This window comes from Pinus tabuliformis, chromosome 1_1 (genome assembly GCF_031772625.1).
Source record: "Pinus tabuliformis cultivar Carrire ecotype Pingquan chromosome 1_1, CPIR1, whole genome shotgun sequence".
NCBI lineage: Eukaryota > Viridiplantae > Streptophyta > Pinopsida > Pinales > Pinaceae > Pinus > Pinus tabuliformis.
In genome coordinates, this window is record NC_142297.1 from 398,797,388 (window position 1) to 398,941,566 (window position 144,179).

Consider the following 144,179-nt stretch of genomic DNA (forward strand, 5'->3'; position numbering starts at 1 on the left):
CGCTTAGGTGATCTCCTTTGTTTGCACTGAGAGGATGGATGTCCCACATTCTCTCTCGCATCCATCACCAATCTCTCAGCTTTCCTTGAGCATTTCTACCCATCTTTGGAAGACTCTGCATGAGTGGATGTCTCCACTCCTGGATCCTCTTCATGCGGCTGCTCCGCATCAATCTGAGGCTCCTCCTCCTTAGGAACCAGAAGTTCCTCCTCTGCATGCAAATTGAGCTCCCTCTCAGGGGAAATTCGCATGGCCTTCTACTCATCGAACTTCAGATCTCTGCGTACCACTGTCCTCTGACTAGTAGGCAAGAACACTCGATAGTTGTGGGGTGTATCAGTGTACCCCACAAGTATCCTCTACTCATATGTTGGCCCTAGCTTCTTCCAGGCATCTTTGGTCACATGGCAATAAACCAATGATCCAAATATCCTGAAGTGACTCACATCTGGTCTCTTCCCGGAGAAGTCCTCCACTCGTGTCTTCATCCCCAGTATACGATGCGGGCTTCTATTCTGCAAGTATATTGTTGTATTGCATGCCTCGGCCCACAAATGAAGTGGTAGGCCTTGGTCATGCAACATCGCCCGAGCTACTCCCACAATCGTTCTGTTCTTCCTTTCGGCCACCCCATTCTGCTGTGGGTTATGGGGTGTCAACAACTCCCGCTTCCTTCTGTTGCACAGAAGTCCTTAAACTGTTGATAGACATACTCTACACCATTGTTGCTTCGCAAGGCCCTTATTTTCTTTCTAGATTATTTCTCAACCAAGGCTTTGAACTCACAAAACCTTGAGAAGGTTTGATCCTTCTTCTGCATGAAGTAGATCCAACATCTATGAGAAAAATCATCAATAAAAATAACGTAGTACCTTTGTTTAATGATGGAGTATGTCGATAATGGTCCACACACATCCGTATGAACTCGCTCCTGGATTGCTCCAGCTCGACTATCTCACTCTTGAAAGGAAGACTTTGCATACTTACCCAAGGTACAACCTTTGCATGTATCCACTTGCTCTAGTTTACCCTTGGGAAGTCCAGTAGAAATTTGCTGCATGATATTCAAGGCGCCATGGTGTAAGTGGCCCAATATTCTATGCCATAGCTTGCCAATATCTTGGCTCTACACCAACTCTGCTTTGGAACTCAATGCAACACAGTCATCTAGCTCCAGCTTGTAGAGATTCTTTACTTGAATCCCAAACCTTTTGGTGTGTCCAGTGCCGATGTGCCTCAGGAATGCCTTTCCTTTACTAGAGAATACATCATAGCCTTTGTCTTCCAACATAGCGACAGACGCCAGGTTATTCTTTAGTCCAGGCACATACTTTATATCAGTCAGGGTGAGAGGAGCTCCATGCTCCCTCTGAAACACAACCGTGCCTTCACCTGAAACATGGTACTTTCCATCATCTCCCATCTCTATGCACATCTGGAGGTCCTTCTCCTCCAAGCTACTGAATAAACTCTTGTCGCCGGAATGAGGCTCCACTGTCCAGGTACCAAACACAACCCACCATCGATGAAACCATGCATGCAATGAGGGTGGAATCCAATTCGAACTATGAGGCCAATGCCTCAACCTCTGATCCTTTCGAGGATCCCTTCTTGGATTTCTTCTGTGGACAATTCGCAGCATAATGGCCCACCTCATGACAATGAAAGAATCGCACTTTCGAATTTTCAATCTTCTTCCCACCATGGGAAGAACTCGATTTGGAATGGGAAGCCTTCCCTTTCCCTTTCCTCACCTTACTCGCTAAGGCTAGATTTTCTTCATCATCATGCTTTGATGAAGATCCATCTCTGGTGCTTCTACTTATCTCCTCCTGTATTAGATCCGACCACAGTCATTCCCAATCTGGCAGATTCTCTCTTCCATTTACCGAGTCTTGGTAGCTATGCCAACTCTTAGGAAGACCGAGGAGAGCAAGACTCACCATGTCATCATCGGTTTTCGTGATTCCTACACTTCCAAGCTCATCCCTGCAGGTGGTGAGCTTGTTCAGATATGTAAAGATCACTGTTATAGACATTTTTGGGCCCTACAACCCCAAGCATGAAATGTCCATAAACCAAGGGCTCCTAAGTCCCTAAAAGTGTTGTTCTAACCCCTAAAGGAACAAGGTCAACAGATTACAGCTTCTCCCAGAAGTTCTCCATGAGAAACTGATCAGAATTGGTCAAAACAGGATCATTGCAGCTGCTCCACCGGCTAGGTGCATTGCATCTCACCCAAATACACTGTGAGGGTGCGTTGCATTTCAAAAGTCCCTTTTGTGGGGTGCGATGGGTGAGAAATGACAAATGGCAGTGTCATTCTGCGAGGTGGAGAGGCAATGGAAGCTTCCAGAATCTTCTCCTGTGACACTTGCCTCACTGAATTCGACCAAGGATGAGTAAGATGCCCTCAGTCTCCAAGTGGAAGTAAGAACTATCAGAGAGAAGACACTAATCAAATCACAAGCTAAATCATCGCCCTTACAGATATCTATATATGGATCCCTCATCCCAGATATCTAGAGGCTGGAATTTTGCATATTGTAAGGAATTGCTGTTGGTTTTCTGAGACAAACATCAGATTGTTGGGTGATCTAAGCTTTGTTTGAGGTGAAGAGGGGCTTCTTTGCTAGGAGGTTGATGCTGGGTCGAAACAACTGGTTGTAACTCCTCCTGGCTCTTTTCTTGTTTATCAATAAAAACTATTTGAGTTTTCCTCCATGCTTTTGTATCATTGATGCTGGTTACATTTGTATGGTCAATTTATATTTGATCCTAGATTGTTTATGATTATAGATCCATGTCTTTGTATAGTGCTATGCTTCTATGATCTTACAGGTACTTTGTGAAGCTGGGCGTGCAAGGGAGCAGGTAGCTGAGGACTATCAAAGAAGAGAGGGATCGAATTGAAGGATTAGCGCAAGACAGAGGTTGGTCTTTCTATTCCTCTGTATCTATAATCCATAAAGGAAAAACAAAAGTAGTTTTTCTCTGTTTGTTTCTAAGGCAGCTGTCACACCTTAGTGGGATAAAGCAGTTCTAAATAGACACTTTTCCCTGTAACAAAATGGCGACTCCGCTGGGGAGCTAATTTGTTTGTTTGTTTATCATTCTTTGTTGTTTGTTTCATAAACTTACGAGTAGCATTCGAATTGCATTTGCCATAACAAATGCAAAGTAGACAACTGCTACTTCAATCCGTCTAATGGATTTGTTTATGATTTAAACAACTGATTCACAAACTATCTGATTGCCCTTGTGATAGCTCTTAGATCCTCCTTAGATCTACCCTTGATTGTTGCATTACTAATTGCTTTTTACTCGGCCAAAACCCAAGAACTAAACTGCAAACTGTGACCCGGAACCCGAACAGAGTCTCGTTTCTGGCCCAGCGCAGGTACTGTTCAGAGATTCTGAATTTCAGCGCACTTCCCGAGTGGACAACCTGCGCTGCATTTCAGATTCTCTGTGTTACAGGTGCGTTGATCAGACTAGCTCTGTGCAGTTGTGGCTTCTGTGATTCATTCTTTCTAGTTCTATTCCTGAATTTTACTGCCTATGATCAGTATATGTCTATTTGAAACCCATTTTCCTTACTGTTATTCCGCCTCCTTTGTACAAAAGAACTGTAGATGTTTTTGTGTGTTTGTTGAGTCGTTTACAGTTCTCCTTTGCAAAAGTAGCATAATCGTATTGTCGCCCTTTGATTTGAAACTGTTGCAAGTGTCGATTTCAGTCCTAGGAAAGAGTTTGATTGTTGTTGATGGCCGATTATCCTGTTACTATTGCTTTTGGGCTGAATTTGTAATTTTCTAGTGTCAAAAACAAGTATCCATTTCAAAATCGTAAGGTGTCGTAATCATCTCCATTTTTTTGATTTCGAAAAGAAACTTGTTTATATTTGTCGCTTGAAAAGAAATTCAGATTTGTGCATCAACTTTCTTTTTAGCATTCATAAACTATGAAAGTCGAAAAACAAATACATGCATGTGCATTTGCATATAGACAGTCTGATTGGCTTGATTTAGGAAAGTGAATTTAGAGTGTGCTCTTTGCTCTTTGTGAAAAGATTCTATCTTTCTTTTCCCTAGTAGCTAGGATTTTCATTGCATAAAGGAGATAAAAAGTTTGTTTATCATCTTAGATTGCATTTTAGGAATTACATCTACATCTCGTGGTGAACCCGAAAGGCAAACTTCATAAACAAGATCAACTTAAAATAAATTCAATGAATCTAACAACGCTTTGGAACTTAACGCACAACATTTAGAAGTCTAGGCTAGAGACGTATTCCGGCGTCGTAAAGCCTGGTAACTGTTGTTCTCACTGATGGTTGGGTGATTCCTCCATTTTGAGATGATAAGTGCCAGTACGTACTTGTGCTCCCACATACTGTCGAGTATATTTTGGGAGACCCCAATAGGCTTAATCCTTTATCCATAGGAAGCCATGTCTGCCACCCTATCGATCGCAATGCACTGAACACAGCATTCGGGAAGATTGACTGCCGTACCGTAAAAAGTATTCTGTAGTTTTGCGATTGGTTTGGTACTCCCTCTACCTAGATTTCCAGAGTAGTCCCTTTCGTTCCTTTTCAGACTCCTTAACGGAAAAGGTCCATCTGAGCACTTTTCACTTTAGGCTCATTAAAAATCGAAGGAGACTAGAGTCATCTTTTGTTTTTTCTCGACTCTTAAAAACTGAAAAAACAAGTTGTGTCAAAGCGTCTAAAATTCATTTAATTCAGAAACATACTACCCCTTTATTTTAGTTGATCGAGTAATCTGCAATCGTGGAAGAAAGTCAATTGAAACCCCTTTGTTCACGGAGGCTTGCGAGTCAACCGTCTTTGTCTCCGGAATCGAAGCCAGTACGGACAAAGCGAACTCGTTTAACCGATTCCAAATCTCCTATTAAAGTTAGAACAAGTGTTCCAACGACATCAGAGAATCCGGTTACTCCAAACATTTATGGAATCCCTGCCTCTACAGAAGAATTTCAGCAGCCACAGAAGGACAATGATACTGATCCTAGTCTAAGAGTAAACACTTGTGTTACCGAACCAGTTCCATTTTTGACCGGTTCGGAGAGTCTTGCTCTTCAAACATCTATCGCTGTCGATTCCATACCTTCTTCGACACCATAAATATTCTACGGACCTGACGATCTTCCCCTTCCACCTGGTTTGATTGCCATAGAAGAAATTGTAGAAGATCCTCCAACAAGTACTCCGTCGCAATTTGGAGTCAGGATCACTCTATATCCTTCTTCGTCAGAAGTTAGTCTAACACCAGCAGAAGCTCTTGTAGAATCGCTAGGTAATCTTTTGGATAGACTACAAATGTCTGAACAACTGTCAACATCTAGGACTGTGTCGTCTGACACAGCGACGACAGAACTCCCTGCTATCACTCCGACAATGTTCGCCGGTATACCATCTGTCCCGACTAGCTCTCAACCGCTAGAAGGAGCCCACTCAGGGGCCATTTCGACAGTATGGTCGGTTCCTGTTTGTTCATCCGGAATAACATCCGGAAACTCTTATGTTGAGTCTCAACAAATTGATCCATTAGGAGGTCAATTTGGGCAGTCCGGTCCCCAAGGGCAAACGATTCCCTTGAGTTCTGGATTACCACCGTATGGGGGGCAGTATACCCTTTCATTATCCCCTCCGAGAGGATATCCATACGGGAGTTCACAACAACATTCAGGTTATACTGGAATTACCTCAAGCGGTTGGGTACCAATACTACCTCAACAACCAAGAGTTGTATATTCGATGCAACAATGCTTACTTATGTCAAATATCCCAACTACGACAGCTATTGTGACGGTATCGCACGTTCAAGCGCTGCCTGTTGTATCTTATTACAGCTCTCCTCCCAGTACTAAAGGTAGTAATGACACTTATTAAAAACGTATGTCCCCGATCAACTCTTAGCTGAATGGTTTATCAAGTCATTACTACCTTCCATTACGGAAGATGTGGCAAAGGGAGGAGTCGTAACAGAGGAGCAAGTCATCGCTCGTGCGGAATATCTAGACTTGATTTACACTCAGTCCAGCACACTCTACGAAAAAATACCGGATGCCCCTAGACCGGAATTCTCAATTCCTCCTCCTCCTAAATCGAACAATGAATCTCATGGCAACGATGGCATGATTGGCACAACATACACGAAATCGACAAAGGCTACATCCAAAAAGGCTCGTAAGATTTCAAGTCAAAATGAAAAAGATGAACTTCTTGCTTTGGAAGTAAATGCCGTATCGACAGAAAAAGGTAAAGAAACCAAACAACCAGGGAGCAAGAAGAAAGGCAAAGGGAAGAAGAAGAAATAGGAGGAATCATCACCTGAAAAATCTTCTTCAAACCCTCCTGGAGATAGGAAACCAAAAAATCCATGCTTTATATGCGATGAGGATCATTGGACCGCGAATTGTCCACACAGAGCTAAGCTTAAGAAATTCTTCAAGAATTCAAAAACCTCCGCAGTGTTAACTAATCCATTTCCAAATCCAGGAACAAATCTGGTTGAAAGTGGAAATGCTTCCCCATCTCAAGTGCTAATGTTGTTGGTTTCAAAACAGCTAAATGATGCTTTGATATCGACAAGGAACAAAGATTATGGGAATCCACAGCTGTCGAACAACAAGGATAAAGATCAAGCTAGTAGTTCGACAACAACTTCGACAGAAGTTGCACCACCCATCACTCCTGAATTGACAATAAAACCGCCAAAGGGAGTAGTACACTAGTCGACGTTTAATCCCCGTGCTAGAGCAGCACAACATTATAATATAGTGGAAGATTTGGCCCAATCGCCATCCGCTATGTCGACTCTTGAAGTATTGCAGAATTGCCCATCCCAAAGGCAGGCTTTGTTATCAGCCATTGGTGGGATTGACCCAAAGGATTCCAATCTTGTATCCTTCGACCATAAAGGATACGATCCTCAATTACTAGCTCAACTAGCTTTCCTTGTTCAAGTGAAAGCCCTCAACAAAACTGTTCATCGAACAATTATTGATGAGGGGGCATCTACATGCATTATGTCGATGAGTTGCTGGAAAACTTTAGGATCTCCAACCTTGTCGCGATCTTTGACGACATTAAAAGCATTCGACGGAAGGACATATACCCCATATGGTATCCTAAGTAACTTGAAAGTTGAACTAGGAGGGAAAACGGTAGAAATAGATGTTGAAGTCATCGATGGAAATCTTGATTACAACATACTACTAGGAAGACCATGGATATATGCTATGGTGGCTGTTGTGTCAACCTATTTTAGGAATATTGCATTTCCCTTTCAAGGAGGGATTACAATCGTCGATCAGCAAAACTTCCTCCCCAATGGTTCTCAAGTTACAGGAAGCATTCCCATGATCCATGGAAGCCCCCATTCGCTTCAAAATATCGGAGTAGGCCTACTAAAAGATCCTATACTAATGGGAACTTTCGCCCTTCCACCTCCAATCAACCTGGCGGAAGTAGCGTCGATAGGAACCTGCAATATGATATCTTCTAAAAAGATCTCAGAAAACGATATCGACATGGATCATGCCATGGTTTTGCCCCCAAGCCCAACGGAAATATTGTAGCAATCAATGTTCCTAGCATGGGGGGCAAACCCAAATCAACGCTCATCAAGCGTTTGGATAGATAGGTCTAAAGAATATGGTACCCCTTCAGATCCTTGGTCGCGAGTGCATGTCACCGACGAAGGAATTGTCCAATCAATGGTAATCGAAGGGGCACCTTGGAATGATTCCCACCATCGTTCCCTTCTCCCGGATTGTGGAGAAGATACTCAAGATGACCTTTATCATCCTTCAGTCTTTGATTTCCTATCAAATACTGTAAACACGGTGGATTCCGAGCGAAACTTGTCCAATATTGAAGAGACTATCGCCATAAATATCTCGACCAAAACAGATGTTGTAGAGAATATTTATGTTGGCAAATGTTGTTCTCCCTCAGAACTAGAAATATATAACACTCTTTTTCGCGAATTCAGAGATGTCTTTGCTTGGTCATACAGTGAAATGCCAGGCATTGACTCGAGTATCGTTGAACACAAAATTAAGATGTATCCAGATGTCAAACCAGTACGTTAACGGCTAAGGCAGGTGCACCCCAAGAAAGCCGCTACCATTAAGGCAGAAGTTGAAAAAATTCTCCATGCTGGTTTCATCTACCCAGTTCCTCTAACCGATTGGGTATCGAATATTGTCCCTGTTATGAAAAAACAAGGAACAATTAGAGTGTGCGTCGATTATAGGGATGTAAATCAGGCTTGTCCAAAAGACAACTACCCTACACCCTTCATTGACCAGATAATTGATGAATGCGTTGGATGTGAAATCTTTTCATTCATGGATGGATTCTCCGGGTATAATCAAATAAATATTCGCCCACAGGACCAGTCAAAGACTGCATTTATTTGTCCGTGGGGCACGTTCGCATATCGAAAATTACCCTTTGGTTTGAAGAACGCAGGGGCGACGTTTCAGAGGGAAATGAATTATGCCTTCCATGACATCAAAAACATCGTTCAACCATACCTCGACGACCTACCGGCTCATTCGCGAAAGCGGACTGATCACCCGCAGCATTTAAGAGCGATATTTCTACGTTGTCGACACTACAAGATACGATTCAATCCACACAAATTTGTATTTTGCGTCAGTTCTGGTCGTTTACTTGGCTTTGTAGTCTCGAAGGACGGGATTCGACTTGACCCATGTAAGGTCCAGGCAATCATAAATTTGCCTCCACCTTCAAATTTTCTTCAGATTCAAAAACTCCAAGGGAAAGCGAACTTTCTGAGGAGGTTCATCCCAAATTACGCCAAACTTGCTAAAGGTTATACACGTCTTTTGAAAAAGGAAGTGCCCTTTGTCTGGGATCAGGTTGCGCAAGCTTCCTTTGATGCTTTAAAAGAATCACTAATGAAAGCATCATTAATGTACGCTCCTGATTATCAAAAATACTTTAACCTGTATCTGGCTGCAACAGATACGACCATCGCAATGGTTTTAGTTCAAGAAGTCGATGGAATTGAACATCCTATATATTATTTAAGTAAAAACTTAAACGATACAGAAAGCAAATATTCTTACATTGAAAAGCTAGCACTTGCAGCTGTTCAAGCGATACAGAGATTTCAGCACTATGTCCTCTTTCGGAAAACTACCATTCTGTCAGATTGCAACCCCATGACTTATATATTGTCGCGACAGTTGCTGGGGGGAAAATATTCAAAATGGATAGCAATCTTACAAGAGTTTGATCTGGAATTTGTAAAATCCAAGTCGAAGAAAGCTCTAGTCTTTGCAGAATTATTATGCGATCTCCCATCGTCGTCCAACGATGAAACATCCGAAGAAACAATCGTGGACGAAAGTTTGTTTCTTATATATTCAAGCAACGAGTGGTATGGAGATATAATAATTTATCTCCAAACCCAAAAATACAGGCCAAACACCTCCCACTCTGAACAAAAACGTATTCGATACCAAGCAAAAGACTACATGATCGTCGGTGATACACTTTACCGTCGTGGCACCGATACAGTTCTGAGAAGTTGCCTCACCCATGAGGAAGCCGAAAAAGTCCTGAATGATTGTCATTCAGGCACGTGTGGGGGGCATCAATCTGGATATGCTACAGCGCAAAAAATCTTACGAGCAGGATACTTCTGGCCAACAATGTTCAAAGATAGCATAACCGCAGTCAGAAGTTGCTATGCTTGTCAAATTTTCGATAGCAAAACCAGAAGACCACCCGCACCTCTACAGCCAATAGTGGCTGTTGGGCCATTTGCCAAATGGGGCATCGATTTCATGACATGTAACCCCACCTCGACCGGGGGGCATGGGTATATCATAGTCGCAGTTGACTATTTTACCAAATGGGCCGAGGCGATGCCTACATTAGATAATACTGGTGAAACAGCTGCCCTCTTTTTTTTCAATCATGTAGTCGCCAGATTCGGCGTACCATAGGCTATAGTCACAGATCATGGATCGCATTTTCACAATCACATGATGGTCGAATTAGCTGCCAAACTAGGGTTGTCTCACGACAGCTCTACTCCATATTATCCGCAAGCCAACAAACAAGTTGAAGCAATCAACAAGGTCCTAAAGCGCATGTTGCAAAGGATGATTGGAGTTCACAAAAGAAGATGGCATCTAATCCTGTACTCAGCTTTGTGGGCTTACCGAACATCGGTAAGGAATGCAACCGGGTTTACACCTTTCCAACTGGTATATGGCTTGGAAGCAGTCTTACCAATCCAGTGCCAAATCTCGTCTCTCAAACTCGCAATTGATCTCCTCCCCGGAACTTCAGAAGAAGAAGCTCGTTTCTTGGAATTAATCCAATTGGATGAAACTCGTCGTGATGCCTCTTTGGCTAACGAAGCCCATAAGAAACGAGTCAAAGCACAGTTCGACAAAAATGTCAAACCCCGTGTCTTCTCAGAAGGTGACTTGGTCTTGCTTTACGACCAAGAATCCGATAAATTGGGAGCAGGTAAATTTAAGTCTTTATGGATGGGCCCCTATATTGTCAAACGAGTGCTACCAAAAGGAGCCTACGAGTTAATGGACTATGACGGAATTCCACTGGCACAACCTCGTAATGGGTTGTACCTCAAGCGTTACTATGCGTAATGGTAACCTGTATGCTTTTGTTATGTTTTTGTTTTCGCTAAAGTGTTTATTTTGGTCAAGTAATCCACTTTTTACATTTGTCGCAGATGTCAAACCTATTGGAGTCATGTGTTGGATATGCCGACGGAGCGAGTCGTAGTTCGCATAACCTATCTTTCGCAGCCTGGGCTATTTTTGATCCAAGCGGCGAGTTAGTAAGTTTCAGAGGGGTATGTATTGGTCGATCAACAAATAACATCGCTGAATATAGCGCGTTGATAGAACTTCTCTCTAATGCCATCACACATGGTATACGCCGACTAATTGTCAGACTAGACTCACAACTCATAATACTACAACTCACGGGCATATATTCCGTCCAAAACCCAGCTATTTATCGCATGTTCCTAAGGGTTAAGATTTTGGAAAGACAATTTGATTTTATTCAATATCAACACATTTCCAGAAACTTAAACACATTAACTGACTCATTAGCAAATTATGTGTTAGATAGACATTTGCAACATTTATAAAAGAAAACATACTATCAATGTTTGCATGTGGATCATGTAACTTAACCAAAATAAAGCTCCGAAAATCAAAAATATATATATATAACTGTTTGTGGTTTACACATAATGTTCTGTAACCAAGAAAAAATCGGTCAAATGACCAAAAAACTCAAAATGCTAGGGGGCAACCTAGTCTAATGATGCTCGTGATAGCAAGTCACAGCCTATGCGATCATGCGTAAGAGATGAGTCCATCGTCTTGGCACACCAGTAGTATGCCGCTGTAACCTCAAAGGTAGCTCGTCAGTCCTCACATCTGGAATACCAAGAGTGAGACCCTCAACCTGCTCCTGTAATGCTGTAAGAGTCTCGGCCACATCGAGGTCACGAAGGATAGCCCTTCCGACGACATCTCTTGCTGGGGCAGCAGCTGGTACTCTTAGGTGAACTACTGGACGAACAGGACCAACATCTGCATATACACATGAGTTTGATTAAAGTCTTGATAGAATAAAACACCAGGACATTATAAATGAAAAACGATAAACAGGAATATGGTCAAAGATTTTACCAATGGCGCCCCACTGTTCGCCATACGGCAGTACTAAATCTGGATCACCCCGAAAGTCCATACCTGCATATGGATACTTGGAATAAACCATCTCCTGATGATCAAACCACCTGAAGAAGGTATCAGAAAATGAAATCTGAGACTGACCTACATGCCTAGACATATGGTCAACCCATCTCTGCATACGTGGTTCAGTAGGAGAAGGTAAATCGAATGCAATATACTGCGGCTGCATCAATGGTATCTTCTCCAAGGCAAAGGTGGTCAAAATAGAACCATACCCAAAGTTCTTCAACCTCCCGCTCTTTATCTTGGTCAACTGTTCTTTCATCACAAGAAGTACTGCGTCGCACCAATTGAACACCTTTGGTTGGAGGCATTCCAAGGCATACTGCATGTAAGATCGGTTGGCTACATGAAGAGCCGCACCACCGGCCATCCTACCAAAAGTAAACAGAATATTCCTGAGGGACCTGTCAGTGACATCACGTATGATGATCTTGCCGTCTTTACTCGGCTGAGATCCTTCTCTGCAGTACCGGCGAACATAATCTCTCACAGAGTCGCCTCTTCGGGCCGAACCTGATAAAGAGATGGGGGCACCCCGCCTCGACAAGCCAGTCAAGAAATAGATGTCTACTACAGTCAAGGGGATAGATTTACCCCTGATCTGGAAAACTTGGTTGGTAGGATCCCAAGAATCGAGCAAATACTGTAGTAAGTTGATCTGCTGTCTCATGCTAGAAATGCGGAAGAACTTCAGCAAGCCACAGTTCCGCAGTGCGTTTACTGTAACCGGATCATGTAGGGAAAGCATGTCCTCTTCTTCATGCTCACGTTCTCACCATGTAATGGTCATCTTACTCCAAAGATCTCTGAAAAACAAACAAGAGAAGAGTTAGATCCTGATTTTGGTAAGAAACAGGCAAAATTTCCATAAAAAATTGTGCATTAAATTCCTTTTCTGCGCCCAACGCACCTGCAGCAGTGTTCTAGGTGCGTTGAATGTCAGATAGCCTTTAGACAGGTCAACATTCAACGCACCTTTCGATACACAGAGGGTGCGCTGAAGGTAGAACGAGTTCTTCAAACCCCAGGGGCTCAGAAAAGCTAGGAATCAAGCTCAAAATGCAAAATGGAAACCATGAAATGAAAGAGCTCAGGTTTAGCTCCTACCTGGTCCAGACGGCGTCGAGAATCGTCCACAGAATCTCCCGAAATCAGCTGATGAAAATCAAGGGGAAAAGCACTTCCAAAGCTCCAACGAACCAAAATGGTAAAATGAGAGGTAAAAACAATTTTTCATTACTTTTTACGTAGTTCAAAGTAAAATATTAGTGTTCTAACTCATTTTCAAGCATATATTGTTCATTTTTGACTAGTTTGATGAAGCAGTTGAAAATACAGTACGATCTTTGAAAGAACAAAGCTATTTATGGTAAAATAAAAAAGGGACCATTCAATCGAGCAGTTTTAGCACATAGTTCAAGCTCGTTAAAAAATAAACATAAGACATGAGCAAATGTTTCCACCCGTGTTTAAGCTCGTTAAAAAATGAACTATTCCCCGGTAAATAACCATCGTGAATGTAGTACTTTAGTCGTTAAAGCCTTGGTCGTGTTTGCACTGTCACCTCCACTTTTTCATTGGCCGATCATTCACCTCCATTTGATTTTTTACCCATTTTGAGGAACAGCTGCAAAGAGTGATTTCACTAGCCATCCTTGTGACACTGCTGTGATTGGAAAATTCCAAACCTTACCTGGAATCAGCTGCTACCTGTTTTATCACTCGTTCCTCAAAAGACGAGTCTCCTTGAAGCTCTTTTCAACTGACTTGTAAAAAATGAAAAGATTGCCGAGCCATTGGCCTCTCCAGCTCGTTAAAGGGACAGGAAGTGCTATCCCTCCTATAGATTTTAATATTTTTGGACTTGAGGGATTATTACACAAAAAGATCGAGCGCTTGTTTTGTTCGGCTCGTTAAAAGTATTGAAAATCCATCCCTTCTGTATTGTTTTATACTTTTTCGGACTTAAGGGATTAGATGACGAAAAAGGAATTTTGGAGTTACCTTTACGTTCCTTTTCAGACTCTCTAAAATTGAAAAGGACCGAGTTATCTTTGTCGTTAAACTCGTTAAAAAGATTAATAGCGACAAACTTGTCTATAGACGAGAACGAGTTTCACTATCGTTAGGCTCGTTAAAACATAGCGATGGGTTTGCCCGAAGGGAAAATTATAGAACAAGCATATGTTATCCTCCTCAAGCTTGACAAAAATAAAGAGGTACTGGTCAGCAATGACTGGGGAAAATTGGGAAGAAAACTCAAAGAAACTTTGTTGGTAGCAAGTTGCTCTTGAACATGACACTTCCGCTCCATGTCCGAGTCGGGTTGGGTTGTTTCATTCACCGGTCACATCACCATGGTCACGCCATACCATCCACATTTGGGGTTAATGCTACCAATCCATCACATCAGTGTCGCCGATATGTTCAAGAGAAGTCATTCAGAGAATTCACCTGTGTCTCACCCACTACCATACATTATACTCCATTCTTTCATGACCGCCACCCTGAACCTTATATCACCAGATCGTTTTCACCTCCATTAAAATCATTTGCTCCAGTCCGTGTCATTGATGTGGGATTCATTAAGGCCCTCCTGTGACGGATCACTTATTGTCGACATCAGCTCATTATCCAAGAAGTTGATCTAGGAACACCCCATTCAGTACTTTGAAGCTTGCATGCCTCAATGGCAAGTTTCTCACTTCCGGTGATAGGTTTACATCAATGGCCTTCGACCGAAAGATTTTGCGTGGTGTTCGACGCCAAGTACTTTATTCACACCACATGAATTGTACTACAGTACCTTGAGGGTCATTATCATTATCGGTGATTCCTCTCGCGCTTGTTAATAGTTTACATCATTGACTGGTAATCAAGCGATGTCTTTCCATGTTCGACTTCAGAACATTTCTCACATGGATCGACTTGTACTTTGAGTAAAGATCGGACGAGATTGAAGACCCCAGATCTAGTTTCATCCATCCGGGCTGCGATATATATTCAGGGAAATAAAGACATTAAATGTACATCATTGCAACACAAATAATCATCCTATCAAAAGGATGATGGCTCTACCAGAATCATCAGTCTACACTCAGACGATTGTCTGTCCTATGTACATGAAAATGAATTTATAAAGTTGAGCATGGGAATGCCCGCCTCAGCTAGATCATGAAAACAGTATGAAGATAATGTATTGTATTGTATCTTATTACAGGTCTCCTCCCAGCATTGAAAGAACTTCGGATCCTCATAATAAAGCATTTCACCCGACACCAAAAGATTAACGGCCTCATACTTTAGGGGGCAACAATTATAGACATTTTTGGGCCCTACAACCCCAAGCATGAAATGTCCACAAACCAAGGGCTCCTAAGTCCCTAAAAGTGTTGTTCTAACCCCTAAAGGAACAAGGTCAACAGATTACAGCTTCCCCCAGAAGTTCTCCATGAGAAACTGCTCAGAATTGGTCAAAATAGGATCATTGCAGCTGCTCCACTGGCTAGGTGCGTTGCATCTCACCCAAATACACTGTGAGGGTGTGTTGAATTTCAAAAGTCCCTTCTGTGGGGTGCGATGGGCGAGAAATGACAAATGGCAGTGTCATTCCGCGAGGTGGAGAGGCAATGGAAGCTTCCAGAATCTTCTCCTGTGACACTTGCCTCACTGAATTCAACCAAGGATGAGTAAGAGGCCCTCAGTCTCCAAGTGGAAGTAAGAACTATCAGAGAGAAGACACTAATCAAATCACAAGCTGACTCATACCCATTACAGATATCTATATATGGATCCCTCATCCCAGAGATCCAGAGGTTGGAATTTTGCATATTGTAAGGAATTGCTGTTGGTTTTCTGAGACAAACATCAGATTGTTGGGTGATCTAAGCTTTGTTTGAGGTGAAGAGGGGCTTCTTTGCTGGGAGGTTGATGTTGGGTCGGAACAACTGGTTGTAACTCCTCCTGGCTCTTTTCTTGTTTATCAATAAAAACTATTTGAGTTTTCCTCCATGCTTTTGTATCATTGATGCTGGTTACATTTGTATGGTCAATTTATATCTGGTCCTAGATTGTTTATGATTATAGATCCATGTCTTTGTATAGTGCTATGCTTCTGTGATCTTACAGGTACTTTGTGAAGCTGGGCGTGCAAGGGAGCAGGTAGCTGAGGACTATCAAAGAAGAGAGGGATCGAATTGAAGGATTAGCGCAAGACAGAGGTTGGTCTTTCTGTTCCTCTCTATCTATAATCCATAAAGGAAAAACAAAAGTAGTTTTTCTCTGTTTGTTTCTAAGGTAGCTGTCACACCTTAGTGGGATAGAGCAGTTCTAAATAGACACTTTTCCCTGTAACAATCACGTCGCCCTTTTTACACTTGATTTTCTGAAGCTTGTCTTTCAGCGCCAGCTTCCTCTGATTGTTGTTGTTCTGATATAGATCCTTCAATGTTTTCCACATTGAAAACAATGTCTCCTTCCCATGGATACTCAAGACAATGTGGTCTCGAACTCCCTCCAGAAGAATCCTCCTCGCTCTAGCCACACATTTCTTCCATTTTGCCAATTCTTGGGCATTAGCAGTTGCTGGCTTGGGGACTTCTTGATCAATGAAGTCCTTCAAATCGTTTTCCTCTAATACCGCTTCCATGTAATCCTTCCAGGCTATATAATTCGAGCTACCACCCAGGGCATACTCAAGTCTCAAACCGTTGAACGCCATTAGTGAAATTTGAGATGTGATAAGAATTCGATTTCTATAATCAGGAATTTCAAACTTCGAACTTCTGCCTTCTTATCCACTTTGATCACCTTTGCTCTGATACCATGTAGAATTTCCCACTATAGATCACCTGATAATGCAATATACTAAAGCAAAATACTTGATCTACTTCTACAAACAAACTTGCGGAAGCTTAATCGATTTTGAGCAAGATCAAATAGAACACATATAACAGAGAATGAGAAATCAATCACACATGAACATAGAAAAATACTCTGGGGAAAGCCTCAGCTAAAAACCCCGCTATTTGTATTATCATACAAGTGGAAATATCTTCGAATTACATAAAGCTTTAGCTCACAAGCTATCCAGCTCTCAGTACAATCCCTCAATGCTGCTCATAGACTGAATAGACACAACATATGCCTTCCCTCAGTCCTCCAAGCCTCCTATTTCCTTGCGCAGTTTCTCCTGGGTCCTCTGGCTGCCACCTGTGTGAATTCTCCTTTCACACAACTCACCAAACTTAGAAATAACTATGCAATCTCCAAGGAATCAATTCCTTCTGCATGAAAGAGATATCCTCAATGGAATATTCTTGCAATTGATAGTACACTGTCCCATCCTCTAATCTCAACTGGGTCTCTAACTGAACTGAAATGCATGAGTTATTTATGAGAGCATATTCAGTTATCTGAAGTACACTAGTTACATGCATGCATGAATTAACTAACTAAACTCACAATCAGTTCCACAAACTGTTGGAATTAATCTAACTAGACTTAACTCAGTTAACTGAGCTAACTAATTACAAATCAAAGTACAACCCATCCTGATCTCCTTAGTTAAGGAATAACTTCCTCAATCAAAGGGATAATTGTTGCATGCCTTCACATAGACTTCATGTTTGATTTTCTCTAACTAATTAACTCAAGATGAATTAATTAATTATTTTTCAAACAGTTGCAAAGATCAAATTCGAATTTTAATTCTCAATTTTAGTTCAAGGACTAACTAAAATTGGAATGTATCCTGAAATGCTATCTATAGCAATGTTATTTTTAGCACTTCTATATTTAGCATTTCTTGTTGCTATTTTCAACAGTTTGATCCATTCCCTTCACGGGATGTTCACCCGAACTTGGTCCAACTGCAGGCTGAGCAGCTTCCCCTAGAAAATTGCACATTTCTAGAGGGCAACCAACCTTCCCTCCAGAAATTGTGAAAACCTCTCTGGCAGCCTGCTGGGCTCCAGGATTGTGCAATCCTTCTAGTCAACACTCCCAGTAGGATTTGCGCAAATTTCCCCAACTGGTTGCATAGCCCATAATTTGTGAAAATCTGGGAAGCAGTCAGCTGCTCTGCCCAAAAATTGTGCAAACTTCTTGGGCAGTTAGCCCAGCTTCTAGCCAGAAATGCACATTTTCTCAAGCAGTTGAGCAGTTGCATGCATGAACAGTCTTACGACCAATTCCACCCAGGATCGAAGAAACTTGACTTACATGCATGCATGACTGGTTCTTCCCAAAATAGAAAAAGGCAACATGCAAAAGTCATCCCATGATTCAGGGAGCTATTTTTAACAGTCGGGTTTTACATGCAAAGTTGTTTTAGAAGTTTCCCTCCAAGTGTCACTTTTTCCTGATTTGTGGCATGCGTGTCATGAGCCCAAAATTATTTATTCGATGCATCAGATCTCATTATTTCACATCAACCTTGGAGCTTTGACATTCCAAAGCACATCCAGGACTCTTCAACACTTCCAACTCAACTATTCACGGGTAAGTGGCCTCAACTTGTCTTTCTCATCATTTCTGTCGATTTTTGTGTATTCTCTTGTATGAGTGTTGTTTGCTTGATTTCTTTGAACACTTGTTGTCATTTACATGTATACTAGCTTGTCCTAGCTCTGTTGCAATTTTCATTGCTATCTCACTGCTGTCGCACACATGAAACTATTTTGCAAGAATGTTCGCCCAACCAGTGAACTTCTTCACCCACATGCATGTTGATCTGTTTGCTTAATCTTTCATTCATGTTTTGCATGCACTTTCAATCACTTCTACTATCACTTAGTGTCACCATGCATTCACTATCTTAGTTTCTTTCAGTTGCCCGTCGGCGAGTCGGGCCAACCTTAGCCCGGACTCTACGTCACTGAGACTACTTTACGCAATTTGGGGAAGGAAGGCTTTGCCTTCCTCCCCAGAAATACACATTTTTTACCCAGCACTAGCCTCCAGGACTATTTTGCACATTTCTGAATGACAGTGACTGCTAGCCAAGGAAATTGCATAAATCTGTCCTTGGGCCTATAGTCCTTCCTTGCTCGAATTATGCATTGTGCAATCCCAGCAGCCAGCAGCCAGTTTGGATTGCGCATTGCGGAGATCCAGTAGCCAATCCTAACTCCGAGACATCCCAGACTGCCTTTTTCACAGTTCTGGCAGCTAGTCACCCAACCTCCCAGAAGAAATTGCACAATCTTTCTCATCAGTGTCCCAGGTATGTGAAGTGTCATTCCCCAGAATATGCTTTGTTTTCGCTGAAAATTTTCTTGCCATGCATGTTGCTTGTCTCCATATATTTCAGGTGTTCATCTGTCTCAATAGCTTCCAAGAGAACAGGATCTCAGGACACTGATGGAAATGTAGCTGGTGCAGCAGCTGAGCAAATTTCCTTTAGTATGTCGATTATGAAGATACAAAGTTGTATCTAGACAAGGACATCAAACTGAAGTGGCAAGAAGTCAATGAAATATTTGTAGAATGAGCGAATGGCGAAGAAACTACAGGTGGCCAAGAAAAGAGGAGACTTGGTGACCATATCCGCCTAAGCTGAATTGAAGAAGGCAATACTAGATGAAGTATTGTCACTTGACACAATTATGTGAGCATTGTACTCCAATTTTGGTACCGTGCACAAGGTGGTCATCCATCTCAATGGATGGTAGCAGTGATGTGTGAAGAGAGAATGCATCTTGACAAAGATACATGTTGTTGTTGATGACATGAAAACATGGACGATGAAGTACAAGGGAGCCCCACTTCACTTGCCAAAGATGATGAGGCCAAATGCGGTTGAGCTGAAAGCACACATACAAAACTATGAGGACCTCCCACAACTCATCACTAGCATACAAGTTTCTCATGCATGAGTATTCAAGAGCATGGATGTTGTGGTGCACACACATGCGGTCCCATAACTTGGGATTCTCACCCAAGCAAAGACCAAGAAGCAGGTCTGACTAGAGCTTGACTCGTACTTCGACGAGTTGATGTGCATTGCCACCAGCCCAGACTTGCCTATCAATGCAGACATCATGCATAAGTATGTTGTTGGTCTGACCACATTGAAGACAATGATGTGCATGCTATTAGACGAGTTTAACAGAGGAGACCGAGCAATGTACCCAGATGCTATGGAGGCGAAGGTCAAGTTTCATACGGATGTCACCGCAGAACACACAGACACTATCAGAGACTACAGAGCTTGGCATCAATATGTTATTGTTGATAAACATGAGGATGTTGAGCAGTTGGACTTCTATAGTTGTCTAAGTTAGAGTGATGTCTAGTTTGGCTTTCTCGAGCCATTGTGTTCACATGGGTACATGTGCATTGTGATGTTGAGTCATGTCAAGTGTAAGTCAAGTGTCAATAGTGAATGTAACAGTCATAGAGTATGTGAAGAGTCATAAGGGTAGTTGAATAGTCACAAAGGGGAATGTCAAGGTCCACCCCACCCTTTGCTATAAATAGTCACACATAACTCATTGTATAGGCTTTTGGTCAACCAAGCTTATGTTAAGACTATCTTGAAGAAAGCTTGGACAGTTTGTAACGTGCCTTGGCCTCTCCACTATGTTATCACTCAGGAGTCTTCCCTAGAAGTTATAAAAAGAAGGAATAATCCAAGGTAACCACAAACCTAATCTTTTAGACTCAGGTTCTAGCCAACCTAAGTCCAGATAGGGCTCTCTCTTTATAATTTAACTTTGCTTTGGATGAGATTTCAGGCTAGTTCTTAGTGCTCATGATGTTTTGATTTTGATTGGGTGGTGGAATTATGGGCACAAATGGGCAGAGTAAGTCTTCAAGCCATTGGTCTATGGAGTCAATCAAAGAGTGGCTTAACTAGAGAATATAAATTACTAAAGGAGGAGTTCACAGGGCAGGCTAGCACAACAAAAAGCAAATTTTCAGGTTCAAATGGACGAGGCAGTCCTAACCAGGGTAAAAGGGAAATGAAGAATCTTTAAACCAGGATCAAGATGAGGAACAGAAGGAGATCAGTAGCAAAGGGAAACTAAGAATCCTTTACTATGGACCTAAGGGGGGAAACTACAGAAGTAAGGGAGAAATTAAGATTTCCCAAACTAAGATAGTTTAGCATAAAATAGTGGGAAATTAAACAGTCAAGACAGAGAGAATTAAAGCTAATTTTGAAATATCATTCCTTGTTTACCATTCATATTTCATAGAGAAACATGTGAATATTTATAAACATGAAGAGAAAACAGTAATAAACATGAAGAGATAATATTTATTTGATTTCCACTATGCACAAGAATCCTGTGAAATGTATTTAACTTTATTTCATGACCCAGCAAGCCAGTCCAGTCTTGATTAAAATAGATCCTTAACTTGATATGAAATGTCTACAGAAATGTATTTTTATCCACCCTAATTACTTCAAAATGTGAAGTATTTATACAAAAAATGTTACAAAATATCTCATAACAATATGAGAATTATTCTAGGAAATCAAAAATATCTTCAAGCATGAAGATAGAGACAGATGGAAAACTGCCTTCTTGTTGTCCCTTTTATTGTGATTGTGTTGGCTATAGTAATTTGAATTTGGCTCTTTCAGTTGCTTGATATCTGTGTGCTGGAACCACTTTATGTCTTCAACCTACTGATACTCTTTACCTGCTACATTTAGACCCTGTTTCACCTGTTTTACCTGGCTGCCATATGGATTTATTGTAGTAACTTTATAGTAAATCTGTTAATTTTACCCACCATTCATCTTCAGGTAATTTTATCTTCAACATATTTCTATATGTCTCGTCAGCTTTGGTGTACTTGGAAAAATTTGGCTTGTTGACAAATAGGTGCTTTGCTTCATGCTCCAAGAAGAACAGATTTTCCAGATTATCATACAATACCTTTCCTATGGGCAGAGATTTTACTCCTAAAGTACTAGCTTGGTCATTGGCCAACTTGTTTAGTCTTTCAACGTAGTCTTTTTGGTTCATAAGCTTGTCATGGATGACCATAGGACTAAGGAGGCCTTTTTCTCTCAAAATACCAAACTTTGTCATGAATCTATCAATATCAACTTGGACGCTTTGGCATTTCTTCTCAAGATTGAGCATAAGGTTCCTTTTAGTAAGAACCTTCTTGATTTCTATGATTGTTCCTGTCCAATCTTCTATGCCTAGTTCATCTAGCTAATACCTATTCTTAATGTTCAAGAGTGTTATCATCTGTTTGGCCTCTTTAGGCTTGTCCCCCAGCTCCTCTCTTATCTGTTGAATTGCTTTGGTGGCCACTTTCACTAGCTCAGTCTGTTCAAAAATTACTTGAATTGATGGACAAACATCATTGATAGAGTCAATGATGTTGGCGCAGAGCATCTCCTTTATATCTCCTAGTGGTTGTTGCAATGTTAAGTCCTTTTCAAGGATTTTTATCCTTTCACCCATTCTTGGACTCTTCTGAGCTTCTTCTTTCTGTTGTATTTGTGCAAGTTTGCAGTTAGTTTCCAAACTTGACACATTTTCTCTAAGTCTTTTAAGCTCTGTAGCCTGGATGGTCATTTCCTCCATGGCCTTTACTAATTCAATTGTCTTCTCTGTAGATGTACCTGTAACTAGCACAGTTGTAGCTGGCGGAACTGTTGGTGCTAAGGAAGCAGCCAATGTAGAGGGCACTATTGTAGAGATTGTAGGAATGACAGTCTGTGGAGTGGTGGCCAACTCACTCTGTTTAGACTGAATCAAGTTGTCCAGCTCTTTCTCTATTTCCTTTAATTGATAATTTAGCTTAAGGACTAAGTCCATAAGCTCCTCCTGTTCCTTCTGTGTTTCTAGTACTTCAGATGTCTGTGGATGATGTAGATGATGTTTGTGGATGATGTAGATGAGGGATTTGAGCTGCTTTTTCAAGGAAACTATGTCATCATTTTTCTTTTTGATTAGCTTTTCTGCAGCCTTTACATCCTTGGGATCATGCCCCAACTCTATGATTAAGTCCTCTAAGGATTTTATCCTAGTATCCTTGGCCTGTGAAGAGGCCTTCTCTAGTTGGAATTGCGCTGATATATTATTCAACAATTTTGTTGTTGATGTGTTGCAATGGCCTTGCTAGTCAATGTGGAATAGACCATTTATTTGGTCTGTTTGTGCAATTCTATTTGGTTGATAGGATGTATATCCTTCTCCAGCACCTCAAAGTCTGTCTTCAAGCAATCTGCTATAGACCTGGGCTATTGTATGGTAGGCTTCATGAAAGTCATTTGCATCTTACCTTCTTTTACATCAAAGGCTGACATTAGCCTTGTTTGATTAGTGGGAGCCATATTGAGGTATTGTGCATAGCTCTGAGCCTTCAACCTTTCATTCCTGGCCTTTATCTATTTGTATTTCTCTCCAATGTCCTAGTCCTGGCCAGTTGGAGCCCTGAATGAGGATACTTCCATGCTCTGTTGTCTTTCCAGCATTTGAGTCTGTGTAGTGGAAGGTTCTTGTGTTCCTCTAGAGGGAGTGGTCTGCCTGCTCTTTGCCCTTTCTGTATCTGTGGTTCCAGTTGTTTCCTCTGTAAACTCTTGCTCTGAAAAAGGGTTTAACCTTTACCTTTTGACATAATTCTGTGCAATAGGTCTGCTAGAAGGAGTGGCTTCCTCCTTGTCTCTTGTGGGATTCTTATTATTTTCCTCATTTAGAGGAGTCTGTACAATACGAGGAGTACTCATGATGTGTTCTGGATAAGCCAACTCTTCTGATATGTCTGGTTTCTTTGATTCTTCTTACTCGTGAGGTCCTTCTTCTGCTTGTTGCTCATTGTGTTCCTTTGTTTCCCTTTGGGATTGGGATTCTCCTGGCACCTGTACAAAGGAATCTTCATCAAGTATCCTTTCTAGATAAATCAACACATTATTGATAGCAACTTCTATGCTATCTCTGTCTACTAAAGTGTTCTCCACCCATTCTAGCTGATTTACATATTGTTATATCTGAGGAATTCTGTGGTGGATATAGGGAGACAATTTGTTCTTTTGCCTTCTATTGCAGATTAAATCAAAAGGGTCATATCTCCATATGAAGGTTTGTTTCAGTTTGAGCCTTTAAAGGATTTATTTTGCTTCCCTTCCAGCATCACTACTATTGCATATAAAGGGGCCAAGTTGGTCTTTTATTCTGAGTTGAGCTTTCTTCTTGGCCTTCACAAAACGTACCTCATCTAAATTAATTATTTGCCTGTATTACTCCAGAGCAAACAATCTCATGGGGAGGTATCTTGGTAGTTTGTAGGGTGCTAACTCACAGCCATATATCCTGATTTCAGTGTGATTTTGGTATAAATACTAGTCTCCCACTTTGTGTTGTTTAGACAGTTGTAGGACCCTCCTGATATCTACACTTATCCTGGGGGGAGGACTTCCTAACAACATGGTTGCCACTGGGTGTACAAAAATATCTATGAAATCTGTATAAGTATATGGAGAGTCATATTGGTGGATTAATGGGGTCCAGAAGACTACTGATCTAGGGTTTCCTCTGGTATCAAGCTTTTGAAGTGTGAATGGAAATTTATCAGCTTGATAGTATAGGAAAAGATGATATAAAACTGATGAGTACTTGAATACTCTTTCATTGTCCATTCTCATGAATTGATCATGCATTTTATTTGCAATGAATTTGGCATAGTCAAACATGATGGCAGGGGGTTGTCCAGGAGTGTAAATGGACATGAAGGCTATAATAATCTCATCAACAAACTCACTTGTAGTTTGGCCTAACACACTAGATATCATTGCTATGATGTCTCGGCCAAGTTCAGAGAATATGGACCACATGTATGGGGGAGGATCCTTTGGAATGTATTTCTCTTCCCTAATGAAGGTCTCGAATAATTGAGCAATTTTGATGGAGGTGATTGTAGGGAATCTGTCATGCAGGTCTCCAACAGAAATGGGGGTCAGGTTTTGGCCTGGTTGCAACTGCAGTATTTCATTGATGGATTCAGCAGTGATGGTGAGTAATACAGTATGGTCCGGAGTCATCACTGCTCTTTGGTTGGAATTGTAGTTCATATGGAAATAATGGACAATTTTAGGGAATATACGAACTCTAGGGAATTGGTATCTGGGAAAATTTGATTCCCAAAGACCTATTTTGTCTGCTTGGTTTAAGTATTGGTCCCTGTACCTACAGAATAACTTCAGTGGGGATTCATGGATAGAGGTGTCTTTGATCTGGAAGTCTTTGTCTGCCAAAGGAAGATGGTCTAAGTCCCGGTGGGGAGTGGAAATTGGTCAAAAATCCATTGCAACTAGAGCAGCCATCCTTGGTTCTTGTGTATTCAAGAATGGGGTAAGGGTTTTTAGTTAAACTGGGGGAAAATTGGTTCAATTCAGAGTAGTATAGGATTGCTGGACAATTGTTTTACTTAATTACTTAATAACTTTAAAGCTTTGAGTAATAGGTTTGGGAATTATATAGGGTTTCTCGATGAATTTGGATAAATACCTGGTTTTGGATCTGAACAGGTTGAGGGGCGACTGTGCACAGTTTGCAGGAGGCGTACGTGACTGAATAATGGACTGGACATTCAGCAGCTTCAGCAGGTTGGCAGTTGGATGTGGGTTGGTAGTTGCATGGAGGTTTGTTCGTTTTCCATGATAAAACCAAAAACAATGATTTTTTTAGTTCTATTTGCAAAGTCAACTGAATTTAGCGAGTACACGGGGAAAGTACGTTTGGAATTAAGCGGGGGAAGAGATGTTTTGTTGTCTAATAGGAGGCGGTAAGTGGGTTTGGGTCGCACTGCTTTTTGGGCTGGGGTGGTTTTGGGGGGAGTCGCCCGATGCCATTTATCGGGTGACACATAGCATTGGGGCCCAAAGCGAAGCCACCCATATCGGGCAGGTAAAGTTCGACCTTCAGAGGCCGTCCAATATGATCGTCAATCGTCGGATCAAATGAGGCCTGATTGTACGATGATCGGGGCAGGGTTTTGACATGAGGTTTAGTGGAGGGGCCTGGCAGAGGTTTAAGAATGGCGGGATTAAGTTAATCAATGGATTATGGCGGATTAAGGGCGTCGGGGGTGATTTCATTGGCGGAGGTTGATTATTAATTAACCGCAGATCGGCTAATTAATTATTTTTATCGGGGTAGGGGTTTATTATAAAGTTTATGTTTCAAACTTCGGGATGAGATATTAATATTAATGGGTTTTAATAAATACATAGGGGAAAAAGGGTTATTTTCTCGGGAGTTAACATATAAATAAAGTTAAAAGTTAATATGAACGAAGGCGGAAAATATTTTAGCGCTAAGTGTAAAATGAATTCTTTGCAATTTGTTTTTTCTTTTCACATAGAAAACATAAAAACTTAGGCTAAGTGTATATTTGTGGGTTTTTGTGAAAAAGGGGTTTTTACATCGGGGATGATCACTTTTCTAAGGTTTTACCCTTAGAGAAAGGGGTTTTGTCAAGGAAAATGAGGTGAATTGAAGAAGAGTAATGTTTTTGAGGGGTATTTTAGTACTTAGGATCTATAAGTCATTAGGCCGAGGGTCCGGTCCCTCCAGAAGTCGGAGAAATGCTCTAAGCCCCTTTGACTTAAGATTTTAGGTACTTTAAGACTTTTCTCGTAAATTAGTTAAGTGAAAAATGTAATGAATGACAGAGGTTAATCAATTGACTTTGTGTACTTTGGTACATGCTCAATTTTCATCCATACCTAGAAATTTGATGATGAAGGTGAATAATATGATCTTATCTAATCAATCATCACAATTTTGCAACCATTCTTCTACTTACCCATCTACTGATCCTACCATTTTTTACTTCTCTTTATTAGGGTGCACTTAAGTTGGCAAACCCTTTATCAAAACTTCTTCTTTCTTTTGCAAAAGTAATCTATCGAAGTCTAACCTTATTACATCCAAGGGCACAGATTAAACAGTTGATCTCCTTTTATTTACTCTACCTATCTACTTATATACCAAGATTAAACAGTTTGAACAGATTTTATTCTCTATCTCTAAGCATAAATTGAAAAAATAACCAAGTTTAAACATTTTGACCATGTGGCAAAGGTAACAAGCTGCACACAATCGTTTATTTTGCATCAAAGTAAATAGTAGTGGCATTTTGACTTGCACACTTTCATGGTCTTTTTTCTTTCTTGTGGTTCATTTTTTTTTTAATCTTTTTTTTACCTTTTTTATTCTTTTTGTCCTTTTATTTTTCTTTTAGGACATACCCTCTTTAAGTTTTTTTTTTTCTTTGAATATAGAAAACATTTGCAGAAAGCAAAGGTATGTACATATTACAAATTTGACCTCAGCCATTCAAAAATTATGACTCCTATTGGTATAGGAACATAACAGTGGCTCCACTTGGGGATGGAATTTCCTGGTGAAATGTCAAGAACTAGTAGATCAATGGCCTTCTGAATTACTGTGATTTTACTCTGCAACTTTTCCCTTTTACTTTGCTGCATTATTGATATTTATGACAGTGAAACTTTTGAAGCTTAGGGCCTTCTCTTTGGGCTTCAACTCCAAAATTACCATCCAATCAACACTAAACTTTTGAAGAATAAAATATGTACAAGTGATTAGTGAAATCAATGACTAGGATCTATGTAGTGCTTAAGCATTCGACCATTAACTGGTCCTCCTTCTACTTCTACACCATCCAATTCTTTGAGGAAAAAAGCATTATTACCCCTGAAAGCATAAATGATGTAAGGGCCTTTCCATAGGAAGTTGAACTTCCCATGTTTACCTTTATCCTCCCTTCTTGAGTCCCATTTCAAAACTTTATCTCCTAGGTAGAAATCTTCTACCTTAGTCCTTTTGTCAAAAGCTTTCTTGATTCTCTCTTGCACAACATGGAATCTAATATACACTTCTTCCCTGGTTTGCTGTAAGTGAATTGTCTGGTTGATCCTCCTTTGAATATCATTTGGCTCAACCTGTGCTTCTTGGAGCAACTTCATCACTGGTGTTCCCAAGGAAGATGGGAAAACAACCTCCATTCCATAGACTAGCTGATAAGGACTGGTACCAATGGATTTCTTTGTGGTCAGCCTATCTACCCACAAGGAATTTACTAGCTTCTTGTTCCAGGTTTTCTTGTTATCTTCCAACAATTTTTTGATGATATTCACTAAGATCTTGTTGGAAGACTCTGCTAGTGCGTTTCCTTGGGGACAGTAGGCTGTGGAGTGACCTAGGGTTATATGATATTTGTTGCAGAAATAAATAATCCTATTTGATTTGAAAGCTACTGCATTATCTGTGATGATTTTGGTTGGGCAGCTGAAACTGGACAGAATGTTGGCCTCAAGGAAACTTATTATGACAGTATCAGTAGCCTGTCTTGAGGGTATGGCTTCTATCCACTTTGTAAAGTAATCAGTGGCAATTAAGATTCATCTATGTTGGGCAGAAGAGGGGGGATGGATTTCACCAATGAAGTCAAGACCCCATTGTTGAAATGGTGCTTCGGTAGATATTGGTTTCAAAGGTAATGGTAATAGTTTTCTTTTTCCTTCAAAAATCTGACATTTGTGACATGAGGTTACAAATTTCTTTACATCAGAAAATAGAGTGGGCCAGTAAAAACTAGCTCTTAAGATCTTGTCAACTGTGGTTTTCTAGTAATTATGTCCCCCACAGTCACCTACATGAAACTCTTGTGATATTTTGTAAGATTCTTCCTTTAACAAACAACTAAGAAGGATGCCTTCATGATTTTTCCAAAATAAAGCATTGTCAATTATGCAAAACTTCAAAGATTTCATTTTTAAGAACCTACTTTTAGTCCTGGATAACTCAGGAAGAGCTTGAAGATTTTGTAGAACATATATAATGTCAGCATACCATGGTGAGTCAGTAAAGGCTTGGCTAATCTATGGAGTCGTCATCTCCTCTTCGTTATCCAATTCTACAATGAAATTTATGTCTAGGGCTTGATAGTTCGATTCAGCCATGAGCTTGGCTAAACCTTGGCCTTTGATCACTTTTGTAGGTTTAATTTCTAAGTCATATTTTAATATGGTAGTTATCCATTTCCCTCTTTTCCCATATGGACCATCTTGTGTTAGGATTTCTTTGACTATAGCATTGGGAACATAAGCTATTATATGAGAATATAGGATATAAAATCTGAAATCATTAATGGCTTTGACTAGAGAAAAAGCTTGCTTTTCCATTATATTATACTTTAAAGGTGAATCTCTCAGGGCTTTGCTAAAGAAGGCTATTAGTAGTTCAAAACCCTGATCATTTTTCTGCAGTAGGACTACAACAATGGTATGTTCTAAGGTGAAAGAAAATATGCTAAAATCCCTATCAAACATTGGATTGATGAGAACTGGTGTTTGTGTTAAGGCTAGCTTTATATCTTAAAAAGACCTCTTAGCCTCAAGTGTCCATTTAATAGTCAAATCTTTATTTAACATGTTATTTAGTAACCTAATTAGTTCAGCTAAGTTAGAGATAAATCTTCTCAAAAAGTTTATTTTACCTAAAAAGACTTGTAGTTCTCTAATGTTCCTAGGATGTGGTATCTGTAAAATGGCTTCAATTCTTGTTGGATCAATTCGGATACCATCTTTGGAGATTATGTGGCCTAGTAATTTTCCCTCTTCCAACCCAAATAATTATTTTTTAGGATTCAGAGAAATTCCATACTTCCTACACTTGGTGAAGACCTGATCTGATTTAGAGAATACCGTGATATAATCTAGGTATATTACCAGGAAGTCATGGATTTCCTTAGCAAAGGCTATGTCCATTGCTCTTTGAAAGGTGGCCCCTGCATTTTTTAAACCAAAAGGCATTTTCACATACATGAAAGTGCCCCAAGGAGTAGTGAATGTAGTTTTTACCTGGTCATCTGGGTGGACTAAAATCTGGTTATAACCAGAAAACCCATCTAGCAGTGAGATTCTGGTTGAACCTACTACCCTCTGTAATATGTGATCCATTTTGGGAAGAGGATATTTATCCTTGAGTGAAACTTTATTTAGATTCCTAAGGTCAACACACAGTCTAATTTCGCCAGTTTTCTTTCTTGTAGGTACCAAATTAGAAACCCAATCTGAGAATCTGATTGGTGCAATGATCTTGGCTTTGTACATTCGTTTTATTTCCTTTTCAATAGAAGGCAATAGAATAGGGTTAATCCTTCTAAGCTTATATCTAAAATGTCTCTGGTTTTCTTTTAAGGGAATGGCATTTTGTATTATGATGGTATCATAGGACTTAAGGTCCGCAAAATTCCAAGAAAAAACATCTTGGAATTCCTTTAACAGTTCTATGTATTTCACTTTCTCATTAGGAGGTAAATACTTTGAAAGTTTTATCATTTTGGGATCTTCTTTAGAGCCTATGTTACACTCCTCTATGTTCGATTTTAAGGGTTCCATTTTTGGCTTTTTAGGGACATCGTTTGAATCAAACAAGTCCTCCAAAGGAGTTAATCCTTTGGGCAAAAAATTGTCTTTAAGATTGATGACTTCAGATTCTTCATTGATTGCCTCATCAATTTCAATTTTTTTTAGGTTTTGAATATCTGATTTTGTAAAATTTGTGGGATGGAATCTATCTATCATTTCATCTTCTACTTTGTTAATTCTTATTTTATCAGTGTAATCAAAATCTAGTGTTATGTCAGTATCTATGTTGTTATTTACAAATTCTTCATCTAAAGTCAGAAAATTGTTAATTTGTTGATCGTTATTGAATACTTGTCAGTTCTTTAAGTTGTCAAGAATAGCAAGTCTGTGTCTAACCTCAGCAGTGTACTGATGGTTAGGTTGAAATGGCAACTTGCAAGTACTAGCAAACATAGCTAAACTGTGAGCTTACATATTATGTTTTCTTGGAATAACAGCAAGCTTCGTTTCTAAAAAGGTATTAGTATTTCTACAACTGTTCCTCTATAAAATCCTAACCTAGGGTCCCTAGTCATATATATATATAGCATTGATTTGTTTTATTACCAACTCGGAATCTCCCATAATAGAGACTCTTATGGCTCCTAACCTTCTGATCAATTTGAGACCTAAAAGAAGTGCTTCGTATTCGGCCATGTTGTTTGTACATTTAAAGTTCAATCTGTAGGCATGACCCTCTGAATGATCATTTTCTAAGCTGTAAATCCATAGTCCTACTCCTGAACCCGGTTTTTTTACTGACCCATCGAATTGAAGATGCCATAGAATTTCATGTTCATAATTCTTACTGTCTGGGGGAACAAAATCTTCTTTGAGTAAGATCTCTAGGTCATCTTTATTATCTGAAATCTCTTGAATTTGGACACTTTGATTTTCTTTTTCTACTGCAATTTCTTTTGGTTATGCAATAATGTTGTTTGAAGTGTCTTCTTGGTTTGATTCAACATTGTAAAGAATGAAAGAATCAATATCAAAATTCATTGAATATATAGGAAAGTTTTGAGGTCTCTCCTGGGTACCCACTACATACTTCATCAGAGTCTCTCTATACAGTTTTTTAGGATGTCCAAAGACTTTTATGGTAGCATATGACATGTCAAGTTGCAGATATCCCTAGAGTTTGGCACCCCATGATATAGACAACAACATGCCATATTTACGTGGTATATCAGCAACAACTATGTCCGTAAGAATGGTCTCAGCAGGGTACTACACTAGGGAAACACACAGGCCTTTTATAAGTCCTAGGCACTTAACTTGGCTTGAATCAAATGAAAATAGGTCCTTGTAAGACCTACTAATATCCAAGTTTAGCTTATCCATAATAGATTTAGGCATAATATTGTGTGAAGCCGCAGAGTCTAGCATGGCATTATGTAGGATTTTATCGTGGATGTTTAGGCTAATGTAGAAGGGTGGTATCCCTCCTTCCACTGATTTTCCATTAACATTAGGACCGAAAATGAACTCAGGCTGATCATCAAATAAGTTAATAGAGTCTTCATTCTCAACGAAGTTTAAAGATTTTCTTATTTGAGATTTGTAAGTTTCATGTTTAATTAGTTCTGTTAAGGGAACTAAGATTTTAAGTTTTTCCACCTCCGCTCCCAAATTGAAAGGCAAAGGGGATTTGTTTGCTTGAACATTTGAAACCTTAACAACAGGGTTAGGAGTATTTTGTTCTTCCTTTTTAGTGTTTGGAGCCTTTTTTATTGCATTTTCTAATATGATTTCTGGAGACTATTCCACTGTTTCCTTGAGAGGAACTGAAGTGGAAGGTTGCCCATTAGAAGGTTGGTCATTGGTTACATCTTCAATGGTGGGACTGGGAGGGTTCTGATTTGATCTAGAAAGGATTTGTAGAGTTTTGTGACTGGAGTTTCTTTAACTTTCTTAGGCTGATTAGGTACTGCTTTCTTGTTTTGGTCAGGAACATCAGTGTTCTTTTTTCTCCTCAAGTTATATTGTTTATGCACTTCGAAGATAGCAGAATCATACCCTTGTTTGTAGTCGAAAGATTCTCCAGTTTGGGTCTGTAACTGCTGAAGCATGTATAATTCCTGGTCATCTTGAGTCAGAAAGACAGTTTCCTCATCATCTAACCCCATTAAGTTAATTTGAGTGTCTTTCTCAGGGTCTTCTTGATGGGAAGTTTCAACATAGTTCTCTTGGAAAGGAGGTCTAATGTTCTGATCAGGCCCATTTTTACCAGTATTTTGGTTCTGGTTCTTCCTAAAGTTTGGATTCCTCACTGGAGGTGCCTGTTGGTTATCCCAATGAGGTTTCCTTTCAATGATTTCTATCCTATCCATCAATTTTTCCATTCCTTTGGCTAAAGCATCCATTTTTTGATCAAAGGGTGTAGTTTCATCTTTCAAGGGTGTTCTTCTTTCGTTTCTAACCTTAGCTCTTTTGGATAGCAGATTAGCTTCTACACTAACTACTACACTTTTCATATCTTCTAGGGTTGGGGGATTCCTTTCTCTCAGTTTAAACGCCATGTCAGTGTCAAACCCGTCTAGAAACTTTATCAGGGCTAAGCCAGGTGGAGGTCTAAGGTCAAGTGGTATTGCATTATATACATTGTTAAATCTAGTACAGTAGTCCTGAACGGTTTCGTTTGGTCCCCTCTTGAGGTTTTCATATTCAGAAAGAATTTGAAGAGGGTTCTTTTTCTTCTCCCACCTATTTAAAAATTGCTGGTAAAAAACTTCTAAACTATCTATACTATTATTAGGCAAAGATCTAAACCATGATCTCATTCTCCCACTAGAGTTTGGGCAAAAATTCTCATTTGGACATCTCCTATGTCAATTTCATGCAGTTCAAAATAATCTGTCATTTTTCTTGTGTGTTGTTGTGTTGTGTAAGATCCAATGCCATCAAATAGGACAATTTTACTCTGGTAGTTTGGTGGCAAGACACCTTGAGGAGCAGGCATCACAAGGGGGGCATATCTGATTGCCATAGCTCTGAGTTGGGTAGGATTGAGAATAGGAGTTGGTGTAACAGGGGGATTTGGCGTAACAGGGATAATGGGTGTTTGATGGGTAGTGATAGGTTGATGGGGAAGCGAAGGTATGAATGGAGATGAGAAATGAACTTCAGAAATGTGAGGAAATGATGGTGAGCTAAAAGAAGTTGAAGTTGTTTCAGAAAGTTCATGGATCCTATCAGTAGTAAGGGATGACTGAGGGGAATTTAGAAGGTATTGATCAAGTGACAAGTTTTCCCTTTGGATTTCAAGTTTTGTTGTAAATTCAGGATCTAGAACTATGTCCTCAAGTGCACTCTTAGACTTGGTTCTAAATAGGGAAAGGTAAAAATACTCGTCAAAAGGGAGGTCTTCTACAAACAACCACTCATTAGGGCAGGAATTGGATTTAAATAAAGGTCTTGGGCTTACTAAACTTTCTTGTCTTTTGACTATTCTCGAAATGAGGTTGGGATTATCAAATACAGGGGGAGGATTTGGATCAGGGTTGGCCCTTGTATAGTGAGTTCTCCTTGAAGCCAGATTTCAAGCTTTTTCTAATTATTTTCTTTTTTTTTTTATGAATTTTTTGAAATAACTTCTAATAAACCCTTTAAGAGGCTTGAAAATAAAAATTTTAATTTCTCAAAGGTTTATTAAGATTGAGGGTTTGAGTCCCTAGTATGGTCGCCACTATGTTATCACTTAGAAGTCTTCCCTAGAAGTTATAAAAAGAAGGAATAATCTGAGGTAACCACAAACCTAATCTTTTAGACTAGGGTTCTAGCCAACCTAAGTCCAGAGAGGGCTATCTCTTTATAATTTAACTTTGTTTTGGGTGGGATTTCAGGCTAGTTCGTAGTGCTCATGATGGTTTGATTTTGATTGGGTGGTGGACTTATGGGAACAGATGGGTAGAGCAAGTCTTCAAGCCATTGGGCTATGGAGTCAATCAAAGAGTGGCTTAATTGGAGTAGATCAATTACTAAAGGAGGAGTTCATAGGGCAGGCTAGCACAACAAAAAGAAAATTTGTAGGTTCAAATGGATGAGGTAGTCCTAACCAGGGTAAAAGGGCAATGAAGAATCCTTAAATCGGGATCAAGATGAAGAACAGAAGGAGATAAGTAGCAAAGGGAAACTAAGAATCCTTTACTATGGACCTAAGGGGGGGAACTATAGAAGTAAGGGAGCAATTAAGAATTCCCAGACTAAGATAGTTTAGCAAAAAACAGTGAGAAAGTAAACAGTCAAGACAAAGAGAATTAAAGCTAATTCTGAAATATCATTCCTTGTTTACCATTCAGATTTCATAGAGAAACATGTGAATATTTATAAACATGAAGAGAAAATAGTAATAAACATGAAGAGATAATACTTATTTGATTTCCACTGTGCACAAGAATCCTGTGAAATGTCTTTAGCTTTATTTCATGACCCAACAAGCCAGTCCAGTCTTGATTACAATAGCTCCTTAACTTGATATGAAATGTCTACAAAAATGTCTTTTAATCCACCCTAATTACTTCGAAATGTGAAGTATTTATACAAAAAATGTTACAAAATATCTCATAACAATATGAGAATTATTCTAGGAAATCAAAAATATCTTCAAGCATGAAGATAGAGACAGATGGAAAACTGCCTTCTTGTTGTCCCTTTTATTGTGATTGTGTTGGCTATTGTAATTCGAATTTGGCTCTTTCAGTTGCTTGATATCTGTGTGCTAGAATCACTTTATGTCTTCAACCTACTGATACTCTTTACCTGCTACACTTTGACCCTGTTTCACCTATTTTACCTAGCTGCCATATGGATTTACTGTAGTAACTTTATAGTAAATATGTTAATTTTACCCACCATTCATCTTCAGGTAATTTTATCTTCAACATATTTCTATATGTATCATCAACTTCAGTGTACTTGGAAAAATTTGGCTTGTTGACAAATAGGTGCTTTACTTCATGCTCCAGGAAGAACAGATTTTCCAGATTATCATATAATACCTTTCCTGTGGGCAGAGATTTTACCCCTGAAGTACTAGCTTGGTCATTGGCCAACTTGTTTAGTCTTTCAACGTAGTCCTCTTGGGTCATAAGCTTGTCATGGATGACCATAGGACTGGGGAGGCCTTTCTCTCTCAAAATACCAAACTTTGCCATGAATCTATCAATGTCAACTTGGATGCTTTGGCATTTCTTCTCAAGATTGAGCATAAGGTTCCTTTTAGTAAGAACCTTCTTGATTTCTATGATGGTTCCTGTCCTATCTTCTATGCCCAGTTCATCCAGATGATACCTGTTCTTGCTGTTCAACAGTGTTATCAGTTGGTTGGCCTCTTCAGGCTTGTCCCCCAACTGTTCTCTTATCTGTTGAATTGCTTTGGTGGCCACTTTCACCAGTTTAGTCTGCTAAAAAATTACTCGAATTGATGGCAAAACATCATTGACAGAGTCAATGATGTTGGCCCAGAGCATCTCCTTTATATCTCCTAGTGGATGTTGCAATGTTAAGTCCTTTTCAAGGATTTTTATCCTTTCACCCATTCTTTGACTATTCTGAGCTTCTTCTTTCTGTTGTATTTGTGCAAGTTTGCAGTCAGTTTCCAAACTTGACACGTTTTCTCTAATTCTTTTAATCTCTGTAGCCTGGATGGTCATTTCCTCCATGGATTTTACTAATTCAGTTGTCTTCTCTGTAGATTTCCTTGCGCTTGTAGATGTACCTATAACTGTTATAGCTGTAGTTGGCATAACTGTTGGTGCTAAGGAAGCAGCCAATGTAGAGGGCACTGCTGTAGAGACTGTAGGAATGACAGTTTGTGGAGTGGTGGCCAACTCACTCTGTTTAGATTGAATCAATTTGTCCAGCTCTTTCTCTATTTTCTTTAATTGATCATTTAGCTTAAGGACTAAGTCCATAAGCTCCTCCTATTCCTTCTGTGTTTCTAGTACTTGAGTTGTTTGTGGATGATGTAGATGAGGGATTTTGAGTTGCTTTTTCAAGGCAACTATGTCATCATTTTTCTTTTTGATTAGCTTTTCTGCAGCCTTTACATCCTTCGGATGATGCCCCAACTTTGTGATTAGGTCCTCTAAGGACTTTATCCCAGTATCCTTGGCCTGTGAAGAGGCCTTCTCTAGTTGGAATTGCGTTGATATATTATTCAATGATTTTTGTAGTTGATGTGCTGCAATGGCCTTGCTGGTCAATGTGGAATAGACCATTTCTCTGGTCTGTTTGTGCAATTCTATTTGATGGATAGGATGTATATCCTTCACCAACACCTCAAAGTTTGCCTTCAAGTAATCTGCTATAGATCTGGGTTGTTGTATGGTAGGATTCATGAAAATCATTTGCATCTTACCTTATTTTACATCAAAGGCTGAAATTAGCCTTGTTTTATTACTGGGAGCCATTTTTAGGTATTGTGCATAACTCTGAGCCTTCAACCTTTCATTCCTGGCCTTTATCTATTTGTATTTCTCTCTAATGTCCTGGTCCTAGCCAATTGGAGCCCTGAATGAGGATACTTCCATGCTCTGTTGTCTTTCCCGCATTTGAGCTTGTGTAGTGGAAGGTTCTTGTGTTCCTCCAGAGGGAGTGGTCTACCTGCTCTCTACCCTTTCTGTACCTATGGTTCCAGTTGTTTCCTTTGTGAACTCTTGCTCTGCAAAAGGGTTTAACCTTTGCCTTTTGACATAAGTTTGTGCAATAGGTCTGCTAGAAGGAGTGGCTTCCTCCCTTTCTCTTTTGGGATTCTTTTCCTTATTTAGAGGAGTCTATACAATAGGAGGAGTACTCATGATGTGTTCTAGATGAGCTAGCTCTTCTGATATGTCTGGTTGCTCTAATTCTTCTTTCTCTTGAGGCCCTTCTTCTGCTTTTTTCTCACCGTGTTCCTATGTTTCCCTTTGGGATTGGGATTCTCCTGGCACCTGTACAAAGGAATCTTCATCAAGTCTCCTTTCTAGATCAATCAACACATTATTGACATCAACTTCTGTGCTATCTCTATCTACTAAAGTGTTCACCACCCATTCTAGCTGATTTGCATATTGTTCTATCTGAGGAATTCGGTGTTCGATATAGGGAGACAATTTGTTCTTTTGCATTCTATTGCAGATGAAATCAAAAGGGTCATATATCCATATGAAGCTTTGTTTCAGTTTGAGCCTTTGAAGGATTTCTTCTGCGTCCCTTCCAGCTTCCCTACTATTGCATATAAAGGGGCCAAGCTGGTATTTTATTTTGAGTTGAGCTTTCTTCTTGGCTTTCACAAAATGTACCTCATCTAAATTAATTATTTACCTGTAGTACTCCAGAGCAAACAATATCATGGGGAGGTATCTTGGTAGTTTTTAGGGTGCTAACTCACAGCCATATATCCTGATTTTAGTGTGATTTTGGTATAAATACCAATCTCCCACTTTGTGTTGTTTAGACAACTGTAAGACCCTCTTGATATCTGCACTTATCTTGGGGGGAGGACTTCTTAACAACATGGTTGTCGTTAAATAATGAATCCATACAAGTGAGGATAGTTTTTAATAGAGGAGGAATGACCTATTATAGAGTTTTGTGAACCCAACGTTTCGGACTACTAAGTGAGTCCATCATCAGGGGATGCGTCAATAGATATTCTTTAGATCTTAATGATGTATCCAAGAGATAAATTTAGGTTATATATATATATATATATATATATATATATATATATATATATATATATATATATATGTTATTAAAGAAAAGATATAAGAAAATAGGTCGGCCATTATTTTACTAGTTTTTCATTTATTTAATTATTTATTATTTATTAATATATTTATTAATTTATTATATTATTAATTTGTTAATTTGATTAATTAATTAATTAGATGATATAAAACTGATGAGTACTTGAATACTCTTTCATTGTCCATTCTCATCAATTGATCATGCATTTTATCTGCAATGAATTTGGCATAGTCAAACATGATGGCAGCGGTTTGTCCAAGAGTGTAAATGGACATGAAGGCTATAATTATCTCATCAACAAACTCACTTGTAGTATGGCCTAACACACTAGGTATCATTGCTATGATATCTCGGCCAAGTTCGGAGAATATGGACCACATGTATGGGGGAGGGTCCTTTGGCATGTATTTCTCTTCCCTAATGAAGGTCTGGAATAATTAAGGAAGTTTGATGGAGGTGATTGTAGGGAATTTGTCAAGCAGGTCTCCAACAAAAATGGGGGTCAGGTTTTGGCCTGGTTGTAACTGCGGTATTTCATTGATGGATTCAGCAATGAAGGTGAATAATACAGTATGGTCAGGAGTCATCACTGATCTTTGGTTGGGACTGTAGTTCATATGGCAATAGTGGAAAATTTCAGGGAAGGTATGAACTCTAGGGATTTAGTATTTGGGCAAATTTGATTTCCAAAGACCTATTTTGTCTGCGTGGTTTAAGTACTGGTCCCTGTACTTGCAAAATAACTTCAGTGGAGATTCATGGACAGAGGTGTCTTTGATCTGGAAGTCTTTGTCCGTCAAAGGGGGATGGTCTAAGTTCTGGTGGGGAGTGGAAATTGGCCGGACATCCATTGCAACTGGAGCAGCCATCCTTGGTTCTTGTGTATCCAATAATGGGGCAAGGGTTTTTAGTTAAACTGGGGGCAAATCGGTTCAATTCAGAGTAGTTTAGGATTGTTGGGCAATTGTTTTAATTAATTACTTAATAACTTTAAAGAAATTGAGTAACGGGTTTGGGAATTAGATAGGGTTTCTCGATGAATTCGGATAAATCCCTAGTTTTGGCTCTGAACGGGTTGATGGGCGACTGTGCATGGTTTGCAGGAGGCATACGTAACTGAAGAACGGACTAGACGTTCAGCAGCTTCAACAAGTTGGCAGTTGGACGTGGGTTGGCAGTTGCATGGATGTCTGAGTGTTTCCACGATAAAATAAAAAACAAAGAGTTTTTTGTTTTTATTTGCAAAGTCAACTGAATTTGGCAGGTACACGGGGAAAGTACGTTTGGCATTAAGCGGGGGATGAGACGTTTTGTCATCTAGCGGGAGGCGGTAAGTGGGTTTGGGTCGCAATGCTTTTTGGGCTAGGGTGGTTTCGGGGGGAGGTCGTCCGATGCCATTTATTGCGCGACACGTAGCATTGGGGCCCAAAGTGAAACCACCCATATCGGGTGGGTAAAGTATGACCTTCGTAGGCCACCTGATATGATCGTCAATCGTCAGATTAAATGGGGTCTGATCGTATGGTGATCGGGGCAGGGTTTTGACATGAGGTTTGTTAGCACCCTAATTTGCTCTCTTTTTGCCATTTTTCCCTTCCTAAATCATGACCATTTACCATTGTTTTACCTCTCTTATACACCCTCATCTTGCACCAGTCTAAGAATGATGACATATTTCATATGCCCTTTATTTTTCATATTTTTTACTTAACCTAGCATTAATTAATTATTTATTACATGATTTCTTGCTTATAATCACTCATTGTAACTTATCGATATCTCCAATGTTTACTTGGTAGTCAAAGTACTTACCATGACCGCTGATCCTAGTGCAGGATCAGATCTTGCACCGATGCCAGCACAACAAATCCTTGCAGCAAATCCGAACCTTCTTTGATCACCGCCTCGTTTTGAGCAGCTTTAGTCACGACAACAAGATCAATCTAAAGGCAGTCGAACTTCAGCCATGACAACAAGATAGATCCAAAGGCAGTCGAACTTCAGCCATGACAACAAAATCGATCCAAAGGTAGCTGAGATCGAATTTATGAAGAATGAACAACTAGGGGCTGGCTATGGATATTTTTGTTAAAATGTCTAATTTTGAAGGCTGAAAAGCTAAATTCTGCATTTGGTTATGTAATTGGTTAAATGATCTATTTTGGCCTTTGGCCAAAGATCTATATAATGAAGAATGTAAATAGGACGAGGATAGTTTTTTGGATAGAAGTTTTGTATAGAACAGAGACATAGCCAGAGAGGCGGTAACAAGTTGCTATATTTTGTTATCGCCCGAATCTGGGCTGGATAATGTATTCATGCATGTATTTGCCTCAGTGAATTAATAAAAATTGAACTTTGCCTCATGTTTTATAAATCGTATTTCTGTGTTTGAAGCTGATGAATTGATTAAAGTATTGAGCAACGTTTTCATTTGAAAGGGAAACACATTGGTTGGCTAGGGCCCAGCCAACCCAGCATGTTTACCCTATTTCTTATTTCTTGTAATTTGTGCTTATATTGTCAAGTGTCATTTAATTTCAAGCACATGCATTCTTGTCTGAGTGAAAGTGGATCTGTTGTGTTAAGTAGCTAAATTTCCTTTTCCTGCACTTGAGTTCAGAGTGGTTTTCCTTGCCTTGTCCAAGCAAAAGAAATAAACCTCCACCAGTGCACATTGGCGTGATATTTCCTTTTCTGCAGTTCTATTTGGTTGGTTTTCCATGCCTGGTCCAAGCAGGAGAAATGAACCTGCACCAGTGCACGTTGGTGTGATGCAGTAAGCTTTTCTAGTTTACTTCCCGAAATTTTCTTTCTTTCATTAAACACTTTATGACAGGATAAATGTATATGGATTGTTTATTTATTTCTGCACTCTGTCAAGATCAAAAACATTTAATTTTTATGTGTGCAATTGGATTTAAAAGTATAATAGCACTTGCAGTAACTAAGCACTCATTTTAAGAATTAAATGTTAAGTGCAAGAAGCTCTGATCCGGTGCAAGAACTAGTTCCTTGCCACGGGATCTGAGTGCTTTGAACCTGGAAAATTTCAAGCCCTTGCAGGAAGTAAAACACTTTTAGTAAAGACACTATTTATACCCTCTGCATAAATCTCTATTCCTACACTAGTGCAAGCAGACTACGATAGTGCAGGACAGATTAGTGCAAGAAGGAAATCTCTAAAGGAGCAAGTTTAAAGGGCCCATCTGATGAGACTGCTAAGTGTTTCTGCTAAAGAAAAACACACACTCAGTAGTTAAACAATAGTTAACTAGAGTGATTGCCCTTTTATTTCTAAATCCATTTTGCAAATTCATTCTTCCTTGTTCCAGTCTTAGATTATTTTGATGGTTCAAGTTGCCTTTTTCTCTTTTTAGTTTGATTCTGCAATCTTTCCTTTAAAGAAAGTATGGATTTATATTAGAAATATTCATACCATCTCTAGCATTGCTTGTTCTTCATCTCTAAGTTTACGGATCCCCCGGGTTGACAATTTAAGTGTTGAGGAAGTATAGTTCTTGCACCCAACATTTTGGCATCATTGTCGGGGAGGGGATTTAATTTGGTAAGAATTTTCTGATTATACAATAGAGGTAATTTTTCCTTTATTTATGCAGTATTGTTTGGAAAAGCTTCTTTTAAGGAATTTTACTGGTGTTGATTGATTTCTGACAACACTTTTTATCAGAAGTTGTTTGTTATTTTTCCTCTTTTTTTGAAATGAATGCCTAGAAAAGGTAAGGGTTCAAACCCCACTAAGGGCCGAAAGAATCTGAAAACAATTCTCATATTGGGTCTCCTTTTGTGAGCAGGAAGCCCAATCCAATTCCAACCCATCATGCAGGGACAGTCCACCTGGATTCTGGTGACAACAACTTAGGTGTGGTTCAGTCTATTGGGAGCAAAAGGGAAACAATGGCAGACCATGAAGATCATGTGGAAAGGATTGGTGAAAACCGGGTAAGTAGGGAACAATCCACTTTTGTGTTTCCAATTGTGGACCCTGATACTGTGGCACAAATGAAGAATATTCCACCATTAGCTCTCCCTCATTTCCATGGTAAAGTTCATGAAGATCTTGACTCTTTTTTATTCGAGTTTGATATTTTGTGTAGAAGTTATGATTATTCAAATGACGCTCAGAAGCTAAGATTATTTCCTGCTACACTCAAGGACTCAGCTCTACGCTGGTTTATGGGGTTAGGAGGGAACACTATAGCCTCTTGGGATCAAATGAAGAAAGTGTTTTTGTCTAAATATCAAGAATATTGCAAAACTCAGGACATGCAGGATGAGATTTTTACAATCATACAAGACGATGATGAAACTCATGAAGATTACCTAGAAATATTTATGTATATTTTACAAAGGTTGAAACTTAAGCTTGATTCCAGTACTATTAGAACCTTGTTCTTAAGAGGAATTACTAATAATGCTAGAAATAATTTAAATCTATTAGGACGAGGTGATATTTCTCAGCAAACTTTTGAACAAATTTGTGAATTATGCAGGAAATTTTCAAGAAATCAGTATAGATCCGGTAGAGGAACTCGAAACAGAAATAGAAAAACCGAATCTACTGATATTATGATTATTGGACTAGAAAATAAAATGGAAAACATAAAAATTGATAGAATGAATACTATTACCAAACAGTTGGACTCTTTAAATTTTTAGCAAAAACTCATGAAGGAACAAGAGTCATTATGTATTTTTTGTCCTAAGTGTAGAGACAAGCACCCTCCTAAAGAGTGTCCTCTTAATTTGAAAGAAACTAATAAATGTGCTATTTCTGCAGAAGACCATGTCACAAAAAAATGTCCCTCTATACTAGGACTTAAAGCTGTATTTACAGGGGGACAACCTGAAGATGAATACTTGTATGCTATGGGAGCAAAAAGAAATTGGCCTCAGGTAGGTGTAGGTATGGCTCCTGAATTTTCTCCACACTATTTTGGTTATAATTCACATGCATATTCTTATCCTAACACTAATCAGCAGTGGCAGTATGGGAACCAATATCAGCATGAGCAACCTTCTCAACCATGGCAACAAGGTTGGAGAGGCCCAACTCATTCTCCATATTCCTACCAGCCACCCATGCAGTCATATCCATCTACACATACACCTTACTCAATGCCTCAACTTCCAAGTCAGTCTACTCCACCATTACCTTTACCTCCACCTTTTCGACCTCCTCAGTTGCCTGCTCAACCTATGCCCAATCCTAACAATAATCAAGCAATGCAAATGATCTATGTAACAAATCCACCTTTACCATTCGAGTACTAGTCTATCCCAGTTGGGGTTCATGATATTCAATTAAGATCGAGTAGGACTATAACATAAGAAAATCAAAAGCAACCTAGAGTGATTGTTGAAGGCAAAGAAGAAGAGGAAACTCTTAACCATTCTCCGAAAGTTGTCACTAAGCAGCCCTTACCCTCGAAATCCTTTCCATCTTCTTCCAACTAGCCTCCCTTCTTAGAGAGACTAGTAATGGAAAGAAGTGAGCCTATTTCTGAGACTAGCTTGGCATCAGAGCTTCAGAATCTTTTCATTAAGATACCTCTGCTCCAAGCCATCAAAGAGATCCCTATTTGTACCAATATTATTAAGGAACTCTGTCTCAAGAAACCTGGGAGGAAGAGATTGGAACCCCAAACCATTCAATTTGTTGGTAGGGTAGCAGAGTTGATGACAGGATGTGTGTCTATGGAAAAATATACTGATCCCGGAAACCCTATTGTCTTAGTTCAGATTGGTAATGTCCTTGTCTCTAATGTTCTTATAAACTTGGGGGTAGCCATTAATGTCATGACTAAGAAAACCATGGATCAACTTCGGTTATCTCATCTTCGCCCTACTCCCACTATGCTTGAATTAACAGATAGATCTAAAATTAAGCCAGAAGAAGTATTGGATGATGTGATCATCTCATTAGATTCTTGGGAATATTCTACTGATTTCATTGTGCTTCAGCTAAAGAACCCAGTAGGAGGACATCCCTTGATCTTGGGTCGACCATGGCTTGCTACAGCCGATTCATATTGGATGTCGCTCCGGTGATATGAATATTCTGTCTAAGGTGGGCCAACATGGTTGTGCGGTTCTGTAGGAGTTGATCCATTGCTTGTACCTTCGAGCATCTCTTGATATAAGAAGTAGGGGAAGGAGGGAGTTCAACATAAAATGCTTCATATGGAGTCATTTTGGTGGTGGCATGATATTTGGTGCTATACCACCATTCGACTAGAGGTAACCACTGTACCTAGAGATGTTTCTTTTTTGAAGTGAAACACTTAAGGTAGGTCTCTAGACATTTGTTGACTGCTTCAGTTTGACCATCAGTTTGTGGATGATAGGAAGTACTAAGTTGTAGTTGGGTACCTTGTATCCGTAAGAGTTCCTGCCAAAAGTTACTAGTTAAGACCGGGTCATGATCAGACACAATGGAAGTGGGAATGCCATGCAATTTGAAGATCTGATCCATGAAATATTGAGCGACCAAAGCTGGTGTAAAAGGGTGGGGTAGGGTGCAAAAATGAGCATACTTATAAATTTTTTCCACAACCACCATGATGACTGACTTATTTCCTGACTTTGGAAGACCTGTAATGAAATCCATAGAAACCTCCGTCCAGATTGAGGCCGGGATGGGCAAGGGCTGTAATGTGCCTGGGGATTTGACTATTTCTCCTTTGTGGCGCTAACAGATGTCGCATTCATCTACAAAAGTAAGAATGTCCTTTTTTATTCCTATCCAGAAAAATGATCTTCGAGTGCGAGCATATGTCTTCTAAAAGCCTGAATGTCCTGCAGTGGGAGATGAGTGCAACTTCGCCAAAATGCGGCTTTTGAGGGTGGATGTTGGTGATATTACAACTTTGTCCTTGTAGCGAAGAATCTCATCCTGTCACGAGTAGCCCGCTGTGGAAATTGGATCCGCCTGCAGTTGATTAATGAGTTGGGAGAGCCAAGGATGTGAAAACCATTCCTTGCGAGCCTCTTCAATCCATTTTGGAATGGGAAGGGAAATTGTGAGCAGGGTACTTTCCTCCTCAAATTGGCGGGATAACGCATCTGCTACAATATTTTCACGCCCTTTCTTGTAAATGATCTCATAATCATATCCCAGCATTTTGGTGAGCCATTTATTTTGTTGTGGCGAGGATAGGCATTGCTCCAAAAAATATTTAAGGCTTTGATGGTCTGTGCGGATTTGGAAACGTCGCACTAATAAGTATGGTCACTAGGTATCTACTACATGTAAGATGGCCATCATCTCCTTCTCATAGGTATATTGTCCCAGATTCTTCCCACTTAGTTGTTGGCTCGTGAAGGCCAAGGGTCGACCTTCCTGCATTAAGACCGCCCCAATACCTATACTAGAAGCATCACATTCAATCACAAAAGATTTGGTGAAGTCGGGTAATGTTAAGACTAGAGTGGAACACATGGCATGTTTGAGAGCTATAAAGGCCTGTTGTGCTTCATCATTCTAGAGGAATGAATTTTTCTTGAGGAGTTGAGTGAGGGCCTAGCAATGCGACCATAATTGCGGAGAAATTTACGATAGTAGCCTGTGAGACCCAAAAATTCTCTCAAGCTCTTCAAGGTCTTTGGTTGAGGCCAATACTGCATTGTCAAGATCTTTTTGGGGTCCACCCTGACACCTTCACGCCCCACAATGTGGCCCAAATACTCAACTTCTTCCATGCCTAAAGAGCACTTGGACATCTTGACAAATAATTTATTCTTGCGGATCAGTTGCATAAGCACATCTACATGCTGAAGATGTGTGGCCCAGGTGCGACTATAGATGAGGAGGTCATCAAAGAAAACAAGGACAAATTTTCTAAGAAATGGTTTGAGCAGGTGGTTCATAAGGCTCTGAAAAGTGGATGGGGCATTACAAAGACCAAATGGCATGACTAAGAACTCATAATGGCCTTCATGAGTTTGGAAAGCAGTCTTTGGAATTTCTACTTCTTTGTTGCGAATTTGGTGATAGCCCGAGTGAAGGTCAAGCTTATTAAAGAATTGAGGCCCATTTAGTTCATCCAACATTCATCGACAACCGAGATGGGAAATTTATCTTTGACCGTCAACTTATTGAGAGCCCTGAAGTCTGGACACATACGCCATTCCCCATCTTTCTTGAGCACCATGACCACCGACGATGAATAAGGACTAATACTGGGACGAATGACGCCTGCTTCCAAGAGTTCCTTGATGATTTTTTCAATTTCATTCTTTTGGGTGAACGGATATCTATATGGGCACACATTTTGTGGTTGGGCCCCTGGGACCAAAGTAATGCTATGATCATGTTCCCCTCTTGAGAGTGGAATCTCATGAGGCTTGTCAAAGACTGGCAGATGGTTGTTTAAGATCTATTGCATCTCAGGATGAATATGAAGAGAATTGGATTTGAAGGCATGGATGGCATTAAATTGGGCTATAACTCCTTGGTGGCCCTTTTTTAACAATTTTTCCATCCGATGTGAGCTAATGATAGAGGGAGCTCCCGCCTGGAGTCCGCGGAGGGTATGTGTGTGGTTGTTCTACTTAAAGCTCATATATAACTCCTGGAAATCGATTGTGATTGGGTCAAGTGTGCGAAGCCATTCAGCACCTGAGACAATGTCGCACCCTCCCATGTGTATGGAAAACATGTGGATCTTTAATTGATAATCCCCCATTTGAAGTTTGACATTTTCACAGTGGCCTTCACATTTCATTGTCCCCCCATCAGCGATTTGGACCTGGAAGTTAGAAACTGCTCGGACAAAACAATGCACTACTTCCGCGACTCTTTGATGGATAAAGTTATGTGTACTGCCACTATCAATCAAGACTACTACTGGGCGATGCTTAATAAAACCTCTGATTTTGAGAGTTTGGGGAGAAGAAATCCCGGCCAAAGCATGTAGCAAGATAACTAGTTCTTTAGGTACATTGTCCTACTGGTTGTCCTCTTCTTCCTCCTCTGGTTCCTCAAGTGGTGGGGCTTCCTCCGATGAACTGTGATCAGTAGCATCAATTTGAAAGAATTTGGGCTCCTTGCATTTATGCCCGGGGGAGTATTTCTCATCACAATAGTAACACAATCCTTTCTTTCTTCTTTCCGCCATTTCTACTGGTGACACCTTTTGAACCTTGAGTGTTTGGGTAGTGCTTTGAGCTTGGGTGGGGCGACCCTTGGCTATGAAATTTGGGTGATTGGACTGGGCCACTAACGCACGTTCTACTTCACGAGCTATCCTGCAAGCATCCAGCCATGAGATAGGGTGTTGCAGTCGAACGTGGGCTTGTATGGCTTCTTTGAGACCACTAACAAAACATTCCAAGTAGAACTGATTATGTAGACCTCCTGTGCGGAAGGCTAAGGCTTCAAAGGCTGTAATATATTTGTTCACTGTTCCTGTCTATCAGAGCTTAGTGAGATGACCCAAAAAGTTAGATTCATGGTCAAAGCGATCCGTAAGAGCTTTTTTGAATGTCTACCAAGTCAAGGGCCTTCCATAGCAACGTTGATGCCATTGCCACCATTGCCATCTTTCATTGTCCAAGTACATGCTACCCACACTAAGCTGAGTCACATCATCCATTATGTGAGTCAGTGTAAAATATTGCTCTATTTGTGCTATCCATGTGGCTAGGTGAGAGCCATCAAATTTATACATGTCCAGCATGGGTGGTCATGGCTGGGATTGTTGGTGGGTGCCAAAGAGGTCAAGAGACTGACTAGACTCACCCTCAATGTTTTCATTGTTAATATATGCCTCCGATCTTGCCCTTTGAGAGTGTTTCATTTAAGTTCTTCAGCTACAATAATACATCTTTCAATTGTGATTCAAGGTTGTCAATCCTCTCATTGGCCATAGCTTGAGCTCTAGTTTGTACCATGCACCGATTCGATGTACTTGAAATTTGGGACTGCCCGAAATTTTTTTGCACTAATAATTGAATGGTACCACCTTGCTCAGCTTGTCAACCTGATTCTTATGGGCTAAGTCTCCAATAAGCGTCCCAGTATAGGAACCCACACAATTAGTCAGATCTGAATCGCGGATCTGATTGTTGCGACAACTATAGAGCCCAAACTGCTAGATCTGGATGGCAGATTTGATAGATCTGAATGGCGGAACTGATTGCTGCTGCTGCGATAAAAACCCACATGTGAGATCTAATCTGGCAAAGATGATGCGTGATCCAGAGATAGAGAAAGGAACTATGGTCTCCAAGAGTGTCATGTGTTACAGATCGCAATATACATAAGGGTCTGACAGTAGTACTCAACCCAATCTTTCAGGGCACTAACCAAGGAGGATCAACCATACCCTTAGCCGTACAACCCGACTACCCTATCATACGTGCAAGTAATCTCCTCGAGTGGTGTTCTCGGTGTACTGTAGCAGCACGGCGACTGACGGTTTATCTATGGCGAGGTTTCAAGGGAGCTAGGGGGCTTCCGATATACCCAGAAGGTACTTGGAAGACAGTCCATGCGTGGCTCTGTCTAATGCGCTACTACTCAAAGGGGTACCCATAGGGGTTACAAGGGAGTCCAACAAGCATGACCACCTCTTGTATTTCCTGCGTGCATGCCTCCCCAAATTCCCAGGTTTATGCGCTCAACAATAGATCATATGGTTTAAAGACGTCGAAACACGTCTCTAGCCAAAAAAAAATTTGCTAAAAATTGGAGATCCCACCGGCCCTGGAAAGCATTCTGATACCACTTGTTATGCTCTTAACCTGCAAGGCGATACCATAATACCAAATATGCGAAGAAATATACCTAGAACATAGAACAATGAGAAATAACAGCAAGTATTTTATTATTCAAAAAGCAATGTTCACTTGCCTCTTCGAGGGGCAACCTCCAATACAGCTGAGCTCAATTACAAAATAAGACACGGTGCTCCTTGAGGGGAGTCTCTATCCTTTATATAGGATTCATACATGCAATACCATAGGGCAATACCATTGTTCTTATTAATACCATCTATCTAATACCATGGCCCATTTGCAACTAACTGTGGTCCCTTCATTAGATGCGGGTTAACCACTTACAACTATTAATATGGGCTTTATTGACTCTTTACTTAACTATAACTATGACTCGATCCTATTACATAAATAAAGGGGTTAGGGTTGGGCCCTAACATGCTGGTTATTATAGGAGATTCATTGAAAATTTTTCTAAGATAGTTGCCCCTCCTTTTCGACTTCTAGCTAAGGATAGTGAATTTTCTTGGACCACAACTTGCCAACAGTCTTTTGAAACATTGAAGGAAAAGTTAGTACATGCACTGGTTTTGAGAGGTCCTAACTGGTCTCTACCTTTTCACATTTCCTCTGATGCTTCAGATTTGGCTATTAGCATAGCTTTAGGACAAGATGAGAATAAACAAGCCCAAAACCGCATGAAGTGATGGCAATGTTTTGTCGTCAACAAGAAGATGGACGTAGACTAGAAGGAAGGAGTTCTGCGCAGTGCACTGTTGGGACAGTGGAAAGATCTCCTTTTAATCCTACAGAAGTTTGTAACCTATGAGGGAAGATACACCCGCACTTTTGTATATCATTTTAGGATGTTGCAACATTTCGAAGTCGACCAACACATCCGGTGGAGGATCAATTTCCCCTATTTTTTGCTTAAGAGCTTGGAAAAAATGGCCAAAGGTGTGCAGGACGGACGGCCAGACCAGGCTGACACGAAGCTATATCACCATAGCTTGATAAAGATTCTAGTCCTGGAACAGCTAGAAGTTAAAGACATGACCTAGGAGGCATTGTTGAAACAGCTACATAAAAAGACAGCTGTGGGAAAGGAGACAGAGGACCCTGCCAGCACAAGCAAGGGCCCAAGTAAGAATGAAAAGGGGAGTCCTTCTTGCACCAATGAAAAAAGGAAATGATCAGAAAAATAAACAGAATAAAAGGCCCCATATTCAAATAAGAAGACAACTAGCACACCTATTGAAGAGACTCCTTCTACGCCACCAGTACAGGCACAGACCCCCGAAAATGACAACCTGTCAGTCCTTGTGGATGCAGCAAAATTTGCAGAGGTCGAAGATGATGCTCTGTTGGTTGATTTCATTAAAAAGCCCTAGAAAAAGAATAAAGTATATGATGCAGGAAAAGAACCACAATCCCCACAGGGCATTGAATCCCCTCCTGCACCAATACAAGAAGAAGCACCAACAGAAGAAGAAGAAGCAGAAAACGAAAAAGAAGAAGAAGAGGAGGTAGGAGAAGAAGAACCAGGAGAAGGACCAGACGAAGAAGAATTTCTTGATGTAACCATGAGGGATATTGAGGTCCCTAAGGAAGACACAGCCCCTGCCGAAACAAAAAAAGAAAAATATTTGGTAACTCCTGCTGCATGGGTAGTTGAGCTAGAGCTTCAAGTGCAGAACTTAGAACAACTTATAGCTAAAGCATAGGAGGATAAAGAACAGAGTAAAGGAGAATTGACTACGAGATCCAGAAAAAGAAAAGAGAAGTTAAAGTCTAGAAGTACCGAGTTGCGCAATGTTTCAAGCGACTTAAAAAGGTGACAAAGAAACTAAAGAACATCAGAAAGAAGAAGTCTGAAACATTACAGGCTGATGACAGTATGCCAGAGCAGGATTGAGCTGGAATGCTCAAAGTTTTGAAGTTTTTTTGCAGAGGTAAAGAGTTGTGTGAGGACACACAACAGTTTAGGGATGGGAGGATGTTAGCCCCCTAATTTTCCCTCTTTTTTCCATTTTCCCATTCCTAAATCATAACCATTTACCGCTGTTTTACCTCTTATACACCTTCATCTTGCACCAGTCCAAGAACGATGACATATTTCGTATGCCCTTTATTTTTCATATTTTTAACTTAACTTAGCATTAGTTAATTATTTATTACATGATTTCTTGCTTATAATCACTCTTTGTAACTTATCGATATCTCCAATGTTTATTTGGTAGTCAAAGTACTTGTCGTGACCACTAATCCTAGTGCAGGATTGGATCTTGCACTGGTGCTAGCATAACAAATCCTTGCAGTGGATTCGAACCTCCTTGATCACCGCCTCGTTTTGAGCAACTTCAGCCATGACAACAAGATCAATTTAGAGGTAGTCAAGCTTTAGCCATGACAGCAAGATCGATCCAAAGGCAGCCAAGATCGAATTTATGAAGAACGAACAACTGGGGATTCCAGTTTTTTTAAAATGTCTAATTTTGAAGGCCAAAAAGCTAAATTCTGCATTTGGTTATGTAATTGGTTAAATGATCTATTTTGGCCTTTGGCCAAAGATCTATATAATGAAGAATGTAAATAGGACAAGGATAGTTTTTTGGATAGAAGTTTTGTATAGAACAGAGACACAGGCAGAGAGGCGGTAACAGGTTGTTGTATTTTGTTATCCCCCGAATCTGGGTTGGATGATGTATTCACGCATGTATTTGCCTTAGTGAATTAATAAAAAGGGAACTTCGCCTCATGTTTTATAAATCGTATTTCTATGTTTGAAGCTGATGAATTGATTAAAGTACTGAGCAGCGTTTTCGTTTGAAAGGGAAACACGCTGGTTGGCTAGGGCCCAACCAACCCAGCATATTTACCCTATTTCTTGTTTCTTGTAATTTGTGTTTATATTGTCAAGTGTGATTTAATTTCAAGCACATGCATTCCTGTCTGAGTGAAAGCAGATCCGTTGTGTGAAGTAGCTAAATTTCCTTTTCCTGCACTTGATTTCAGATTGGTTTTCCCCGCCTGGTCCAAGTAGAAGAAATAAACATGCACTAATGCACGTTGGTGTGATATTTCCTTTTCTGCAGTTTTGTTTGGTTGGTTTTCCCCGCCTGGTCCAAGCAGGAGAAATGAACCTGCACCAGTGCACGTTGGTGTGATGCAACAAGCTTTTCTAGTTTACTTCCCGCAATTTTCTTTCTTTCATTAAAAAATTTATGACAGGATAAATGTATATGGATTGTTTCTTTATTTCTACACTCTGTCAAGATCAGAAACATTCAATTTTTATGTGTGCAATTTGATTTAACAGTATAATAGTACTTGCAGTAACTAAGCACTCAATTTAAGAATTAAATGCTAAGTGAAAGAAGCTCTGATCTGGTGTAAGAAATAGTTTCTTGCCACAGGATCTGAGTGCTTTGAACCTGGAAAAGTTCAAGCCCTTGCAGGAAGTAAAACGTTTTTAGTAAAGACACTATTTATACCCTTTGCATAAATCTCTGTTCTTGCACTAGTGCAAGCAGACTGTGATAGTGCAGGACAAATTGGTGCAAGAAGGAAATCTCTAAAGGAGCAGGTTTAAAGGGCCCATCTGATGAGACTACAAAGTGTTTCTGCTAAAGAAAAACACACACTCAGTAGTTAAATAATAGTTAGCTACAGTGATTGCCCTTTTATTTCTAAATCCCTTTTGCAAATGCATTCTTCCTTATTCCAGTCTTAGATTATTTTGATGGTTCAAGTTGCCTTTTTCTCTTTTTAGTTTGATTCTACAATCTTTCCTTTAAAGAAATTAGGGATTTATATTAGAAATATTCATACCATCTCTGGCATTGCATATGCTTTGTCTCTAAGTTTACGGATCCCACAGGTTAACAATTTAAGTGTTGAGGAAGTATAATTCCTTCACCCAACAAGGTTTAGTGGAGGGGTCCGCAGAGGTTTAAGCATGGCGGGATTAATTTAATCAATGGATTATGGCGGATTAAGGGCGTCGATGGTGATTTCATTGGTGGAGGTTGATTATTAATTAATTGCATATCGGTTAATTAATTCATTTTATCGGGGTAGGGGTTTATTATAAATTTTATGTTTCAAACATCGGGACGAGATATTAATATTAAGGGGTTTTAATAAATACATAGGGGAAAAAGGGTTATTTTCTCGTGAGTTAATATATAAATAAAGTTAAAATTTAATATGAACGAAGGCGGAAATTTTTTTAGCGCTAAGTGTAAAATGAATTCTTTGCATTTGTTTTTTCTTTTCACATAGAAAACATAAAAACTTAGGCTAAGTGTATATTTGTGGGTTTTTGTGAAAAAGGGGTTTTTACACGGGGAGTGATCACTTTTCTAAGGTTTTACCCTTAGAGAAAGGGGTTTTGTCAGGGAAAATGAGGTGAAGTGAAGAAGGGTAATGTTTGTGAGGGGTATTTTAGTACTTAGGATCTATAAGTCATTAGGCTGAGGGTTTGGTCCCTACAGAAGTCAGATAAATGCTTTGAGCCCCTTTGACTTAATATTTTAGGTACTTTAAGACTTTTCTTGGAAATTAGTTAAGGGAAAAATGTAATGAATGAGGGAGGTTAATCAATTGACTTTGTGTACTTTGGTACATGCTCAATTTTCATCCATACTTAGAAATTTGATGATGAAGGTGAATAATATGATCTTATCTAATCAATCATCACAATTCTGCAACCATTCTTCTACTTACCCATCTACTCATCCTACCATTTTTTACTTCTCTTTATTAGGGTGCACTTAAGCTGTCAAACCCTTTATCAAAATTTTTTCTTTTCTTTTGCAAAAGTAATCTATCTAAGTCTAACCTTGTTACATCCAAGGGCTCAGATTAAACAGTTGAGCTCCTTTTATTTACTCTACCTATCTACTTATCTGTCAAGATTAAACAGTTTGGTCAGATTTTATTCTCTATCTCTAAGCATAAAATTGAAAACATGAAATAGCCAAGTTTAAACATTTTGACCATCCATGGATTGTGGCAAAGGTAACAAGCTACACACAATCATTTAGTCTGTATCAAAAGTAAATAGTAGTGGCATTTTGACTTGCACACTTTCATGGTCTTTTTTCTTTCTTGGGTTTCATTTTTTTTAATCTTTTTTTACCTTTTTTTATTCTTTTTGTCCTATGATTTTTCTTTTAGGACATACCCTCTTTACATTTTTTTATTTTTTATTTTTTGGATATGGAAAACATTTGCAGAAAGCAAAGGCATGTACATATTACAGATTTGACCTCATCCATTCAAAAATTATGACTCCTATTGGTATAGGAACATAACGCACTGCACGAAGCTAGTACATCTCTTTGGAGGAGAAGGCGGATGTGGCTATAACATTCCACTATTGGGACTAGCAAGTTTACATCTATATATTGTATGATTGGAACTTACACTTCTTTATATAATAAGAGCCAACACATTTTCATGCATATGTTGTTATTGTAGTTCGACTGCTCCGGTTGCTTTAATGATGTATGTTGTTTCACTAATGTATTTGTGTATGAAGTGCTTCGTATGAAATTATATGAATCTTATTGCAGATGTGTTGTTGGTTTAACCATCACTTTGGATTGTCGACTGATTTGATTTCCAGCTTGTGATGCATCTTCGCTCATGTGTTCCCTTCCCGGCTGAGTATTGATACAAGTTGTCAATGGTCACACTCATTCCAACCCACTTGTGTTAGAACCTCTCATTCACCTTCCCTGACTCAGTACATCAGTCACACCCTTTCCACTGACAGAGTTATCTTACTTGCCTCTGTGCGACATCGCGGTCAAGGCATTACCTTATGACCCACTGTTGGGACTCCTACACCAAACGGTATGAGGTCTAATTGGTACTTCTTACCAAGGAGATCCCCTTGACATGTTGGCGGGTCCAGCACCGTCAACATTTCTGGTGCTAGAAGGATGGTCAGATGACAAGTTGTGTCCTCTCATCTAGTTTTGAACCTTTGCATACCTTTCATGGAGTATTGCACTCTTCTTCCCCTCAGTGTTTTTCGAATTGTAAAGATGTCTCCATCATAGGGAAGTTTTTTGATCTCTTGTCCACTTTCATGTATGACGGTGAAGGCGAAGTGGCATGGCCTGAGTACTTACATGACTTTCTTTCCATGCTTCATGAGGAAGATGAGTTTTCTGGTGAACAGGCTGATTTTCTACTTGCATACATACTACACGAATCTCCATTTTGTTGGCTACTCAGCCTACCGGATGACATCATGCACTCATTTGAGCACTTCTATGATCTCATTGAAAACGCGTTCTATCATTTTGATCCAGAACATCTTGACCGAAAACTATTACAACAACAGAGGGCTCCACGTGAATCATTATTGATTTTTTGCATCGCTTCCGTGAATTGCAATTTCAAGCTCCAAGGAGCCAGAAGAAATTTTCTTATCTTTAGGACTGATTCGAGTACTGTCTTAAGAAATCTGCCCGTCCCAAGAGAAAGTTTGAAATCAAGCCTCGCTCAACATTCTTCATTGATGGATCTGCGCAATCTCATGTGGATGCGGGCATTGTCTCCATTAACTGTCCACCTCCCTCTAATTCAACAGCTCCACCACTTCCTAGTGATGTTGAGGATCATGTTCACACACTTGTTCATCTTTCACATTCTCCCGACATCACTTCACTAAATTTTCACGTAGATTTGGTTGTGATTCCTTCGATTTCTCATATGCTTTATTTTCTATGACTTCGTCTTTGCACTCGGGTGTTCCTTCAGATGATGTTATCTTGTGTTCGTCCATTCTGGGCTCTTCACTTGTTGTGAATGAGGAACAACCCATTGATGGAGTTGGTGTTGCACAATCGACATGCACTGTCATTCATGAAGAGTATGAGTGGGAGCTTGAGCATCAACACTCGGCAAAGGATGACCCCCTTCAGTCCGAGCCCCCTCCATTCTTTCCTAACATATTTGATGAACTTGCCATCCATGATTTCGCATGTGTGTCTTCATCTACGGATGCACCCATTTTTGATCACTCACAGGACTCACCGGATGTTGGAACATCATTCGACAATGGAGAGGATAAACTATTCATTGAAAATTCGCTTGATCTTTCATCTGTCTTTTCCGGAAACATAGATGATGAGTTTGTTCGCTTCTCATCTATCCCTTTGTTCGATTCATCTAATCATGAGGATGTTGATGAAATCATTGCTCTTTCTGATCATGGCAGTCGTGATCCATTTACTCCCATATTTGATCATGATCATGAATCTATCATAGTTGATCTTTTGAAGCCACCAATTTATGATGATCTACCTAATGATGAAGTCGAGACACCCAAGACCATCGAGGCACTGCAGTCCGAGCTGATGGTTATGTCAGGTCCTCACTCTCTTGGGGTGAGTCTCACTTCTGATCATGAAACTATTCAATCACCCAAGGATCCTCATCACTCATATGTTTGCATTGAAGATCTATCTCACACAAAAATAACATCTCCTCCACTCGAACTGCATGATCCCATCGCTCATGCATTGGAGGAACCTTACATTACAAGCACACGTGTACGACGCAAGTTATCTTTGTTTCTTTCGTTTTCTTACATGTCTCAGTAAAGAGTGTTCTTATGCTTCAAATTTAAATGCAGTGTCACACAACACCATGATAAGTCCATGGACTGCGCGTCATGCACTTGCACTCACTTAGGTCTTATGGGCACTGTCAAACATGAAGTATGGTTGTCTTCATTGTTATATCTTTTTTGTTTGTTGGTTCGCACAACTGGGTTGCTTGCGGACCAAGCCTTCACCAACATGGGTCTAACAATGTGTCAGTGGCTACAGTGGAAATATCATTTCACGTGATTAGGCTCATGCACCATTAGTGTAGGAGTAGGAGTAGTGCTTGCTTTCAGTCAGTTTTCTTGCATGCTTATTTGCTTATTCACTTTTTTCACTTTTTTGTCTACTTGCTTGTTTTCTTACTTGCTTCACTTTCACTTTTGCTTCTGCTTTTGCTTTTATTTGATGTTTGTTAGTTCGTTTGTTCCGTTCGTAGGTTAGTTTTGCATGAAATCATGTATGACTCTTGAAACAAGCTGGGTGAAGTACAAGAGGGCTTGTATAGTGATCACTACTTGGTTATCTGTCATCTTGCCTCTATATGAAGAGCTTGTTACTTTCAGTCCATGATACATAGAAGGAAGATACATACTGTTCGAAGCGAACCTTGGTGAAAACACAATGCTTGCATGCTAATTACTTTTACCTTCTCTAGTCAGTTGTTTTTGGCTTAACCCTTATCAGCTCAATCAAGTAGAGTAAGGTGAGGGGGAAAACCTTAACAGGCACATCAGAGATACAATAAACTACTTCTCTGCTAGAAAAACCTCTTCTGATCTCAATAAGCCAGGATCCCTGTTTCACCTCTTAAATGAACAAGTGTCATGCATAGTTGAAAAAATGAAAAATGAAAATGAATAAGGCGAAAGAAGAGAAAGGCTTCCTACACAGGGAGGTGATGCAAGTAACTCCGACGGGGTACTCACCAGGCTCGCTGGCAGTGGATCCATGCTTTTGTTCCTATTGACTCCACCGGGGTATTGACCAGGCCTACTGGAAATGGAGAAACACTAGAGATGAAACTAAGGCTCTGATGACTGTACTGCTTATGCACCTATATACCCCTCAACCCCAATCGAAACAACTGTGTTTCCTTGGATTGGAATGTGTGTCAATTGACCAAGAGCTTGGCAGATGCTACATCTTAAAATCAACCTAATGTGAAACCAAGATAAGCTGAGAGCTGAACAATACTTCCGGAGGTGTTAGACTTTCTTTCACGAACAAGATACATTCAGAGAGCTGGAGTTCTACCAGTGTGTTGCCAAGTGTTGTAGCAGCTACAACCACCCCCCAAAATTTTTTCATAGCCTGTTTTGGAGCCTCCCTACTAACCTTACACAAAACTTTGTCTTGCTTCATCAAGTACACAAGATTCAGTGTTTTTCATGAACAAAGGTAGCCTGTCGAGCACGGTTTGATCCATTCCCTTCACAGGTTGTTCACCCAGACTTAGTCCAGTTGTAGGCTGAGAAAATTCCCCTAGAAAATTGCGCATTTCTCGAGGGAAACGAGCCTTCCCTCCAGAAATCTGGGCTCCAGGATTGTGTAATCCTGCTAGTCAACACTCCCAGTAGGATTTGCACAAATTTCCCCAACAGGGCTGCTGAGCCCAGAATTTATGCAAATCTGGGCAGCAGTCAGCTGCTTAGCCCAGAAATTGTGCAAACCTCTCGGCCAATCAGCCCATCTCCTAGCCAAAAATGCGCATTTTCCTCAAGCAGTTGAACAGCTGCATGCATGAGCCGTCTAGCTGACCAATTCCACCCAGGACTGAAGAAACTTGACTTGCATGCATGCATGACTAGTTCTTCCTAGAATAGCAAAAGGAAACATGAAAAAGGCATCCCATGATTCATGGAGCTATTTTTAGCAGTTGGGGGTTACATGCAAAGTTGTTTTAGAAGTTTCCCTCCAAGTGTCACTTTTTCCTAGATTTGTGGCATGTGCGTCATGAGCCCAAACTTATTTATTCGACACATTAGAGGTCATTATTTCACATCGATCTTGGAGATCTGACATCCCTTAGCACATCCAGGACTCTTAGACACATCTGGATCATCTATTCACAGGTAAGTGGCCCCAACTTGTCTTTCTTAGTATTTTTGTCACTTTTTGTGTATTTGCTTGTATGATTGTTGTTTTCTTGATTTCTTTGAATGCTTGTTGTCGTTTACATGTATACTAGCTTATCTTAGCTATGTTTCATTTTTCGTCACTATCTCACTGTTGTCTCATGCATGAAACTGTTTCGCACGAATGTTCACCTAACTAGAGAACTGCTTCACCCACATGCATGTTGATCTGTTTGCTGAATCTTTCATTCATGTTTTGTATGCATTGTCAATCACTTCTGCTATCACTTAGTGTCTCCATGCATTCACTGTCTTATTTTCTTTCAGTTTCCCGTCGGTGAGTCGAGTCAACCTTGGCCCTGACTCTGCCTCACTGAGACTGCTTTGCCCAATCCGAGGAAGGAAGGCCCTGCCTTCCTCTCCAGAAATGCAGATTTTTTCCCAGCACTGGCCTCCAAGATTGTTTTGCACATTTATGGAGGAGAGTGACTGCTAACCTAGGAAATTGAGGAAATTTGTCCCTGGGCCTGCAGTCCTTCGCAACTGGAATTGCACATTGCGCAATCCCAACAGCCAGTAGCTAGTCTGGATTGCGCATTGCGTAGATCCAACAACTAGTCCTACCTCCTAAACAGCATAGAATTCATTTCGCGTAGTTCTGGTAGCCAGTCACCTAGCCTCCCAGAAGAAATTTCGCAATCTTGCTCATCAGTTTTCCAGGTATGTGTTGTGTCATTCCCCAGAATTTGCTTTGTTTTTGTTGACAGATTTCTTGCCATGCATGTTGCTTGTCTCTAGATTTTTCTGTTGTTCATCTGTCTCAATGGATGCCAAGAGAATAGGATATCAGGACACTAACTGAGAAAACGCCCTTTAGTCTTCTGATCTATGAAGATACAAAGTTGTATCTACACAAGGACATCAAACTAAAGTGGCAAGAAGTCAATGAAAGCTTTGCGGGCACTTTTGGGGAACACCTAGAAGACCATCAAGTGTACGTGAACATTCACAAGTCTGGCTTATATCGGATTTCATGCATATATCCCGTGCTCCCATGTGCGGACATGATACACTGGATCATCTCTCACACTGATCCCTAGACGATGACCTTGAGAAGTGCTAGTGGGACGAAGCTTGCGACCTTCTGGGAACAGGATTATGATGAGATGTATAAGATGTCAAAGCCCGTGACTGTCATGGAGACTCCATTCATCTTACCCAACATTAGTGCTAACTCCAAAGACATTTTGAAGGATTGCATAAAGGAGCTAGCTCATTTTAGGATGACACCAAACCAGGTCTATAAGACAAAGATACTTAGGAAGGCATACTAATACTTGACCATATTTTCTTGTTGACTGTATGGCCAAGAAAGCATAGAAACATTCCCATAGAGTTGGATGGTTGCACTGGACCAAGTGGCTAGAGAAGGAAAACCATGTAACTGGTTTGGCATATTGGCTCATAAGCTGAAGGGGCAAGTCATGAAGGCTCTACAGTCACCCGGAGGTATGCATGCATAGATTTACATGTCCACCTACATCCTAAATGCAGTTTGTGCCTGACATGAGTTCCCAAGCTTGGATTGGGCATGGTCACCAGCGGAGACTGCTGTGAACACATATTTCAAGTTGTTGTCCGAATGCAGCTTCAAAGGAGTAATCACACGGTTGTCTGATCATTTTTTCATCCCTTTGTACAAGATGATATTTGAACAAGATCCACCCTGCATGTCAAAGGAAGCAATGGAGGCATTGATAGGTATTGCATATTGGTATGCCTCACCATCCGACACTTTCATCTGAATGTTCAGCATGGAGAAGCCTCTGCATGTTCTGTCGAAGTTTGCCTTGGATGTACTTGTCATGCAGGAAGTAGCCTATCACATCTCAGTAGGATTGATAGGTAGACTGCAGTGGAAGAAGAAGGCACCTTGGCCCACTCTTCCGTTACAGATTGGGTTATATGAGATCTGGAGTATCAAGCAAGCGGATGTTGAAGCATAACTAATGAAGAAATACCCATTCAACCTTTGAAGCTACAATCATATGACCCACATTGCATTGTGAAGGATCACGGCATGAGAGTTCAGTTCAATTGGATCTACGGGGCATTTCATTGTTCCGAGGAGGATACATGGAGATATTGCTACAATTTCTCCAACCCAATGAACCAGTTGAATTCGTTGTGGAGTGGTTAGTGAAGCAGCGTGAAGAAGCATCAACAGTAGTAGCAGTAGCAACAGTGGCAGCAAAGCCTAGCATACTAGTGCATGACAAAGGGAAGAGGAAGATTGTCGATCACATGGAAGAGGAGCAAAGCTGCAAGTTTCGAGTAGATCCACTTGTAGAGAAAGCAGTTATGGCTATAGAGGCAAAGAGGCAGCAACGCGACAAGCGAATCACGTGAAGGAAGAAGGATAAGAAGAGAATGGAAGAAGAAGAGAAGGAGTTGCATGAGTTTAGAGAGAAACTCTGAAAGGAACAAGAGCTATTCAAATAGGAGAGGGAAGCGCAGAAGCAACAATTACATCAGGGGGCGCATCACGTGCAAACAGACGAAGCAGCACCTGTACAAGTAGTTGATTCATCTGAATAGCTGACATCGGGAGAACAAGGTGAACCATCGCAAGGGCAATACTTTGCTCATCAGATAGAACATGCACTTCAACAGTTGGATGCAGACATGGAGCAATAGGAGTTGGAATAGGACACCGACCTCATGCCTCACCACAAAGAGGTCGACTCACCCACTTTAGTGCATCCAAAAGAAGAGCAAGTCTCGGACGACCAAGGAGGCACTGAGATCCTTGTTGATTAGCCAGAAGAAGAGATGGACAACATCTCATTTGATGAATCTGAACATAGATTTGTGCAATATCGCAGAGTGTTAACTCCGGAGGATCAAATATCCTTGTGCAAGTTAAAGAACGAGTGATCATTATTGATGTGCGCAAGCATCCAACTGCTTTGGCCGATGCAACCAGAGTTTATGTTGAATCTACTAGCTCAAGTGTTTATTTTCTTATAGTGAGAATGAGCAAATGGCGAAGGAACTACAGGTGGCCAAGAAAGGAGGAGACTTGGTGACAATGTTCGCCTGAGCCAAATTGAAGAAGGCAATACTAGATGAAGTATTGTCCCTTGACACAATTGTGTGAGCATTGTACTCCAGGTTTGGCACCGTGCACAAGGCAGTCATCCATCTCAATAGATGGCAGCAGCGATGTGCTAGCAGAGCACACATATTGATGAACATACATGCTGATGTTGATGACATGCAAACATGGATGATGAAGTACAAGGGACCCCCACTTCACTTGCCAAAGATGATGAGCCCAAATGCAGTCGAGCTTAAAGCACATATCTGGAGTCAGATCCGAAACTATGAGGACCTCCCGCAACTCATCACTAGCTTATAGGCTTCTCATGCATGAGTATTCAAGAGCATGGATGTTGTGGTGCACACACATGAGATCCCATCACTTAGGACTCTCACCCAGGCGAATACCAAGAAGTAGGTCCAACTAGAGCTTGACTTGTACTTTGACAAGTTGATGTGCATCGCCAACATCCTAGACTTGCTTATCAGTGCAGACATCATGCACAAGTATGTTGTTGGTACGACCACATCAAAGACAATGATGCGCATGCTATCAGACGAGTTGGACATAGGAGCCCGAGAAGTGTACTCGGATGTTATGGAGGCGAAGGTCAGGTTTCAAACGGATGTCACTATGGAACACATGGATACTATCAGAGACTACAGAGCTTGGCATCAATATGTTATTGTTGATCAGCATGAGGATGTTGAGCAGTTGGACTTCTATAGTTGTCTAAGTTGGAGTGATGTCTAGTTTGACTTGCTTGAGCCATTGTATTCACATGGGTACATGTGCATTGTAATGTTGAGTCCTATCAAGTGTAAGTCAAGTGTCAACAGTGAATGTAACAGTCATATAGTTGGTGAAGAGTCATGAGGATAGTTGAACAGTCACAAAGGGGAATGTCAAGAGCCACCCCACCCTTTGCTATAAATAGTCCCTCACAACTCATTGTATAGACTTTTGGTCAGCCAAGATTATGTTAAGACTATCTTGAAGAAAGCTTGGACAGTATTGTAATGCGCCTTGGCTTCTCCACTTCACGGAGCTAGTACGTCTCTTTGGAGGAGCAGGCGGATGTGGCTGTAACATTTCACTGTTGGGGCTAGCAGGTTTACATGGATGTATTATATGATTGGAACTTACACTTCCTTATATAATAAGGGCCAGCACATTTTCATGCATATGTTGTTATTATATTTGGATTGCTCTGTTTGATTTAATTATGTATGTTGTTTAACTTACGTATTTGTGTATGAATTGCTTCATATGCAATTATATGAATCGTGTTGCAGATGTGTTGTTCGTTTAACCATCACTTTAGATTTTCGACTGATCTGCTTTCCAGCTTGTGATGTATCTTTGCTCATGTGTTCCCTTCCCCACTGAGTATTGATACAAGTTGTCAAGGGGCGCACTCATCCCAATGCACTTGTGTTAGAACCTCTCATTCACCTTCCTTAACTCACTACAGCAGTCACACCCTTGCTACTGAAAGAGTTATCTTACTTGCCTCTATGCGACATTGCAGTCAAGGAATTACCTTACAAGCCACTGCTGGGACTCCTACACCAAATGGTCTGAGGTCTAATTGGTATTCTTTTAGAAATTCTCACTGTAGATCAACGGATTATGCAATAGACTAAAGCAAAATACAAGATCTACTTCTACAAAAAAACTCTGTGGAAGCTTAATCAAATTGAGCAAGATCAATGAGAACACATATAACTGAGAATGAGAAATCAATCACACATAACACAGAATAAATAACTCGGGGAAAGCCTCAGCCTAAAACCCCAATCTCTGTATTATCATACAAGTGGAAATATTGTTCAAGTTACAAAAAGAATCAGCTCTCAAGCTATCCTTCTCTCTCTGCAATCAAACAATACAGCTCACAGACTGAATAGACACTATATATGTCCTCCTCAAGCCCTCCAAGCCTCCTATTTCCTTGCGCAATTTTTCTTGGGGTCCAGTGAAGCCACATGTGTGAATTGGCCTCATCACACTCACAAAACCTGAAGAAGTAACTGTGCAATCCTCAAGGAAAGAATTCCTTCTGCATGCAAGGAATATTCACAATGGAATATTCTAGCAACTAATAGTACACTGCTCCCCATCTGATCTCAACTGGGTCTCTGTTTGAACTGACATGCATGAGTTATTTATGAGAGAATATTCAATTATCTGAAGTGCAGTAGTTACATGCATGCATGCATTAACTAACTGAACTCTTAATTAATTCAACAAACCGTTTGAATATTTCTATCTGAAATTGACTCAGTTAACTAAGTCAACTAATTACAACTCAATATTACAACTCATCCTTATCTCTTTAACTGATGGATAAATTCCTCAATTAATGGAGAAACTGTTGCATGTCCCCACATAGACTTCATGTTTGATTTTATACAACTAATTAACTCATGTTGAATTAATTAATTATTTTACAAATAGCTTCTAAGGTCAAATTCGAATTTTTACTTCTCTATTTTAGTTCAGGGACTAAATAAAATAGGAAGGTATCCCGAAATGCTATTTATAGTAGTACTAAATTCAGCACTTCTATATTTATCATTTCTTGCTTCTATTTTCAACAATTCTTACCGAGGATATGCCCTTGACATGTTGGCAGGTCCAGCACCATCAACAGTTCCCAAACGCGAACCTCATGTTAGATGTTATCCTTTAAAGTCCCTATGAAGACATTAATCTTATACGCCCCTGGAATATCACTTATCTGATATTCAATTTTTGGAAGTCCTCAATGTGCTCCACCATTGAACCCTTTTGTTTGAGATTTATCAATTGGCTAAAGAAGGTGTTGCTCTTTGTATCCTCATAATGTTCTATCATTTCCTCCATAAAAATTGACCAAGTGACAAGTGTTTTACAAGAAAAATTTCGTCGATACCATACAAAATGATTGGGTTCTAAATATAAATATGAAATGCATACCTTTCATGTGTGTTGCACATAATTTAGATCAAAATATTGCTCCATTTGTAGTATCCATGTTACCAGATCATTACCATTAAACTTCCTCATATAGATCTTTCAAATATGTTTGATATCCAACCCAAAGTTAAATTCTCTAAAATAATGATTATCATTTCTTTTTTCCCATCACGAGTTTCACAAAATACCTTGTTTCCATTAGGAAGTATTCCTTATAGCACCTTTGTCAAACCTTCCTTCAAATGTTCTATTTCTGCTTTTAAATCATTCTTCGAACCTTCCATACCTACTTTTATTTTTTATTCTAATCCATCCATCTTGACATTCATCATCACTTCCAATTCATTTTTGGTTACTCTTTGTCAAAGCAAAATTTGTTGCACTTGGACTTGTAATTTTTATATATCATGTTGCATTTCTTCCTCTTCTTCATGTTTCATAGTAGAGCTTGTCGGTTTCTTATTTGGAGTACCCATTTTTTTTCGAGGCATATTGGAACCAAATAATGATATGTGTGCTTTAATATGCCCTTTGAATTACTTTAGATTGATTTTTCAAATAAAACTTATGCAAATTTTAAAAAATACACACTTTTAATTTCTTGATTTTTTGAGCTCAATATTGAAATTGTTGTACCTCTATAAAGTCAGCCTCCTAAGGTCTGAAATTTGATCATAGGGTAGCCCTCTGAGTCTTCTTTTCAATGCCACAAGTCAAACCAAGATCGGATTCTTCCACGAGGGATTCACTCAATGAACCTCTCACATATCATGTGCGTTTGTGGCATACTAAACAATACCCCTAATTTGACTACATATTGGAAAAATCTATTAAAATGACATTATTTAACCCCCTACCAATGCAAACCCAATACACATTCCCAATTTAAAAAACCCCTACTTTCACTAGATATTGTAGGTATCCATTTTTCATTAACATTTTTTATACCTCTTTATATTTTTTCATTAAATTTGAGGTCCATTTTTTGTACCTGCCAATATAAAAACCCTTTACCCCCAATATATTATGTCATTTTTTCCTCAATATATATTCCCCAATATGAACCCATGTGGTATGGTATTGCTCCCCAGTGAAGCCACCATGGATTCTTCAAGATAAATTTATACCAAATCTCCCATGATGACTTGATTATGGAATGGTTTAGTAGAGAAAACTTGTACGGGATGCCATGTGTCACTGTTTCAAACTTCAACACTAAAATTGATTCACGAGAACTAAATTTCATGAAATTTTAGTTGGTTTTTACATATTTCAAATCCAATGCTTGAAAAGAAATTTATGATTGAATTCTAGAGCATGCAGAAGCCCTAAATTCTTTGGACCGAGTCTCAAAAAATATAGCGAACCAAGATCTGAAATTTTCACATGAAGTTCACCTAGATTTCAACTCCATGTGGTCAAAATTTCAACTTTGATATCTCATAGAAAAAAAGTTATAGTGAAAATTCCAATATGACCTGTTTGAAGCAGTGAAACCCTAGAATCCAAAGCTCTAATAACAAATGTTATGCGACCAGATCACAAAATAGAAGAAAATATAGAACAATGACTTGAAAATTAACATCTTCGAGGGAGAAACCTCCTTTAAATCATATAAAATAACAATTCTTGGATGATACAAATGACAAGACCTCCTTGGTATATACAGGAGTCTAAGGGGTCAAAATATAATCAAAGCCTGCATAACAATAATAATGTAAGGGCACATCAATAACAACAGTGGGCTTCTATGGGGCACAACAATAACAATATTACTAAGTTTTCTTAAGAGATCATACCAAAGGGAAGAACGAAGAGAGCTATTAATAAGGGAATCATTGAGATAGGTGGAAAACAACTTGATTTTTTGGAAGTCTAATAATCTATAAATGTGATTTTGCATTGTCACAGGGGTGTTGAAGAAGAAAATATGGTATTCAGAGTTATTGATGTCCATGCCAAAATCTTGGGCAAAGTCCTCGAAGACTTTTTGGATTCCTTGAGCATCTTGAACAGTGGGAGTACCCATGCACATCGTGTCGTCCAAAAATTGTTGGTGGGAAATGAGAAGATCTTCTCTGAAAGGGCGAAAACCTACCATCAAGATAATACAATGAGGATATTTTATCATATGATGACGACCTATACACTTTGATGTTATGTTTTGAAATTTTGGATACTCATGTTACCTATCATCGTGTTGGTAGTTGTTGTGTCTATACTTTGTACTAAATCTTGGTGGGCACTAACAATTTCTTAACCTCTCCTCCATGTTCCTAAGTTGTCATATCATGGTCCCCACAAATAGTTGTTATTCAATCACCCATTGTGCTTTTTAAAATAGTTAAATAGTTGTTATTCAATCTCCCATTGTGCTTTTTAAAACATTTAAATAGTGGTTATTCAATCTCCCATTGTGCTTTTTAAAGCAATTAAATAGTTGTTATTCAATCTCCCATTGTGCATGTTCCACTCATTTCTCTGGTCAAAGTGATGTGTACCCCACATTGTCATAATATTTCCTCTCTCTTGTTTAGGTGGAAAATATCAATATTACAAAATACAATCACTCCACCTACTCGAGATAGCAACTAAATGCTAGCCAAGAACTCTCACAATCATGGGGTCTACATACTTTTTCAATCCTTAAGGATTAAACGTTTAATTAAGTGATAAAATATTGAAACAAATGTCTCTCCATGATATACTTGTAACACCTATGATCCTATGATCATTTTCAATAACATAGGGTGTTTGGTATTTGTATAAAGTATGATTAAATGCATATAATTGATATTTTATTACAATTGAGTTGAGTTAGAGGCTTATCTTTATATTAATAATAAATTAATAATAATTTAATGTTTAAATTATTATATTTTTTATTTTGGTTAAAAAAAAATTAAACTAAATTTATGAAGTTTATTAAAGTTTTGAAAAAAAATTAAATTGAATATTTTAAAAATTAAAAAATAAATTTTAATTTTTTAGATGGAAAGTATTTTTTTAATTGGTTGATAGTTATTTTTATGTGGTTTTAAATTAAATTATAAGATACAAAAATTATATTAAAAATAATAAAAATATATAAAAAGAGTTGTCATAACTTGCACAACATAATGTCATATGGATAGTTGTCCACCATTTTTTATGCAAGAATGTCATGTGGATAGTTGCCCACCATATTTTAAGTGTTTGCATAAAAAAATAAAAATAAATAAATAAATTGAATATTTTAAAAATTAAAAAATAAATTTTAATTTTTTAGATGGAAAGTATTTTTTTAATTGGTTGATGGTTATTTTATGTGGTTTTAAATTAAATTATAAGATATAAAAATTATATTAAAACTAATAAAAATATATAAAAAGAGTTGTTATTCAATGTCATAACTTTCACAACATAATGTCATCTGGATAGTTGTCCACCATTTTTTATGCAAGAATGTCATGTGGATAGTTCCCCACCATATTTTAAATGTTTGCATAAAAATTGGTGGGACTCTATCCACATGGCATTTGTTGAAAAGGAATTCCTAATTACATTTATTTTCACCATATGTCTACTAGTTGCAAAGGAGTTTCAAAATATGTTAAAGCTCTCATATAATAAAATGTTAATAACTAATAAACTTTCTATATTTCTATACTTTTAATAAAATCCATTAATTGCTCTATTGGTTTGGAATTAATAAAATTTTAAAAAGTGTTTTGAAAACTGATTTCTTAAGTGTGTGTGTGTGTAACCTTTGTCATCAATAATTTTGGTTGTCAAACACTTTTTGCATAAGAGGCAGGTACTAAGAAGCAATATTGCATATTAGACGTGTTTAAACATTATATTCATATGAATCTTCCTTTCATGAAATAAAAATATTATAATGTAAACTTATTTGATAGTGGGGTTGCTACACAGCAAAAACACGAAGGCACATATCAAGAGCGTGGAGGTCATTGAAAGGTCGATCACAGACGAATGGGTCTTGTGGTATATTTTTGTGGTGGACAGACTCATTGAAGGCCTAGTCGACATGCTGAGGGGCCCTCTAACAATGACGGTGGGTTTGAAGGCCCTTTTGGTGGTCTATTCAATTGGGAAAAATCACGTTGAGGTCGTGGAGGTCGTGGCCATTGAGGGTCTGGTGGATATTCTCATGGAATGAGACATGAGTGTGGATGAGCGTTTCCTTTGCCCCCTGGAGTCGCTTTGCCGATTCACGGAGGGTTGGGCAATCGTTGCCAGTCACACCCTGGTGGTTTTTGTTATTATGAATAAAATGTCGAGATCATCACCGTTGGCAACAGAGTATGCATTAGTGGAATTGTCGTCTGTCTGCAGGCAATGTCGGAGTGATAATGTGTACTGCTACATCGCCAAATCAGGCGTTTGCTCCAATTTGTTCAACTTCTACAGGTAGATTGCACCCCCAAGGACAAGCTAAAGGCCAGGAATCTTATAAGATTGAGACACAATACTTGCATGGATTTCCCTTGCTGTTACACGAATTCCTTATTGCATAATGTAGCTTTGATCAGGATCTCAAAATTTGCCAAAGAATCAAAGTTGTCATAATAGTGTGGAACCTGAATGATCCCGTAGATCCCATCGTCCTAATTTTGGTGCAACTTGTTTTGCAAAAAACTGATATCATATGCTCAAGATATTGCATTCTGATTGTTTTGTCAAACAAGTGAATTTAAAAAAAAAGGAAAGCCCAATCAGTAGTCCGTACTGCTAACATGGTGTTGACTAGGCAAGTGAGGTGGATGTTGAATTGGTCAACGCATTCTCCGATGATTTGGGTGGTGCCAATTGGCACCTTGTTAGTGGTTCAAGTGGCAAGTTAATAGTGGTCCGCGTGTTTTTGTGGTGGCCAACCATGGACTGACACATGGCCCAGCCGGAGGTCGCCACGTGGTAACCCGGGAGGCCACCAAAAGTTTGTTATCGGTAGGGCGGACACAAAAAAAGCCATTACCATTGCACCACATAAGAAGTTCCTAACTTATTATGGTTGCGCCCATTACTTAAACGTTATTGTCGCTCGATGTGGGGGGTTGGGCAGACTTAACCGCCCCCCATGTGAAAGTCGGCATGACCGCCAGCCTTAAACGCCATCGCTGACCATCGTCGCCTAACCGTCAACATCTAAATGTCGAAGGTATCCACCATGTGAAAAACCGTCGCCGACGATTGTGCTAACCACCAAATCTGGCGGTCTCCAAACCACCATTTGTTTGGTTGTGTTATATTCTTTCCACGACTAGCCCATGTAGTCAACCATGGGCTAGAGGGGAGGGGGGGCGGTTCACATGGGGTTTGAGGTGTACCCGGAACCCCACTTTATGGGGTCCGGGGCAGCGCCCCGGAAAATTTTGGTTTTGGACCCTTGTTAGGTTGGGTGGACCCACCTATGGTTTTGTGCATGATTTTCGCACATGTTTTTGGACGCGATGGTTTTCGGTCCATGGTATTGGACGCGATGGTTTCGGTCTATGGTATTGGACGCGATGGTTTTCGGTCCATGGTATTAGATGCTTCGGCATGTATAGATATGTATTATAACATAGAAAGGAACATAATGAAAAATCAAGCTGGTAGTCCTGGTTTTGGGATCCAGGGAAAAATCTCTGTGTATATGTGTTTTATGTGTTATTCTCTCGCATTGTTTATTTTCTGCATTTTAGAATTCGTATGCAGGTAATTTCTGTATGGGGTTAAAACCTACATTTGGTATCAGAGTTGTTTTGGCTTCAAGGGGACGCCTTTGTTGCTCAGGGGTTTTGCTCAAGCCTGTGGTAGACACTGTTCAGTGGGAGATCTGCGAGATCGATTCTAGTGGTGAAAGAAGATGGCAAGCAGTGGAAAGATAGAGATTGAGAAATTTAATGGTCAGAGTTTTGAGTTGTGGAAACTCAAGATGGAGGATCTGTTGGTGGATAAAGATCAGTGGATTGCGGTAGATCCAGGTACTAAACCAACGGGAGTGTCGAATGAAGAATGAAAGAAGTTGGATCGGAAGGCAAAGAGTACAATATGATTGTGTGTCTCATATTCAGTATTGTTGAATGTATCAGGGGAAGCTACAGCGAAGGCTTTGTGGGACAAGTTAGGGACTTTGTACCAATCTAAGTCTTTGGTGAATAAATTGTTCTTGCAGAAAAAGTTGTATAACCTGAGGATGAAAGATGGAGACTTGGTGACAGAGCATCTAAACGCATTTAATACTATGGAAAGTCAGTTAGCATCTGTTGATATTAAAATTTCAGATGAAGATAAGTGCATCAGTTTGTTGTGTTCTCTACCAAATTCTTGGGATAGTCTGGTTATTGCAATAGGTAGCAATGCAACTGCCTTGCATTTTGATGAAATAGTCTCATCCTTTCTGATGGAGGAGATGAGACGGAAAAATATGGAGAGCCAGAATGGTGATGCCTTGTCTGTACAAGGATGGTCCCAGAATAGAAACAAAAATAAGTCATCGAGTGGGAGATCTAAATCTAGAGGGAGATCTAAATCTCTAGGAAAACATGTAAAGGTGGTGTGCAGGAAATGCGAAAAGGAAGGGCACTTCAAAAGGGACTGTAAATCTAAAGCTCCTGATAAAGGAAAGGGATCTGATGATGCTCCTTCTGTAGAGGCGAAAACCACCTCAGGTGAAGGTGGGGATGTGTACTAGGATTCTTCAAGTACACATGTAGATCATGAGGCATGGTTGATTGACTCAGGTGCATCCTTTCACTTCACTCCCCATAGAGAGTGGTTTTGCAAGTACGAGAAATACGATGGTGGTGATGTCTTCATAGGGGATGATAGGAAGGCTAGAATCATTGGTCGCGGAAAAGTAAAGTTGAAGTTGCAAGGTGGAAGGGTTAGAACACTTCCAGGTGTTCTACATATTCCTGCATTGGCCAGAAATCTTATTTCTGTAAGCAAGTTGGATGATGCAGGTGTAAAATAGTGTTCTGATAAGGGTTAACTCAATTTTCACAGAGATTTGGTTGTGAGTCCTTCGAGTTCTCATATGCTTTATTTTCTATGACTTTGTCTTTGCACTCGGGTGTTCCTCTGGATGATGTTGTCTTGTGTTCCTCCATTCTGGGCTCTTCACTTGTTGTGAATTAGGAACAACCCATTGACGGAGTTGGTGTTGCACAACCGACATGCGTTGTCATTCATTAAGAGTATGAGTGGGAGCTTGAGCATCAACACTCGGCAAAGGATGACCACCTTTAGTCCGAGCCCCCTCCGTTCTTTCCTAACATCTTTGATGAACTTGCCATCCATGATTTCGCATGTGTGTCTTCATCCACGGATGCACCCATTTTTGATCACTCACAGGACTCACCGGATTTTGGTCCATCATTCGACAACAGAGAGGATAAGCTATTCATTGAAAATCTGCTTGATCTTTCATCTGTCTTTTCCAAAAACATAGAGGATGAGTTTGTTCGCTTCTCATCTACCCCTCTGTTAGATTCATCTAATCATGAGGATGTCGATGAAATCATTGATTTTTCTGATCATGACAGTCATGATCCATTTACTCCCATATTTGATCATGATCATGAATCCATCACAGTTGATCTTTCGAAGCCACCGATTTATGATGATCTACCTGATGATGAAGTCGAGACACCCAAGACTGTCTAGGCACTACAGTTTGAGCTGATGGTTATGTCAGGTCCTCACTCTCTTGGGGTGAGTCTCACTTCCGATCATGAAACTATTCAATCACACAAGGATCCTCATCACTCATATGTTTGCATTGAAGATCCATCTCACACACAAATCACATCTCCTCCACTCGAATTGCACGATCCCATTGCTCATGCATTGGAGGAACCTTACATTGGAAGCATATGTGTTACAAACATATTTGGGCACTGCAAACCCAATCACATATGTCCGTAAACCAAGGGCTTCTAAGTCCATAAAATTGTTGCTTCATACCCTAAAGGAGCAAGGTCAGCTGATTACATCATCTCCTGGAAGTTCTCCATGAAAAGCTACTCAGAACTGGTCAAAGCAGAACCATACAGACTGCCCAGTGCTAAAGGTGTGATGCATCTCACCTTCCACATGCAAAAAGTGTGATGCATACTGGAAATCCCTTCTATAGGGTGTGATGAGCGAGAGCGGACAAATAGCACAAGCAGTTTGCTACGTGGAAACCCAGAGAATCTTCTAGAAACTGCTCATTTGACACTTGCCTCTCTGATTTCGCCCAAGGATGAGTAAGAGATCTAAAATCTCCATGTGGAAATAAGAACTCTCAGAGAGAAGACACTAATCAAAATCCCAGAAGCTGACTCACCCCCCTGCAAATATCTATAAATGGATCCCTCATCCAAGAGATCCAGAGGTTGGAATTGGGTAATTTGTAAAGAGGTGTTGCTGGTTTCTCTTTGAAGAAATTGTTGGGTGATCTTGGTTTGTGTGAGGTGAATAGAGCTTTCAAGCTGGGAGGATGGCACTGGGTCAGACCAAGTGGTTGTAATCCTCTCTTCTATGACTTTTACTAATAAAGCTATTTGAGTTTTCCTCCATATTCTTGTGTATCTCTGAACATTGTGTTGTTATATGCATTTATATGGTCAATATATATCTGATCCTATATTGTTTACAGTGAAAGATCTCTATGCTTTGATGGTATTATGCTGCTGTGAATCTACAGGTGCTCTTTGAAGCTGGACAAGTAAGGAAACGGTGGCGGGATTCTGTCAAAGGGGAAAGGAAACAAGCAAGGAGCCAAGCGGAAGACTGAGGTTGGTACTCTCTGCTTCTTTCTCATCTCTCTCTCGTAAAGGAAAAACAAGTGACTTTAATCTGTTTGTTTCTAAGATAGCTACCCATCTTAGTGGGACTAGCAGCTCTGAATAGACACTAGATTTCCCGATAACAAAATGGCGACTCCGTTGGGGAGCGATTAGTTTGATTGCTTGTCTCTATTTGTTTGATTCATAAACCACAGACGGAGCCTGAAGTTAAGCCAGCTAGCCTTCGAACTGCATTTGCTATGCAAGTGAAAAGTAGATCAATGTTGCTTCAGTCAATCTTCGGGTTTGTTTATGAACTGAACAATTGACTTGCAAACATCCTAAGTGCCCTAGAGGTAGCTTGAGTAACCTCATTAGATCAGCCCCTATACTTTGTAGTTACTAACTATCATTTGCTCGGCCTAAATCCCTGAACTAAACTACAAAATATGACCAAAAACCAAGTTAAAGTCTCGTTCCTTGACCATCGCACCCTCTCCTTTAGGAAATCTGGATGCATCGCACCTCCCATGTGCAGTAGGTGAGATGCATCCATGTTTCCCTGTGTTACAAGTGCGATGATCAGACAAGACTAGATCTGCCTCCAGATTTTGGTTTTTTCTTCATTGTCTTCAGTTTTATTCAAGAGTTTTGCTGTCTATGATCAGTAGACCACTGTTGAAACCCCCTTCTTTGCATCATCCAACCTCTATTGTACAAAGAATTGTGAATGTTTTTATGTATTGTGCGCCATTTACAGTTCTCTTTTACAAAGAAGTAGCTTAATCGAACTGTCGTCTTTTGATTTGGAAGTGTCGCAAGTGTCGTTTTCAGTCAAAGAAAAGAATCCCATTGTTCTTGATAGTCGATTATAATGTTACTCTTGTATTTGATCTGAATTAGTAGTATTTCAAGTGTTGAAAGCATTTTTCAATTCAAAATCATAAAAGTGTCATCTTGTCTCCTTTTCGTTTTTTGAAAAGAAAATCGTTAGTACTGTCGCTTTGAAAGAAGGAATAGTTCAGATTTGTGCTTAGCATTCTTTTTGTCATTCACACATTAAGAAAGCGGAAAACAAATACATGCACGTGCATTTGCATTTAGACTTCTTGTTGATTTTGATTTAGGACAGTGCATCTAGTGTGTGCTCTCTACTCTATGTTGAAAGGATTTCATTTCTCTTTCCTTAGTAGCTAGGATTTTCATTGCAAAAAGAAGATTAAACGACTGTTTATCATCTTAGATTGCATTTTAGGAATTGTATATCTACATCACGCGGTGAACCTGAAAGGCAAATTTCTTAAGAAAGATCAACTGTAAAATAAATTTAATGAACATAAAAATGCTTTGGAACCTAATGCACAACATCTAGAAGTCTAGGCTAGAGATGTATTCCGGCGTCGTAAAGCCTGGTAACTGTCGCTTTCATCGTAGGTTGGGTGATTCCTCCTCTTTGAGACGACAAGTGCTAGTACAGACTTGTTCTCCCATGTACCATCGATTATATATTGGGAGACCACAATAGGCTATATCCTTTATCCTTAGGAAGCCGTGTCTACCGCCCTATCAATCACAATGCACTGAACACAGCATTCGGGAAGATTGACTGTTGTACCGTAAAAAGTATTCTGCAGTTTTGCGATTGGTTTGGTAATCCCTCTGTCTAGATTTCCAGAGTAGTCTCTTTCGTTCCTTTTTAGACTCCTTAAAGGAAAAGGTCCATCTGAGCACTTGTCACTTCAAGCTCATTAAAAATCGAAGGCGACTAGAGTCATCTTTAGCTTTTTCTCGACTCTTAAAAATTGAAAAAGCAAGTTGTGTCAAAGCGTCTAAAATTCATTTAATACAGAATAACATTTTCCCCTCTTATTTTGAGTTGATCAAATAATCCGCAATCATGGAAGAAAGTCAATCAAAACCCCGTCATTCGCGGAGACTGACGAGTCAACTGTCTTTGACTCCGGAAACCAAACCATTCCGGGTCAAGCGAACTCGTTTAACTGGGTCAAAGTCTCCTGGTTTGTTTGAAACTTGTGTTTCAACATCCTCTGAGACTCTAGTTACTACAACCATTTCTAATATCCCTGCCTCTACAGAAGAAGTTCCGCAGTTACAAGAGGACATTAGAACTGACCCTAGTGTGACAGTAAACACTTCTATTCCTGAACCAGCTCCATCCAGGGTTGATTTAGAAGGTGTTACCCCTCCAACGTCTGTCGCTACAGAATCTATACCTTCTACAACACCATAAATATTTTACGGACCTGACGATCTGCCTCTTCCACCTGGATTGATTGCTATAGAAGAGATTACAGAGGATCTTCCATCTAGTACTCCATCGCATTTTGGGACTGAGATCCACCTATATCCTTCTACTTCAGAAGTTAATACCCCTTCATCGCAAGTTCCTGTAGAAGCACTGGGAAGTCTTTTGGATAGACTCGATATGTCTAGACAACCATCAACATCTAGGACTGTCTCGTCCGATATAGTAGTAGCAGAACCTCCTGCCACCACTTCGACGATGTTCGCTGGTATACCATCTGTCCCAACTAGCTCTCAACCGCTAGAAGGAGTCCACCCAGGGACTATTTCGACAGTATGGTCTGTTCCCATTTGTTCATCCGGAATAGTATCTAGAATCTCTTATGTTGAATCTCAACAAATTGATCCTTCACAACAATGTCAATTTGGGCAGTATAGTCTCCAAAGGCCAATCATTCCCTTGAGCACTGGATTGCCACCATATGAGAGTTCACAACCAAATTCAAGTCAAATTGGAATCGCATCCAGTGATTGGGGGCCAATACTGCCTTAACAACCAAGAGTTGTATACCCAATGCAACCAAGTCTCCCTGTGTCGAACATCCCCACTACACCAGCTATTGTGATGGTGTCGCAAGTACAAACATTGCCTGTTATATTCCAACCTCAAGTTTCTCAGGTCGTTGTACAACAGCCTCTTGTCTCCGCGACACAACCGCAATCGCCAGTTAGTGGCTCCTTAACTGGAGCGACTTAGGCTCAAATAGGTACTATTACCCCTCATCTTGGTCAAATGTCCAGTATTGGGCAACAGCAAATGGTTTCACAACCATGGCTGGTGCAATATCAACAACTGCAATTCCAACAAGCTTACCAAGGACCTGAGCAGCAAAACTTTGCAGGTAATGGGCAACCGTATATTCAAAACGGTTATAACCAATGGTCTCAAATTGGTTATGCCCAACCACCTTATCAAAGTTATCAACATCAAATGCATTATGCTGGTATGCAAAGACCCACTGCTCAGGCGATCCCATCTTATCCTGGGTACGCTTCACCAAACCTGAATCAACAGTTGCCCTTCGTGGCGACTCTAGAGTTACCAGATCTAAATCGGCTAACGAATGATCCAATCGCTTATGCCCCTTGGTGGCTAGCGATTCCTCATAAACTTCCGTCAGATATTCCTAAATTTAATGGAAATCCAGGTGAAGACCCATCGAATCATGTGATGACCTTTCATCTGTGGTGTTCGTCCAACACTCTCAATGATGATTTGATTCGGCTTCGCCTTTTTCAGTGAACGTTAACTGGTCCGACAACAAAATGGTATATCGAGTTGCCTAGAGCTTCATTCGATAACTTCAGTGCCCTTGCCACAACCTTTTTAACCCATTTTCAATTACCAATAAGGTATGAAACAGGAACATAGCTTCTTACCAATTTCAAGCAAACAACGGCCACTCACATATCCGATCATATTCATGAATGGCAACGTCGTCGTAGAATGGTGAAAACATATGTTCCTGATCAGCTACTAGTTGAATGGTTTATTAAGTCATTGTTACCTTCTATTACAGAAGATGTGGCAAAGGGAGGGGTCGTCACTGAAGAGCAGGTTATTTCTCGTGCACAATATCTAGACTTGATCTATACTCAATTTGGAACGCTCTACGACAAAATCCCCGATGCTCCCAAACCATATTTTTTCGTTCCTCCTCCTCCTAAATCAAACAAAGACTCTCACGCCGGCGACGACGTGATAGGTACGACGAGCACGAAATCGACAAAGGCTACATCTAAGAAAGCCCATAAGATTTCTGATCAAAATGCAAATGAAGAAATTCTAGCCTCGGAGGTTAATGTCATGTCGACTGACAAAGGCAAAGAACCGAAGCAACCAAGGGGCAAGAAGAAAGGGAAGAGCAAAAAGAAGAAACAGGATGATTCGTCTCCTGAAAAATCTTCTGCAAACCCTTCTGGGCAAAAGAAACCTACTCAGCCATGCCTCATATGTGATGAGGATCATTGGACAAGAGATTGTCCATATAAAGCTGAAGTTAAGAAATTATTTAAGAATTCAAAAACCTCAGCAGTATTGACTGATCCATTTCCAAACCCAGGAACCAATCTGGTTGCTAGTGACAATGCTTCCCCATCCCAAGTCCTTATGCTGTCCATTTCAAAACAGCAAAATGATGCTTTGATATCGACAAGGAATAAAGATTACGGGAATCCACAGCTGTCGAACAACAAGGCTACTGATCAACCTAGTAGTTCGACAACAACTTCGACCGAAGTTGTGCCACCCATCATTCCTGAGCTAACGATAAAGCCGCCAAAGGGAGTAGTACACAAATCGACATTTAATCCTCGTGCCAGAGTGGCACAGAATTATAATATAGTAGAGGACCTGGCCCAATCGCCGTCCACTATGTCGACACTTGAGGTACTGCAAAATTTCCCCTCCCAAAAGCAAGCTTTATTATTAGCAATAGGTGGGATTGACCCAGCGGATTCCAATCTTGTGGCCTTTAATCATAAAGGATATGACCCGCAGTTACCAGCTTAGCTCACTTTCCTCATTCAAGTGAAATCCCTCAAAAAAACTGTTCATTGAACGATTCTTGATGAGGGGGAATCTACATGTATTATTTCGATGAGTTGCTAGAAAACTTTAGGCTCACCACCCTTGTCGCGATCGTTGATGACGTTAAAAGCATTTGATGGACGAACATACACTCCATACAGGATTTTAAGTAACTTGCAAGTTGAACTAGGGGGCAAAACAGTATAAATTGATGTGGAAGTTATCGATGGAAACCTCGATTACAACATCCTACTAGGAAGGCCCTGGATTTATGCTATGGCTGCCGTTGTGTCGACATACTTCAGAAATATTGCATTTCCCTTCCAAGGGGGAATTACAATCGTCGATCAACAAACATTCCTCCCCAACAGTTCGCAAGTTATAGGAAGCATTTCGATGATCCACGGAAGCTCTCAGTCGCTTCAAAATATCGGAGTAGGCCTACTAAAAGACCCTACATTGATGGGTACTTTTGCCCTACCGCCTCCAAACGACTTGGCAGAAGTGGCAACGGTGGGAACCTGCAATATGGTATCTTCCATTCAGAAGATGTCCGAAAACGATATTAGCATGGATCGTCACCAGGTGTTGCCTCCAAGCCCAATAGAAATATTGTAGCAATCAATGTTCTTGGCATGGGAGGAAAACCCCAATGAACGCTCATCAAGCATTTGGGTAGATAGGTCTAAGGAGTATGGTACCTCTTCAGATCCTTGGTCGCATGTACATTCTACAGACGAAGGAATTGTTCAGTCAATGAACATACAGGGGGCACCATGGGAAGATTACCACCATCGTTCCCATCTTCCGGATTACAATGAAGATTACTCCAGCGACCTTAATCATCCATCAGTTTTTGATTTTCTATCAAATACTGTAAATACAGTGGATTCCGAGTGAAATCTGTCCAATATTGAAGAAACTATCGCCATAAATATCTCGACAAAACCAGATGTTGTAGAAAATATTCATGTTGGCAAATCTTGTTCTTCTTCAGAACTGGAAATATATTACGCTCTCTTTCGCGAGTTTAGAGATGTCTTTGCATGGTCATATGAAGAAATGCCAAGCATTGACTCAAGCATAGTTGAACACGAAATTAAGATGTATCCAGATGTCAAACCAGTAAGACAACGACTTCGGCAGGTGCACCCAAAGAAAGTCGTTGCCATTAAAGCAGAAGTTGAAAAACTTCTCCATGCTGGTTTCATTTACCCAGTTCCGCTAACTGATTGGGTATCGAACATTGTTCCTGTGATGAAAAAGAAAGGAACAATTAGAGTGTGCGTCGATTACAGGGATGTAAACCAAGCTTGTCTAAAGGACAACTACCCTACACCGTTCATTGACCAAATAATTGATGAATGTGCTAGATGCGAAATCTTTTCGTTTATGGATGGATTTTCCAGGTATAATCAAATAAATATCAGCCCAGTCAAAGACTGCATTTATCTATCCGTGGGGCACATTCGCATACCGTAAGCTACCTTTTGGTTTAAAGAACGCAGGGGAAACTTTTCAGAGGGAAATGAATTATGCCTTCCATGACATCAAGAACATCGTTCAACCATACCTCGACGATCTTCCGGCTCACTCGCGAAAGCGGACCGATCATCCGCAGCATTTGAGAGCAATATTTCTACGTTGACAACACTACAAAATAAGACTCAATCTGCACAAGTGTGTGTTTTTCGTCAATTTTGGTCGTTTACTTGGCTTTGTAGTTTCAAAGGATGAAATTTGTCTCAACCCATGTAAGGTTCAGGCAATCATCGATTTGCCTCCACCTTCAAATTTGCTTCAGATTCAGAAACTCCAAGGGAAAGCAAACTTTCTGAGGAGGTTCATTCCAAATTATGCCGAACTTGCTAAAGGTTATATACGTCTCTTGAAAAAAGAAGTACCCTTCAACTAGGATCAGGTTGCGCAAGCTTCCTTTGATGCTCTAAAGGAATCCCTAATAAAAGCATCATTAATGTACGCTCCTGATTATCAAAGAGACTTTAACCTGTATCTGGTTGCAGCAGATACAACCATCGCAATGGTTTTAGTTCAAGAAGACAATGGAATCGAACATCCTATTTATTATTTAAGTCAAAACTTAAATGATACAGAAAGCAAATACTCATATGTTGAAAAGCTAGCTCTCGCAGCTGTTCAAGCAATACAAAGATTTCGACACTATGTTCTCTTTCGAAAAACTATCGTTTTGTCAGATTGCAACCCCATGACTTACATCTTGTCGCGACAGTTGCTTGGGGGAAAATATTCAAAATGGATAGCAATTTTGCAAGAGTTTGATCTGGAATTTGTAAAATCCAAATCAAAGAAAGCTTTAGTATTTGCAGAGTTACTATGTGATTTCCCATCATCGTCCAACGATTCAACATCCAAAGCAACAATCGTGGATGAATCTTTGTTTCTGATATCTTCAAGCGATCCATGGTATGGAGATATAATCATTTATCTCCAAACCCAAACATATAGGTCTAATACCTCTCGCTCAGAACAGCAACGTACTCGATACCAAGCAAAAGACTACATGATCGTCGGTGAAACACTATATTGTCGTGGTGTCGATACTATTCTGCGAAGGTGCCTCACCCATGAGGAGGTCGAAAAAGTCCTGAATGATTGTCATTTAGGCGCATGTGGGGGGCACCAATCTGGTTATGCTACGGCACAAAAGATTTTACGAGCAGGATACTTCTAGCCAACAATGTTCAAAGATTGCATAACCGCAGTCAAAAGTTGCCATGCTTGTCAAATCTTTGACCGCAAAACCAGAATACCACCCGCACCTCTGCAGCCAGTAGTTGTTGTTGGTCCATTCGCCAAATGGGGCATCGATTTCATGCAATGTAACCCCACCTCGGCCGGGGGGCATGGGTATATCATAGTCGCCGTTGACTATTTTACGAAATGGGCCGAGGCGCTGCCTACATTAAACAATAGCGTCGAAACGGCCACTCTTTTCTTTTTTAATCATGTAGTCGCCAAGTTCAATGTCCCACAAGCTATAGTCACAGATCATGGATCGCATTTCCACAATCACATGATGGTTGAATTGGCCGCAAAATTAGGACTATCCCACGAGAGATCTACTCCGTATTATCAGCAAGCGAACAGGCAAGTTGAAGCAATCAAAAAAGTCCTGAAACGCATGCTGCAAAGGATGATTGGAGTCCATAAACGGAGTTGGCACCTAATCCTGTACTCAGCCTTGTGGGAATACCGAACATTGGTGAGAAATGCGACCGGGTTTACACCCTTTCAACTGGTGTATGGCTTGGAAGCGATCTTACCAGTTCAGTGTGAGATTTAGTCTCTCAAGCTTGTAGTTGACCTCCTCCCGGGACTTCAGAGGAAGAAGCTCGTTTCTTAGAATTAATCCAACTGGATGAAACTCGTCATGATGCCGCCTTGGCTAACGAAGCGCATAAGAAACGAGTCAAAGCGCAATTTGACAAGAATGTCAAACCCCGTGTTTTCTCAGAAGGTGACCTGGTCTTGCTCTATGATCAGGAATCCGATAAATTGGGAGCAGGTAAGTTCCAGTCTTTATGGATGGGTCCCTATATTGTTAAGCATGTATTAGCAAAAGGAGCCTACAAGCTAGTAGATTATGACGGGATTCCACTGTCGCAACCCCGAAATGGGTTGTACCTTAAGCGTTACTATGCTTGACTCAGCATGGTAACCTCTTCATATGCTTTTGTTACATTTTTGTTTTCATTAAGAGTGATCATTTTGGTTAGGTAATCCACTTTTTCATTTTGTTGCAAATGTCGAACCCATTGGAATCATTTGTTGGATATGCCGACGGGGCGAGTCGTAGTACGCGGAACCTATCTTCTGCAGCTTGGGCCATCTTTGATCCAAGCGGCGAGTTAGTGAGTTTCAGAGGGGTGTGTATTGGTCAATCAACGAACAACATCGTTGAATATAGCACGTTGACAAAACTCCTCTCTCATGCCATCGTGCATGGCATACGCCGACTTGTTGTTAGGCTAGACTCACAACTCGTCATTCTACAACTTACAGACATCTATTTCGTTTGGAATCCAACCATCTATCGTATGTTCCTAAGGGTCAAGATTTTGGAAAGGTAGTTCGATTCTATTCAATATCAACATATTTCCAGAAACTTAAACACATTAACTGATTCATTAGCAAATTATGTGTTAGATAGACATTTACAACATTTGTAAAAGAAAAGCATTTTATCAATAAACTGCATCAGGATAATATAACTTAACCAAAATAAAGCTCCGAAAATAATATATATATATATATATAGATATATGTATATATATATATATATATATATATATATATATATATATATATATATATATATATATATATATATATATATATATATATATATATATATATATATGTATGTATATAACTGTTTATATTTCTTATATAGTGTTCTGTGTCTAGGACAAAATCGGTCATATGACCCAAAAACTCAAAAAGCAAGGGGGCACCCTAGTCTAATGGTGCTCGTGATCACTAGTCACTGCCTATGCAATCATGCGTAAGAGCCTGGTCCATCGGCTCGACACGCCAGTGGTATGGTGCTATAATCTCAAAGGAAGCTCATCATTCCTCACATTCGGAATACCAAGGGTGAGACCCTCGATCTACTCCTGTAACACTGCAAGGGTCTCGGATACATCCAGGTCGTGAAGAATGGCCCACCCTACAACCTCTCCTACTGGAATGGCAGCTACTCCTCTCAGACACGTTGTTGATCACAATGGCCCAATATCTACATAATCACATGAGTTTTGATTAGTCTTGATAAACATTTAAAAAAACACGAGAACATTATGAAAACAATAAACAGAGATGTGGTCAAAGATTTTTACCTATGATGCCCCACTGCTCGCCAGCCGACAGCACCAAATCCGGGTCACCCTGGAAATCCATCCCAGCATATGGATACTCGGCATAAACCATCTGCTGATGGTTGAACCACTCAAAGAAGGCATCAGAGAATGAAACCTGCAGTTGACCAGCATGTCTAGCCATAAGGTCGACCCATCTCTGCATTCATGGCTCAGCCAGTGGTGGTAGGCCAAGTGAAATTTACTGTGGCTGCATCAGTGGGATCTTCTCCAAGGCGAAAGCAGTCAGAATAGAACCATAGCCAAAGTTCTTGGATCTTTCATTTTTCACCTTGGTGAGCTGTTCTTTGATAACTGGAAGTACTGCATCACTGTTATAGACATTTTTGGGCCCTACAAACCCAAGCATAAATGTCCATAAGCTAAGGGCTCCTAAGTCCCCAAAGGTGTTGTTCCAACCCCTAAAAGAACAAGGTCAACTGATTACAGCTTCTCCCAGAAGTTCTCCATGAAAAACTACTCATAACTGGTCAAAACTGGATCATTGCACTTGCTCCATGGCCAGAGTGCGATGCATTGCACCTTGTACACACGAGAAGTGCGTTGCATTTCAAAAATCCCTTCTATGGGGTGCGATGGACGAGAAAAGACAAGTGGCGGAGACAGTTTGCAAGGTGGATGATTATGGAATCTTCCAGAAAATTCTCCTGGGACACTTGCCTCTCAGAATTTCCCAAGGATGAGTAAGAGATCAATGAGATCTCCAAGTGGCATCAAGAACTATCAAAGAGAATACACTAATCAAAAACCCAGAGCTGACTCACACCTCTGCAAATATCTATATATAGATCTCTCATCCCAGAGATCCAGAGGTTAGAGGCTGGAATTTTGCATATTGTAAGGAATTGTTGTTGGTTTCTTGAGACAAACATCAAATTATTGGGTGATCTAAGCTTTGTTTGAGGTGAAGAGGGGCTTCTTTGCTGGGAGGTTGATGCTCGGTCAGAGCAACTAGTTGTAACTCTTCTCGGCTCTTTTCTTGTTTATCAATAAAAAATATTTGAGTTTTCCTCCATGCTTTTGTGTCATTGATGCTTGTTACATTTGTATGGTCAATTTACATCTGATCCTAGATTGTTTATGATTATAGATCCATGTCTTTATATAGTGCTATGCTTTTGTGATCTTACAGGTACTTTGTGAAGCTGGGCATGCAAGGGAGCAGGTAGCTGAGGACTATCAAAGAAGAGAGGGATCAAATCAGGAGATTAGCGCAAGACAAAGGTTGGTCTTTCTGTTCCTCTCTATTTATAATTCATAAAGGAAAAACAAAAGTAGCTTTTCTCTGTTTGTTTCTAAGGCATCTGTCACACCTTAGTGGGATAGAGCAGTTCTATATAGACACTTTTCCCTGTAACGAAATGGCGACTCCGCTGGGAAACTAATTAGTTTGTTTGTTTATCATTCTTTGTTGTTTGTTTCATAAACTTACAAGTAGCATTCGAACTGCATTTTCCATAACAAATGCAAAGTAGACAACTGCTACTTCAATCTGTCTACTGGATCTGTTTATGATTTAAACAACTGATTCACAAACTATCTGATTGCCCTTGTGATAGCTCTTAGATCCTCCTTAGATCTACCCCTGATTGTTGCATTACTGATTGAGAGGGGACCTGTAATAAGATACAATACAATACATTATCTTCATAATATTTTCATGGATCATCGCCCTAATAGAAATATTATAGCAATCAATTTTCTTGACTTGGCGGGCAAACCCAAATCAACGCTCATAGAGTGTTTGGATAGATAGGTTGTTAGGCCCCTATACTACTAGTGTAACCCCTTATTGTTATTAGTATAACCCACTTATTATATTGATGTACCCATGTAGTGCCCATATTATTACTATTGTGCCCCATAGAAGCCCACTATTGTTATTATTGTGCCCTTACATTATTATTGATATGTCGGCTCTGATTCTGTTATGACCCCTTAGACTCCTATATATAGAAAGGAGGTCTTTTCATTTGTATCATCTAAGAATTGTTCATTTATGTAATGTAAAGGAGGTTGCCCCCTCGAAGAGGCTGAATTCTAAGGCGTTGATCTATCTTTTCTATCTTTTCTTGAGCTGGTTTCATAACATTTGGTATCAGAGCTTTGGATTCTAGGGTTTCACTACTCCAAACAAGTCATCGTGGCATTTTTGCTATAACTTTTTTCTGTGACGTTTCAGAAGTCGCAAAAAGAACCCATTTGAGAAGCAATTGCGCTGAACCTTGGGTCCAAATTTCAGAGCTTTTAGCGCGATATTTGCAGAGATATGATCTAAGGAAGTTGGTCTTTTTTCAGACTCCTGAATTACATTTAAAACAGGTGACCTGGGGAAAATAGTCATAACTTTCTCTCTAGGAATCAGATTGAAATTTCATAAGAAGTTACAGAAAGAGGACGAACTGTAGTTTCTTGTATATCTTTTTCAGAACCAAATATCGAAAATTGTACACGTGTCACTTCATACAACTTCGCTCTTCTGGAAAGGTCTATAATCAGGTCATCTTGGGAGATTGTGCATAACTATTTCTTAGAGAATCCAATTTGGATCAGACTGGTGGCATTGGAAAGAGGACACAGAGGGCTACTATAGGTCACAATTTCAGAACTTAAAGATCTGAAAGTACAGAGTTATAGTCATTTCAAGGTCGAGCTCCTAAAATCAAGAAAAAACAAGATGAGGAAGTTTGATGGCAAGGATCCGGTAAATTGGATACTTCAGATGGAGCAATATTTTGATCTACATGGTGTACAACTGTTACAAAAGGTATGTATTGCATCTTCATATTTAGATCCAGATCAATTTTTATGGTACGAAGGGATTTGTTCTCGTAAACAACTTGTTACGTGGTCAATTTTCACGGAGGATATGATAGCACATTATGAGGATACAAAGAGCAACACCTTCTTTAGAGCAACACCACAACAATTGGAAAGAGTAAAAGGGCTTTGTGACATAGTGGAAAGAAAAGTAATGGAAACCAGGAAGCGTACCCCTCACAACTATAAAGATGGAAGTGTTATTTCTCCTAACCTTCCACAACCTACAAGGGTTACACCACAACAATTAGAAGAAAAAAGAGAAAAAGGGCTTTGTTACAATTGTGATAGAAAATGCACTAAAGGTCATAAGTGTGCTGAGAAGAAATTATTTTACATAGAATATGAAGAGGAGGAGGAAAAGGATCAAGAAACATCAAAAGAAGAAGATATACACCAGGACCCCACCCCAGAGAAAGAAGAAATGAATCAGACCATATCTTGTAAAGCATTGGCAAGAATTACCACTCCTCAAACTCTCAAGATAGAAGGGCATATCAAGAAGAAAAATGTGCAAGAAGTGAAATATCACATCGATAAAGAAGAAATGAATCCAACCATATCTTGTAATTCATTGTTCGAAATTACCACTCCTCAAACTATCAAGATAGAAGGACATATCAAGAAGAAAAATGTTCAAAAGGTGAAAGATCACATCGAGCATCAAGAAATGAATCCGACCATATCTTGTAAAGGATTGGAAAAAATTACCAGTCCTCAAAGTCTAGAGATAGAAGGACATATCAAGAAGAAAAAGGTTCAAGCAGTGAAAGATCATATCGAGCATCAACAACAAGTTCTCCAACTTTTAAAGGATAATGCCACTTCGGTGCAAAATCAAACAAAACAACAGGTAGATAAACATTGTAGTGAAAAATGTTTTGATGTAGGGGATTGGGTATTTTTACTGCTACATCTCAAGCAAGCTATTTATGAGAAGGAAATGTTGGCAATACTACATGCAATTAGAAAATGGCGACCTTACCGAATGGGAAGACTCTTCAAGGATGAGGATGTGGAAGCACTGTTTTGTGCTATTTATATTATCCAACCAGATTGGATAAACGAAGCAAGGGATGAATGGAAGAAGGACAAAAGTATGGCCACTTATTCAAAAGTTGCAAAAGATCCCAATTCAAACAATATTGCCAGAAATTGAAGAGGAAGGAAAAATCATATTGGAACCTGGAGCAATCATAGAAACAATAACCCGACAGCTACGAAATCGATCAATCTCAGAGTATCTCATCAAGTGGAAGAACTTACCCGCTGAAGATTCCACATGGGAGGACAAGAATTTTATATAGAAGCATCAAGAACTACTCAAGCGTTGAGGACAACGCTTTTTGAAGGGGAGGGCATGTTAGGCCCCTATACTACTAGTGTAACCCCTTATTGTTATTATTATAACCCACTTATTATATTGATGTACCCATGTAGTGCCCATATTGTTACTATTGTGCCCCATAGAAGCCCACTATTGTTATTATTGTGCCCTTACATTATTATTGTTATGTCGGCTCTGATTTTGTTATGACCCCTTAGACTCCTATATATAGAAAGGAGGTCTTTTCATTTGTATCATCTAAGAATTGTTCATTTATGTAATGTAAAGGAGGTTGCCCCCTCGAAGAGGCTGAATTCTAAGGCGTTGATCTATCTTTTCTATCTTTTCTTGAGCTGGTTTCATAACATAGGTCTAAGGAATATGTCACCTCTTCAGATCCTTGGTCGCATGTAAATTCAACAGACGAAGGAATCATTCAATCAATGATGATAGGAGAGGCACCATGGGAAGATCACCACCATCGTTCCTATCTTCCGGATTACAACAAAGATTATTCCAATGACCTTAATCATCCTTCAGTTTTTTATATCCTGTCAAATACTGTAAATACGGTGGATTATGAGGATAGTTCTTTTACTGTGTCAACCTCATTAAAAAATGAAACAAATCCCCTTTCCAATTCTCAAAGGTAAACCTTCATTCCAACCACCGAGTTGAATGCAATGAAGCTTGGGGGGCATGCACCTCGATTTGCGTTATTATGCTGGGGGCATGCAAACTTATTACGAGCAGTGTTACTGTAGGGTTCAAGCTCGTTAAAAAATAAACCCGCCTCGAGCAGTGTTACGGCAAGGTTCAAGCTCGTTAAAAAATAAACCCGCATCGAGCAGTTTTAGCACATAGTTCAAGCTCGTTAAAAAATAAACATAAGCCATGAGCAAATGTTTCCCCCCGCGTTTAAGCTCGTTAAAAAATGAACTATTCCCCGGTAAATAACCATCGTGAATGTAGTACTTCAGCCATTAAAGCCTCTGTCGTGTTTGCACCATCACCTCCACTTTTTCATTGGCCGATCATTCACCTCCATTTGATTGTTTACCCATTTTGAGGAACAATTGCGAAGAGTGATTTCACTAGCCATCCTTGTAACACTGCCGTGATTGGAAAATTCCAAACCTTACCTGGAATCAGCTGCTACCCATTTTATCACTCGTTCCTCAAAAGATGAGTCTCCTTTAAGCTCTTTTCAACTGACTCGTAAAAATATGAAAATATTACCGAGCCATTGGCCTCTCCAGCTCATTAAAGGGACCGGAAGTGATATCCCTCCTTTAGATTTTAATCTTTTTGGACCTGAGGGATTATTACACAAAAAGATCGAGCGCTTGTTTTGTTCGGCTCGTTAAAAGGATCGAAAATTCATCCCTTCTGTATTGTTTTATACTTTTTCAGACTTAAGGGATTAGATGACAAAAAAGGAATTTTGGAGTCTCCTTTACGTTCCTTTTCAGACTCTCTAAAACTGAAAAGGACCGAGTTATCTTTGTCGTTAAACTCGTTAAAACTTAATAGCGACAAACTTGTTTATAGATGAGAACGAGTTTCACTATCGTTAGGCTCGTTAAAACATAGGATGGGTTTGCCCGAAGGGCAAATTATAGAACAAGCATATGTTATCCTCCTCAAGCTTGACAAAAATAAAGAGGTACTGGTTAGCAATGACTGGGGAAAATTGGGAAGAAAACTTAAAGAAACTTTGTTGGTAGCAAGTCGCTCTTGAACATGACACTTCCACTCCGTGTCCGAGTCAGGTTGGGTTGTTTCATTCACCGGTCACATCACCATGGTCACGCCATACCATCCACATTTGGGGTTAATGCTACCAATCCATCACATCAGTGTCACCGATATGTTCAAGAGAAGTCATTCAGAGAGTTCACCTGTGTCTCACCCACTACCATACATCATACTCCATTCTTTCATGACCGCCACCCTGAACCTTATATCACTAGATTGTTTTCACCTCCATTAAAATTATTTGCTCCGTTCCGTGTCATTGATGTGGGACTCATTAAGGCCCTCCTGTGACGGATCACTTCTTGTCGACATCAGCTCATTATCGAAGAAGTTGATCTAGGAACACCCCATTCAATACTTGGAAGCTTGCATGCCTCAATGGCAAGTTTCTCACTTCCGGCGACAGGTTTACATCAATGGCCTTCGACCGAAAGATTTTGCGTGGTGTTCGACGCCAAGTCCTTTATTCACACCACGTGAATTGTACTGCAGTACCTTGAGGGTCATTATCATTATCGGTGATTCCTCTCGCGCTTGTTAACAGTTTACATCATTGACTGGTAATCAAGCGATGTCTTTCCATGTTCGACTTCAGAACATTTCTCACATGGATCGACTTGTACTTTGAGTGAAGCTCGGACGAGATTGAAGACCCCGGATCTAGTTTTATCCATCCGGTCTGCGATATATATTCAGGGAAAATAAAGACATCAAATGTACATCATTGCTGCACAGATAATCATCCTATCAAAAGGATGATGGCCCTATCAGAATCATCAGTCTACACTCAGACGATTGTCTGTCCTATGTACATGAAAATGAATTTATAAAGCTGAGCGTGGGAATGCCCACCTCAGCTAGATCATGAAAATATTATGAAGATAATGTATTGTATTGTATCTTATTACAGGTCCCCTCTCAACATTGAAAGAACTTCGGATCCTCATAATAAAGCATTTCACCCGACATCAAAGGATTAACGACCTCATGCTTTAGGGGGCAACTGTTATAGACATTTTTTGTCCCTACAACCCCAAGCATAAATGTCCATAAACTAAGGGCTCCTAAGTCCCTAAAGGTGTTGTTCCAACCCCTAAAAGAACAAGGTTGACTGATTACAGCTTCTCCTAGAAGTTCTCCATGAAAAACTACTCAGAACTGGTCAAAATTGGATCATTGCACTTGCTCCATGGCCAGAGTGTGATGCATTGCACCTTGTACACACGGGAAGTGCGTTGCATTTCAAAAAGCCCTTCTATGGGGTGCGATGGACGAGAAAAGACAAGTGGCGGAGACAGTTTGCGAGGTGGATGATCATGGAATCTTCCAGAAACTTCTCCTGGGACACTTGCCTCTCAGAATCGCCCAAGGATGAGTAAGAGATCAATGAGATCTCCAAGTGGCATCAAGAACTATCAGAGAGAAGACACTAATCAAAAACCCAGAGCTGACTCACACCTCTGCAAATATCTATATATAGATCTCTCATCCCAGAGATCCAGAGGTTAGAGGCTGGAATTTTGCATATTGTAAGGAATTGTTGTTGGTTTCTTGAGAAAAACATCAGATTGTTGGGTGATCTAAGCTTTGTTTGAGGTGAAGAGGGGCTTCTTTGCTGGGAGGTTGATGCTGGGTCAGAACAACTGGTTGTAACTCCTCTCGGCTCTTTTCTTGTTTATCAATAAAAGCTATTTGAGTTTTCCTCCATGCTTTTGTGTCATTGATGCTTGTTACATTTGTATGGTCAATTTACATCTGATCCTAGATTGTTTATGATTATAGATCCATGTCTTTGTATAGTGCTATGCTTCTGTGATCTTACAGGTACTTTGTGAAGCTAGGTGTGCAAGGGAGCAGGTAGCTGAGGACTATCAAAGAAGAGAGGGATCAAATCAGGAGATTAGCGCAAGACAAAGGTTGGTCTTTCTGTTCCTCTCTATTTATAATTCATAAAGGAAAAACAAAAGTAGCTTTTCTCTGTTTGTTTCTAAGGTAGCTGTCACACCTTAGTGGGATAGAGCAGTTCTATATAGACACTTTTCCCTGTAACAATCACACTAGTTGAATACCTTGGGTTCGAGGCATTCCAAGGCATACTACATATAGGACCTGTTGGCCAAGTGAAGGGCTACGCTGCCAGCCAATCTAGCAAAGGTGAATAAAATAGTCCTCAAAGGCCGGTCGGTGACATCTCGGATGCTGATCTTACCATCCTTGCTCGGCTGAGATCCTTCCCTACAGTATCGGCGAATATAATCCCTCACGGATTCACCCCCACGAGCAGAACCTGAAAGTGAGAGAGGGGCACCACGCCTTGATAAACCGGTCAAAAAGTAGATGTCCTCAATAGTCATGGGGATGGATTTTCCTCTTATCTGGAACACTTGGTTGGTAGGATCCCATGCATTGAGGAAATATTGCAACAAATTGATTTGTTGCCTCATGCTAGAAATGCGGAAGAACTTGAGCAAGCCACAGTTCCACAATGCAGTTACTGTACCCGGATCATGTAGGGAAACCATGTCCTCTTCTTCATGCTCATGTTCACGCCATGTAACGACCATTTTGCTCCGATGAATCTCTGAAAAACAAACAAGAGAAGAATCAGGATCCTGATTTGGCAAAAAACAGGCAAAATTTCCATGAAAAATCAGTGCAAAAGTTTTCCTCCTTGCACCCATCACACCCTGGCTAAGTACACAGTGTAATGCATACATTCTGGCTAGTGGATAGCTTAAGATGCATCGCACCTTTCGATATGCACTAAGTGCGATGGGGGCAGAACAAAATGTTCAAACCCCAGGGGCCCAAAAAAGCAGGAAAACATGCTCAGAATTCAAAAAGGAAAGAATGCAATTGAAGAGCTCAGGTTTAGCTCCTACCTGGTCCAGACGGCGCCGAAAATCGTCCACAGAATCTCCCAAAATCAGCTAGTGAAAATCAAAGGGGGAAACACCTCCAGAGCTCCAATAGTCACAGCTCCGAATGAAATGGTAAAATGAGGGGTAAAAAACTATTTTTAAGTTACTTTTCACGTAATTTAAGTAGGGTATTAGGTTTTTAACTCATTTTTCAAGCATATGTCCTCATTTCTAATCAGTTTGATGGAGCAATTGAACAGGTAGTACGACCATCAAAAGAACATAGTGTCAACGGTGAATCAAATATCAATGAGCATTGGCACGAGCAATTTTACACGAAGTTCAAGCTCATTAAAAATTAAACCTAGCAATGAGCATATGTTCCACCAGAGTTTAAGCTCATTAAAAATGAACCCACTTCCGGTAAATAACCATTGTGAATGCATTATCATCAACTTTTGAGCCTTGGTCATGTTCTTACCATCACCTCCACTCCGTTGTTACCGATCATTCACCTCCATTTGATTGTTTACCTCTTTTGAGGAACAGCTGCGACGAGTGATCCTATTAGCCACCTTTTTACACTGTCGTGATTGGAAAGTTCCAAACCTTACCTGGATCCAAATTCTATCTGAAAACATCACTTGTTCCTCAAAAAATGAGTCTCCTTTAAGCTTTTTTCATCTAACTCGTAAAATATGAAAAGATTGTCGAGCAATTGGCCTCTCCAGCTCGTTAAATTGATTGGAAGTGCTATCCCTCCTCTATATTTTAATCTTTTTGGACCTGAGGGATTATTACACAAAAATATCGAGCGTTTGTCTTAAAACTATCCAAAAGTCATCCCTTTCGCATTGTTTTATACTTTTTTGGACTTAAGGGATTATGTTACGAAAAAGGAATGTTGGAGTCTTCTTTCCGTCTCTTTTCAGACTCTCTAAAATTGAAAAGGACCAAGTTATCCTTGTCGTTAAACTCGTTAAAACAATAGCGACAAACTTGTCCATTCAGACAAGAACGAGTTTCACTGTCGCTAGGCTCGTTAAAACATAGCGACGGGTTTGCCCGAAGGGCAAATTATAGAACAAGCATATGTTATCCTCCTCAAGCTTGACAAAAATAAAGAGGTACTGGTCAGAAATGACTGGGGAAAATTGGGAAGAAAACTTGAAGAAACTTTATTGGTAGCAGGTCGCTCTTGAACATGACACTTTCACTCCATCACCATGATTGAGTCAGGTTGGGTTATTCCGTTCACCGGTCATATCACCATTCGTCAACTGTACTATCCACTTTTGGGGTTAATGCTACCAATCCATTTCAGTGTCGCCGATATGTTCAAGAGAAGTCGCTCAAAGAGTTCACCTACCCAGCTTGTGTCTCATCCGCTGCAATACCTTCACGCTTCATTCTTTCATGACCGCCATCCTGAACCTTGTATCATTAGAGCGTTTTCACCTCTACAAAATCATTTGCTCTGTTTCGTGTCGTAGATGTGGGATCCATTAATGCCCTCCTACAACGAGTCACTTCTTGTCAACATCAGCTCATTATCCAAGAAGCCGACCTAGAGACAACCCTTCCAGTACTTTGAAGCTTGCATGCCTCAATGGCAAGTTTCTCACTTTCGAAGAAAGGTTCACACTAATGGCCTTCGACCGAAAGATTTTGCGTGGTGTTCGACATCAACTCATGTATTCACACCATGTGAATTGTACTGCAGTACCTTGAGGGTCATCATCATCATCGGTGATTCCTCTCGCATCTATTAACAGCTTACATCATTGGCTGGTAATCAGGCAATGTCCTTCCATGTTCGACATCAGAACATCTTTTCACATGGATCGACTTGTACTTTCGGGCGAAGATCAAACGAGTCTTGAAGACCCCGAATCTATTTTCATCCATCCGGGCTGTGATATAATCAGGAAAATAAAGACATCAAATGTACATCATCGCTGCACAGATAATCATCCAAACTAAGGGATGATGGCTCTACCAGAATCATCAGTCTGCACACAGGTCTGGTTGTCTGTCCTATGTACATGAAAATGAATTTATCAAGCAGGTCACCTTCCAATGCGAAAAACCTCGGATCCTCATTATAAAGCATTTCACCGGACATCAAAAGATTTACGACCTCATGCTTTAGGGGGCAACTGTTATAGACATATCTGGGCACTGCAACCCCAATCACATATGTCTGTAAACCAAGGGCTTCTAAGTCCCTAAAAGTGTTACTTCATACCCTAAAGGAGCAAGGTCAGCTGATTACATCATTCCCCAGAAGTTCTCCCTGAAAAGCTACTTAGAACTGGTCAAAGCAGGACCATACAGACTGCCTAGTGCTAAAGGTGCGATGCATCTCACCTGCCACATGAAAAAAGTGTCACGCATACTGGAAAGCCCTTCTATAGGGTGCAATGAGCGAGAGCAAACAAATGGCACAAGCAGTTTGCTAGGTGGAAACCCAGAGAATCTTCTAGAAACTGCTCATTTGACACTTGTCTCTCTGAGTTCGCCCAAGGATGAGTAAGAGATCTAAAATCTCCATGTGGAACTAAGAACTATCAGAGAGAAGACACTAATAAAAATCCCAGAAGCTAACTCACCTCCCTGCAAATATCTATAAATGGATCCCTCATCCAAGAGATCCAGAGGTTGGAATTGGGTAATTTGCAAAGAGCTGTTGTTGGGTTCTCTTTGAAGACATTGTTGGGTGATCTTGCTTTGTGTGGGGTGAAGAGGGCTTTCAAGCTGGGAGGATGGCACTGGGTCAGACCAAGTGGTTGTAATCCTATCTTCTATGAATTTTACTAATAAAGCTATTTGAGTTTTCCTCCATATTCTTGTGTATCTCTGAACATTGTGTTGTTATATGCATTTATATGGTCAATATATATCTGATCCTATATTGTTTACAGTGAAAGATCTCTATGCTTTGATGGTATTATGCTGCTGTGAATCTACAGGTGCTCTTTGAAGCTGGACAAGTAAGGAAGCGGTGGTGGGATTCTGTCAAAGGGGAAAGGAAACAAGCAAGGAGCCAAGCGAAAGACTGAGGTTGGTACTCTCTGCTTCTTTCTCATCTCTCTCTCATAAAGGAAAAACAAGTGACTTTACTCTGTTTGTTTCTAAGATAGCTACCCATCTTAGTGGGACTAGCAGCTATGAATAGACACTAGATTTCCCGATAACACATGTGTACGACGCAAGTTATCTTTGTTTCTTTCATTTGCTTGCATGTCTCAGTAAAGAGTGTTCTTATGCTTCAAAGCTGCATGCAGTGTCACACAGCACCATGATAAGTCCACGGACTACTCGTCATGCACTTGCACTCACTTAGGACTTATGGGCACTGTCAAACATGAAGTGTGGTTGTCCTCATTGTTATATCTTTTTTGTTTGTTGGTTCGCACAACTGGGTTGCTTGTGGACCAAGCCTTCACCAACATGGGTCTAACAGTGTGTCAGTGGCTGCATTGGAAATATCGCTTCACGTGATTAGGCTTATGCACCATTAGTGTAGGAGTAGGAGTAGTGTTTTCTTTCAATCGGTGTTCTTGCATGCTTATTTGCTTATTCACTTTGTTCACTTTTTTGTCTACTTGCTTGTTTTCTTACTTGCTTCACTTTCGCTTTTGCTTCTACTTTTGCTTTTATTTGATGTTTGTTAGTTCGTTTGTTCCGTTCGTAGGTTAGTTTTGCATGAAATCATGTATGACTCTTGAAACGAGCTAGGTGAAGTACAAGAGGGCTTGTACAGCTAGCGCTACTTGGTTATCTGTCATCTTGCCTTTGTATGTAGAGCTTGTTACTTTCAGTCCATGATACATAGAAGGAAGATATGTATTGTTCGAAGCGAACCTTGGTGAAAACACAATGCTTGCACGCTAACCACTGTTACCTTCTCTATTCGGTTGTTTTTGGGTTAACCCTTATCAGCTCAGTCAAGTAGAGTAAGGTGAGGGGGAAAACCTTAACAGGCACGTCAGAGATAGAATAAACTACTTCTCTGCTGGAAAAACCTCTTCTGATCTCAAAAAATCAGGATCCCTCTTCCAACTCTAAACTGAATAAGTGTTATGCATAGTTGAAAAAATGAAAAATGAAAAAAAAATGAAAATGAATAAGGTGAAAGAAGAGAAAGGCTTCCTACACAGGGAGGTGATGCAAGTAACTCCGTCGGGGTACTCACCAGGCTCACTGGGAGCGGAGCCATGCTTGTGTTCCTATTGACTCCACTGGGGTACTGACCAAGCCTACTGGCAGTGGAGAAACACCAGAGATGAAACTAAGGCTCTGACGAATATACTGCTTATGTACCTATATACCTCTCAACCCCAATCGAAACAATGGTGTTTCCTTGGATTGGAATGTGTGTCAATCGACCAAGAGCTTGGCATATGCTACATCTTAAAATCAAGCTAGTGTGAAACCAAGATGAGCTAAGAGCTGAACAATACTTACGGAGGTGTAATACTTTCTTCTAACGAACAAGAAACATTCAGAGAGCTGGAGTTCTACCAATGTGTCGCTAAGTGTTGTAGCGGCTACAACCACCCTCCAAAATTTTTCCATAGCCCGTTTTGGAGCCTCCCTACCAACCTTACACAACACTTTGTCTTACTTCATCAAGTACACAAGATTCAGTGTTTTTCATGCATAAAGGCAGCCTGTCGAGCACAGTTTGATCCATTCCCTTCATGGGTTGTTCACCCGGACTTAGTCCAGCTGTAGGTTGAGAAAATTCCCCTAGAAAATTGCACATTTCTGGAGGGAAACCAACCTTCCCTCCAGAAATTGTGCAATCCTCTTTGGCAGCTTGTTGGGCTCCAGGATTGCGCAATCCTGCCAGTCAACACTCCCAGCAGGATTTGCGCAAATTTCCCCAACAGGGCTGCTCAACCCAGAATTTGCACAAATCTAGGTAGCAGTCAGCTGCTTAGCCTAGAAATTGTACAAACCACTTGGGCAATTAGCCCATCTCCCAGCCAGAAATGCGCATTTTCCTCAAGCAGTTGAGCAGTTGCATGCATGAGTCGTCTGGTTGACCAGTTCCACCCAGGACTGAAGAAACTTAACTTGCATGCATGCATGACTGGTTCTTCCTATAATAGCAAAAGGAAACATGAAAAAGGAATCCCATGATTCATGGAGCTATTTTTAGCAGTTGGGGGTTACATGCAAAGTTGTTTTAGAAGTTTCCCTCCAAGTGTCACTTTTCCCTAGATTTGTGGCATGCGCGTCATGAGCCCAAACTTATTTATTCGACACATTAGAGGTAATTATTTCACATCGATCTTAGAGCTCTGACATCCCATAGCACATCCAGGACTCTTCGACACATCTGGATCATCTATTCACGGGTAAGTGGCCTCAACTTGTCTTTCTTAGCATTTTTGTCACTTTTTGTGTATTTTCTTGTATGAGTGTTGTTTTCTTGATTTCTTTGAATGCTTGTGGTTGTTTACATGTATACTAGCTTATCCTAGCTATGTTTTAGTTTTCGTCACTATCTCACTGTTGTCACATGCATTGAACTGTTTTGCACAAATGTTCACCCAACTGGAGAACTGCTTCACCCACATGCATGTTGATCTGTTCGTTGAATCTTTCATTCATGTTTTGTATGCATTGTAAATCACTTCTGATATCACTTAGTGTCTCCATGCATTCACTGTCTTATTTTCTTTCAGTTTCCCGTTGGCGAGTCGAGTCAACCTTGGCCCTGACTCTGCCTCACTGAGACTACTTTACGCAATTCGAGGAAGGAAGGCCCTGCCTTCCTCTCCAGAAATGTAGATTTTTTCCTAGCACTAGCCTCCAGGACTGTTTTGCGCATTTATGGAGAGTGACTGCTAGCCCAGGAAACTGAGCAAATTTGTCCCTGGGCCTGTAGTCCTTCCCAGCTGGAATGGCGCATTGCACAATCCCAGCAACCAGCAACGGGTCTAGATTCTGCATTGCACAGATCCAGCAACCAGTCCTACCTCCTAGATAGCATAGACTTCCTTTCGCGCAGTTCTTGCAGCCAGTCACCTAGCCTTCTAGAAGAAATTGCACAATATTTCTCATATGTTTTCTAGGTATGTGTTGTGTCATTCCCCAGAATTTTCTTTGTTTTTGCTGACAGATTTCTTGCCATGCATGTTGCTTGTCTCCAGATATTTCAGGTGTTCATTTGTCTCAATGGATTCCAAGAGAATAGGATCTTAGGACACTGATGGAAATGTAGCTGGAGCAACAACTGAGAAAATGTCCTTTAGTCTTTCGATCTATGAAGATACAAAGTTGTACCTAGACAAGGACATCAAACTGATGTGGCAAGAAGTCAATGAAAGCTTTGCGGGCACTTTTGGGGAACACCTAGAAGACCATCAAGTGTACGTGAACATTCACAAGTCTGGCTTATATCGGATTTCATGCATATATCCCGTGTTCCCATGCGCGGACATGATACAATGGATCATCTCTCACACTGATCCCTAGACGATGACCTTGAGAAGTGCCAGTGGGACAAAGCTTGCGACCTTATGGGAACAGGATTATGATGAGATGTATCAGATTTCAAAGCTCATGACTGTCATGGAGACTCCATTCATCTTATCCAACAGTAGTGCTAACTCCAAATACATTATGAAGGATTGGGTAAAGGAGCTAGCTCATTTCAGGATGAAACCAACCAAATCTATAAGACAAAGATACTTAGCAAGGCATACCAATACTTGATCATATTTTCTTGTCAATTGTATGGCCAAGAAAGCACAAAAACTTTCCCACAGATTTGGGTGGTTGCACTGGACCAAGTGGCTTGAGAAGGAAAACCATGTAACTGCTTTGGCATACTGGCTCATCAACTGAAGGAGCAAGTCAGGAAGGCTCTACAGTCACCCGGAGGTATGCATGCATAGATATACATGTCCACCTACATCCTAAATGCAGTTTGTGCCTGACATGAGTTCCCAAGCTTGGATTGGGCATGGTCACCGGCGGAGACTGATGTGAACACATATATCAAGTTGTTGTCCGAATGCAGCTACAAAGGAGTAATCACACAGCCGTCTGATCATTTTTTCGTCCCTTTGTACAAAATGATATTTGAACAAGATCCACCCTACATGTCAAAGGAAACAATGGAGGCATTGATGGGTATTGCATATTGTTATGCCTCACCATCCGAAACTTTCATCTGAATGTTCAGTGCAGAAAAGCCTCTGCATGTTCTACCAAAGTTTGCCTTGGACGTACTTGTCATGTAGGAAGTAGCCTATCACATCTCAGCAGGATTGATAGTTATACTACAGCGGAAGAAGAAGGCACCTTGGCCCACTCTTCCATTGCGGATTGGGTTATATGAGATCAGGAGTATCAAGCAAGCGAATGTTGAAGCAGAATTGATGAACAAATACCCATTCAACCTTCGAAGCTACAATCATATGACCCACATTGCATTGTGAAGGATCACGACATGAGAGTTCAGTTCAATTGGATCTATGGGGCATTTCATTGTTCCGAGGAGGACACATGGAGATATTGCTACAATTTTTCCATACCCAATGAACCAGTCAAATTCGTTGTGGAGTGGTTAGCGAAGCATCACGAAGAGCACCAGTAGTAGCAATAGTAGCAGCAGTGGCAGCAAAGCCTAGCGTACTAGTGCATGACAAAGGGAAGAGGAAGATTGTCGATCACATGGAGGAGGAGAAACGCTGCAAGTTTCGAGTAGATCCACCTGTAGAGAAAGCAGCTATGGCTATAAATGCAAAGAGGCAACAACGCGACAAGTGAATTGTGTGAAGCCAGAAGGATAAGAAGAGAATGGAAGAAGAAGAGAAGGAGTTGCATGAGTTTAGAGAGAAACTCTGAAAGGAACAAGAGATGTTCAAATAGGAGAGGGAAGTGCAGAAGCAACAAATACAGCAGGGGAAGTAGCACGTGAAAATAGACGAAGCAACGTCTATACAAGCATTCAATTCATCTGAACAGCTGGCATCAGGAGAACAAGGTGAACCATCGCAAGAGAAAAACTTTTCTCATCAGATAGAACATGCACTTCAACAGTTGGATGCAAACATGGAGCAACAGGAGTTGGAACAGGACACCGACCTCATGCCTCACCACAAAGAGGTCGACTCACCCACTTCAATGCATCCAGAAGAAGAGAAAGTCTCGGACGACCAAGGAGGCACTGAGATCCTTGTCGATCAGTGAGAAGAAGAGATGGACAACACCTCATTTGATGAATCTGAACATAGATTTGTGCAGTCTCACAGAGTGTTAACTTCAAAGGATCAAATATCCCTTGCGCAAGTTGAAGAACGAGTGATCATTACTGATGTGCGCAAGCATCCAACTACTTTGGTTGATGCAACCAGAGTGTATGTTGAAGCCACTAGCTCAAGTGTTTATTTTCTTATAGTTGAGAATGAGCGAATGGCGAAGGAACTACAGGTGGCCAAGAAAGGAGGAGACTTGGTGACAATGTCCGCCCGAGCTGAATTGAAGAAGGAAATACTAGATGAACTATTTTCCCTTGACACAGTTGTGTGACCATTGTACTCCAACTTTGGTACCGTGCATAAGGCAATCATCCATCTCAATAGATGGCAGCAGCGATGTGCTAGCAGAGCACACATATTGATGAACATACATGTTGATGTTGATGACATGAAAACATGGATGATGAAGTACAAGGGACCCCCACTTCACTTGCCAAAGATGATGAGGCCAAATGCAGTCGAGCTGAAAGCACATATCTAGAGTTAGATCCGAAACTATGAGGACCTCCCGCAACTCATCACTATCTTACAAGCTTCTCATGCATGAGTATTCAAGAGCATGGATGTTGTGGTGCACACACATGCGATCCCATCACTTAGGACTCTCACCTAGGCGAATACCAAGAAGCAGGTCCAACTAGAGCTTGACTGGTACAAGTTGATGCGCATCGCCACCAGCCTAGACTTGCTTATCAGTGCAGACATCATGCACAAGTATGTTGTTGGTCCGGCCACATTCAAGACAATGATGCGAATGCTATCAGACGAGTTGGACATAGGAGCCCGAGAAGTGTACTCGGATGTTATGGAGGCGAAGGTCAAGTTTCAGATGGATTTCACCGTGGAACACACAGACACTATGAGAGACTACATAGCTTGGCATAAATTTGTTATTGTTGATCAGCATGAGGATGTTGAGCAGTTGGACTTCTATAGTTGTCTAAGTCAGAGTGATGTCTATTTTAGCTTGCTTGAGCCATTGTGTTCACATGGGTACATGTGCATTGTAATTTGAGTCATGTCAAGTGTAAGTCAAGTTTCAATAGTGAATGTAACAGTCATAGAGTTGGTGAAGAGTCATGAGGATAGTTGAACAACCACAAAGGGGAATGTCAAGGGCCACCCCACCCTTTGCTATAAATAGTCCCTCATAACTCATTGTATAGGCTTTTGGTTAGCCAAGCTTATGTTAAGACTACCTTGAAGAAAGCTTGGACAGTATTGTAATGCGCCTTGGCTTCTCCACTTCACAGAGCTATTACGTCTCTTTGGAGGAGCAGGTAGATGTGGCTGTAAAATTTCATTGTTGGGGCTAGCATGTTTACATGGATGTACTGTATGATTGGAACTTACACTTCTTTATATAATAAGAGCCAGCACATTTTCATGCATATGTTGTTATTATAGTTGGACTGCTCCGTTTTATTTAATTATGTATGTTGTTTAACTTACGTATTTGTTTATGAATTGCTTCGTATCCAATTATATGAATCTTGTTGCAGATGTGTTGTTGGTTTAACCATCACTTTGGATTTTTGACTAATCTGTTTTCCAGCTTGTGATGTATCTTCGTTGATGTGTTCCCTTCCCAACTGAGTATTGATACAGGTTGTCAAGGGGCGCACTCATCCCAACACACTTGTGTTAGAACCTCTCATTCACCTTCCTTAACTCACTGTAGCAGTCAAACCCTTGCTACTGAAGGAGTTACCTTACTTGCCTCTATGTGACATTGCGGTCAAAGAATTACCTTCGAGCCACTGCTGGGACTCCTACACCAAATGGTCTGAGGTCTAATTGGTATTCTTGGAGAAATTTTCACTGTAGATCAATAGGTTATGCAATAGACTAAAGTAAAATACAAGTTCTACTTCTACAAAAAACTTTGTGGAAGCTTAATGGAATTGATCAAGATCAATGAGAACACATATAACTGAGAATGAGAAATCAATCACACATAACACAGAAGAAATAACTCGAGGAAATCCTTAGCCTAAAACCCCAATCTCTGTATTATCATACAAGTGGAAATCTTGTTCAAGTTACAAAAGGAATCAACTCTCAAGCTATCCTACTCTCTCTGCAATCAAACAATACAGCTCACAGACTAAATAGACATTGTATATGTCCTCCTCAAGCCCTCCAAGCCTCCTATATCGTTGTGCAATTTTTCTTGGGGTCCAATGAAGCCACATGTGTGAATTGGCCTCATCACACTCACAAACCCTGAAGAAGTATCTATGCAATCCTCAAGGAAAGAATTCCTTATGCATGCAAGAAATATTCACAATGGAATATTCTATCAACTAATAGTACACTGCCCCTCCTTCTAATCTCAACTGGGTCTCTATCTGAACTGACATGCATGAGTTATTTATGAGAGAATATTCAGTTATCTGAAGTGTAGTAGTTACATGCATGCATGCATTAACTAACTGAACTCTCAATTAATTCAACGAATTGTTTGAATTAATCTAACTAGATTTGATTCAGTTAACTAAGTCAACTAATTACAACTCAATATTACAACTCATCCTTATCTCTTTAACTGATGGATAAATTCCTCAATTAATGGAGAAATTGTTGCATGTCCCCACATAGACTTCATGTTTGATTTTATACAACTGATTAACTCATGTTGAATTAATTAATTATTTTACAAACAGCTGCTAAGGACAAATTCGAATTTTTACTTCTCTATTTTAGTTCAGGGACTAAATAAAATAGGAAGGTATCCCGGAATGCTATTTATAGTAGTACTAAATTTAACACTTCTATATTTAGCATTTCTTGCTTCTATTTTTAACAATTATGACTGAGGATATCCCCTTGACATGTTGGCAGGTCCAGCACTGTCAACAGTTCCCAAACGTGAACCTCATGTTAGATGTTATCCTTTAAAGTCCCTATGAAGACATTAATCTTATACTCCCCTGGAATATCACTTACTTGATATTCAATTTTTGGAAGTCCTCAATGTGCTCCGCCATTGAACCCTTTTGTTTGAGGTTTATCAATTGGCTAAAGAAGGTGTTGCTCTTTGTATCCTCATAATGTTCTATCATTTCCTCCATAAAAATTGACCAAGTGACAAGTGTTTTACAAGAACAAATTCGTCAATACCATACAAATGATTGGGTTCTAAATATAAATATGAAATGCATACCTTTCATGTGTGTTGCACATAATGTAGATCAAAATATTGCTCCATTTGTAGTATCCATGTTACCAGATCATTGCCATCAAACTTTTTCATATAGATCTTTCAAATATGTTTAATCTTCAACCCAAAGTTAAATTCTCTAAAATCATGATTAGCATTCCTTTTGTTCCCATCATGAGTTTCACAGAATACCTTGTTTCCATTAGGAAGTATTCCTTATAGCACCTTTGTCAAACATTCCTTCAAACCTTCTATTTCTGCTTTTAAATCATTCTTCGAACCTTCCATACCTACTTTTATTTTTTATTCTAATCCATCCATCTTGACATTCATCATCACTTCCAATTCATTTTTGGTTACTCTTTATCAAAGCAAAATTTGTTGCACTTGGACTTGTAATTTTGATATATCATGTTGCATTTCTTCCTCTTCTTCATGTGTCATAGTAGAGCTTGTTGGTTTCTTATTTGGAGTACCCATTTTTTTTTCGAGGCATATTGGAACCAAATAATGATATGTGTGCTTTAATATGCCCTTTGAATTACTTCAGGTTGATTTTTCAAATAAAACTTATGCAAATTTTAAAAATACACACTTTTAATATCTTGATTTTTTGAGCTCAATATTGAAATTGTTGTACCTCTATAAATTCAGCCTCCTAAGGTCTGAAATTCGATCATAGGGTAGCCCTCTGAGTCTTCTTTTCAATGCCACAAGTCAAACCAAGATCAGATTCTTTCACGAGGGATTCACTCAATGAACCTCTCACATATCATGTGCGTTTGTGGCATACTAAACAATACCCCTAATTTGACTACATATTGGAAAAATCTCTTAAAATGACATTATTTAACCCCCTACCAATGCAAACCCAATACACATTCCCAATTTAAAAAACCCCTACTTTCACTAGATATTGTAGGTATCCATTTTTTCATTAACATTTTTATACCTCTTTCTATTTTTTCATTAAACTTGAGCTCCATTTTTTATACCTGCCAATATAAAAACCCTTTACCCCCAATATATTATGTCATTTTTTCTTCAATATATATTCCCCAATATGAACCCATGTGGTATGGTATTGCTCCCCAGTGAAGCCACCATGCATTCTTCAAGAAAAATTTATACCAAATCTCCCATGATGACTTGATTATGGAATGGTTTAGTAGAGAAAACTTGTACGGGATGCCATGTGTCACGTTTCAAACTTCAACACTAAAATTGATTCACGAGAACTAAATTTCGAGCAATTTTAGTGAGTTTTTACATATTTCAAATCCAATGCTTGAAAAGAAATTTATGATTAAATTCTAGAGCATGCAGAAGCCCTAAATTCTTTGGACCGAGTCTCAAAAAATATAGCAAACCAAGATCTGAAATTTTTACATGAAGTTCACCTAGATTTCAACTCCATGTAGTCGAAATTTCAACTTATAAATCTCATAGAAAAAAAGTTATAGTGAAAATTCCAATATGACCTGTTTGAAGCAGTCAAACCCTAGAATCCAAAGCTCTAATAGCAAATGTTATGCGACCAGATCACAAAATAGAAGAAAATATAGAACAATGACTTGAAAATTAACATCTTCGATGGAGAAACCTCCTTTAAATCATATAAAATAACAATTCTTGGATGATACAAATGACAAGACCTCCTTGGTATATACAGGAGTCTAAGGGGTCAAAATATAATCAAAGCCTACATAACAATAATAATGTAAGGGCACATCAATAACAATAGTGGGCTTCTATGGAGCACAACAATAACAATATTACTAAGTTTTCTTAAGAGATCATACCAAAGGGAAGAACGAAGAGAGCTATTAATAAGGGAATCATTGAGATAGGTGGAAAACAACTTGCTTTTTTGGAAGTCTAATAATCTATAAATGTGATTTTGCATTGTCACAGGGGTGTTGAAGAAGAAAATATGGTATTCAGAGTTATTGATGTCCATGCCAAAATCTTGGGCAAAGTCCTCGAAGACTCTGTGGATTCCTTGAGCATCTTGAATGGTGGGAGTATCCATGCACATCGTGTCATCCAAAAATTGTTGGTGGGAAATGAGAAGGTCCTCTCTAAAAGGGCGAAAACCTTTAATAGTTTGGTTGGTTATAATAGTGGCTTTAAAAGCGTGACCAAGTCCTTTAGTTACCATAATGAAAAGGAAGGGTGAGAGGGGGTCTCCTTGATGAATCCCTTAAGAATAGGTGAAAGGTTGGGAGGGAGAGCAATTGAGGAGGATTTTGAAGAGGAAGGAGGATATGAGGGCTCTAACCTAAGCGAACTAGTCATAAGTGAAGCCAAAAGTGGAGAGAATGTTGAAAAGGTATGACCAATTAAGTTTATCAAAGATCCTAGAAAAGTCTAATTTGAGAATCATAAGAGTTTTTTTGAAATAAATTTGTCTTTGATTTACTCTTTTTTTTTTTCAAAATTTTAATAACATGACTCATCTTAAAATGGACCAAAACTTTTAAGAACAAAGTTCCATAATCAAAATTCCCATTAATTAAATATAAATATATCTTTTAACAATTTTTTTATAAATTTAGAAAATAATTTCATAAAAAATAAATAAATTTATAAACTACCTACTCCATTTATACAGAGAGATAACATTATCACCATATTAACACAATATACAGAGAGTTATGACCTTATCACCATATTAACACAATGCAAGTTATATTTTCGTTATATATTAACGGGTTTTAAAGGCAAATCTTCATCAAGATTAAATTAGTAAACCTTAATATTATGGGTCACACTTTTGATCAACTTTACCAATAATATACCAATAATATGATAACAACACAATTTTAATAGACAAATAATATAATAACATTTTCAATTTTCATAATTTTTAAAGAAAATATAAGAAATATAATCACAAACTTTTATTATATAAATATTTTTATATTATCATAATATTATTATCTAAAATTATTTTTATTTTATTAATACAAAATAATTATTTAATTTTTTTAATGAACAAAGGCAACTCTATATTCTTTATAATATTTTTTTCTTTTTCATGCCATGCATATTTTACTAATATAATATTATTATTTAAGTACTTTGTAAACATTAAAATAACAACACCAACAAAAAACCAAAGCACACAAGTTGTCCCATGATGTTGTCCCATGATATCTTTGTTAATAAAAATAAAATCATTGGAATAATACATCAATAAGTGAGCCAATCTCGTCGAAGATAATAAATGTTATAATTCATTAATGTTAATGTATTTTATCATATTGCCATGCTATGATACTCGTGTTACCTACCATCAAGATAATACAATGAGGATATTTTATCATATGATGACGACCTATTCACTTTGATGCTATGTTTTGAAATTTTGGATACTCATGTTACCTGTCATCATGATACTAAATCTTGGTGGGAACTCACAATTTCTTAACCTAAAGTCCATTTAGGCTCAAGCTCCCCCTTATCAATCCGTTGTCCAACAGCTCTTGCACCTGCTTCCTAATTTCTTCATTGTCCTTGGGGCTCATTCGGCATGCCGCTTTGTTCGGCAAACTGGCTCTGGGTATGAAGTCAATGTGATGACTTATGATCCTTTTGGGGGGTAACTTGTCTGGCAAGTCATCTACAACTATGTCTGTAAACTCCTCCAACATTTGTTGGATCTCTATAAGTAAAGCTGATACCTCCGTATGTAACAAGACTATCCTTGCTTTCTTCACAACCGCATAACCTATCTCACTGTCCTCAACCTGTTTTAAAAACTGTTTTCCGCTGACCAATAATGTTCTTGGTTCACTAGTCTCTGTTGTCCCTTCTTCTCTGATGGGTACAAGCGTATGCTTGATTCCATCCTTCATGAATTTGTAACAGTTCGTCAATCCATCGTGTACCACCTTCCTATCATACTGCCAAGGCCTGCCCAGCAGTATGTGACATACATCCATTGGCATGATGTCACAAACAACTTTGTCCTTATATCTGCCTATCTGAAACTCGACCTCGCTCTGTTCATCCACCAGCAACTGATGGCCTTTTTGTAGCCACGAAACTCTCTAAGGATTGGGATGCTTCGAGCGTTTCAACTCCAATTTTTCCACCATCTTTGTGGACACTACATTATCAGTACTACCGCTGTCAATAATTAACTTACAAAACTTACCTCGTGACTTACAAATCGTCCTGAACAAAGCCTTCTGCTGCGTCTGTTCGATGACCTCCTTGACTGGTTTTAACAACACCTTGTGCAGCACCAAAGCTTCTCCTGTCTCTGGAGCATTCTCTGCTTCTTGAGGAGGCGCTACTGCTTCCTTTGGTTGCGCCACATATGCACCCTGCTGTCCAGCTAGATCTGCTTCTGGACATTCAAATGAGCAGTGCCCCCATTTATGACACCTATAACACTGATAACCAGCCCCTCTACCTCGGCCATTTCCCCTGCCTCACTAGGATGACCTACCGCCTCTCGCACTGTCACCTCTATCTACTGATCCGGAATCTTTAGAACTGCTGGCTTCCTCATTACTGTTAGCAGTTCGGCCCCTGCCATAGGACTGGCCATTCCCTCTGTTGGCTCCTCGTCCTCTCCGAGCATTCTGCCTTCTGGTAATTTTCTCCTTAGCCTTTATCACACTCTGATACGCTTCCTCAGTGTTGTTCGGAGATAAAATACTGATTTCATCCAAAATATCTAACCTCAGCCTATTAACATACCTGGCTGTTCTTTCTATTGTATCCTCTATATATCCGGCCCGTAAATTCACTCGATAGAACTCCTCCATGTACTCCTTTACCGTCAATCCTTTCTGTCTCAGATTTTGCACCTGCCTGTGCAATGTAATCTGATAGTCCCTCGGCAGAAATCTGCCCTTTAACTTGGCCACCATTCTTGACCAGGTTTTAATCGGCGCCTTGTTCAACCTCTTCCTCTCATTCTGGACACTATCCCACCATAGGGTTGCGTGTCCCTTCAGTTTTGTCGCAGCGAATTTGACTCGGCGGTCTTCGCTGACTTCCTCGCACTCAAAGTACTTATCCATCTCACTAATCCAATCCAATAAAACTTCAATAGACAGGCTGCCGTCATACGTCGGGAGTTCTGGTTTGGGTTTACTGCTTGCTACTAAAACAGATCTCAGCAATCTCACCTCTGCGGACTCACCTTCTGGTCCATCTGTTGCTACTTCAACTTCCTCTTCACTAGCATCGCCCATTTCTGGATCTCTTCGTCTACCTGCCTCTACTACCTCCAAACGGGCAGCAAGAATTTTGATCTCCTCTCTCAATCCTTCCTCTGCCAATCTTCGAGCACCTCTGCCACGACCTCGCCTTCCTCTCTCCATTCTTCCTACTAACATAAACAAATTCTCTGATACCACTCTGACGTAGCCCAGCCACACTGGCCCACAACTCTACGTGTCCTCGCTTTACAACGGTCGCCAGATTTTTCTCAACGTTTGGACTTTTCCGGTGGTCGCATGCAAAGGTGGTCAGTGGACGTCGGGTTGGCAACTGTGAGCAATTACTGCCACATTCAATTCCTACCTACACGCCTCGGGCCTGGTTCCTCCGCTCATTCTTTGCCAAAACACCTCGGTTTCTCGGTCATTCGAGACAGTTCTACTCTGTGGTGTGGTTGCTGTGAGGGTTTGGTGAGTTTTCCGTCTGGCTCTTGCTCTGTTGAGTATGGAGGTCTCTGTTTCTCCGTCGGATATCACTGTGGATGGCTGTAAGTCTCCCACACCTGGTTATGCTCTTGTCAGTCTCCGATGGATTGAAACTACTCTGGTTCTGTTGGCGCGCTCGCTTGATTTTTCACCCGGTAAGTCTTTCAGTCTCGTCCTGTCATTTTTGCTATGATACGGTTCTGGAATCTAGGGTCTCATCCAAATATCATTCTCGGTTGTTGTTATACTGTCTCCGTTGTCATACTGTTGCCTCTGCTATGGTTGTGGTCGCCTTTGCTATTATGATGGGTGTCTCTGGTCACTGTTCTATGTGTAATTTGTTGAACTTCCGTCGTCCTCAGATTTCAGGCAACACATTGGCAGGTTTCTGCAACTCGAACCAAGTATTGACCCATTCCCAGATTCAGTTTCCACCTCTTCTTGGTGTTTATGATAACCAAAACCGCTCCTCCTGTCTGAGCTTCATCGATTCGGTTTAGCTCTGCTCCTTGAACCTCTGGTCCACTTGCTCAGGTATTTATATGCAAAACCCTCTTGTTTCTATGGTTGCTTGACTTGGTTCTTTCCGCAGTGTACATGTATTAACGATGCTCTGTTGTGTATGCAGGTCAATGGCTCGACTTGGGTACGTGGGTCCTTCGGGTTTCGGTCTTCCAAGGGTGGCGAACCTTTGCCAATAGGCTCTGGCACTTCAGCTCGCCAATGCACTGATAGTTTTTGGGGTTTTCTAGAGATTTTGGTTTTGCTGTCTTTGCTTGACATGCACAGTCGTTATTCCTTGTGGAGTTGAGGCTTCGGCCTGCCTGTTCTGGTTAGTCATTCGTTGACTGGTTATTTGGGGTCTCTGTTCCCAAACCCTAGGCCAGGGTTTGTCCACTCAGGACGCGGCCCTTGTTATTGTTTGTCAAGGAATGTAATGTGTGCATATAATGGTCAATAGCAATGCAATCAGGGTTTTGTTATCACTATTGAACTTGTGAAATTATGAAGAATCGTTTAAAGGAATACCTTTGCTATAGGTTGCTCTTCTGTTCTCTGTGTGCGGTCCTGTTTCTTCTCGGGTCTTTGGCTGTAACTCCTTTTCGGATTATGGCTCAACACATCGTCCCTTCACTCTGTGGCTATGCCTTTAAATGGTTTTACTGTAGTTCGTTGATTCAACGAGAACATAAAACAATGCGACCTTACCATGGTCTCTCTCTGTTTGTCAACACTGTTCGTTTTCAATTCGATAAATGAAAAGAAATTTAATCATACAGTAGATAGACAATGTACACAGATGGACAATTTTTATTGAAATAGATCTGTTCCTTTATTTCTATGTTACAAAATTGCAGAACCTTGCTCTTGTCTTACATTGCTCCTTTTATACCTTGTGGTTACAGTTAATTTGAAACTGCAATTATTTGTCAGTTGAACAGAAACAATTGGTTGGGTAACTATAGTTTTCGGTTGTCATTACAAGATCTGCTTTTAGACAATTTTGTCCTTTCTTTCCTAAATTAACAAATCAATTCCTAAACTGATATTTATTTATGTTGACCTATAATAACCCTAACCGACATTTAACTTTGACATTTAATAACTAAGAGTAAAGTAACTAGAATCCTAGCTTATAACTTCATAAACTAGTAATAAAAAAAACAATCCAGATATTCAACAACCTTCCAGCCTGGCGAGACTTCACCCGGTCATGGTGAGCTAGATGCTCCTGCATCAATTTCCATCCTCGTAAGTTTAGGGAAGCCATTGAAATTGAGAGATCTTCTAATAATATTAATAGGGAAGATGGCTAGAAAATTAGTAGTTGTTGGATTCCCGCCCTCTCTTCTTAATTTTCTCCGTCTTTGTCTAGGCCCTTTGTATTTTTTTTTATTTTTTTTAGGATTTTTTTTTTTTTTTCCGAAGGTGGCAAAACCTATCAAACTCAGGTGTCAAACCAATAGTGAGGACAGCCATCTCTGGCTGCTATCCGCGAATGTCGGTTTGACTCATCACTGTTATCAAGGAAAACCACGCCACCTGTAATAACCCGTTGGTGGTCTGTAAGGGAGCAGGCTTTCACTCCTGCCAGATGCCTCTGGGTCTTGGGCCGTTAACCTGTTTCCTTACGTTCGAGGAAGACGAGCTCTTAGCCAAGCAGAAGCAGTTTTACGGCATACTCCAGGCCGATTTTAGGATTAGTATTAGTATTACCAATTTTATTATTATTAATATAAATATTAGTATTATTATTAATACTAGTGTTTAGTAATATTATAATTAATTTATTATTAGTTTTTATTTCTTATTTATTTATATATATAGGCACTATATATATAAATATTACAATATAATATAATATAAATATTATTTATTAGTATTTTAATATAATTAGTATTAGTATTATCAATATTATCATTATTAATAATAATATAAATATTATATATTCAATATTAGTTTTTAATCTTTAGTTATTTATATATATTGATATATATATAAATAAAATAAAAAGAATTAAATATTATTAAAACCCTAATCCATGATATATATATATACTAGTGTTTAGTAATATTATAATTACTTTATTATTAGTTTTTAATCTTTAGTGGTTTTTTATATACATTGATATATAATTTAATATTAATATTATTTATTAAGTATTAGTATTAGTTTTATCAATAATTATTATTATTATTATTATTATTATTTTTATAAATAAATATTATATAATTAATTTAAAAAAAACATGTTAATGTGTATCACTTTTTCCCTTTTTGTGGCAAAGAAGTTTTATAAAAATAAATGGAGTGGGAATGTTTTCTCTTAAATTCACAAAATCATCAAAAACTAGGTGGTGGTAAAAGAAGACAAAACATGTCAATTTAAATTCAATTTCATGTCATATTTTTTCTAAAATTTAATATATAATTTTTATCTAATTTATTCATTTTCTTTAAAATGTATCATTAATATTTTACATAAATTTTTAAGTAGTGACAAAACCGCGACCCCCCATTTCTCTATTGGTTTATTCTTTTTAATTCCAATTTCTTTAAGAGATGTGTTGTAAACATTCTAAAGATTGCTAAACAAATTTAAAAATGAAAAGTAAGCATATTTTGTAATTATTATTAAAATACTAGTAAAAATGATCATATTTTCGTATATATAAAACCGCGACCCAAGAAACTACCCTTTCAAGTTTATAAAATCATTTTTTTTTAATATAAATTTGAAAATAACATATAACAAAATGTTAAAATTATTTTTTGAAATTTTTTAAAATATATTTTATATTTTTTATAATAGAATTTTTAATTATGATTATAATAACGTATTTTATATTATTCAAAATATAATATATAAAATTATTTGTTTAGAAATTATACTTCTATCTTTATATATATATTTAAAGAGTTTTAGCATTTCATTTAACTTTACATCAAGTTATTTATATTTTGTGAGTGATTAACCATAGCTTTTACCAATATTTACTATCAGTTCATTAATGAGTTGTTAAAAAAAATAAAAATATTATTAAACATTTCCCCTTTCTCTCCCCGAGTCAAACATAGTTGTTTTCTTCGAGCTGTTAGGTTGACCTGTCTCCCTATTTAACCTTCTTCCTAGATCTGTTTCTTCATCGTGTCCTGAAGATGAACGCACTTGTTGGTTCGAAATGCGTCGACCAAAATCTTCAATGTTACTTCTTCCAAAAAATTCTTTATACAATAAATAATATGTATTTGACATAAGGTTTTTAAGGAAAAACTAACAATGAAAGTAACATGGCCATAATAATGAAATACACCTACTATGTAATTACAAGACAATAATATAATAACAACAGGTATTTGACATGAGCTTCTTGCAATATTCATGAGAAAGTATATATATACATATTGGTATTCCAAGACAGTTATGTTGAATATTCATTATTATATTATTTTCTTTTAATGGAATAATGGACCCATTTCATTATCATGACCACATTATATTCATTATGCTTTTGGGTAACTCTCTAAGCATCGAAGCTCTAAGAACTAAGCTAAGAGGTCAAGTAGTGAAAGGAGGATGGATGCAGAACCCCGACGGTTTCGAAGGTGGGTTTAGGGTTCGCAGTTTTACTGTTGAACCCAAGTCACTGTAATGGTTTGCTTGACAGTTTTCTCAATGGAGTTTATAGTGACCTTGGGACATTACCCTCCTCCCGATGTTGGTTTGTTTTTAACAGCCTAAGGAATCGCAGTGTGGCATTTTTTTTTATTGTTTATCACTCAAAACTTGGTTGATTGTGGGTTTAGTATTATTTACCTCCACGGGTTTTTGAGGCATTGTCAGCAGTTGGAAGGCTTGTTTTGTGTCGAAGGTTTCTATCGAGGTTTGATGCAGTAAAAGGGTTTCATTATCGGATGACGGGTATCGCGGTGCTTTGTAACAAGGGTCAATGGACATGAAGAATTATCATCTGGTTTTTTCGAAACGGTGTGTTGGTTTCAACGGTTTTTGATGTCGGCATGGATGAGGAACTCCTAGACTATTCCTCTAACTCTTTGACCCCTGAAGACATCTAGGTTGAGAGAAGATGCCCGTCATTTGCTGGGAAGGAACTAGCATCTAGCAATCCACTGACTACTCCAGTCATGGAACTCTCCTCCTTAATGCATGAGATGGAGGTTACACTATAGGATTTGGGTAACAAGCAACCGGTTTCTACAGTAACTGAAGGTGGTTTCTATTTGGGTGAGGGCTCTAAGTCATCATTTCTCTCTATTGCATCTTCATTAGATTTTCAGGCTTGGTCTCAATACCCAACGAGTCTTGTTTTCACTCAAGGGGGAGTTGGTGTCTCTGTGGCGAATTTTCATGGTTCGGCTCCTGAAGGGCTGGGTTTTTCTCCTCCTTGCATTGTTTTACTTGGCGTGGGGCCGACGGTTTCCACTCACCGTTCATTGCTTCTTCTCACCCCTCTGTCTTTTTTTATGGTATTCCCAGACAAGACCCTGGTCTAGATGAAATCACTCTTCGGATTCGAATAAGAACCCTCTAGATGAAGGTGATCCTAAAGACAAACAAAAAAGACAGGGGGAGTGGAAAAAATCTAAGCATTCGAAAGTTCGGGAACGTGATTGTCACCTAGTTTTTTGGGCGGGAATCACAATGGCACAAGCAGCTCTAACAGAGAGTAATGTTCTTGTGAGTCGGGTGCGTGGCAGGAATTATACACTGGCTCGTCTAAGAAAATGGACTATGGAGGTCTGGGGAAATTTAATGGTGCAACTGTCTATTGTCATCACTCTGTCCAGAGGGTGGTTCGCACTCATTTTCTTGCAGCCGGACTAGGTGGATTGGGTATTGACGAGGTACTGTCATATTGAAATGACTCCAGTCTTGCTTAAGTGATGGTCTCTGCTCTTCGATCCCGAGAAAGAAAACATGGGAGCCGGTCCAATTTGGGTTCGCCTGCCAGGTCTTCCGCTCCAATTTTGGGCTGAGGATATCTTCAAGGTTATCGGAGATGACATGGGGGTTTATCTTGATCACGATAGGGCTTATCTAGATATGGGTTGCATGGCTTTAGCCAAAATACTGGTGTACCTAGACACCAGGGAAGGCCTTGTGGAGAGTTATCTACTTCAAATGGGGGAGACGACTAGGCGTCAGATACTTGATTATGAAGGTATCCCTTTCTGTTGTCGTAGGTACCATGAGGTGGGTCATCTATACAAAGACTACCCCCTTCTGTCAAGGAAGCAGCAGGAGCTTCCAAGGTCTCTGGTTTCGGCAAGTACTCAAACAATGGCGGCAATCTTCCAATCAAAGACGGACCCTCCAGTGGTTTTGGGGCCCCAAAAACTCAAAATTGGTCTCTCCTCTTCACAACCGGACAATGTGGCATCCGCAGCTCCTCTCACCTTCCTGCCACCCAGACCCCTACCTATGGTTTGGATGAGGATCCCCTCCCTACCATTCCCTCAAAACCCCCCCTGTGGCAGACAATATCACCTCTCTAAAGCCATTAAGAGGGTTGGCATCGAAGTGGCTTCGAGGGTCCAGACCCCCATTGACTAAGTCCTTAGAGAAAAGGGAAACCCTCCAAAGGTTACCCCATGAAGTGCCTCTCTTTCAACTACAGGGGCCTGGCCAGCTCAAACAAAAAATTGGCTCTTAAGAGGTGAAGGGAGTACGTTAACAATATGCTCCTAAAATTCCTTCTGGACTGGGCTTTCCACTCCTTGGATGTCAGAGGGCGCTGGGGTGGTTGCGCCATGGGTTTCAATAAAAGATCAATAAAAATACAAAACGTTTGGGGGGGAGGGGTTTCTGGGTGCAGACGTTACCTCCTCGGATACAATTTCCCCCTCATATTTGTCAACATTTATGGACCCTACCATAATAGGGAACAATTATGGGTTAGACTACTGGAAGCTGATTTTATGCCAGCAGAAAACTTGATCATTGGGGATGATTTAAACTTGTCACTAAGGCTAGCAGAGTCTTGGGGCAACAAAGCCCAATGTGACCCTCTCTTGGGTTTCTTTTAAACTCTTTTGGACACCCATGAACTTCTAAATATTGTTACGGCCAAAATTACGCCGACTTGGAGGAACAGAAGGACTAGGGAGGAGGCTTTGGCCAGAAGGCTGGACCAGTTTCTGATAAAGGCCTCTCTTTTAGACAAATTGGAGAATTATCGCTAGTGGGTGAGTTCGAGAGGGATATCGGATCACTCCCAAATTTTTCTGGAGCTCAGGGTTGAAAATTACAAACCTGAGTCACCTTTTAAATTCAATTCGTCCTGGCTAGCAGAAGTTGAGTTCCATAAAATTGTCACAGACTCGTGGATCCACTATAGGTCGGGTGATCATATATCCTTGCCTGAGGTCATTACAAAAAAATTGGCTTGTCTAAAAACAAAAACAATTGAATGGGCGAAGGAAAAACAGAGGAAGGACGAGGCAGAACTTCAAAGGATTGAAAATGACCTTAATTTATTGGAAGCCTCTGGGCTTACTAGTTTTGCATTGATTGATATGAAGGCACACCTAATCCAATTAGAATCAGAAAAGATTAGACTATTGAGATTGAAAGAGGAGTCTTGGTTGTTAAAAAGCAGAGCACTATAGCTAAAAGTTGGGGATGAGAATTCCAAGTTTTTCCAACAATACGCCCGAGGGAGAAAGGTGATCAACAATATTTGGGAACTGCAAGATACAAAAGGCAAGGAGGCTAATACATTGAATCAATTGGCAGCTATGGGTGTTCGGTATTTTTCCAATATTTATAAGGCCCCAAGGGGTGTAACCCTCCCGGATATCATTTGTTTAACAGAGGCTATACCTTGTTTTGCCGAGCCTAAAGAGATGGAGGCCTTATTAGTTCCATTCTTGCTTCAAGAACTTGAAGTTGTGATTAAATGTTTTAAAAAATACAAAAGTTCGGGGTCGGATGGGTGGCCGATGGAATTCTATAGCACCTTCTTTGACCTAATTGGGTCTAATCTTCTCAAGGCTATTGAGGATTGTAGAACCTCTCGTAGAATGCATGAAGGTTTTAATGCGAATTTCCTAGCCCTCATCCCCAAGATCGATAAACCCCTTACCTTTGAGGGTTATCTCCCTATCTCCCTCTGTAATAGAATCTATAAAATCATACCCAAAACCATTTCCCTTCGTGTAAAACTGATCCTCTCCAGGATTATATCCAAGGAACAGTTTTCTTTCCTCAGTCATCGTCAGATTCACGAAGCTATATGGACTTCTCAGAAGGCCTTCATTCGATCAAAAAGCAAAATAAGAAGTCCATCATATTAAAGATTGACCTCTCCAAAGCATTTGATCGGGCGAGTTGGTCCTACCTTCAACTCATACTCATTCATATTGGCTTTCCTCACTCTTTTATCTCCTGGATCATGTGTTGTATCTCTTCTGCCTCCTTTAGTATCCTGATAAATGGGGCAGCTTCCCGTTTTTTTCATGATGAGCGTGGTCTTAGACAGGGATGCCCTCTCTCCACCCTCGTTTTTCTGCTAATCATGGAAGGACTAAGCAGACTGATTAAAAATGCTTGTGAGGTGGGTGATTTAGGGGGTGTCCAGATTTCAGATATGACTACCCTCTCGCGTCTTTTGTTTGTTGATGATGTACTTATTTTTCTAAATGGTTCTTTTCATGATTCATATGTTTTCAAAAACATATTATCTCTTTTTTGCAAAGTCACAGGTATGGAACCAAATTATGGAAAATCCACAATCATATGTGTGACTTGTCTCCAAAATGAGGAACGGTATGCATCTCAACATTTTGATTTTGTCAGGTGGAATCTAGATGCGGGCCTAAAATGTCTGGGGTTCAGATTGAAACTGAATGGCTATCAAATTGCTAACTGGGCATGGCTCATTGCAAATATTGAAAGCATGATTAACATATGGCAACAATGATGGCTCTCCAAGGTGGGCAGGCTCACTCTGATAAAATTGGTGCTCGAAGGCATCCTGGTTTATTGGATGACTCTGGCATGGATCCCAAAAGTCATTCTAAACAAGAGACAAAAAATCTGTTGTCGCTTCCTCTAGAGGGGACAACACACAGGGAGGACTTTTGCTTGGGTTAGCTAGGACAGGATCGGGAAGCCTAAAAAACTGGGGGGATGGGGCTTAAAAAACCTTTAGTCTTTTGCATAAGCCCTAGCAGCCAAAATGGGCTGGCAAATAATCAAGTTAGAAAGCCTTTGGCAAGAGGTAATATATTTCAAATACATACATCCCCTCTCAATTATGGAGTGGATTCGCAGTCCCAACATGTCCTTTGTTGGTGCTCCCATTATCTGGAAGGAAATAACCCAATCCTTCAATGCCATCAAACAGGGCTTACATGGAAAGTTGGCAATGGGGAGAAGGTGTGTTTAGGCACTGATGCCTGGACCGGGTGCAGAAATGCCCATATCCTTCCTAGGGCCCTTCGGCAGTTCCTCTCTGGGACTGGAATCACTAAGATAGCTCATATTGCAGTAGCAGGCCTTGACCACTAAATTCCCAAGCGATGGCAGAATCAAAGAGCTTTGAACATTCTGGCCAGATGGTCAGGGGTTTGGAATCATTTCATTGGGGCTTTAGAGGAAGCCAAAATCAGGCTTGCTGAAAAAGAAGATGAACTCATATGGGCCACCACCCCTCATGGATGATACTCTCCAAAAGCTGGCTATGCTGCTCTTATGTCAACAAGGGAAAATGGTATAATCAGCTGGTGGTGGCGACACCTCTGGAAATTAAAAGCCCCTCCGAAAACCAAGTTGTTCATGTGGTGTATTCTCACAAACAAAGCCCCAACTGAATTAAACCTCATGAAACAGGCTTTTCACTGTCCCTCTCATTGTTGTTTACACAAATCAAATGTTAAGGATTCGAACCATATTTTCCTCTTTTTCCCAGTCACGCCTCAGTTTTTGTCCCAAATAATCTCACTCCTAAATTTAAAGACAACATGGTCTGGCCAAAATCTCGAGGAGGCATGGCACCATTGGTGGTCTGAGGCACACACTGAAAAGGACAGAAATCTGCCCCTGATTGTTTGTTGGGGAATCTGGTTAAACAGGAATCGTATGCTCTTCCAAGACGCGCAGATAAACTGGCTTACCACCAGTACGTACTCTGTGGCCATTTTTAATCTACTACATGATACAATGGACAACAAGTTGTTGCAGGTCATTTCTCCTGAAATCATTGATACAAATTCACCGTGGGGTTATTTTGATGGATTTTCCCACGCCGAGGGCTCTGGGGGGGTGTAATTCTTCACTTGAATGAACATTTGTCTTTCAAAATCCAAGTTGGCCTTGGCAGGGGCACTAATAATTATGTTGAGCTTATCAGTTTAAAACATCTCCTATTATTCGCGCAGGAACAAAATTGTCAAAAGATTTAGATCTTTAGGGATTCACAACTTGTAATAAATTGGATAAATGATGTATATCATTGTCACTTGCACACACTCAGGGACACTATGGATGATGTCTTTACACTAAAATCACAATTTGATTTTATTGTATGCTCTCATATATACAGGGAAAGGAATGAGATCGTTGATCGTCTTTCCAAAGAGGTCGCGCAACTAAACAAGGGTCAATGGATAATTCAAGAGTTCAGAGATGGAGAGTTCTATCAGTTTTTCCACCATCCATTCATTGAGATGAATGGGAACCACTCAGAATGATCACTCTGATCATTCTATGTTTATTTTGTTTTTTGTCTTAACAGTTTTCCTGGGACATTGCTATGGTTTTTATAGTTTCTTGGCGGTTATATTTCTCTCTGCAACTTAGTTGTAATCTGTATATATGGCTTAGTACTATGATGAATGGAACTACTGTGAATGCATCTCATACATGTTGAATGATACAACATGTAATTTTCTTAATTTATTAATGAAAATTGTGCCTTTTTCCTTGGAAAAAAAAAACTCTCTAAGCACCCCATTTTATCCTCCCTAAGTACATTAGAATGGTACTTAGCTAAATTTTCACAACCTTTAACATATCAAAAGTGTGTCCAAATTGCTATATAAAATTTGAAAATTTTTATTTTAAGTTTAATATAACTGAAAATAATCATAGATGATAATTTATAAAGGATATTATGCCAACACATTTACTAATATCAATCATCATGTTTTTCTAGAAAGTTATTTTATTATCATATTTCATGGAACTTGGAACCTCAACTTGAGATTTGTATTGTTTTATGGTATGCAATGAATATATTTAAATGTTGTTACAGAGATAGAGATGATCAAAAGGGAGATTATCGAGACTTTGATATTTAATTTTGAGATTGATGATATTTTGGTTAGTAATTTTAGTTGTCGGATATTATGAAAAGTTCCCCTTGATTAAATATTATTTTCTTCTTTTAACTATGTTTAAATTATGACGTGGTAGGAGTAGACATGAGCTGCAATGGAGAAAGTGTGAAGCTCGAGGCGGTTAAGTTTTGGAGCTAGACTAGACCGATGCAGTTTTGGGAGTGAAAATTGTCAATGGATATCCTTGTAAAAGGCGGGTAAGGGTTTTTTTGCGGTCTGTGAAGTGGGTAGTAACTTGTTGAGTTTTTTACCTATCACGGAAGGTTTTTACAGGGTTTCCTTATTCATTATGGGGTAACTAGGGAAGAGTGGCGAGGAGGGTGTTGCAAGCTAAGGTGGCAAGACTTGTTATGAGCTGTGATGGAGTTTGATTTAGTCAATATTGGTTTGGAAATCCCCGTGAGTTGGTCTATTTTCTCATCTATGGTGAATATTATGGCTTCTATTGCTGAGAGGGCAACACATGTTTGTCCAGGTAGAATCTCAAGGCTCCAGGTGGGTATAATAGGTAAGCCTCAGGGGCGTTTCCATGTTATCAACCATCTGGTCGACACGGTGGCAAATTCTAGTGAGAAGGCAGGTTCATTGGTCACTGGTAGTAGTTTTCTCATTTTGTTTGTTGGTCTCCCTTCTAGGCTCTTGGAATCAAGTCTCGTTAAGAAGTAGGGGACAGGGTTTTGTAGTGAAAGAGGTAATTAGGGTTTTTTTTATCTAAGGGGCTTTTAGGTCTTGGAACCTTCGATCTTTCAAGGGGTGATAGCTTTGCAGACATCTCTAATCCAGCTAAGCCTATGGGTGACTTGGGGGAAAGGGGTTTAATATCAGTTCTTTTTTTGGTTTTTTCGATTCAACATTTCATGTGCTCCAGTCAAGAGATGAGACGCCCATTCCCTCAAGTAAGGTCTTGATCTCTGATGACACCCCTGTGACCCATGCTGAAGCGAATGGAGTGATCATTAAACAACAAAATCCTAATTAGGGTTCCAATGGAAGGAGAGACTAGAGGTGGAGCGTTGTTTTGTTGAAGCTCCCCATGGTGCAACTTAGGGATTTGGAAAGAAAAAACCCTAAAAAGAAAAATAAGGTTCTAAAATCTGAAAGTAGGCCCATTCAATATAATTTGTGGGTTGGTGAAGATATGGAGATGGATCGGGTTATGGAGTTTTCCGAGATATCCTTGGTCAGGAGGGCGTGAAAGAGATTATTCAGTGTGGAAACCTTAGAATCTTGGAGATATGAGAACATCTATGAAAAGGTATCGACTCCTCTAGAGGTGAGATTACTTGCAAAAGGATGATTTCAGCTCCTGTTTAAATCTAAGGTGGATGCAGGCAGATTTTCAAACAAGTATGGTTTGTGGGTCCGACCCCTATCGCCTTTATGTTCCAGTTCCCATTATTTATGCCAGAAGGGAAAGAATGGATGTGATGCCCATCTGGGTTCACATTCCAAGACTTCCATTGCATATGTGGAACCATAACAACTTTAAGCATATTAGTAACACCCTAGGGAAGTTTCTGAGGGAAAACTACTATTTCATAGAAACTATGGATTGGTCGATGGTTATAACTCTTGTTAGCTTAGACTTGTGAAGTAAGTTGCATCAATCCATGAATATTGGGAAGGATTAGGAATGGTTAATTGATCTAGATTACCAAGGGATTCCCTTCCAATGCAAAGGATGCCACAAATATGGAAATCGATTTGAAAACTATACGATGTCATTTAAAGAAAACTAGTTCCATCTTAGGCCCAATAAGAAGTAGGGGGGAATTGGAGGAATTGGGGCTTCTGGTCAGCCTGCTCAACCTGTGGCTAGGGTTTCAGAGGTGCTGAAGATAGATATTGTGGGGACTAACTCAAATCTGGTGGTTGAGGTGAATGAGCCAGGAAGTGGGGTTGTGGCTTTGGGGGGGAGGAGACTATTGGTGTAGAAAGGGTAAAAGTCTTAGAGTTAGAAGGGGAAAATGATGTGGGTGTTCATGGGGTCTGGGGCCATTGAGGTTGGAGAGATGGAGCTCCAGATTCCAAATGTCATGGGGTCAAGGTCACAGCTCGAGGAGGGTGCGAAAATGGACATACAGCTGGAGGTCGACGAATCTTCAAAGGGTACTTTTCCTCCCTTCTCAAGTTTGTTACTTTATTTTCCATTTCTTCTTCAGTATTAGAGTAGTGTAACAATTCTTTGAGTATGGAGGATATTCATAATATGGTTACATATCTCTCCCTAGATCAAGTCATATGCCATCTCCTAATCGCCCCTAAAGGGTCTTCCATGCCCTCTTTAACCTTTGAATCTGGATTTTAAGGGAGAAACTTCTAAGCACAATTTCTAAGGGAGGAGTTGGGAAGGTTGTTATCCAGGAGAAAGGAGATACTTGTAGTTAGGGAAGTGGAATGGAGACTAAAAATTCATGCTATATGGCTAGAGAAAGGAGATGAAAACACAAATTTTCTAAGCTTTTGTGAAGAGTTGGAAAATGGAAAATACTATTTAGAAAATGGAAAACCATCTGGGAAGAATGGTCTCAAACTTTGATGGCATAGCTGAATTGGGTAAAAACTATTCTACTAATCTCTTCTTAACTCTTGCAGATATATTAATAGCTGAGATTATCTGGGTGGCAAACTTCTTTCCCAGGTTTGTGGAGGAGGAGGAAAACCAATCTCTCATACATGAGGTCTCTGATGAAGAGATAAAAATTGTCTTGTTTAGCTTTCAAAGAGACAAAAGTCTGGATGCAGATGAGTGGGTTGGTGCATTCTTTATTCAACTTTTCATTTTGGTGGGGGGGGGGGGTCTCTTGAAAGTGATCAATGAATCAAAATAAAAAGGAATAATTCTTCCAACCTTTAATTCAACCTTTATTGCACTTATTCCCAAAGGTGTCAATCCTTCCTCTTTTGAGGAATTTCATCCCATTTCTCTTTGTAATTGTATTTATAAAATTATTTCCAAGGTGATTGCTCAAAGAATCAAGCCCATCCTATCAAAGGCAATTTCTTATGAACAGTTTGGGTTTTTAGAAGGGAGACAAATCCCTGAGGTGATTGGAGTGGCACAAGAGGGCCTTCATAGTATGAAAACTCAAAGGACCAGTCATAAAAATAGATCTTTCTAAGGCATTTGACCGTGCGATATGGCTCTATATTCCTCTCCTTCTCGTTCATGTGGGCTTTGAATTTCCATTTATAAACTTGATTATAAGTTATATGATGTCATTTTTTTTGCAATTCTTATTAATGGTGTAATACCCCTTTTTTTAAGAGCATATAGGGGTCTCAAACAAGAATGCCCCTTGTCACCTCTTCTTTTCTATTGGTAGTAGAAGGTCTTAGTAGGATGTTGGAGGATGTCAAACGTAGAGGTGTTATCAGAGGACTAAGTGTTAGTCATTCTCTAGTTATTTCCCATATGCTCTTTGTGGATGATATATTGATTTTATGTAATGGTAAGTTAAGGGATGTGAAATCTCTCCGTGAAATTTTGGATCTCTTCTACAAGGCTATTGGTATGGTTATAAATGTAGTAAAATTTACCATTACCATTCACAATTTGGATCCTCACAAAATTAATAATCTTAGAATGGTTTTTCCTTTTGAGTTTTTAAACTATGATTCAGGACTAAAGTATTTGGATTTTTACTTGAAGCCCAACTACTACAGAAGTGAAGATTGGTCTTGGCTCTTAGCTAATCTTGAAAAGGTAATTTTATAGTGGAGCCATCGATGGATTTCAAGAATTAGATGCCTAGTTTTGGTTAAATCGATACTTGGATCTATTCTTGTGTATTGGATTTCCTTGGCATGGATCCCAAAGGGGATTCTAGAAAAGGAAAGAATGATATGTTTCAAATTTCTGGGGAAGGGATGCAAGAATATTTTGTCCTGCCATGGGTCAAATGGTTGTGGATTTCAATTTCCAAGCTCTTGGGGGGCTAGGGTTTAAAAAAATATTTTCTTTTTCTCAAAAGCACTTGTAGCAAAATCCAGGTGGAGGCTCCCTACTACCTCTAGCCTCTAGACAAAGTTTGTCTTGGAGAAATAGATTATGGCATTGTCCCCCTTAAATTAAGCCCCTATGAGATGAGAAACAACAAGTATTTTCATTGTTGCAGTGAAAGTGAGTAAAGTAGAGTACTAGTCTTTAGGTATCAGCAACAGGACCAGAGATGGGAGTCAGTTTGGTAGGATTAATAGCAAACATGTAAAGTATATATTCAATATGGTGTGTGATGGTAGAGGATTGGATCAAGCATCCTAATAGAGCTAGAGGTAATATATCATTTGTATGGAATGTTGTGTTAAATTCTTTTGATCTAATATCTTTAGGGCTTGCATGGAGGATTGGGAATGGACATAGAGTTAGACTTGGTTATGACCCTTGGCTAGGGAGTGGGGAAAACCACTTATTATGTCACATCATAGTCCCTACAAATAGTTGTTATTCAATCTCCCATTGTGCTTTTTAAAACAGTTAAATAGTTGTTACTCAATCTCCCATTGTGCATGTTCCACTCATTTCTTTGGTCAAAGTGATGTGTACCCCACAGTGTCCATAATATTTCCTCCCTCTTGTCTAAGTGGAAAATATCAATATTACAAAATACAATCACTCCACCTACTCGAGATAGCAACTAAATGCTAGCCAAGAACTCTTACAATCATGGGGTCTACATACTTTTTCAATCCTTAAGGATTAAACGTTTAATCAAGTGATAAAATATTGAAACAAATGTAACACCTATGATCCTATGATCATTTTCAATAACATAGGGTGTTTGGTATTTGTATAAAGTATGATTAAATGCATATAATTGATATTTTATTATAATTGAGTTGAGTTAGAGGCTTATCTTTATATTAATAATAATTTAATGTTTAAATTATTATTGATTTTCAATAACGTAGGGTATTTGGTATCGCAAAGAAGATTTAGAAAGTATGATTAAATGCATATAACTGATATTTCATTATAGTTGAATTGAGCTAGATGCGAAATCTTATTTTTATATTAATAATAATTTAATGTTTAAATTATTATTTTTTTATTGTAGTTAAAAAAATAAAAAAAATAAAAACTAAATTTATAAAGTATTATGAGACAAGTGTTTTGGCGTAAATCACATGATAGAGCATTTGTCGACGCGCTTCAAACCAACCAGTGTGGTTTCCAAACCACCACTTGTTGGGCTGTGTTATATTCTTTCCACGACTAGCCCATGTAGTTAATCAGGGCCTAGAGGGGGGAGACGGTTCACATGGGGTTTGAGGTGTACCCGTAACCCCACTTTATGGGGCCTGGGGCAGTGCCCCGGAAAATTTTTGTTTTGGACCCTATGTTAGGTTGGGTGGACCCACCTATGGTTTTGTGCATGATTTTCGCACATGTTTTTGGATGCGATGGTTTTCGGTCCATGGTATAGATGCTTCGGCATGTATAAATATGTATTATAACATTCAAAGGAACATAATGAAAAATCAAGCTGGTAGTCCCAGTTTTGGGATCCAGGGGAAAATCTCTGTGTATATGTGTTTTATGTGTTATGCTCTCGCATTGTTTATTTTCTGCGTTTTAGAATTCGTATGCAGGTAATTTCTATACGGGGTTCAAACCTACATTTGGTATCAGAGTTGTTTTGGCTTCAAGGGGATGCCTTTGTTGCTGAGGGGTTTCGCTTAGGCCTTTGGTAGACCCTGTTCAGTGGGAGATCTGTGAGATCGATTCTGGTGGTGAAAGAAGATGGCAAGGAGTGGAAAGATAGAGATTGAGAAATTTAATGGTAAGAGTTTTGAGTTGTGGAAACTCAAGATGGAGGATCTGTTGGTGGATAAAGATCAGTGGATCGCGGTAGATCCAGTGATCCAAATCGGATCCATAAACGACTGTCATAGAACCGTGACTAAATAAGGTCGAACAAATCCTTGAAGAATCCAAAACAGCAATCAAAAAACACCCTGAACCAGTGGCCATGGCAGCCGGCGTGGAACGACGAGGACCTCGGTCAAAGCACGCTGATCGAGGCCCATGGAGACTATGCAGGAGGTCAAAATAGCCCCTGGGAGCCCCGGAATGGGAAAAGGAGCTGGTTTTCGATGTGCAAACAGGGCCGAAATGGTAGGGCTTAAGCACTCAGTCACATCGGGGAGCCAGAGGACCGCGGGCGAAAAAAGGAAAAAAGCGCCAATGTACGATGGTGGGACCCACGACCTGGAAACCGACGGTTTGATCGGGACGCCCTTGAACGGTAAGAGGTTTTGGAGAAAGCGGAGCGATCACAATCAGTGATCGACGCGTGGCAGCGGAGGAGAGAGAGAAACCACTGCGATCGCGCATTATCGGTCGAGCAAGTCAACTGTGCTCAACGTGGAGGAAGCAATGAATCGACAAGCAGGCTGGCGCAGTTCCGATGAAGACACGTGGCTACTTCCTGAGCATTATGCTGACGCTGAACAAGGAATTCCAAGCACACAGGCGACAGGCGAATCGACGCAGGAAGAAGAGGAAACAAATAGGGGCAAGGATCGAATGACTAAAACCATGAACGGAGGCAGTCGAATGGGAGATCAGAGATCAAAAGGGAGATTCAAATCGAAGAGTCCAAGTGACCAAGACAGACAGTGAACAGTGAACCCTGAGAGGAGGATTGAGCATAGAGAGCAGTAAAGCCAAGCAGAGGAGACAGAAGACCGATCTGACCACAGGCAACATCGAGCACCAGAGAGCTTGAAGAGTCAAGCCTTCCCATAGAGGAATCTATCCGGATTGAGCATCACAGTTGGCCCTTTCCACTGTAGACCGAGGGTCACAGAGCTGGTAGGAAGAATAAGAGTCTGATTACTCCAAGTGGCTTGGGGAATCCAAGAATCACCCTGCCAAGCAGAATCTGCTTCAGGAGAACTCATATTGAGTCCCTGTATTGTAATTTCTCTACTCAAAGACATAATAAAACAAGGCCACCACTGAAGCTGGACCGGAGACGTAGCCCTGGAGAATAGGGTGAACTCCTTATTAAAAAATTGCTTGTGTCTTTGTGTCTGCTTACTGCATTTCTCTGTTGTCTTTCCATTCAAAATGTCTGTGTATTGACAATCTGATCGATCAGTTGTTTCAATAACACAGAACACACACACCAGCACATGAGTCTGTAATACCTTCTATTAAATAAATCTTTACTGAGGTCACTCATCGGGTGATTATCAGATCATCCAGGTACTAAACCAACGAGAGTGTCGGATGAAGAATGGAAGAAGTTGGATCAGAAGGAAAAGAGTACAATACGATTGTGTGTCTCAGATTCAGTATTGTTGAATGTATCAGGGGAAGCTACGGCGAAGGCTTTGTGGGACAAGTTAGGGACTTTGTACCAATCTAAGTCTCTGGTGAATAAATTGTTCTTGCGGAAAAAGTTGTATAACTTGAGGATGAAAGATGGAGACTTGGTGACAGAGCATCTAAACGCATTTAATACTGTGGTAAGTCAGTTAGCATCTGTTGCTATTAAAATTTCAGATGAAGATAAGTGCATCAGTTTTTTGTGTTCTCTACCAAATTCGTGGGATAGTCTGGTTATTGCAATAGGTAGAAATGCAACTGCCTTGCATTTTGATGAAATAGTCTCATCCTTTCTGACGGAGAAGATGAGATGGAAAAATATGGAGAGCCAGAATGGTGATGCCTTGTCTGTACAAGGATGGTCCCAAAATAGAAACAAAAATAAGCCATCGAGTGGGAGATCTAAATTTCCAGGAAAACATGTAAAGGTGGTGTGCTGGAAATGTGGAAAGGAAGGGCACTTCAAAAGGGACTGTAAATCTAAAGCTCCTAATAAAGGAAAGGGATCTGATGATGCTCCTTCTGTAGAGGCGAAAACCACCTCAGATGAAGGTGGGGATGTGTATTAGGCTTCTTCAAGTACACATGTAGATCATGAGGCATGGTTGATTGACTCAAGTGAATCCTTTCGCTTCACTCCCCATAGAGAGTGGTTTTGCGAGTACAAGAAATACGATGGTGGTGATGTCTTCTTAGGGATGATAGGAAGGCTAGAATCATTGGTCGTGGAAAAGTAAAGTTGAAGTTGCAAGGTGGAAGGGTTAGAACACTTCCGGGTGTTCTACATATTCTTGCATTGGCCAGAAATCTGATTTCTGTAAGCAAGTTGGATGATGCAGGTGTAAAAATAGTGTTCTGATAAGGGTTAACTCAATTTTTGCGCAGATTTGGTTGTGAGTCCTTCGAGTTCTCATATGCTTTATTTTCTATGACTTTGTCTTTGCACTCGAGTGTTCCTCTGGATGATGTTGTCTTGTGTTCATCCATTCTGGGCTCTTCACTTGTTGTGAATGAGGAACAACCCATTGACGGAGTTGGTGTTGCACAACCGACATGCGTTGTCATTCATGAAGAGTATGAGTGGGAGCTTGAGCATCAACACTCGGCAAAGGATGACCCCCTTCAGTCCGAGCCCCCTCTGTTCTTTTCTAACATCTTTGATGAACTTGCCATCCATGATTTCGCATGTGTGTCTTCATCCACGAATGCACCCATTGTTTATCACTCACAGGACTCACCGGATGTTGGTCCATAATTCGAAAACAGAGAGGATAAGCTATTCATTGAAAATCCGCTTGATCTTTCATCTGTCTTTTCCAGAAACATAGAGGATGAGTTTGTTCGCTTCTCATCTACCCCTCTGTTCGATTCATCTAATCATGAGGATGTCAATGAAATCATTGATTTTTCTAATCATGGCAGTCATGATCCATTTACTCCCATATTTGATCATGATCATGAATCTATCACAATTGATCTTTCGAAGCCACCGATTTATGATGATCTACCTGATGATGAAGTCGAGACACCCAAGACTGTCGAGGCACTCCAATCTGAGCTGATGGTTATGTCAGGTCCTCACTCTCTTGGGGTGAGTCTCACTTCCGATCATGAAACTATTCAATCACCCAAGGATCCTCATCACTCATATGTTTGCATTAAAGATCCATCTCGCACACAAATCACATCTCCTCCACTCGAACTGCACGATCCCATCGCTCATGCATTGGAGGAACCTTACATTGAAAGCACATGTGTTATAGACATATTTTGGCACTGCAACCCCAATAACATATGTCCGTAAACCAAGGGCTTCTAAGTCCCTAAAAGTGTTGCTTCATACCCTAAAGGAGCAAGGTCAGCTGATTACATCATCTCTCGGAAGTTCTCCATGAAAAGCTACTCAGAACTGGTTAAAGCAGGACCATACAGGTTGCCCAGTGGTAAAGGTGCGATGCATCTCACCTGCCACATGAAAAAAGTGCGATGTATACTGGAAATCCCTTCTATAGGGTGCGATTAGCGAGAGCAGACAAATGGCACGAGCAGTTTGCTAGGTGGAAACCCAGAGAATATTCTAGAAACTACTCATTTGACACTTGCCTCTCTGATTTCGCCTAAGGATGAGTAAGAGATCTAAAATCTCCATGTGGAACTAAGAACTATCAGAGAGAAGACACTAATCAAAATCCCAGAAGCTGACTCACCCCCCTGCAAATATCTATAAATGGATCCCTCATCCAAGAGATCCAGAGGCTGGAATTAGGTAATTTGCAAAGAGGTGCTGCTGGTTTCTCTTTGAAGACATTGTTGGGTGATCTTGCTTTATGTGAGGTGAAGAGGGCTTTCAAGCTGGGAGGATGGCGCTGGGTCAGACCAAGTGGTTGTAATCCTCTCTTCTATGACTTTTACTAATAAAGCTATTTGAGTTTTCCTCCATATTCTTGTGTATCTCTGAACATTGTGTTGTTATATGCATTTATATGGTCAATATATATATCTGATCCTATATTGTTTACAGTGAAAGATCTCTATGCTTTGATGGTATTATGCTGCTGTGAATCTACAGGTGCTCTTTGAAGCTGGACAAGTAAGGAAACGGTGGCGGGATTCTGTCAAAGGGGAAAGGAAACAAGCAAGGAGCCAAGCGGAAGACTGAGGTTGGTACTCTCTTCTTCTTTCTCATCTCTCTCTCGTAAAGGAAAAACAAGTGACTTTAATCTGTTTGTTTCTAAGATAGCTTCTCGTCTTAATGGGACTAGCAGCTCTGAATAGACACTACATTTCCAAATAACAAAATGGCGACTCCGCTGGGGAGCGATTAGTTTGATTGATTGTCTCTATTTGTTTGATTCATAAACCACAGACGGAGCTTGAAGTTAAGCCAGCTAGCCTTCGAACTGCATTTGCCATGCAAGTGCAAAGTAGATCAACGCTGCTTCAGTCAATTTCTGGGTTTGTTTATGAAATGAACAATTGACTTGCAAACATCCTAAGTGCCCTAGAGGTAGCTTGAGTAACCTCATTAGATCAGCCCCTATACTTTGTAGTTACAGACTATCATTTGCTCGGCCTAAATTCCTAAACTAAACTGCAAACTGTGACCAAAAACCAAGTTAAAGTCCTGTTCCTTAACAATTGCACCCTCTCCTTTAGGAAATCTGGATGCATCGCACCTCCCTTGTGCAGTAGGTGAGATGCATCCCTGTTTCCCTGTGTTACAGGTGCGATGATCAAACAAGACTAGATCTGCCTCCAGATTTTGGTTTTTTCTTCATTGTCTTCAGTTTTATTCAAGAGTTTTTTTGTCTGTGATCAGCAGACCACTGTTGAAACCCCCTTATTTGCATCATCCAACCTCTATTGTACAAAGAATTGTGAATGTTTTTATGTATTGTGCACCATTTACAGTTCTCTTTTACAAAGAAGTAGCTTAATCGAACTGTCGTCTTTTGATTTGGAAGTGTTGCAAGTGTCGTTTTTAGTCAAAGAAAAGAATCCCATTGTTCTTGATAGTCGATTATACTGTTACTCTTGTATTTGATCTGAATTAGTAGTATTTCAAGTGTCGACAACATTTTTCAATTCAAAATCGTAAAAGTGTCATCTTGTCTCCTTTTCATTTTTTGAAAAGAAAATCGTTAGTACTGTCGCTTTGAAAGAAGGAATAGTTCAAATTTGTGCTTAGCATTCTTTTTGTCATTCACACATTAAGAAAGCGGAAAACAAATACATGCACGTGCATTTGCATTTAGACTTCTTGTTGATTTTGATTTAGGACAGTTTATCATCTTAGATTGCATTTTAGGAATTGTATATCTACATCACGCAGTGAACCTGAAAGGCAAATTTCTTAAGAAAGATCAACTGTAAAATAAATTTAATGAACATAAAAACGCTTTGGAACCTAATTCAAAACATCTAGAAGTCTAGGCTAGAGACGTATTCCGGCGTCGTAAAGCCTGGTAACTGTCACTTTCATCGTAGGTTGGGTGATTCCTCCTCTTTGAGACGAAAAGTGCCAATACAGACTTGTGCTCCCACGTACCGTCGAGTATATATTGGGAGACCACAATAGGCTATATCCTTTATCCTTAGGAAGCCATGTCTGCCACCCTATCGATCACAATGCACTGAACACAACATTCGGGAAGATTGACTGCCGTACCGTAAAAAGTATTCTGCAGTTTTGCGATTGGTTTGGTAATCCCTCTGTCTAGATTTCTAGAGTAGTCTCTTTCGTTCCTTTTCAAACTCCTTAAAGGAAAAGGTCCATCTGAGCACTTGTCACTTCAGGCTCATTAAAAATAGAAGGCGACTAGAGTCATCTTTAGCTTTTTCTTGACTCTTAAAAATTGAAAAAGAAAGTTGTGTCAAAGCGTCTAAAATTCATTTAATACGGAATAACATTTTCCCCTCTTATTTTGAGTTGATCAAATAATCCACAATCGTGGAAGAAAGTCAATCAAAACCCTGTCGTTCGCAGAGACTAATGAGTCAACCATCTTTGACTCTGGAAACCAAACCATTCTGGGTCAAGCGAACTCGTTTAACTAGGTCAAAGTCTCCTGGTTTGTTTGAAACTTGTGTTTCAACATCCTCTGAGACTCTAGTTACTCCAACCATTTCTGGTATCCCTGCCTCTACAGAAGAAGTTCCACAGTTACAAGAGGACATTAGAACTGATCCTAGTGTAACAGTAAACACTTCTATTCCTGAACCAGCTCCATCCAGGGTTGATTCAGAAGGTGTTACCCCTCCAACATCTGTCGCTGTAGAATCTATACCTTCTACGGCACCAGAAATATTTTACGGACCTGACGGTCTGCCTCTTCCACCTGGATTGATTGCTATATAAGAGATTACAGAGGATCTTCCATCCAGTACTCCATCGCATTTTGGGACTAAGATCCACCTATATCCTTCTACTTCAGAAGTTAATACCCCTTCATCGCAAGTTCCTATAGAAGCACTGGGAAGTATTTTGGATAGACTCAATATTTCTGGACAACCATCGACATCTAGGACTGTCTCGTCCGATACAACAGTAGTAGAACCTCCTGCCACCACTCCAACGATGTTCGTTGGTATACCATCTGTCCCAACTAGCTCTCAACCGCTAGAAGGAGTCCACCCAGGGACTATTTCGACAGTATGGTTTGTTCCTGTTTGTTCATCCAGAATAGTATCTGGAATCTCTTATGTTGAATCTCAACAAATTGATCCTTCACAACATCAATTTGGGCAGTCTAGTCTCCAAAGGCCAATCATTCCCTTGAGCACTGGATTGCCGCCATATGAGAGTTCACAACCGAATTCAGGTCAAATTGGAATCACATCTAGCGGTTGGGTGCCAATACTGCCTCAACAACCAAGAGTTGTATACTCAATGCAACCGAGTCTCCCTATGTCAAACATCCCCACTACACCAGCTATTGTGATGGTGTCGCAAGTACAAGCATTGCCTGTTATATGCCAACCTCAAGTTTCTCAGGTCGTTGTACAACAGCCTCTTGTCTCCGCGACACAACTGCAATCGCCAGTTAGTGGCTCCTTAACTGGAGCGACTCAGGCTCAAACAGGTACTATTACCCCTCATCTTGGTCAAATATCCAGTATTGGACAATAGCAAATGGTTTCACAACCATGGCTGGTGCAATATCAACAACTGCAATTCCAACAAGCTTACCAAAGACATGAGCAGCAAAACTTTGCAAGTAATGGGCAGCTGTATATTCAAAACGGTTATAACCAATGGTCTCAAATTGGTTATTCCCAACCACCTTATCAAATTTATCAGCATCAATGCATTATGCTGGTATGCAAAGACCCACTGCTCATGTGATCCCATCTTATCCTGGGTACAATTCACCGAACCTGAATCAACAGTTGCCCTTCGTGGCGACTCTAGAGTTACAAGATCTAAATCGGCTAACGAACGATCCAATCGCTTATGCCCCTTGGTGGCCGGTGATTCCTCATAAACTTCCGTCAGATATTCCTAAATTTAATGGAAATCCGGATGAAGACCCGTCGAATCATGTGATGACATTTCATCTGTGGTGTCCGTCCAACACTCTCAATGATGATTCGATTCCAGCTTCCCCTTTTTCAGCAAACATTAACTGGTCCGGTAGCAAAATGCTATATCGAGTTGCCTAGAGCTTCATTTGATAACTTCAGAGCCCTTGCCACAACCTTTTTAACCCATTTTCAATTACCAATAAGGTATGAAACAAGAACAGAGCTTCTTACTAATTTCACGCAAATGACGGCCACTCACATATCTAATCATATTCATGAATGGCAACGCTGTCGTAGAATGGTGAAAACATATGTTGTTGATCAGCTGCTAGCTGAATGGTTTATTAAGTAATTGTTACCTTCTATTACAAAAGATGTGGCAAAGGGAGGGTTCGTCACTGAAGAGCAGGTTATTTCTCGTGCGCAATATCTACACATGATATATACTCAGTCTGGAACGCTCTACGACAAAATCCTCGATGCTTCCAGAACGGATTTTTCTGTTCCTCCTCCTCCTAAATCAAACAAAGACTCTTGATAGGTACGACGAGCACAAAATCGACAAAGGCTACATCTAAGAAAGCCCGTAAGATTTCTGATCAAAATGCAAATGAAGAAATTCTAGCCTCGGAGGTTAATGTCATGTCGACTGACAAAGGCAAAGAACCGAAGCAACCAGGGGGCAAGAAGAAAGGGAAGAGCAAAAAGAAGAAACAGGATGATTCGTCTCCTGAAAAATCTTCTGCAAACCCTTCTGGGCAAAAGAAACCTACTCAGCCATGCCTCATATGCGATGAGGATCATTGGACGAGAGATTGTCCATATAAAGCTGAAGTTAAGAAATTCTTTAAGAATTCAAAAACCTCAGTAATATTTACTGATCCATTTCCAAACCCAGGAACCAATCTGGTTGCGAGTGACAATGCTTCCCCATCCCAAGTCCTTATGCTATCCATTTCAAATTATCAAAATGATGCTTTGATTTCGACAAGGAATAAAGATTATGGGAATCCACAGCTGTTGAACAACAAGGCTACTGATCAACCTAGTAGTTCGAAAACAACTTCGACCGAAGTTGTGCCACCCATCATTCCTGAGCTAACGATAAAGCTGCCAAAGGGAGTAGTACACTAATCGACATTTAATCCTCGTGCCAGAGGGGCACAGAATTATAATATAGTAGAGGACTTGGCCCCATCGTCGTCCGCTATGTCGACACTTGAGGTACTGCAAAATTGCCCCTCCCAAAAGCAAGCTTAATTATCAGCAATAGGTGGGATTAACCGAGCGGATTCCAATCTTGTGGCCTTTAATCATAAAGGATATGACCCGCAGTTACCAGCTCAGCTCGCTTTCCTCATTCAAGTGAAAGCCCTCAACAAAACTGTTCATCGAACAATTATTGATGAGGGTCATCTACATGTATTATGTCGATGAGTTGCTGGAAAACTTTAGGCTCACCACCCTTGTCGCGGTCGTCGATGACGTTAAAAGCATTTGATGGACGAACATACACTCCATACAGGATTTTAAGTAACTTGCAAGTCGAACTATGGGGAAAAACAATAGAAATTGATGTGGAAGTTATCGATGGAAACCTCGATTACAACATCCTATTGGGAAGGCCCTGGATTTATGCTATGGCTGTCGTTGTGTCGACATACTTCAGAAAGATTGCATTTCCCTTCCAAGGGGAATTACAATCGTCGATCAACAAACATTCCTCCCCAACAATTCGCAAGTTACAGGAAGCATTCCGATGATCCATAGAAGCTCTCAGTTGCTTCAAAATATCGGAGTAGGCCTACTAAAAGACCCTACATTGATGGGTACTTTTTCCCTACCGCCTCCAAACGACATGGCAGAAGTGGCAACGATGGGAACCTACAATATGGTATCTTCCATTCAGAAGATGTCTGAAAACGATATTAGCATGGATCGTCACCAGGTGTTTCCTCCAAGCCCAATAGAAATATTGTATCAATCAATGTTCTCTGCATGGGAGGAAAACCCCAATGAATGCTCATCAAGCGTTTGGGTAGATAGGTCTAAGGAGTATGGTACCTCTTCAGATCCTTGGTCGCATGTACATTCTATAGACGAAGGAATTGTTCAGTCAATGAACATACAGGGGTCACCATGGGAAGATTACCACCATCGTTCCCATCTTTCGGATTACAACGAAGATTACTCCAGCAACCTTAATCATCCATCAGTTTTTGATTTTCTATCAAATACTATAAATACGGTGGATTCCAAGCGAAATCTATCCAATATTGAAGAAACTATCACCATAAATATCTCGACAAAACCAGATGTTGTAGAAAATATTCATGTTGGCAAATCTTGTTCTTCTTCAGAACTGGAAATATATTACGCTCTCTTTCGCGATTTTAGATATGTCTTTGCATGGTCATATGAAGAAATGCCAGGCATTGACTCGAGCATAGTTGAACACGAAATTAAGATGTATCCAGATGTCAAACCAGTAAGACAACGGCTTCAACAGGTGCACCCAAAGAAAGCTGTTGCCATTAAAGCAGAAGTTGAAAAACTTCTCCATGCTGGTTTCATTTACCTAGTTCCGCTAACTGATTGGGTATCGAACATTGTTCTTGTGATGAAAAAGCAAGGAACAATTAGAGTGTGCGTCGATTACAGGGATGTAAACCAAGCTTGTCTAAAGGACAACTACCCTACACCCTTCATCGACCAGATAATTGATGAATGCGCCAGATGCGAAATATTTTCGTTTATGGATGGATTTTCTGGGTATAATAAAATAAATATCCACCCACAGGACCAGTCAAAGACTGCATTTATCTGTCCGTGGGGCACATTTGCGTACCGTAAGCTACCTTTTGGTTTAAAGAACGCAGGGGCAAATTTTCAGAGGGCAATGAATTATGCCTTCCATGACATCAAGAACATCGTTCAACCATACCTCGACGATCTTCCGGCTCACTCGCGAAAGCGGACCGATCATCCGCAGCATTTGAGAGCAATATTTCTACGTTGCCGACACTACAAAATAAGACTCAATCTGCACAAGTGTGTGTTTTGTGTCGGTTCTGGTCGTTTACTTGGCTTTGTAGTTTCAAAGGACGAAATTCGTCTCGACCCGTGCAAGGTTCAGGCAATCATCGATTTTCCTCCACCTTCAAATTTGCTTCAGATTCAGAAACTCCAAGGGAAAGCAAACTTTCTGAGGAGGTTCATTCCAAATTATGCCGAACTTGCTAAAGGTTATATGCGTCTCTTAAAAAAAGAAGTACCCTTCAACTGGGATCAAGTCACACAAGCTTCCTTTGATGCTCTAAAGGAATCCCTAACCAAAGAATCATTAATGTACGCTCTTGATTATCAAAGAGACTTTAACCTGTATCTGGCTGCAGCAGATACAACCATCGCAATGGTTTTAGTTCAAGAAGACAATGGAATCAAACATCCTATTTATTATTTAAGTTGAAACTTAAATGATACAGAAAGAAAATACTCATATGTTGAAAATCTAGCTCTCGCAGCTGTTCAAGCAATACAAAGATTTCGACACTATGTTCTCTTTCGAAAAACTACCGTTTTGTCAGATTGCAACCCCATGACTTACATCTTGTCGCGACAGTTGCTTGGGGGCAAATATTCAAAATGGATAGCAATTTTGCAAGAGTTTGATCTGGAATTTGTAAAATCCAAATCAAAGAAAGCTTTAGTATTTGCAAAGTTACTATGTGATTTCCCATCATCGTCCAACGATTCAACATCCAAAGCAACAATCGTGGATGAATCTTTGTTTCTGATATCTTCAAGCAATCCATGGTATGGAGATATAATCATTTATCTCCAAACCTAAACATATAGTTCTAATACCTCTCGTTCAGAACAGCGACGTACTTGGTACCAAGCAAAATACTACATGATCGTCGGTGAAACACTATACCGTCGTGGTGTCGATATTGTTCTGCGAAGGTGCCTCACCCATGAGGAGGCCAAAAAAGTCTTGAATGATTGTCATTCAAGCGCATGTGGGGGGCACCAATCTGGTTATGCTACAACACAAAATATTTTACGAGCAGGATACTTCTGGCCAACAATGTTCAAAGATTGCATAACCGCAGTCAGAAGTTGCCATGCTTGTCAAATCTTCGACCGCAAAACCAGAATACCACCCGCACCTCTGCAGCCAGTAGTTGTTGTTGGGCCATTTTCCAAATGGGGCATCGATTTCATGCAATGTAACCCCACCTAGGCTGGGGTGCATTGGTATATCATAGTCACAGTTGACTATTTTACGAAATGGGCCGAGACGCTGCCTACATTAAACAACAGCGGCGGAACAACTACTCTTTTCTTTTTTAATCATGTAGTTGCCAGGTTCGGCGTCCCGCAAGCTATAGTCACAGATCATGGATCGCATTTCCGCAATCACATGATGGTTGAATTGGCTGCCAAATTAGGACTGTCCCATGATAGCTCTACTCCGTATTATCCGCAAGCGAACGGGCAAGTTGAAGCAATCAACAAAGTCCTGAAACACATGCTGCAAAGGATGATTGGAGTCCATAAACGGAGTTGGAACCTAATCCTATACTCAGCCTTGTGGGCATACCGGACATCGGTGAGAAATGCGACCGGGTTTACACCCTTTCAACTGGTGTATGGCTTGGAAGCGATCTTACCAGTTCAGTGTGAGATTTCGTCTCTCAAGCTCGCAGTTGACCTCCTCCTTGGGACTTCAGAGGAAGAAGCTCATTTCTTAGAATTAATCCAACTGGATGAAACTCGTCGTGACGCCGCCTTGGCTAACGAAGCGCATAAGAAACGAGTCAAAGCGCAATTTGACAAGAATGTCAAACCCCGCGTTTTCTCAGAAGGTGACCTAGTCTTGCTCTATGATCAGGAATCCGATAAATTGGGAGAAGGTAAGTTCCAGTATTTATGGATGGTTCCCTATATTGTGAAGCATGTATTAGCAAAATGAGCCTACGAGCTAGTAGATTATGATGGGATTCCACTGTCGCAACCCCGAAACGGGTTGTACCTTAAGCGTTACTATGCTTGACTTAGCATGGTAACCTCTTCATATGCTTTTGTTACATTTTTTGTTTTCGTTAAGAGTGATAGTTTTGGTTATGTAATCCACTTTTTCATTTTGTTACAGATGTCGAACCCATTGGAATCATTTGTTGGATATGCTGACGGGGCGAGTCGTAGTACACAGAACCTATCTTCTGCAGCTTGGGCCATCTTTGATCCAAGTGGCGAGTTAGTGAGTTTCAGAGGGGTGTGTATTGGTCAATCAATGAACAACATCGTTGAATATAGCGCGTTGATAGAACTCCTCTCTGATGCCATCGCGCATGGCATACGCCGACTTGTCGTCAGGCTAGACTCACAACTCATCATTCTACAGCTTACAGGCATCTATTCCGTTCGGAATCCAGCCATCTATCGTATGTTCCTAAGGGTCAAGATTTTGGAAAGGCAGTTCGATTCTATTCAATATCAACATATTTCCAGAAACTTAAACACATTAACCAATTCATTAGCAAATTATGTGTTAGATAGACATTTACAACATTTGTAAAAGAAAAGCATTTTATCAATAAACTGCATCAGGATAATATAACTTAACCAAAATAAAGCTCCGAAAATAAAATATATATATATATATATATAACTGTTTATAGTTTGTACATAGTGTTCTGTGTCCAAGACAAAATCGGTCATATGACCCAAAAACTCAAAATGCAAGGGGGCACCCTAGTCTAATGGTGCTCGTGATAACTAGTCACCACCTATGCAATCATGCGTAAGAGCCTGGTCCATCGGCTCGGCACACCAGTGGTATGGCGCTGTAATCTCAGAGGAAGCTCATCGGTCCTCACATCCGGAATACCAAGGGTGAGACCCTCGATCTGCTCCTGCAACACTGCAAGGGTCTCGGATACATCCAGGTCGCGAAGAATGGCCCTCCCTACAACCTCTCCTGCTGGAACGGCAACTGCTCCTCTCAGACGCGTTGCTGGTCGCACTGGCCCAATATCTGCATAATCACATGAGTTTTGATTAGTCTTGATAAACATTTAAAAAACACGAGAACATTATGAAAACAATAAACAGAGATGTGGTCAGAGATTTTTACCTATGACACCCCACTGCTCGCTAGCCGGCAGCACCAAATCCGGGTCACCCCGGAAATCCATCCCAACATATGGATACTCGGCATAAACCATCTGCTGACGGTTGAACCACTCAAAGAAGGCATCAGAGAATGAAACCTGCGGTTGACCAGCATGTCTAGCCATAAGGTCGACCCATCTCTGCATCCGTGGCTCAACCGGTGGTGGTAGGCCAAGTGAAATGTACTGTGGCTGCATCAGTGGGATCTTCTCCAAGGCGAAAGCAGTCAGAATAGAACCATAGCCAAAGTTCTTGGATCTTCCATTTTTCACCTTGGTGAGTTGTTCTTTGATAACTGGAAGTACTGCATCACACCAGTTGAATACCTTGGGTTCAAGGCATTCCAAGGCGTACTACATATAGGACCTGTTGGCCAAGTGAAGGGTCGCACTGCCAGCCAATCTAGAAAAGGTGAATAAAATAGTCCTCAAAGGCCAGTCGGTGACATCTTAGATGCTGATCTTACCATCCCTGCTCGGTTGAGATCCTTCCCTATAGTATCGGCAGATATAATCCCTCACAGATTCACCCCCACGGGCAGAACCTGAAAGTGAGAGAGGGGCACCATGCCTCGATAAGCTGGTCAAAAAGTAGATGTCCTCAACAGTCATGGGGATGGATTTTCCTCTTATCTGGAACACTTGGTTGGTAGGATCCCATGCATCGAGGAAATATTGCAACAAATTGATTTGTTGCCTCATGCTAGAAATGCGAAAGAACTTGAGCAAGCCACAGTTCCGCAATGCAGTTACTGTACCCAGATTGTGTAGGGCAACCATGTCATCTTCTTCATGCTCACGTTCACGCCATGTAACGACCATTTTTCTCCGATGAATCTCTGGAAAACAAACAAGAGAAGAATCAAGATCCTGATTTGGCAAAAAACAGGCAAAATTCTGTTGAAAAATCAATGCAAAATTTTTCCTCCTTACGCCCATTGCACTCTGGCTAAGTACACAGTGCGATGCATACATTCTGACTAGTCGATAGCTTAAGATGCATCGCACCTTTTGATATGCACTAAGTGCGATGGGGGTAGAACGAAATGTTCAAACCCCAGGGGCCCAGAAAAGCAGGAAAACATGCTCAGAATTCAAAAAGGAAAGAATGCAATTGAAGAGCTCAGGTTTAGCTCCTACCTAGTCCAAATAGCTGAAAATTGTCCATAGAATCTCCCAGAATCAGCTGGTGAAAATCAAAGGGGGAAACACCTCCAAAGCTCCAATACTCACAACTCTGAATGAAATGGTAAAATGAGGGGTAAAAAACTATTTTTAAGTTACTTTTCACGTAATTTAAGTAGGGTATTAGGTTTTTAACTCATTTTTCAAGCATATGTCCTCATTTCTAATCAGTTTGATGGAGAAATTGAACAGGTAGTACGACCGTCAAAAGAACATAGTGTCAATGGTGAATCAAATATCAATGACCACTGGCACGAGCAGTTTTACGCGAAGTTCAAGCTCGTTAAAAATTAAACCTAGCAATGAGCATATGTTCCACCAGAGTTTAAGCTCATTAAAAAATGAACCCACCTCTGGTAAATAACCATTGTGAATGCATTATCATCAGCTTTTGAGCCTTGGTCGTGTTCTTACCATCACCTCCACTCCGTTGTTGCCGATCATTCACCTCCATTTGATTGTTTACCCCTTTTGAGGAACAGCTGCGACGAGTGATCCTATTAGCCACCTTTTTACACTGTCGTGATTGGAAAGTTCCAAACCTTACCTGGAACCAAATGCTATCTGAAAACATCACTCGTTCCTCAAAAAACGAGTCTCCTTTAAGCTCTTTTCATCTGACTCATAAAATATGAAAAGATTGCCGAGCAATTGGCCTCTCCAGCTCGTTAAAGTGATTGGAAGTGCTATCCCTCCTCTAGATTTTAATCTTTTTGGACCTGAGGGATTATTACACAAAAATATCGAGTGTTTGTCTTAAAACTATCAAAAATTCATCCCTTTCGCATTGTTTTATACTTTTTCAGACTTAAGGTATTATGTTACGAAAAAGGAATGTTGGAGTCTTCTTTCTGTCTCTTTTTAGACTCTCTAAAATTGAAAAGGACTGAGTTATCCTTGTCGTTAAACTCATTAAAACAGTAGCGACAAACTTGTCCATTCAGACAAGAACAAGTTTCACTGTCACTAGGCTCGTTAAAACATAGTGACGGGTTTGCCCGAAGGGAAAATTATAGAACAAGCATATGTTATCCTCCTCAAGCTTGACAAAAATAAAGAGGTACTGGTCAGAAATGACTGGGGAAAATTGGGAAGAAAACTTGAAGAAACTTTATTGGTAGCAGGTCGCTCTTGAACATGACACTTTCACTCCATCACCATGATTGAGTCGGGTTGGGTTATTCCATTCACTGATCATATCACCATTGGTCCACCGTACCATCCATTTTTGGGGTTAATGCTACCAATCCATTTCAGTGTCACCGATATGTTCAAGAGAAGTCGCTCAGAGAATTCACCTACCCAGCTTGTGTCTCATCTGCTGCAATACCTTCACGCTTCATTCTTTCATGACCGCCATCCTAAACCTTGTATCATCAGATCGTTTTCACCTCTACAAAATCATTTTCTCTGTTCCGTGTCGTAGATGTGGGATCCATTAATGCCCTCCTACGACGGGTCACTTCTTTTTGACATCAGCTCATTATCTAAGAAGCCGACCTAAGGACAACCCTTCCAGTACTTTGAAGCTTGCATGCCTCAATGGCAAGTTTCTCACTTTCGGCGACAGGTTCACACTAATGGCCTTCGACCGAAAGATTTTGTGTGGTGTTCGAAATCAACTCATGTATTCACACCACGTGAATTGTACTGCAGTACCTTGAGGGTCATCATCATCATCAGTGATTTCTCTCGCGTCGATTAACAGCTTACATCATTGGCTGGTAATTAGGCGATGTCCTTCCATGTTCGACATCAGAACATCTTTTCACATGGATCGACTTGTACTTTTGGGCGAAGATCAAACGAGTTTTGAAGACCCCGGATCTAGTTTCATCCATTCGAGCTGCAATATAATCAGCAAAATAAAGACATCAAATGTACATCATTGTTGCACAGATAATCATCCAAACTAAGGGATGATGGCTCTACCAGAATCATCAGTCTGCACACAGACGGTTGTCTGTCCTATGTACATGAAAATGAATTTATCAAGCTGAGCATGGGAATGTCCGCCTCAGCTATATCATGAAAATATTATGAAGATAATGTATTGTATTGTATCTTATTACAGGTCACCTTCCAGTGCAAAAGACCTCGGATCCTCATTATAAAGCATTTCACCCCACATCAAAAGATTTACGACCTCATGCTTTAGGGGACAACTGTTATAGACATATTTGGGCACTGCAACCCAATCATGTATGTCCATAAACCAAGGGCTTCTAAGTCCCTAAAAGTGTTGCTTCATACCCTAAAGGAGCAAGGTCAGCTGATTACATCATCTCCCAAAAGTTCTCCATGAAAAGCTACTCAGAATTGGTCAAAGCAGGACCATACAGACTGCCAGTGCTAAAGGCGCGATGCATCTCACCTGCCACATACAAAAAGTGCGATGCATACTAGAAATCCCTTCTATAGGGTGCGATGAGCGAGAGAAGACAAATGGCACAAGCAGTTTGCTAGGTGGAAACCCAGAGAATCTTCTAGAAACTACTCATTTGACACTTGCCTCTCTGAGTTCGCCCAGGGATGAGTAAGAGATCTAAAATCTCCATGTGGAACTAAGAACTATCAGAGAGATGACACTAATCAAAATCCCAGAAGCTGACTCACCCCCCTGCAAATATCTATAAATGGATCCCTCATCCAAGAGATCCAGAGGTTGGAATTGGGTAATTTGCAAAGAGGTGTTGCTGGTTTCTCTTTGAAGACATTGTTGGGTGATCTTGCTTTGTGTGAGGTGAAGAGGGCTTTCAAGCTGGGAGGATGGCGCTGGGTCAGACCAAGTGGTTGTAATCCTCTCTTCTATGAATTTTACTAATAAATCTATTTGAGTTTTCCTCCATATTCTTGTGTATCTCTAAACATTGTGTTGTTATATGCATTTATATGGTCAATATATATCTGATCCTATATTGTTTACAGTGAAAGATCTCTATGCTTTGATGGTATTATGCTGCTGTGAATCTATAGGTTCTCTTTGAAGCTTGACAAGTAAGGAAGCGATGGCGGGATTCTATCAAAGGGGAAAGGAAACAAGCAAGGAGCCAAGCAGAAGACTGAGGTTGGTACTCTCTGCTTCTTTCTCGTCTCTCTCTCGTAAAGGAAAAACAAGTGACTTTAATATGTTTGTTTCTAAGATAGCTACCCATCTTAGTGGGACTAGCAGCTCTGAATAGACACTAGATTTCCCGATAACACATGTGTACGACGCAAGTTATCTTTGTTTCTTTCGTTTGCTTGCATGTCTCAGTAAAGAGTGTTCTTATGCTTCAAAGCTACACGCAGTGTCACACAGCACCATGATAAGTCCACGGACTGCTCGTCATGCACTTGCACTCACTTAGGACTTATGGGCACTGTCAAACACGAAGTGTGGTTGTCCTCATTGTTATATCTTTTTTGTTTGCTAGTTCGCACAAGTGGGTTACTCGCAGACCAAGCCTTCACCAACATGGGTCTAACAGTGTGTCAGTGGCTGCATTGTAAATATCACTTCACGTGATTAGGCTCATGCACCATTAGTGTAGGAGTAGGAGTAGTGTTTGCTTTCAGTCGGCTTTCTTGCATGCTTATTTGCTTATTCACTTTGTTCACTTTTTTGTCTACTTGCTTGTTTTCTTACTTGCTTCACTTTCGCTTTTGCTTCTACTTTTGCTTTTCTTTGATGTTTGTTAGTTCATTTGTTCTGTTCGTAGGTTAGTTTTGCATGA